Source organism: Manihot esculenta, chromosome 10 (assembly GCF_001659605.2).
Source record: "Manihot esculenta cultivar AM560-2 chromosome 10, M.esculenta_v8, whole genome shotgun sequence".
Lineage (NCBI taxonomy): Eukaryota > Viridiplantae > Streptophyta > Magnoliopsida > Malpighiales > Euphorbiaceae > Manihot > Manihot esculenta.
This window is the reverse complement of record NC_035170.2, coordinates 1,391,382-1,528,416: the sequence shown is the minus strand read 5'-3', so window position 1 is coordinate 1,528,416 and position 137,035 is coordinate 1,391,382. Positions and strand designations below refer to the sequence as shown.

The 137,035-nt window shown below is 32.7% G+C and overlaps 19 protein-coding genes and 3 long non-coding RNA genes across 80 annotated transcripts; 13 read left to right on the top strand and 9 right to left on the bottom strand.

Annotated features, from left to right (window-relative positions):
* The first annotated feature begins 20,960 nt into the window (after positions 1-20,960).
* On the top strand, positions 20,961-25,948 carry LOC110624696 (auxin transporter-like protein 2). 3 transcript variants are annotated; one of them, XM_021769942.2, is made up of 10 exons: positions 20,961-21,137; positions 21,412-21,529; positions 21,655-21,859; positions 21,964-22,149; positions 22,238-22,350; positions 22,458-22,641; positions 22,726-22,823; positions 23,987-24,194; positions 24,273-24,530; positions 25,535-25,948. In XM_021769942.2, the coding sequence occupies exons 3-10, from the start codon at positions 21,686-21,688 to the stop codon at positions 25,739-25,741; spliced, it is 1,428 nt and encodes a 475-aa protein (XP_021625634.1). In that variant the 5' UTR covers positions 20,961-21,137; positions 21,412-21,529; positions 21,655-21,685; the 3' UTR covers positions 25,742-25,948. The 3 variants fall into 3 exon arrangements, with proteins under 3 accessions (XP_021625634.1, XP_021625635.1, XP_043816845.1); XM_021769943.2 differs by having other exon boundaries at positions 20,961-21,187; XM_043960910.1 differs by having other exon boundaries at positions 20,961-21,529.
* Positions 25,949-29,858: 3,910 nt separating this feature from the next.
* Positions 29,859-41,411, bottom strand: LOC110624697 (nuclear envelope pore membrane protein POM 121). Of its 48 annotated transcripts, none has more exons than XM_043960861.1 (16): positions 41,258-41,411; positions 41,072-41,122; positions 40,926-40,976; positions 40,779-40,829; positions 32,425-32,475; positions 32,278-32,328; positions 32,131-32,181; positions 31,984-32,034; positions 31,837-31,887; positions 31,690-31,740; positions 31,543-31,593; positions 31,396-31,446; positions 31,249-31,299; positions 31,102-31,152; positions 30,721-30,783; positions 29,859-30,621 (listed from the first exon to the last, which is right to left on the bottom strand). In XM_043960861.1, exons 1-16 carry the CDS (start codon positions 41,304-41,306, stop codon positions 29,957-29,959), a joined length of 1,440 nt encoding a protein of 479 aa, XP_043816796.1. In that variant the 5' UTR covers positions 41,307-41,411; the 3' UTR covers positions 29,859-29,956. The 48 variants fall into 48 exon arrangements, with proteins under 48 accessions (XP_043816796.1, XP_043816795.1, XP_043816838.1 ...); XM_043960860.1 differs by lacking the exon at positions 40,779-40,829 and adding an exon at positions 32,572-32,622 and having other exon boundaries at positions 41,258-41,410; XM_043960903.1 differs by having other exon boundaries at positions 31,984-32,029; positions 41,254-41,357.
* LOC110624699 (probable inactive histone-lysine N-methyltransferase SUVR1) lies at positions 33,214-36,627 on the top strand. 2 transcript variants are annotated; one of them, XM_021769953.2, is made up of 4 exons: positions 33,214-33,370; positions 33,482-33,577; positions 34,011-34,175; positions 36,028-36,627. In XM_021769953.2, the coding sequence occupies exons 1-4, from the start codon at positions 33,308-33,310 to the stop codon at positions 36,319-36,321; spliced, it is 618 nt and encodes a 205-aa protein (XP_021625645.1). In that variant the 5' UTR covers positions 33,214-33,307; the 3' UTR covers positions 36,322-36,627. The 2 variants fall into 2 exon arrangements, with proteins under 2 accessions (XP_021625645.1, XP_021625644.1); XM_021769952.2 differs by having other exon boundaries at positions 33,217-33,370; positions 36,013-36,627.
* A 1,686-nt stretch (positions 41,412-43,097) lies between the features above and the next one.
* Positions 43,098-45,755, top strand: LOC110624570. 2 transcript variants are annotated; one of them, XM_021769769.2, is made up of 4 exons: positions 43,098-43,258; positions 43,366-43,461; positions 43,890-44,054; positions 45,302-45,755. In XM_021769769.2, the coding sequence occupies exons 1-4, from the start codon at positions 43,229-43,231 to the stop codon at positions 45,593-45,595; spliced, it is 585 nt and encodes a 194-aa protein (XP_021625461.1). In that variant the 5' UTR covers positions 43,098-43,228; the 3' UTR covers positions 45,596-45,755. The 2 variants fall into 2 exon arrangements, with proteins under 2 accessions (XP_021625461.1, XP_021625459.1); XM_021769767.2 differs by having other exon boundaries at positions 43,099-43,258; positions 45,287-45,755.
* On the top strand, positions 45,690-46,558 carry LOC122724868. The gene is made up of 3 exons (XM_043960784.1): positions 45,690-45,816; positions 45,928-46,006; positions 46,077-46,558. The coding sequence occupies exons 1-3, from the start codon at positions 45,799-45,801 to the stop codon at positions 46,358-46,360; spliced, it is 381 nt and encodes a 126-aa protein (XP_043816719.1). The 5' UTR covers positions 45,690-45,798; the 3' UTR covers positions 46,361-46,558.
* Positions 46,559-48,046: 1,488 nt separating this feature from the next.
* LOC110624598 lies at positions 48,047-51,704 on the top strand. Of its 2 annotated transcripts, none has more exons than XM_021769805.2 (5): positions 48,047-48,463; positions 48,676-48,768; positions 48,846-48,944; positions 50,749-50,953; positions 51,273-51,704. In XM_021769805.2, the coding sequence occupies exons 2-5, from the start codon at positions 48,682-48,684 to the stop codon at positions 51,539-51,541; spliced, it is 660 nt and encodes a 219-aa protein (XP_021625497.1). In that variant the 5' UTR covers positions 48,047-48,463; positions 48,676-48,681; the 3' UTR covers positions 51,542-51,704. The 2 variants fall into 2 exon arrangements, with proteins under 2 accessions (XP_021625497.1, XP_021625496.1); XM_021769804.2 differs by having other exon boundaries at positions 48,047-48,468.
* A 2,140-nt stretch (positions 51,705-53,844) lies between these two features.
* On the top strand, positions 53,845-57,797 carry LOC110625355. Its single transcript, XM_021770977.2, has 7 exons — positions 53,845-54,087; positions 54,166-54,203; positions 54,383-54,484; positions 54,562-54,663; positions 55,577-55,766; positions 55,848-56,030; positions 56,353-57,797. The coding sequence occupies exons 2-7, from the start codon at positions 54,177-54,179 to the stop codon at positions 57,267-57,269; spliced, it is 1,521 nt and encodes a 506-aa protein (XP_021626669.2). The 5' UTR covers positions 53,845-54,087; positions 54,166-54,176; the 3' UTR covers positions 57,270-57,797.
* A 1,956-nt stretch (positions 57,798-59,753) lies between these two features.
* LOC110624134 (pleckstrin homology domain-containing protein 1) lies at positions 59,754-66,447 on the bottom strand. 3 transcript variants are annotated; one of them, XM_043961307.1, is made up of 2 exons: positions 65,857-66,447; positions 59,754-59,772 (listed from the first exon to the last, which is right to left on the bottom strand). In XM_043961307.1, the coding sequence occupies exon 1, from the start codon at positions 66,304-66,306 to the stop codon at positions 65,863-65,865; it is 444 nt and encodes a 147-aa protein (XP_043817242.1). In that variant the 5' UTR covers positions 66,307-66,447; the 3' UTR covers positions 59,754-59,772; positions 65,857-65,862. The 3 variants fall into 3 exon arrangements, with proteins under 3 accessions (XP_043817242.1, XP_021624931.1, XP_043817241.1); XM_021769239.2 differs by lacking the exon at positions 59,754-59,772 and adding an exon at positions 64,536-64,734 and having other exon boundaries at positions 65,857-66,446; XM_043961306.1 differs by lacking the exon at positions 59,754-59,772 and adding an exon at positions 64,822-65,037 and having other exon boundaries at positions 65,857-66,446.
* On the top strand, positions 59,839-64,187 carry LOC110624710 (probable LRR receptor-like serine/threonine-protein kinase At3g47570). The gene is made up of 2 exons (XM_021769973.2): positions 59,839-63,375; positions 63,481-64,187. Exons 1-2 carry the CDS (start codon positions 60,693-60,695, stop codon positions 63,849-63,851), a joined length of 3,054 nt encoding a protein of 1,017 aa, XP_021625665.1. The 5' UTR covers positions 59,839-60,692; the 3' UTR covers positions 63,852-64,187.
* Positions 66,448-66,701: 254 nt separating the features above from the next.
* Positions 66,702-71,639, bottom strand: LOC110624633 (probable LRR receptor-like serine/threonine-protein kinase At3g47570). Its single transcript, XM_021769846.2, has 3 exons — positions 68,559-71,639; positions 68,073-68,463; positions 66,702-67,902 (listed from the first exon to the last, which is right to left on the bottom strand). Exons 1-2 carry the CDS (start codon positions 71,233-71,235, stop codon positions 68,081-68,083), a joined length of 3,060 nt encoding a protein of 1,019 aa, XP_021625538.1. The 5' UTR covers positions 71,236-71,639; the 3' UTR covers positions 66,702-67,902; positions 68,073-68,080.
* A 1,566-nt stretch (positions 71,640-73,205) lies between these two features.
* LOC110624120 (dihydrofolate reductase) lies at positions 73,206-75,498 on the top strand. 2 transcript variants are annotated; one of them, XM_021769222.2, is made up of 6 exons: positions 73,206-73,414; positions 73,490-73,582; positions 73,670-73,768; positions 74,111-74,152; positions 74,269-74,500; positions 75,105-75,498. In XM_021769222.2, exons 1-6 carry the CDS (start codon positions 73,292-73,294, stop codon positions 75,341-75,343), a joined length of 828 nt encoding a protein of 275 aa, XP_021624914.1. In that variant the 5' UTR covers positions 73,206-73,291; the 3' UTR covers positions 75,344-75,498. The 2 variants fall into 2 exon arrangements, with proteins under 2 accessions (XP_021624914.1, XP_021624915.1); XM_021769223.2 differs by having other exon boundaries at positions 73,221-73,414; positions 73,462-73,582.
* A 703-nt stretch (positions 75,499-76,201) lies between these two features.
* Positions 76,202-78,561, top strand: LOC110624465 (clathrin light chain 2). Its single transcript, XM_021769630.2, has 3 exons — positions 76,202-76,450; positions 76,543-76,696; positions 78,051-78,561. The coding sequence occupies exons 1-3, from the start codon at positions 76,413-76,415 to the stop codon at positions 78,375-78,377; spliced, it is 519 nt and encodes a 172-aa protein (XP_021625322.1). The 5' UTR covers positions 76,202-76,412; the 3' UTR covers positions 78,378-78,561.
* A 1,356-nt stretch (positions 78,562-79,917) lies between these two features.
* Positions 79,918-84,731, bottom strand: LOC110624098 (serine/arginine repetitive matrix protein 2). Its single transcript, XM_021769182.2, has 5 exons — positions 83,893-84,731; positions 83,562-83,679; positions 82,334-82,448; positions 80,589-81,716; positions 79,918-80,448 (listed from the first exon to the last, which is right to left on the bottom strand). The coding sequence occupies exons 1-5, from the start codon at positions 84,086-84,088 to the stop codon at positions 80,197-80,199; spliced, it is 1,809 nt and encodes a 602-aa protein (XP_021624874.1). The 5' UTR covers positions 84,089-84,731; the 3' UTR covers positions 79,918-80,196.
* A 2,799-nt stretch (positions 84,732-87,530) lies between these two features.
* LOC110624097 (arginyl-tRNA--protein transferase 2) lies at positions 87,531-93,842 on the top strand. 2 transcript variants are annotated; one of them, XM_021769181.2, is made up of 7 exons: positions 87,649-87,790; positions 87,935-88,059; positions 88,258-88,296; positions 88,591-88,741; positions 89,104-90,231; positions 91,955-92,264; positions 93,333-93,842. In XM_021769181.2, the coding sequence occupies exons 2-7, from the start codon at positions 88,011-88,013 to the stop codon at positions 93,447-93,449; spliced, it is 1,794 nt and encodes a 597-aa protein (XP_021624873.1). In that variant the 5' UTR covers positions 87,649-87,790; positions 87,935-88,010; the 3' UTR covers positions 93,450-93,842. The 2 variants fall into 2 exon arrangements, with proteins under 2 accessions (XP_021624872.1, XP_021624873.1); XM_021769180.2 differs by lacking the exon at positions 87,935-88,059 and having other exon boundaries at positions 87,531-87,790.
* A 984-nt stretch (positions 93,843-94,826) lies between these two features.
* LOC110623900 lies at positions 94,827-95,569 on the bottom strand. The gene is made up of 2 exons (XR_002489344.1): positions 95,419-95,569; positions 94,827-95,282 (listed from the first exon to the last, which is right to left on the bottom strand). It is a non-coding gene; the product is annotated as an uncharacterized LOC110623900 (long non-coding RNA).
* Positions 95,570-97,888: 2,319 nt separating this feature from the next.
* Positions 97,889-101,123, bottom strand: LOC110625384 (protein yippee-like). Its single transcript, XM_021771016.2, has 6 exons — positions 100,966-101,123; positions 100,757-100,869; positions 99,399-99,442; positions 98,383-98,491; positions 98,240-98,295; positions 97,889-98,156 (listed from the first exon to the last, which is right to left on the bottom strand). The coding sequence occupies exons 2-6, from the start codon at positions 100,850-100,852 to the stop codon at positions 98,072-98,074; spliced, it is 390 nt and encodes a 129-aa protein (XP_021626708.1). The 5' UTR covers positions 100,853-100,869; positions 100,966-101,123; the 3' UTR covers positions 97,889-98,071.
* Positions 101,124-104,235: 3,112 nt separating this feature from the next.
* On the top strand, positions 104,236-106,769 carry LOC110625383. The gene is made up of 3 exons (XR_006352254.1): positions 104,236-104,720; positions 104,820-104,900; positions 105,012-106,769. It is a non-coding gene; the product is annotated as an uncharacterized LOC110625383 (long non-coding RNA).
* A 2,874-nt stretch (positions 106,770-109,643) lies between these two features.
* On the top strand, positions 109,644-117,635 carry LOC122724866 (cytochrome P450 90A1-like). Of its 2 annotated transcripts, none has more exons than XM_043960775.1 (6): positions 109,644-110,348; positions 110,613-110,762; positions 111,031-111,279; positions 116,354-116,502; positions 116,602-116,682; positions 116,804-117,635. In XM_043960775.1, exons 1-4 carry the CDS (start codon positions 109,755-109,757, stop codon positions 116,435-116,437), a joined length of 1,077 nt encoding a protein of 358 aa, XP_043816710.1. In that variant the 5' UTR covers positions 109,644-109,754; the 3' UTR covers positions 116,438-116,502; positions 116,602-116,682; positions 116,804-117,635. The 2 variants fall into 2 exon arrangements, with proteins under 2 accessions (XP_043816710.1, XP_043816709.1); XM_043960774.1 differs by having other exon boundaries at positions 109,645-110,348; positions 116,794-117,634.
* Positions 111,683-112,826, bottom strand: LOC122724867. Its single transcript, XR_006352253.1, has 3 exons — positions 112,667-112,826; positions 112,458-112,570; positions 111,683-112,063 (listed from the first exon to the last, which is right to left on the bottom strand). It is a non-coding gene; the product is annotated as an uncharacterized LOC122724867 (long non-coding RNA).
* A 2,980-nt stretch (positions 117,636-120,615) lies between the features above and the next one.
* On the top strand, positions 120,616-124,418 carry LOC110624089 (cytochrome P450 90A1). Its single transcript, XM_043960773.1, has 8 exons — positions 120,616-121,354; positions 121,616-121,765; positions 122,045-122,293; positions 123,254-123,340; positions 123,437-123,515; positions 123,652-123,758; positions 123,863-123,993; positions 124,137-124,418. Exons 1-8 carry the CDS (start codon positions 120,785-120,787, stop codon positions 124,237-124,239), a joined length of 1,476 nt encoding a protein of 491 aa, XP_043816708.1. The 5' UTR covers positions 120,616-120,784; the 3' UTR covers positions 124,240-124,418.
* Positions 124,419-125,437: 1,019 nt separating this feature from the next.
* On the bottom strand, positions 125,438-132,970 carry LOC110624938 (nuclear pore complex protein NUP88). Its single transcript, XM_021770415.2, has 9 exons — positions 132,555-132,970; positions 131,763-131,914; positions 131,325-131,447; positions 130,705-130,849; positions 129,997-130,058; positions 129,436-129,652; positions 127,067-127,981; positions 126,335-126,584; positions 125,438-126,062 (listed from the first exon to the last, which is right to left on the bottom strand). The coding sequence occupies exons 1-9, from the start codon at positions 132,831-132,833 to the stop codon at positions 125,803-125,805; spliced, it is 2,403 nt and encodes an 800-aa protein (XP_021626107.1). The 5' UTR covers positions 132,834-132,970; the 3' UTR covers positions 125,438-125,802.
* Positions 132,971-133,702: 732 nt separating this feature from the next.
* On the bottom strand, positions 133,703-136,254 carry LOC110624582. 2 transcript variants are annotated; one of them, XR_002489441.2, is made up of 4 exons: positions 135,747-136,254; positions 135,390-135,673; positions 133,991-134,166; positions 133,703-133,895 (listed from the first exon to the last, which is right to left on the bottom strand). XR_002489441.2 is itself a non-coding variant. In XM_021769780.2 (3 exons), the coding sequence occupies exons 1-3, from the start codon at positions 136,021-136,023 to the stop codon at positions 134,101-134,103; spliced, it is 627 nt and encodes a 208-aa protein (XP_021625472.1). In that variant the 5' UTR covers positions 136,024-136,254; the 3' UTR covers positions 133,703-134,100. The 2 variants fall into 2 exon arrangements, 1 of the variants encoding a protein (XP_021625472.1); XM_021769780.2 differs by having other exon boundaries at positions 133,703-134,166.
* Between the last annotated feature and the right edge of the window lie 781 nt (positions 136,255-137,035).

Sequence of the window (137,035 nt, the reverse complement as noted above, 5' to 3'; positions counted from 1 at the left end):
TGAGAGCTCTGGCCCCGGGGACACCGAGCTTCCTTCGGGGATGGCTGTAAATAAAGATAATGCAGGCGAGGGTGTTCTTACTGATGTAAGTCCTTTAAGGACTGTTTATCCTCCTTCCTCGCCGGAGAAATAAATTGTAATAGTTAGTAATGCAATATTAGTTTCTTTCTTGTTTTTCATATTTCTTGACATTTATCTCTACTCTTTGTAAACTATATATTTTCGTTCAAAAGCTCTGAATTAAGCTTAAGTTGCGAGCTCAGCTCTTAGCTGATGATTTGGGAGATCAGGTCTCGTACCTTTTTAATGACAATTATCATGTCAATTTTTGGCTTTTAGTCCTGCTTTCTGCGCTGTGACTTCGTATATTTATTGCAGATAAACTGATTTAGGCTCTGATTATAGCCTTTTTTTATCCTTCTAAGGATATCTTCATTTATGCGTCCTGCTATGGAGGGAGCTCGGCCGTTCTTTTTAGCCTTCGTATCTGGATCCTTTGAGGATATAAGTCTACCTAAGTTGAGAGCTCGGTCTTGGGTCTTTGCGAATCATCAGTCCGAGCTGGGAGCGCGACCTTTTTTTTTTAGGGACGACCTCGGGGCCTCGCCGGTTATTTTTGGCTCCAGGAGATCTTACGGGATCCTGTTTTTCATTGAATTTCCGGGACGACCTCGGGGCCTCGCCGGATATTTTTGTCTCCAGGAGATCTTACGGGATCCTGTTTTTCTTTGAATTTCCGGGACGACCTCGGGGCCTCGCCGGTCATTTTTGTTTCCAGGAGATCTTACGGGATCCTGTTTTTCTGTGAATCTCCGGGACGACCTCGTGGCCTCGCCGGTTATTTTTGTCTCCAGGAGATCTTACGGGATCCTGGTTTTCTTTGAATTTCCGGGACGACCTCGGGGCCTCGCCGGTTATTTTTGGCTCCAGGAGATCTTACGGGATCCTGTTTTTCATTGAATTTCCGGGACGACCTCGGGGCCTCGCCGGTTATTTTTGTCTCCAGGAGATCTTACGGGATCCTGTTTTTCATTGAATTTCCGGGACGACCTCGGGGCCTCGCCGGTTATTTTTGTCTCCAGGAGATCTTACGGGATCCTGTTTTTCTGTGAATCTCCGGGACGACCTCGTGGCCTCGCCGGTTATTTTTGGCTCCAGGAGATCTTACGGGATCCTGTTTTTCATTGAATTTCCGGGACGACCTCGGGGCCTCGCCGGTTATTTTTGTCTCCAGGAGATCTTACGGGATCCTGTTTTTCTTTGAATTTCCGGGACGACCTCGGGGCCTCGCCGGTCATTTTTGTTTCCAGGAGATCTTACGGGATCCTGTTTTTCTGTGAATCTCCGGGACGACCTCGTGGCCTCGCCGGTTATTTTTGTCTCCAGGAGATCTTACGGGATCCTGGTTTTCTTTGAATTTCCGGGACGACCTCGGGGCCTCGCCGGTTATTTTTGGCTCCAGGAGATCTTACGGGATCCTGTTTTTCATTGAATTTTCGGGACGACCTCGGGGCCTCGCCGGTTATTTTTGTCTCCAGGAGATCTTACGGGATCCTGTTTTTCATTGAATTTCCGGGACGACCTCGGGGCCTCGCCGGTTATTTTTGTCTCCAGGAGATCTTACGGGATCCTGTTTTTCTTTGAATTTCCGGGACGACCTCGGGGCCTCGCCGGTTATTTTTGTCTCCAGGAGATCTTACGGGATCCTGGTTTTCTTTGAATTTCCGGGACGACCTCGGGGCCTCGCCGGTTATTTTTGGCTCCAGGAGATCTTACGGGATCCTGTTTTTCATTGAATTTCCGGGACGACCTCGGGGCCTCGCCGGTTATTTTTGTCTCCAGGAGATCTTACGGGATCCTGTTTTTCATTGAATTTCCGGGACGACCTCGGGGCCTCGCCGGTTATTTTTGTCTCCAGGAGATCTTACGGGATCCTGTTTTTCATTGAATTTCCGGGACGACCTCGGGGCCTCGCCGGTTATTTTTGTCTCCAGGAGATCTTACGGGATCCTGTTTTTCTTTGAATTTCCGGGACGACCTCGGGGCCTCGCCGGTCATTTTTGTTTCCAGGAGATCTTACGGGATCCTGTTTTTCTGTGAATCTCCGGGACGACCTCGTGGCCTCGCCGGTTATTTTTATCTCCAGGAGATCTTACGGGATCCTGGTTTTCTTTGAATTTCCGGGACGACCTCGGGGCCTCGCCGGTTATTTTTGGCTCCAGGAGATCTTAAGGGATCCTGTTTTTCATTGAATTTCCGGGACGACCTCGGGGCCTCGCCGGTTATTTTTGTCTCCAGGAGATCTTACGGGATCCTGTTTTTCATTGAATTTCCGGGACGACCTCGGGGCCTCGCCGGTTATTTTTGTCTCCAGGAGATCTTACGGGATCCTGTTTTTCTGTGAATCTCCGGGACGACCTCGTGGCCTCGCCGGTTATTTTTGGCTCCAGGAGATCTTACGGGATCCTGTTTTTCATTGAATTTCCGGGACGACCTCGGGGCCTCGCCGGTTATTTTTGTCTCCAGGAGATCTTACGGGATCCTGTTTTTCTTTGAATTTCCGGGACGACCTCGGGGCCTCGCCGGTCATTTTTGTTTCCAGGAGATCTTACGGGATCCTGTTTTTCTGTGAATCTCCGGGACGACCTCGTGGCCTCGCCGGTTATTTTTGTCTCCAGGAGATCTTACGGGATCCTGGTTTTCTTTGAATTTCCGGGACGACCTCGGGGCCTCGCCGGTTATTTTTGGCTCCAGGAGATCTTACGGGATCCTGTTTTTCATTGAATTTTCGGGACGACCTCGGGGCCTCGCCGGTTATTTTTGTCTCCAGGAGATCTTACGGGATCCTGTTTTTCATTGAATTTCCGGGACGACCTCGGGGCCTCGCCGGTTATTTTTGTCTCCAGGAGATCTTACGGGATCCTGTTTTTCTTTGAATTTCCGGGACGACCTCGGGGCCTCGCCGGTTATTTTTGTCTCCAGGAGATCTTACGGGATCCTGGTTTTCTTTGAATTTCCGGGACGACCTCGGGGCCTCGCCGGTTATTTTTGGCTCCAGGAGATCTTACGGGATCCTGTTTTTCATTGAATTTCCGGGACGACCTCGGGGCCTCGCCGGTTATTTTTGTCTCCAGGAGATCTTACGGGATCCTGTTTTTCATTGAATTTCCGGGACGACCTCGGGGCCTCGCCGGTTATTTTTGTCTCCAGGAGATCTTACGGGATCCTGTTTTTCATTGAATTTCCGGGACGACCTCGGGGCCTCGCCGGTTATTTTTGTCTCCAGGAGATCTTACGGGATCCTGTTTTTCTTTGAATTTCCGGGACGACCTCGGGGCCTCGCCGGTTATTTTTGTTTCCAGGAGATCTTACGGGATCCTGTTTTTCTGTGAATCTCCGGGACGACTTCGGGGCCTCGCCGGTTATTTTTGTTTCCAGGAGATCTTACGGGATCCTGTTTTTCTGTGAATCTCCGGGACGACCTCGGGGCCTCGCCGGTTATTTTTGCAAAATTCAGGCTTATTGGCCTTACTGTCGCTTCGTCATCTCAACTGGTTTTTGTGCCTAACTGAGGTCTTGTTTGCGAGGGATCTTTCTGAGCCCTGTTCTTTTCTTTATCATGAAAAATGTTTTTTCACAAAGATAATCACATTGTATAAACAATTTTCGTTTATTCACATTTGTCAAAATACGATGTTTTTTCTTTACAAATATTTCAAGGAAAATACCTTTTTAAGTGTTGGATGTTCCAAGCATGGGGCTCGGGGTTTCCTTGCATATCTTCAATTCGGTATACCCCGGGTTTAACCACTTTTGTCACCTTGAATGGACCTTCCCAGGTCGGTGCTAGTTTGCCTGCAGCTGCTCTTTTTCCAGTAGCTTCTAGGTTTCTTAAAGTCAGGTCTCCCACCTTCAAACTTCTTTCTCTGACCTTTCGATTGTAATATCTTGCTGCTCGTTGTTGATAAGCAGCAGTTCGGACTTGGGCTTCTTCCCTAACTTCTTCAAGAGCATCTAGGTTGCTCCTTAATTTGTCCCCATTAACGTTCTCACTAACGAATTGAACTCGATGAGTGGGGATCTGCAATTCAACTGGGACTACAGCCTCTGTGCCGTATGCAAGTGCAAACGGGGTTTCTTGAGTGGGCGCTCTGGGAGTGGTTCGGAGTGCCCATAGAGTGCTATTGAGCTCTTCTGCCCAATTCTCCTTTGCGCCATTCAGCCGTTTCTTTAATCCTTGAAGGATAGCTCTATTAGTGACTTCCGTTTGGCCATTAGTCTGAGGATGAGCCACGGAGGAGAACTTATGCCATATGCCCATGTTCGTCGTGAAGGCTCTGAAAGTGCTGCAGTCAAATTGTCTGCCGTTGTCTGAGATAAGTACTCTTGGTATGCCAAATCTGCAGATGATATGTCCCCATACGAAATCTATCATCTTGCGAGCTGTGATTGTGGCTATTGCTTCTGCCTCTGGCCATTTCGAAAAATATTCCACAGCCACCACTACGAATTTCCTTTGCCCCGTAGTCTTGGGGAAAGGTCCCAGGATGTCAATTCCCCATTGTGAGAAAGGCCATGGACTGGATATGCTTGCTTGAGGAGTGGCAGGGGTCCTGATGGCATTAGCAAATCTCTGACATACGTCACACCTCCGGACAAACTCTTCTGCTTCTTTTTTAACAGTGGGCCAGTAGTATCCTTGCCTGAATATTTTGTTAGCTAATGTCCCTGCTCCCTCGTGAGCTCCACATAGGCCTCTATGTATTTCCTCCATTACCTTTGCAGCTTCTTCCGGACTCACACACCGGAGCCATGGGCTGGATTTCCCTTTTCTGTATAAAGTTCCCCTTATTACTTGGTAATTGGCAGCTCGAGCTGCTACCTTTTTGGCTTCAACTTTATCTTTGGGGAGTTCGCCCTTTTCCAAGTATCTCAAGTATGGAGTCATCCAAGTTGGGCTCTGCTCCACCTGCAGTACTGTATATATTTTCTTGAAAGCAGGTGTGCTGACATGCTGTATGTAGACTTCATCAGGGAGCTGCTCTAACTCTTCTTTGGTCAGCCGACTAAGCAGGTCTGCCTCCTCATTTTCATCTCGAGGTATCCTCTGAAATCTCGTCAATATTCCTCGGCTCGTGAGGTCGGCTTCCACAGCTTTTACTTTATCAAGATAACTCTGCATGATGGGATCTCTGGCCTGATATATTCCCGTCACCTGGTTGATCACCAGCTGAGAGTCACTATTTACTTCGAGGTCGGTTACCCCTATTTCCAAAGCTACCAACATTCCGTTCACCAAGGCTTCATATTCGGCCACATTATTAGAAGCTTTGAATTCTAGTCGTAAGGCATAACATACTTTGAAGCCCTCCGGCCCCTTAAGTATTATCCCAGCGCCGCTGCCCTCAGAGCCTGATGCTCCGTCTACATATAGCTTCCAGCTGGACTCTTGGGAAAGCTCTCCCTCTCTTTCTTTGCTTGGTATCTCCGAGGATGATCCTTCCTTCTCCTTGTTGAATGAGCATTCTGCTATGAAGTCAGCCAGCGCTTGAGATTTTATAGCTGTCCGAGGTCGGTACTCCAGGCAGTAAGGGCTGATTTCCACGGACCATGCTAACATCCGTCCTGAAGTTTCCGGCCTACGTAGGATCTTCTTTAACGGTTGGTCCGTCATCACAACTCCTTGGTGGCCTTCCAGATAAACTTTGAATTTCCGGACCGCTAACAACAAGGCATACGCCAATTTTTCAATGTTCGAGTATCTGACCTCAGTGTCTCTGAGTACCTTGCTGACGTAGAAAACAGGTTTCTGCTCACCTTCTTCCACTCTTACTAGTACTGCGCTGACTGCTTGCTCTGAGGCTGCCAAGTATATCAAGAGTTCTTCCCCTTTTACGGGGCTGCTGAGCACGTGAGGTGAGCTGAGGTATTCCTTAAGTTCTGTGAAGGCTTTTTGGCAGTCTTCTGTCCATTCAAAATTCGGGACCTTCCTCAATTTTTTGAAGAACGGCAAACACTTTTCTGCCGACCTTGACATAAATCAGTTAAGCGCCACTACTCTCCCGGTTAATCTCTGGACGTCCCTTACACAGGTCGGCTTTGGCATATTCAATATGGCTTCCACTTTCTCCGGATTGTGCTCAATGCCTTTTCCACTCACCATGTATCCTAAGAATTTTCCTCCCCTGATGAAGAAAGCACACTTTGCTGGATTCAGCTTCATCCTGTATTGATCTAGCACCCCAAATATCTCCCTTAAGTCCGTTATATGTTGTTGAAAAGTTGAACTTTTAACCACCATGTCATCCACATACACTTCTACGTTCCTGCCGATCTGATTTTTAAAGATTTTATTCATTAATTGTTGGTAAGTTGCCCCGGCGTTTCTTAATCCGAAAGGCATAGCTCTGTAGCAGTAAGTCCCGTCTTCAGTTATAAATGAGGTCTTCTCCTCATCCGCTTTTTCCATTGGGATTTGGTGGTAACCAGACATAGCATCCAAAGAAGACATGTAATCAAAACCAGCCGTTGAGTCGACCATCTTATTAATATCGGGGAGGGGGTAACAATCTTTAGGGCAGGCCTTATTCAGGTCGGTAAAATCTATACACATCCTGTATTTGCCATTGGCTTTTTTGACTAACACGGGATTTGCCAACCACTGTGGGTACATAACCTCCCTAATAAAGCTTGCCTCTTCTAGCTTCTGCACCTCTTCCAGGGTAGCCTGCTGCTTCTCTCTTCCCACTACTCTCTTCTTTTGCTTTACTGGTCTAGCCTCGGGGAGGACATTCAATTGGTGTGTCATTACTTTGGGGTCAATTCCCGGCATGTCTGAGGGCTTCCATGCGAAGGTCGGCGAGTGACTTCGGATCAGGGCCATGGCTTCACCTTTTTGTTCTTTGGTGAGGCCGGCATTGAGGCTGAAGACCTTACTCGTTTCTTCTTCTGATAGGGAGAAAGTCTCCAGCTCTCCAACGGGCTCTGTCCGGGCTTCCTTTGTCTCATCCCTGACCTCCAAAACTTCCGAATCAAGCGCTTCTCCGGTTGAGTTTGGTTCCGTCACTGTGGCCAAGTATACTGCCCTTGCTTCCTCCTAGCTTCCCCGGACCATTCCCACTCCTCCTTCCGTTGGGAACTTGAGTGCCAGATACCTGATGCTAGTGACAGCTTCGAAACTGAACAATGCCGGCCTCCCCAAAATCGCATTGTAGCTCAGTGGGAGTTTGACCACCAAGAACACCTCATAATGGGTGCGAGCTTTGGGTGCTTCTCCCAAGGTAAGGGCCAGCTTCATCTTCCCTTCTACGAGTACCGGTGCTCCTCCGATCCCTTTGATGGGTGACTGGTCCCGAACCAGCTGTTCCTCTGGGATACCCATTTGCTGGAAAACCCGATATGGCAATAAGTTAACCTTACTTCCGTCATCCACCAGAACTTTCTTCACCCGAAAATTATGAATGACTACTTCAATGACAAGCGCGTCATCATGGGGCATCTGAATGCCCTGTGCATCCTCCGAAGAGAAAGCGATGGTCATGGGAGAGTGTTCAACGATCTGCATGACCTCACCATTGCTGGTCTCCCCTTCCCGGTTTCTCTTCTTTCCTCGACGGTTCATCCGTCCTCCAGTTCCTCCAACGATCATGTTAATAATCCCACTGGACCCATCATTCACTGGCCCCGTTCCAGTTCTCCTGGGCATCTGGGCTGCCGGACCGGGTTGAGGCCTCTGCCCCTCCGGTTTCTTCACAAAATTTTTGAGATGCCCCCTTTTTATCAATCTCTCAATCTCTGCAATTAACTGAAAACAGTTATTTGTGTCGTGGCCATGCGTTCGGTGATATTGACAATACTTATCAGGATTTCTCTGATCTGCTTCCGACTTCAAAGGTTGAGGCCACTGGAGGAACTCTTTATTTTGGACAGCCATGAGCACCTCGGCTCTAGACGCATTTAATGGAGTCAGTTTCTCCGGAACCCAAGGAGGGAGCGTTCTTGGTTCGAGAATCCGAGGAGGAGGAGGCCTGTGATCCCTTCTTTCCCAGGCCTGCTTGTACGGTTCAGGCCTCTTTCCATGCTTCTTCTCGTGCTTCTCCGACCTCCCCTCCTCCGGGGCTTTTTTTTTTCCTTTCGCCCTTTTGGCAAATCTACTCGTTACTAAGGCGTCATCCTGCCTTATATACTTTTCCGCCCTCTTCATCAACTCGGCCAGCGAGGTCGGAGGTTTCCTGCTTAGTGAACCGAAGAACTCGGCAGAAGTTGTTCCCTTCTGCATGGCCTCTACCGCCCTTCCTTCATCAAGGTCGGGGATCTGCAGGGCCTCCGTATTGAAACGGGCGACATACTCTCTGAGGGATTCACCAGCTTTTTGTCTTACTGTTTCCAGATAACTCGTCTTCCTATCTGCAGGCACCCCAGCTACGAACCGGCTAATGAAGCGAGTGGCCAGATCTCCGAAACTTTGAATGCTTCCGGCCTCCAGGCTGTTGAACCATGCCCTCGCTGGTCCCGCGAGCGTTGTTGGGAACACCTTGCCCATCAGAGCATCTGATAGAGTTTGCAACTCCATGAAGGTCTTATAGTTCATGACATGCTCTCTCGGGTTACCAGCCCCATTATAGGCCGCCATCGGCGGCATCATAAACTTTTTGGGAACGGTCTCCTGCTGCATTAACTTTGAGAAGGGAGAAGAAGTAGGCAAGGAGGTTTGACTCTGATCTTTCTTACCTAGCTCGGCTAGGAGTTGCTCTTTCAACCTTTTCAGCTTTTGGTTCATTTTCTCGTCTTCCGGGCTGGATCTTTTGCCCAAACTGCATTCTTCCTCCTCTGTTTTAGTTCCCGTTTCTCTGGTTGTTTCGGCAGAATAGTCGTTCACCTTTTCGTTTTCTATCAACTCTCTTGCCCTTCGCCCATGAATTCGGGCCTCCGGTTCTTCCTCTTCTACGGCATCGTGGTTGTTAGTTCGGAGGCGGGCAGAGGTAGGTTGGGGTTCATCGGTTCTGGGTTCCTCCACTACTGGGAGTGTGTTTACTGGGGTGCTAAGTCCCCTTTATTGCATTATCTGGCCCAACCAGTGAGCAGTGGTTTGTAGCTGGAGAGCCATGGTTTGAATGTCTTGGTTAGACAGGGTCATGGTGGGAGTATTCCCTGCCAGGCTTGGCGAGGGATTAAGAGAAATAGGTGTTTGGTTATTCAACGTTGTAGGGCTAGAAAAGGAGAACTGCTGCCCATCTTGGGCAGAGCTCAGGTCATTTGGAATATTAAGGTTACTGTCTTGGTGGTTTGCCATCGTGGATCTCAGTGGGTTTTGATACTCCGGTGATAAAAAGATCTCCTTCGTTTCCCACAGACGGCACCAATTGATGATCTGAGATCCAATAGAATAGGGTTTTACAAGGGTTTTGTATTACTGAATAAGGCTTAAACTTTCTGAGGAGGGGACTCCTCTTTTATACATTGTCTTGCTTGCTGGTGACGTGTAAAGGTCTCTTCAGGATTGGGCCACGCGTCTCTGCCATGCGGATTCAGAGGTACTAGGGTATCAGCTGCCTGCTCCATGTGTAACGGCCTCTGATTCTCCTCGTGCGTACGTTCGAGCGAATCTGCCAGGCTGTTTGGTGAATATTTCTCTGGATCCTGGGCTGGGCCGAGAGTTGGGCCAGACGCTAAGCCTGAATGGAGAGGGCCAGTTTCGTGTGGGCCAGGCCGGCTTGAGTAAACAAGATGGGTCGAGCCCGGCCTTGAGGGTCGGATGAGCCAGGCTCGTTCTGTATATCAGGTGTGTGGGCCTCTACGTCATGGGTCTTGGGCCGTGGTCAAGCCTCTAGTCCGGGACGAAGGAATCCAGCGGTCATTATATATATATAACGAATATATATAATTTATTATAATTTTAAAATATAAATATATCAAAGAGAGAATCGATAGCTGATATAGATAAATTATAATATATTTACAAAGATAAAAACATATTTTATATATACCTAATAAAAAATACATCTAACTGTATAAATATATAATTTTTGTATCATCTTATAAAATTATAAAAATTGACCCAACATCCACTAAACTCTGAATATGATAAAGTGAAAGAAAGAATAATGTTAAAACAAATTAGAGAATAGATAAGATTTTGCTACTTAATAGTATCAAATATTCGTGCAAAATAAATATAATTTAATTTAAATAATGTGAATAAATTAAGTTGAATAAAAATTTTGTTAAGATATAACTGCTTAATAAGAATTTAAAATTATAATTATGATAAATAAAATTTGTATACACTCATAACCTGCGCTCATATTTTCTATGGATAATATTGACATTTCAGAAGTAATAAAATAAAATAATAACAGTATGTGAGAATGCTGCTTACATTTTAGACTCTATTATAACAATATTAGTTGAAGAATAAATAAAAATATTAATTATATATATATATATACATAGTTATTCCGAATGGCTGAAAATAAATCATTTATCATTACCTATTATCTATTCGGTGCATATAAACTCTATTTTAAATTTTATTTTTATTTATTCAAAAAATATGAAATTATTTTATCTATTCTTATTTTAAATAATATATATACACGTTTAAGAAAAATATTAGTATTATGTATTTATTCACTAACCTATATTAAGAATAAGTTGGCTTGTACTACAGAAACACCCTATTATCTATATTTGGATTGGATCATCTTCTAAAATTGTAAAATAAATTGTAAACAAAATTGTAAAAAAATAATGTATCAATAAAAAAATAAATACTTTAGGATGAAAATATAAAAAGTGAAGTGTAAATTTAAATATTAAATATATTTAAAAAAACGATAATATTTCGGCATAATTAAATTTTTTAAAATTTACACAATTTAATAATACTCAATCAATTGCATTCCGAGACTTAACCTGATGAAAAGTACATCCTAATAGATTTGAGAGATCTAAGGTTCTACTTCCCTAACCCTCTATTTCAAAAAATAATAATAATACTCAATTAATTATAAATATTATTTAGATTAATTTATATAAATTATTAATCATAAAAATAGAACTCATCCATTAATCTAACTAAAATTCATTTCCTTTTAATTATTAAATCATAAAAAATAAATTAAATTATAATAATTTAAATAAAAATAAATAAATTTCACCGATTCAAGTACATTGGGGCATGTCATACTGAAAAATCCTATTGATTTTTTCGCTGTAGATTTGTTTTGTTGACAAACTTTCTTAATTTTTAATTTTTTAATTACAAAATTGAAATACATCATTGAACTAAAAAAAATATATGGATTGAATTCTCTAAGCGAAATTGTAAATCTATAATAAGTATTGAAATTGACACTTGCATGCTCAATTAAAAATTTAAGTTATTATAAACCATGTTTAAATAAAAATTATAAAAATTTAAATTTAAATTTTATTTAAAGTTAAGGAAATTGGTTCTCTTTTTATTTAATTTCAACTCTTATTATGAATTTTATTTGTAATCAACAAATTGAAGGAAGAAGCTTCAGTTATTATTATTTCTTCTTCTTCATGCAGTGGAAAACCTGTTATTTTCCGAGTGTCTACGAAGGAAAGCATCCCTTATGGTGCTTAGTTTGCTTGTTACATCCTTCATACTCATTCGATCCTTCGGCACTTCACCAGAGCACGCCAGTCCAATTTGAAGGACTGATACGACACAGTCTTGCATGCTATCTTCAATACTCTCATCACCATCCATATTTTCTGCTGCTGCTGTAGCTGCCCCCACATCTCTTGGAGTGAATAATGTGAGATCCATAACGTTTACATTCAGAATGTTGATCTATGACGTCAAGGTAATTGACTTGTATGTCATGTCAGAGACTGAGTGTTCACTGAAAATCCTACCAGGAAACGTAGATGGATTATGTAATTTTGCTAAATCTAAATGGGCAGGCTTTCTACGTATTAAACAAGTATGCTCAAGGCCCACTATGTCTTCAAACACATATGGGTTTCATTCAAGCCTATGGAGTAATTCCTTATTTTGTAAAATTTCCATTTATATTTTCGCTGTTTAGAAAAAGCATAGCCATAGAATTTTGCATGGATCTTAGACCAGCCATGCACAGTTTCTCAGACGTCATTGGCATTACATAATGTTAATGCATGACATGGAAGTGATTAAGATTTGTCTCAGCCCGAATTCATCTCTATCTGTACAACTCGTAGATTTAATTTCCTTAAAATTTTATGGAAATTTTAGGCCAGTTTGTCCTCTGCCATATTTTCTTAATTTGCCATTGTTTTCTTATGTGATTACGATGCTATAGCTTCCTTGTACGTAGGTGACTAGGATTATTTTTTCTATTTTCTTTTCCTTATATGAGTATCCTTTTTAAGAATTTATTTATTCCTAGAATGCTGCAGAATCGATTAAGTTATATTTTGCTGCAGAATCCTTTTTTTGTTTTTTTTCTTTTTTGCACCTAAAATTTCGCAGTTAATATTTGTTGTTTGGCACAATGTTAAGCCCAGAAAGTAGCAGTAAAGAATCATCCATGCATGTAGTGGACAACAGGAAAACAACAAGCCAATATATTATAGAGACTTTGACTAGTTTTGAGTATGTGGAAGTAGAGGAAGCCTTTATACATAATTGCAATACTTCTGTTTTCTTTTGGCCTTTCTGTTCAGAAAAGCAGGAAGGGGAAACTCTCAACTCCCAACGATCACCTGTACTATAAGTGCATTTTCTTATTCTATATGATAAAATAGAAGTAAAGCAAAACTATAAATTTCTAAATATAGGCACATAATTATAATGAATCATTTCATTTTTTGTGTATTTTTTTTTATTTTTTTCTATTTTTTATGTATATATTTTTTTAAAAAAAATTATTGGGTGGAGATTGATCTACTTAACTAATTTTTTTTATAGGGTAATTGATATACATAATTATTTTTTGAATGCATTAGATATATTTTATAATTTGCTGTTTATTAGGCAGGGGAGTGACACCAATGAAAACGACTTGAAATGGCAAGATTATAAGAATTATGCATGTGTTGTTTGTTTCCCAAAAAGATTTCATATTCAGATTTGTTAGGCCAACCTTTTTCTTTTTCTTTTTTTGCCAATATATATCTTGCTTATGGAGGAGTAAGGATAGATCTTGATTGGGGGCTACAAGATAGGGAAATAAAAAACTATAGCTTGATATAAAAAGGTTTTTTTTTTTTAATTAGAGAGAAATTATTTATGGAGGAGTAAGGTTTTTTTTAATTGATATAAAAAAGGAAAAGCTCCTTGTTACTAGAGTAGAGCATATTTCAGTCTAAACTGAAAAATCGAATCGAACTGATTGATTTTGGTTTTTCGGTTTGGTTTTTCGAAATAATCGATTTGATTCGGTTATTATATTTAAAATTATTCGGTTTTTGATTCGGTTCGATTCGATTTAAACATGTTAAATAACCGATCAAATCAAAAAAATGATTTAGTGGCTAAGCCCAAGCCCGAACCCGAGCCCAAGCCCTTCCTTTGGCCTCTCGTACTCAACCCAGCACTCCAACCCCTCCATCCCTTTCGGCCCCAAACCCAACCCAACAGATTTCGGTTTGAATCAAACCGAATCGAATCGATTTTTATAGATTCGATTCGATTCGTTATATCTTCATAATCAATTTTTTCGGTTTTTAAATTTTTAACATTTCGATTTTCGATTTTATCGGTTCGGTTCGGAACCGAACCCACCGATTGCACAGCCCTATTTGTTACTAGGATGACAACAAGGCAAATATTTTTTAATTATATTCAATTTAATTAAATTTTATTAAGAGTTTAGATGCTATTTAATTAAATTTATAAATTTACCCTCACAGATTTAATCTGATAGTAAGTACATTTAAATAATTCTGAGAGATTTCAGATTTTACTCCTCTAGTTACCGATTTTTATTTTCAAAAAAAAATTAGACTCATAAATTTTGGTTGATAATTTAGATTAGTTTAGATTTTATACATCAGCTATATATTATTTATTTATTTAAATAATTAAATTAAATATTTTTATAAAAATATTTGTAGATTTTTCATAAAATAGTAAGAAATAATAAATTTTTAAAATAAAAATTATTGATGAAAATCAGACTTTTATTGAAATTATTAATTAAAAAAATATAAAATCAAACAAGTTGAAATATTATTTGATAATAGTAATTTAGTTTAGAATAAATTCTTTAAGTTGAGTAATTTAGCTAAACTAATTGGCTTTTTCCTTCTTCTTTTTTTTTATTTATTTAAGTTGTCAAGTATCTCTTTGTTCACTTATTTTAAGGTTATCTTTAGGGACCCGCAATTCAAGATTTCAGAAAGTTTAGCTCCCTAAGTCTCCCATTGCTGCATTATTATTTAGAAAGCAACGACTGAAGTGGGAAATGGCCTAATTTTTTAAAGCTACTTCACTATTTGTAGCACAATAAGTTATTTAATTTCTTTAATTTGATGGTATTTGCATTATAATTAAGGCCACAATTGACTTCCTTGAATGGGGAACTTGCACACAATTGTCAACTCTTTAATAATTTAGCCAAAATGACAAAATCCCATTTCAAATCTTGAAGAAATGACTCATAAGATTTCAATCAAACACTTTCTGTTCATAGAAATTCTATGAAAATTGAATTACTTGTGATTGAATCCTACTTCTATCATTGGTGGAGAGAATTTAATGTACACATTATGATTGTATTCTTGAGGTTGCTATGTGAAAGAAGGTAAATTAAATTACTATTTAAACTAAGTTTTTAATATTAGTAAAAAAATAATATAATTTTTTGGTTTAATGATAGTAAATGATTTAGTAGTTTAAAGGGTAATTATAATGTAAAGTAATTAAATTTTCTTGAAAATCACCCCAAAGTATGTAATCATTCATTTAGACCTACAAAGATGCCTAACCAAGTAATTGAAAGCATAAAAAAAATAGCCAACAATAGGTTAGTACAACAGAAATTGATAGATTGAGTTATACTTAGATTACAATCTCATGATCTGATCTAGGCATGTGTTGATTGAAAATTATGAGCTAAACCTAATTACATAGCCAAATATTCATCCTCATCATGTGAGTAATATTTTATTAACATGTATTTATGTACATATCAAAATTAATTATATACTTAGAGGATTATCAACTTCCATACTCAATTATAATGTCTTCGTCAAAGACTAAATTGAATTTTTTACGTGATTATTTTACAATATTTTCACAATCCGAATCCATATAAATAATTTACATGGTGAATAAATTAAATAATATAAATTAAAATTGATATTTAGAATTTGAGATTTTTTGATTTTATTGATGATTTCGATATTAATAAATTAAAATCGATTGATATATAAATTATACATGATTAATTAATAATTTATATACATTTTGATGATCTGATATTTAGAAAGAGATAGGGTTTTAGTGTGTATGAGTAAATTTGATCTGAATGGGTCCTGCTTCTCTCTTTTTTTTTTTAGTGATGCATGATTGTCACCCTACTACAATAACGCATGTCGCTATAATATAGAGTTATACATACGGGTGTACTGTCATGGTCTAATTTCATTTTGACGCTCGTGCTGATAGGGTCGTGGCTTAGCCAGGTTTGCTTTTCTACTCTTCATCATGTTAGAAGGTTGGGTTTTTCTCTATAAATTTGGATCCCGATCAGTCCGATGTGCTTTAATAATGGACTAAATTGTATGTTAATAGACCAACTGGCATAATGGGCTCTAATAGATTTTGAACCCGACGTTCCAGTAAAGACTCGATTAGAATTTGAGTGTCCGTATTCAGCGGTCATCACATTTAAATATTAATTAATAGAGATTTATATATTAAGAAAAATACACAAATTAATCCATAAATTTGTTTGTGATGTATGACTCTTTAAATTTTAATTCCAACTCAGATGTATTGAACTCTTTACATATCTATGGATACAATTTTTTTTCTTCATAATAGCAATAATATAGAAAAGGGGCTAGGTTTAGGGTAGCAATTCATTTTTTCTTATGGTAAAAGAAAATTTATTATATAATAAGAGAAAAACAACCTATCATGGCAAGATTTAATTACTATTGTTTTAGTGATTAATTGAGTAGACAAGTTAGATGATGTAAGAGTGCATTACACACTTCAAGGGAAGCTACCAATTTGGATTTCATACTCAAACTCCTAAAAAATCTCCTTAGTTTGTACATTTTATTTTGTCCCCTTTGGGGCAAAACCCAATGTTGACACATCCTCAAGAATGCTTTATCTTGGGACCCACTAAAATACCAATTACCAATTAATAATCTTATTTGTGGAATTTGGATCCACTAGTTAATTAAAAACCTTCAATAATGAAGAAGTATGTAGTGTGTCACAAATAGATTTGTCGCCTTACCACTTTTGCATTGAATTGTACTTTGCATTATCTAATGATCATACCAAATAAAACAATTGTCGTTGGGTAAAAAATCTTTAACTTAGAAAAAAGATAAAGCCCAATCCTAGGACTATGAAATTGATGTATCTTGTAGTGGGGTGATTTTTTTTTAATATATGATTCGAATATTAAAAATTTAAATTTGAATTTATCAGACTAGCGTGATATATTTTATTGTATTAATTAATCATGCTAATAGAAATTTAATTTTATCTTTATACTTATTAAATATGTTCAATTTAATTCACTTTTAACTTTTTGTTCAAATTAATCAAGAAGTTTCAATTTAAACTTAATTTAACCAAAAAATTAAAAAAAAATCAATTTATTGATTTTTGGGGTGATTTTTTATTTCTTTATTTGGCCTAAAAGTTAAGAAGCTGAATTTTTATTTTTTTTAAAAGTGTTAATTAAATTGAGTTGAAACTTGTAGTCTAATTTGACGGAAAATTTGAAAATGAGCTAGATGTAATCCCTAGAAGTGAAACTTGATTTAATTTTAGTTTAATTTAGCCCAAAATTAAAATTTATAGAATAAATTTCTTAATTTAACCCCAATATTCAAGAATATGAATTTCTTGATTTTTGGTTAAATTCATAATTTCTTAATTTAACCCAAAAATTAAGAAACTTAATTTTTTCTGTTAAATTGAGTTTAAATATAAAAAAAATCTGGGTTAATTTAAACAAAAGTTAAAAAAAAAAAAGTTAAATTAAATATGTCCAACAAGCACGTGAAAAACTAAGCAATAAGAAGAAAAAAGGTGATTTTTCTTAATTGTGATCTTATACTTAGTGACACGGTGGAATTGATTTTAAATTTTACGGCAGACTTGAATTAAATTTAATTTTTGTTGTTTATTGTTCAATGGAGACCTATGATAATTTTTCAAAAAATAAATTTTGAGTTGCACATTTATCACAAAATTTGAAGCGAAAATTCTACTGTTTAGAGATTAATTTTACATTTTAATTAATTTTTTAAAATATTTTTATAATTTTGCATATTAGAATTTTTTTGAATTAGAAATAGACTTTTCTTAATTATTTGGAATTCACTTTTTAATTTTTAAAAAATTTTAATAAAATTTTTCGATTTCTAACCCATTATTTTTTTTGTATCATCTTAACCAAACGATATTAATTAAAATTTCTGACGTAGTCTAATCAGTACTTTATCAGATACATAAAAAATAATTAAATTCACACTTATATTTGGTGAGGAGACTTAAATTAGGGAAGGAATTGACATATGTAATGGAATTAATGGTGAGGGATTTTGGATTTAGGAAGAGCAAAATATGGTGAGAATAAAGTTTAGGGAATTTCTAATGGTATGATTTTTATCCCACTAAGTATTGAAAACCCTTGAAAGCAATTTGTAGAGTCTGAGTTGGATGCCAAAAAGCATCTTCTACTTCTATGATGCTTTGCTTGTTCAAACCCTAAATAATACAGATGCTTAAGACTAGATAGTGACACAAAATACTAAGGATAACCTATATAAAGCTTATTAATACTTATTCTCATATATCCACAGAGAAGCTTTTGAAGATTAGGGGAAAAACAATAAAATTTATTCAATCTTTGTTATAACCCATTTCTACTTCAATCAATATTCTTCAACATATGGATTCTAAGTTTTTTTTTTTTTTCAATTTAAATTTTATTATAATCCAGAAAAAACTTATCAAATTAGGTTCAAACTAATCCAAAATCAATAATCCTCTCTATAATTTCAACCTAAAATTCAAAATTTAGCAACAATTTTTATTGATTGTGAAAAATAAAATAAAATACTATTTATTGTATGACAGTTGAACAAATAGAATAATTTTTAATTTTTTTTAATTATGATTATTATTATATGGTTAGAATTTAAATTTAGAACTTTCAAATTGAAATAAAAGGCTTCAAATTTAGGACACAAATTAGGTAGAAGAGGTTACATAAAAAATATACAAAATACAAGCAGCTTGAAGACATGCTACCAAAATCATAATTATAATAGAAGAGAATTATTATTTAATTTTTATGATATGAAAAAAAATTTTAATTAATTTTTTAATTTTAAAAAATATATTAAAATATTCTTTACGTATTAAAAAGTTTATTAATTAATTTTTTTTAAATTTTATTATTAAATATTTTAATATTTAATTTTTATAATTTTTAAAAAAATTATTAATTAATTTCTTAAATTTTTTAAAAATTTACTAATTAACCTCTATATTACCCTTATAGATTTAGTCCGATAGTAAATATATCTGAATAAATTTAAAAGATCTCATATTTTACACTCTCAATTTTTATTTAAAAAACATATTTCTAAATTAAAAATATTTTAAATTTTTTTATAATATCTAATAATTAAAATTAATAAAATAATTAATTAATAAATTTTTTACGAGATTAAAAATATTTTAATATATTTTATTAAAAAATTAATTAAAAAATTTTTTATATTATAAAAATTAAATAATAATTTTTTCATATGATTAATTATCAAGCATATATATACTAATTAAATATCCCCATTTTTAAAAAAAATTTTTTTTAATCATTTGGGATTGGGTCCCATGAAACTCACTGACTCATGTCTCTTTAATGATTAGTTTTCCCACCATTTCAATTAAAAACTTAATTAATCTATTAGTATAACAACACTACTTACCTTTACAAAATTGAAATTAATATTTAAACTTTATATTAATATATAATAGATTTCACATAACAACTCCTTTGAATATTTTTAATTTATTGTGTGATTTGTCCACATTATCTTTATTACAAATAACATTTAATTTTTAATTGTTATACTATTTTCATTTATATAAATAATTTAATTGTAATAAAAATATATTTAATTATTAAATATTCATTTCTACAAATATTTTAATAATTTTATAAGGAAAAATTATTTTGTAGTCCCTGAGGTTTAACATAATTAACACTTTTGTCCCTTTATTTTGGCGACCCAACACTTAAATCCCTCACTTTCTCTTCCGTCCAAATTCGTAGTCCTTCCGTCCATTTAAACCGTTTGGTCAATGAGTCAAAGGTGAGATGTGATAATTTTTTCCAAAAATACCCTTCTCTCAATGTGAAATTCCAGAAGAAGAAGAAGAAGAAAGAAAAAGAAAGAAGAAGAAGGAAGAAGAAAGAAGAAGAAGAAGTTGCAGAAAGGGTAGGAAGAAAAAGAAGAAAGAAGAAGAAGAAGAAGTTGCAGAAAGGGGAGAAAGAAGAAGAAGAAGAAGAAAAGGGTTAATTTTGTCAATTCACGTGTCCCAAACGGCTATTTTAGACGGAAGGACTACGAATTTGAACAGAAAAGAAAGTGAGGGACTTAAGTGTTAGGTCGCCAAAATAGAGGGACAGAAGTGTTAATTACGTTAAATCTCAAGAATTACAAAGTAATTTTTCCATTTTATAAAATAAAGAAATATTTTAATAATAATTTTCTCATTGAAAAACAGGGAGTTGGATAAAATGAGAAAGGATGAATTATTGGTGAAGAGAGAAAGAGGGAAAAGGTGAGACAGAGAGCATATGTATTCATGGAAAAAGTGAATGTAAGAAGATGAAGATGGGACCCTCCATTCATCACTAATTATAAGCTAATTGTGTTTAATTACTCCTATCAATCAATCACAGATTAAATCCCTTATTTTAAAGATTGGATACTTTTCACTCCTTTGACTACTACTTCACCAATTTCATTTTAGTCCTTTTCATTACTTTTTTACTATTTTTTTTTATTTCAAAAATCTAAATAATTACCTCCTCTAAATTTTCATTATTTATAAATCTTTTAAATAATTTATGTATAACTAAATATGAGAAGGGGAGCGTTAAACTATAATATGATGTATAAAAGTTGACTTTTAATATACCTAATCATATATTTAAAAGCATTGAAATTAAGAATGTGATAAATATTTTTCAAGGTTTAGATTATAATTTGGATTACATTGTTGAAATTATTTAAGTGTATTGTATTAGAATGATATTTATTAAATTTAGATCAATATTAACTCATTTTAAAAATTAATTTAAAAAAAAAAAATATCTATAATCTAATTATACATTAACCCTTTTCACAATCGATCAAAAATTTTAAGGACAAAAAAATAATTTAAAAAATTTTAACAATTTAATTTCATTCATTTAATACTATTTATTTTTAAAAATTTTAATTAATTTAATTTAAAAATTAAATTTAAATTTAATTCATTTAAAAAAATAAATTAAATCCAATCAGTATATAAGGAATAACTTTATTTTATTTTTTTTTACTGTCTTAGTGCTCACCAGAGTAGACAATTTTCCATCTTTATTTGGAAAAAAGAAAGGGCATGACGTACAAAGACTGGAAAAAAAATAAAAAAAATAAAAAGAATAAAAAAAGAAATAAAATTGCCGAAATATTAATTTCTCTGGATTTGGATCTGTACCAAACTCATTTAAAAAGGGTATCAATATCATAGAGTAAAGCTACTGAGCTGAGACAGAAATCAACAGAACTAGACAAAACGAAGAACAGAGTATAGAAGCTAGAAGCCAGAGCCTGAAGGGGACTCTGCAACGGAAACACCATCAGAAGAGAAAGAATAAGAACAAAAAAAAAAAAAATCGTTTTTCTCTGTTTTCTTAAGAAATTACAAGGTAGTTTTATCTGCAAAAGCAGCTCCTGGCTAGTTTTCTTTCTTTCTCAGGTGTTCCTTTCTGTCAGAATTGTTCTTTGCTCAAAGTTTCTTTTTTAGAGAGAGAGATTTTCTTGCACTTTTCTTCTTTTTCTTTTTCTTTTCTCTCTCTGCTCAAGCTGTGACATAGCTATCAGATTTTGACAGTGTCAGTTCTTTTAGGTGAAACTTAAAGAATCATTTAGGTCACAGCCGTTTTGGACTTGTCTGAATTCACTGGCTTCTTGTTCTTACAGTTTTACAAGGTATAAAAAACGAGAGAAACCACACTCCCAAAACTAGACAAGCTCCCTTTCTAGGGGTGTTAAAGAAGCAGCAGACTTTGCAGGATTCTGATACATTTGTCAATAGAAGGTCTAGTAGAATTTTTCTGGTTCTCTTTCCATTATAAATCCAAGAGATTTTCCATATCCAAGTACCAGGTTCTTGATTCTGTTCTTTCCTCTTTTTTCTCGGACATTGTTTCATACATGTTTCAGATCTGCAAAGCAGCGAAGCAGGGAAAAAAAAATGTTATCCCAGAAGCAAGCAGAAGAAGAGATGGTCTCTAGGTTCAATGAGACTGAACATGAAGAGAAAGAAGAAGATCAGAATAAAGGAGATGACTCCATTTTTAGCCTGAAAAGTATTCTTTGGCATGGTGGGTCTGTCTATGACGCCTGGTTTAGCTGTGCTTCAAATCAGGTACTAATAGAAAAATCCACCAAAAACTGTTCAAACTATGCCCTTCTAGTCATGTGTAAGTTAATTTTTAATCAAGGAATTTTTTTTTTTTTGGGTTCTTACAGGTTGCTCAGGTTCTATTAACACTGCCCTACTCTTTCTCTCAAATGGGGATGCTTTCTGGAATAATTTTCCAGGTATTTTATGGATTTCTTGGGAGCTGGACTGCATATCTCATCAGTGTTCTATATGTAGAGTACAGAAGCAGAAAGGAGAAAGAGAATGTCAGCTTCAAGAACCATGTCATACAGGTACTTTCCAAGAACAACCCACAAATTTTTTTTTTAAGATATATATAAAATCAAACAAAATATTATATTTTCATCTCCCAATCTGCAGTGGTTTGAGGTGCTAGATGGTTTGCTTGGTCCAGCCTGGAAAGCTGTTGGGTTGGCCTTCAACTGCACTTTTCTCCTCTTTGGCTCTGTTATACAACTCATAGCCTGTGCAAGGTTAGTTTTTTTTTTATTTTTTTATTTTTTCTGATTTCCAGAAGGATTAATAGAAATGGGTTTGGTTTAATTCTCTGATTTGAACCGTTTCTTTGGGTTTATTCCAGCAATATATACTATATCAATGACAAATTAGACAAGAGGACATGGACCTATATCTTCGGAGCTTGCTGTGCCACCACTGTGTTCATACCTTCATTTCACAATTACAGAATTTGGTCTTTTCTTGGGCTTGGTATGACCACCTACACTGCCTGGTATTTGACCATTGCAGCCATTGTTCATGGCCAGGTGATTACCAATTTTTAGATCAATGATTTAAGGTTTTTTTTTTTTTTTTAAAGAAATTTGAAAATACTATCATTATTTTTACAGGTTGATGGTGTAATCCACTCTGGCCCAGCAAAATTGGTCCTTTATTTCACAGGTGCCACCAATATTCTCTACACTTTTGGTGGTCATGCTGTTACTGTGTAAGTTCTTTTTTTTTTTTTTTTCATTTTTCTTACATTTCCTTATAAATTTTAACAAAAAGGTTTTAAATTAATTGCCATTTTTTGTAATTAATAATTTTTCCTAAGAGTGAGGACAGTTAGATAAATCCAATCCAAACAAGGAAACTAAATTTGATTCTTTGAGTTTCCATCTATAACTATATGCCAAAAGAAGCAATCCCCTTGGATTTTACCATATAAATTATTCAACATTACTTTACAGCAAACAAGATTTTTTTTTAGTCTAAACCATTCGGGCAAATCCGGATTCATGCCGGTCCGGCCCACTAAAGGATCGAACCGCATTAAAATTTTTCAAATTCGAGACTACTTATTAAGAGAGAGCAACTATGCCCATCCACCTCACTTGAAGCACAGCAAACAAGATTTTGTTAGGCTAGGTTAGGTAAAAGTTACACCTCATTGTGTGGCTGGGTTTGACTAGTGATGATTGTGTTACCATTCCATCTTTTTATTTTCAAATTTCACATGATTGCTCTGATCTTCCACAAAACTTAGGTCCACCGAAATTACCAAACCCTTTTAGTTGTCTGCTAAGTATGTCAGACAATAGTTCTCCTACCTCTCAATTCAGACAAGGTCCTAAGTTCGAGTCCTCTGCTTACTCTCCATTATGTAAAATTAGGGGAAAAAAGAAGGGACTTTAATCATGTTACCAACTGTTCACATGGGAAATGAGTCTCAGATTCTCAAACTTATTCAAGTTTAGTTTGGCTGAGTTGGTACACCTAAAAAATAATAATCATCATAAGTTTGAAAAATAGCTTCCTCTATCTAAGCTGCTTTTAAGCAAAGACTCGGTTAACTTTCAAAAGATGACAGATGACAGATGACAATGACACTTCTGAAAGTAGATTTTTTTTTCTTCTCATGATCTTCTTGTTTTTATGGTGGAAATTGTACTTTTTCACTTCTGTGTAGTTGGGTTGTCACTTCATTATATATGGAATCAGATTTGATACCATTATTAAAATTTTCAATTTGACTAACTTTGTCTATGCTTTTGAATGGTGTAAAAAATCATATCATTTATCATTTCAAGTTAGTTGGGTTCATCTCTATCAATTCTTACTGATGAATAAAATATCAATTATCTCTGAGAATGGTGTAAATTTCTATAGGGAAATCATGCATGCAATGTGGAAGCCTCAGAAATTCAAGTACATATATCTTCTAGCCACCTTGTATGTGTTCACCTTGACAATTCCATCTGCTACTGCTGTCTACTGGGCATTTGGAGATCAACTCCTCACCCACTCAAATGCCTTCTCCCTCCTCCCTAAATCTGGGTGGCGAGATGCTGCAGTCATCCTCATGCTCATCCATCAGGTTTTGCATATTTGCTCTCGTTAATAGCTAGCCAGAGTTCGTACACTAGCACATATAACCTATGACTTGATTTTGCAGTTCATAACATTTGGATTTGCATGCACACCACTGTATTTTGTGTGGGAGAAAGTGGTGGGGATGCATGATACTAAGAGCATATTCTTAAGGGCATTAACAAGGTTGCCTGTAGTCATACCTATATGGTTCTTGGCTATCATATTCCCTTTCTTTGGCCCCATTAACTCAGCTGTGGGGGCTCTTTTAGTCAGCTTCACTGTCTACATCATCCCTGCTTTAGCTCATATGCTCACGTATCGATCCGCCTCTGCCCGACAGGTAAATGGTCCATTCTACTTCTTATCTTCTTCTTCTTCTTCATCATCTGTACCTAATACTTGTACCATACATCTTGCTGGCATTGTCTAATACTATCTCAAAGTTGCCAGTCAATTACTCTTATGTTTCACTTTCTTATAGCCATTGTGATTGATATGGATGCTGATAGTCATATCTTCTTTTGTGTGAAATTTCTACTTCGAGTTATTATTCATCGTTCTGCTCTGCAATTATTTCTGTTTGAGCTGCTGTTGAGAAAAGTATACAACTTTTTTAAACTGCTTTGTCTACATATAAGAAGCCTTTTTTTTTTTTTTTTGTCCAATTGGAATCTATGTATGTGTAGATGAAGGGTAATTATGCAAGAATTCTTTGTATAACTCAAGATTCTTGCAAATAGAGCAATCATTATGGTTTTGATAGCCACTTGCTTAATTATTGAGTAGATACCTAAGCTTGACCTTGTGAAGTGATTTAAAAGTTTTTAGGAAAATTTACTATTTAGTCCTTGTAGTATAGTTAAATTTGTTAGTTAGTTTTTTAATTTTGAAAAATACATTAAAACAATCTATTAATTAGTTAATATGTTATTTTTAACCATTATGATTTACTAATTAGTCCATATAATATAAAAAAACTCAAGTGTTGATCTATTAATTTTGTATTTCAGACTTTTTTATAATACTTAACAGTTAAAATTAATAAAGGGACTAATAAGTAAATTTTTTAAAATTTTAGAAATATTGTAATGTATTTTTTAAATTCGAGCAATTATCCCGCAAGTGTAGTTTTTAGTGGCTGTAATTGGGAAATTGGAGACAAGATGAGGTTGGTGGCATTTCATTGTCATTCAGTTATGTGGTACACTCATACTTATACTCTTTGTACTAGCTATATCTTGGAAAATAGCTGGCAACCCAAACTCTCTTTTACCGGACCCTCCTTAGGTAGCCAGTCTTATTCCTAACTCAAGATTTTTAATATTTTTTTTATTTATTTTGCAGAATGCAGCAGAGAAGCCTCCAATTTTCCTCCCTAGCTGGACAGCTATGTATCTAATGAATGCATTTGTAGTGATTTGGGTGTTTGTAGTTGGCTTTGGTTTAGGTGGGTGGGCTAGTATGACCAATTTTATCAGGCAAGTTGACACATTTGGCCTCTTTGCCAAGTGCTACCAGTGCCCGCCGCCGGCCGCTGCCGCAAAGCATTAGGTGTTGGTCTGAACTCTATCATCCAAGTTATACACTACAGCTACTCATTGCAATTCCTCCACAGCATGTCACATTCTCTGTATGTATTATATATACTGAGGGAGGCAGAAGCACCACCAGCATCTCCTTCATATATGGTGTATTGTTTCAAGCTTTGTATAAGTAGTAGGTGATTTGTCAATGGTAATGTTGATTTGCTTTGGTTAATTAGTATTAAGTAGAAATTAATGTTTCAAATTATATATATATAGTGAATACAATTCAAGAACTTGCAAATTTTACCATGAATCGAATCGGTATTGGCTCAAGATAAAACCAAGAATCAGATTGGATCAATGGTTCTATTTGATGAATCAGCTCGGAACTGAGGTATAAAGGGCTGGTTCTGGTTCCATATTTTTTGAACTTGAACTTAATTAAGCCGACCTCAAATCACCGGTTTCAAATTGGAATTGATCTGATTTAGTAATTTCAACTAAGTAAGATTTAGATGCAATCATTTCAAATCAAATTCGTTTTGAAAAATAAAAATTTTTAAATCAAATCAACCTTTTCAACCTAAAATCAAATTAGAACCACCATCTGGCCAGTTCTGGGGTGATATTGAAACCTTTTGCATGTGATTCAATCCACAAAGACAAAAGTCCAAAATCATTTTCATTAGAAACCCAAACTATATTCCTCTCTTATCTTCTCTGTATCATAATTTTTATCAATTTTTTTAAAAAATATTTTAAAATTATTATTCAGTTTACTTTTTAATTATATAAATTGATCATTATAATCTTATTTTATTTTATTTTAAAAAAATATCATAAAATATTTTTAATATTTAATAAAATTTAATATATTTAAAATGAATATAATTTAAAAATTAATAAAAAAATATATTTTTTAATATATGTAAAAAAAAAAGAATAATTTTAAATGAGTATTATTTCATTAGTTTTCAACTTGTATTTGTCCTTTTTGTTCCTTCAAATGATTTGTATAAAATAAAGGGCCTTTCATTCATTCTAATTAAAATATATTAAATATTTTTTTCTAGAAAAATAACAGAATTTTTTTGGTGAGAATCTTTTATCCTAATAATTGAAAAAAAAAAAAAAGCGCTTAAAGTTGGGAAAAGAGTAGATAACTATACCAATGAATGAAAATTCTGCACCAATCACAAAAAAATGCTAATCTGTCTGTTTTATTTTTCTATCATTTATCTCTTTAAAAGTAAATTGTATAATAATTTAATTTTTACTATTAATATATAATATTTATATATAATTATATTAAAATTAAATTATTTTATAATAAAAAATTAAAAAAATTATATATATATATATATATGATTTATTGTCTTTATATAAATATCTCAAAAAATCTTATTATATTATCGACATGTTAAAGAATAATTATAAATAACGCAGGTATAGGATACATTATTTTTGGAAATATTATTTAAAAATAATATTTAAAAATATTTATAAAATAATTTTAATTTTATACACGAAATAATTATCATAAAAAATTATCAGCATATTATGATATTTCCTTTCTTGAAAATCCATACTTTTCCAAATTCAAAAAATATACTTTTATACATACTCTTTCTGATAGGTCTATATTGTTGATCTGAAATCTAGAAAATAGGCTTTTACAAACGTTTTATAAAACTGGAAAAAAAGCTTAGACCTGAAAGAGAATATTTCTCCTTTTATATGTTTCCTTTTGTCTGCCAGTGACATATAACAGAATGTGTCATTGGACCACCTGTCCCTGTTATTTTGATATGGACGTACGAGGAAATCAGATCGCTGCCCCATGCATAACGGCCTCTGATTCTCCCGGACGCGCGTACGGGTGGTCCCAAGTGAAGGATGGGTTAGTCTTCTTTCTGATTCTGGGCTGGACCGATGATATGATATGGGCTGAATCCGGAAAGGATTTTATTCATCGGGCCCAAAAGGCTAGGCCGGCCTGATTGAGGAGATTGATGGGAGTCCGGCCTTCAGGCTGAGTGGGCTGGACTTGATGCATGAGATGAGGCTTGAAGGCCCCTAAAAGAGGAGCTGGTATCATGGGCCTGCCCCCAGACCGGGGTGGAGAAATCCAGCGGTCATCATATATCATACCCTATTTTTCTTAAAGATGATATATACCGATTAACAGCCCGTCCGATACTACATCATAGACACATTGCGAACACATATAATTATAACTATATATTTTATATTTTTAAAAAAATTCAAATCTAAGCATTTATTTGACATTAATCTTTAAGACTATTATGAAAATGAAATACTTCCTTTAATATATTTTAAAAAATATATTAAAATTTTAAATTTTTGAAAGAGGGTCATCAACATCCAAAGAAAGTAGATAAAATAATCCAATAAATTTTATAAAATAAATAGAAACCTAATTATATTAGTTTCGTTCTATAATGATTTTATTTTATTTTTATAAATTTTTTATCATCTTGAAATCTCAAAATAATATTAATTATCATGTTTCATATATACCGGGCTAATTTTTAAATTATTTAATATTAATATATAAAAAATATGATATTATAATTTTTTTAAAAAATTAAAATTATTTATTAAATTTATTGAGTGAATAAACCTTAAAAGACAAAGGAAGCGTGCGCAAGTAAGATCATAGTTAAATTATTTGTTAAGTTAGTCAATGTATTGTTAATAGACAAAGGTCTAGATTGGTCTTAAAGTAGTGCATATCCACACACAGACACGTTGCTGTTTAGACAAGAAAAGAAAGGGAACTATCTCTTTCAAATTGCATGTAATGGAATCAAAAGGAGGATCATCTTTACACCTAAAGAGAAGATATAAGAAATCTCTCTTTTCACTTTTCATTCCATTTGCAATATCAAAGATGATGGAAATTCACCTACTTTTTTCTAAGTTTTTTTTAGGAAAACCATCTTTAACATGGAAAGACATAAGGGTGGAGGCCCACCAAGCTCTCATGTTGTTTCTTTTTTAAGCCTTTTTAAATTCCACATGTTAAAGTTTGGACAAAAAGTTCCATCTCATTATTAATTTTTTAAAAAAAATCAATGATTTTTTATTTTTAATAAAGTAATATAATTTAAGAGTAAAAAATATCTAATAAAATCTATTATTTTATTGTTTGGGCTACTTGGAGAAGCAGTTGGGCTTGCGAGTGTTTAGGATAAGAATGTTTGGCCTAGGGGGAAGCAGTTGGGCTTAACATTAAAAAAAAAAAAAAAGAAACTTAATTTTTGTTAGTAGATGGACTAATTTGACCCTTAAACACAGATTAATGAATTTATTTACCTCAAAAAATTAAATTGAGCTAATTTATTTCTTAATAAAAATACAAGGCACTTAGATTTTTTTCGTTATGATTTAAGCATGGCCAAATCAATATATTATTTACAACGAATATTATTTCATAAATACTTATTAAATTTATGTTAAATTAATTTTTTTATAAAATTAATAAATACCAGAAAAAATAATTATTTAATCCTTGAATTTAATAAAATTTATTAACTAATTTATCGATTAAAAAATTAAATATTAATCGATCATTTGTTATTTTTAAATATTAAATATTTTACTATTTAATTTATAATATGAATAAAATTTATTAATTGCTTCTTTAATTTTATAAATATTAAACTAATTAATACATATAGGCATAGCATTTTAATTTTTTTTAAAAAATTAATAAATAGATTAATTAATAAATTTTTTAATATTTTAAATATATTTTAATATATTTTTAAAATTAAAGAGTTACGAAATTTAATTAATTAGTAATTTTTTTAAATATTATTATTTATAAATTATATTGAATAGATTGTTTGTATATGAAGAAATGTCCTTTTCAATATACAATCAACTTGTTTAATTTATTATAATATTTCATTAATATTACTTTATGTTTGGTGGAATTATTTTCTTAAACAATTGATTATTTCCTTAAACAATTATTCACTATTTATCTATCCACTGTGCATAAAGTAGTTGTTTTGAATAATTTTTTCAATAATATCCCTTGTTAAGATTTAATTCACTAACAAACAGGCTTTATGAGAACACCTAAGAACTGTAAACATTTGAAAAAAAAAATTGTAGATGGGTAAATCTCAAAATAAACATAGATTAAACTTTAAAGTAGATAAGATCTTATAAAACATTTGATAATCAAGTCATACCAGTGAACATCAATCTAGAGAGGCTCCAAAGCTAAATTGGCAAATGCTTCATCAAATTTTGGCAACTCTTTCTCCAAATCCATAACCTCAGCTACTACTCTCTCCATGCCTTCTTCTTCTCCCATAATTATTTCCTGCAAGCTCAAAATCACAAATTTAAGTCTTCTTTTCTCTGCTCTGTGATCCTCTGCCTTGATTTTTAACCCTTTTATATTTGATTTAAACAGCTTCAAATCTGTCATGACATTAGTTAACTCCACTAATCTTCTTCTCAAAGGAATCACATTATATCCCATGCTCTGCAACTCCTCCATTGTTTTCCACAGCTCTCTGGCTCTGACCCAGAAACCATTTGGTTGTAAAGAGTGAATTTTTTCTGCAGTTTCTAAGAAAATCTGGTCCCATGAACATATCATGATTTTTCTTGCAAGTTCAGAGTGATTTCTAAGCTGATAAAAATGAGGGTCTTGAGGTATACCCTTTAAAATTCTAGAAATCACCATTAATGATGAAGTTTTAGCAGCTTCTGGATTTGCTTCTCTTGCTTCTTCCTCCTTTTTGATACAAGATGGAGTCAAAGGACTCACTTCATTGGTATTGTTGCTCTCTTTCCCAGCAATCTCTTCTTCAATATTAACTTTTTGCAGATTACTCAAAACTTCAGCTGTGCTTGTCGTACCTTTACATCACAAATAAGATCCAAATTGCAATGCTCTACTCAATATGGTATCCATTATAAATCAAGATATATAGACAAGTAGAGCAAAACAGAACTCACCGTGGCCTGATTCTGCATTAATCTCGCAGGAGTTTGTGTTGGTTTGGTCAGTGTATGGGACGCCTGTTGCCCTGGCTAAATGTTAATAAGTTTTCAAGCACCGATAAAATCTGCCGCTATTTTTTGCTGTAACTGGACCTAAATTTAACGAGCCTATTGACTTCTTTTTAGTTGGCATTAAATAAATCAGAAATTTCAATGAACTCGACTAAAAAAACAGAAAAACAGAAAACTGCAAGGCTTCATTGACTAGGAAAACAACTCAAATAGATAAATGAACACCTGCGCTGTTTATCAAATCATTCCTCATAGCTAAAGCTTACATACACTAGAGTTAAATTTTGTGTATGTGTGTCAGAAAGAGAGAGAAGATGTACTTGCCAGATAATGATGGTTTTGAACCATCGAAAGTGAATCCAGAGTCGCTCAGAGCTGTTCATCAAATCATTCCTCGTTAGCCAAAGCCTGCCAATGGTTTTGTTTCGTGTGTGCGAGTGTAAGAGAGAGCTAGGAAGAAGGTGTACTTACAAGATAATGATGGTTTTGAACCACCGAGATTGAATGCAGAGCCGCTCACCGCTGTTCATCAAATCATTCCTCGTTAGCCAAAGCCTGCCAATGGTTTTGTTTCGTGTGTGCGGGTGTAAGAGAGAGCTAGGAAGAAGGTGTACTTACAAGATAATGATGGTTTTGAACCACCGAGATTGAATGCAGAGCCGCTCACCGCTGTTCATCAAATCATTCCTCGTTAGCCAAAGCCTGCCAATGGTTTTGTTTCGTGTGTGCGAGTGTAAGAGAGAGCTAGGAAGAAGATGTACTTACCAGATAATGATGGTTTTGAACCACCGAAAGGGGATCCAGAGTCGCTCTGCGCTGTTCATCAAATCATTCCTCGTTAGCCAAAGCCAGCCAATGGTTTTGTTTCGTGTGTGCGAGTGTAAGAGAGAGCTAGGAAGAAGATGTACTTACCAGATAATGATGGTTTTGAACCACCGAAAGGGGATCCAGAGTCGCTCTGCGCTGTTCATCAAATCATTCCTCGTTAGCCAAAGCCTGCCAATGGTTTTGTTTCGTGTGTGCGAGTGTAAAAGAGAGCTAGGAAGAAGGTGTACTTACCAGATAATGATGGTTTTGAACCACCGTAAGTGAATCCATAGTCGCTCCGCGCTGTTCATCAAATCATTCCTCGTTAGCCAAAGCCTGCCAATGGTTTTGTTTCGTGTGTGCGAGTGTAAGAGAGAGCTAGGAAGAAGATGTACTTACCAGATAATGATGGTTTTGAACCACCGAAAGTGGATCCAGAGTCGCTCTGCGCTGTTCATCAAATCATTCCTCGTTAGCCAAAGCCTGCCAATGGTTTTGTTTCGTGTGTGCGAGTGTAAGAGAGAGCTAGGAAGAAGGTGTACTTACCAGATAATGATGGTTTTGAACCCCCGTAAGTGAATCCATAGTCGCTCCGCGCTGTTCATCAAATCATTCCTCGTTAGCCAAAGCCTGCCAATGGTTTTGTTTCGTGTGTGCGAGTGTAAGAGAGAGCTAGGAAGAAGATGTACTTACCAGATAATGATGGATTTGAACCACCGAAAGTGGATCCAGAGTCGCTCTGCGCTGTTCATCAAATCATTCCTCGTTAGCCAAAGCCTGCCAATGGTTTTGTTTCGTGTGTGCGAGTGTAAGAGAGAGCTAGGAAGAAGGTGTACTTACCAGATAATGATGGTTTTGAACCACCGTAAGTGAATCCATAGTCGCTCCGCGCTGTTCATCAAATCATTCCTCGTTAGCCAAAGCCTGCCAATGGTTTTGTTTCGTGTGTGCGAGTGTAAGAGAGAGCTAAGAAGAAGATGTACTTACCAGATAATGATGGTTTTGAACCACCGAAAGTGGATCCAGAGTCGCTCTGCGCTGTTCATCAAATCATTCCTCGTTAGCCAAAGCCTGCCAATGGTTTTGTTTCGTGTGTGCGACAGTGCGAGTGTAAGAGAGAGCGCGGGAGATTTGGTACTTACCGGGAAATGATGGTATTGAACCAAAGAGAGAGATCCCAGAGTCAGTCTGCTCTGTTCATCAAATCATTCATTGTCAGCTAAAGCTTGTAAATATGCAAAGAAGCACAATGTTTTTGTGTGTGTGTGTGTGTGTTGTGAGAGAGAGAGAGAGACAGAGAGAGAGAGAGAGAGAGGGAGATGGGTAGCTACCAGATGATGATGGCGGGAAACGAAAGAGAGGCACTCCTGAGTCAGTCATGGCTGCCAAAGATGGGAGAATACACACGGCTGTTTGTACCCAGTCTCTTCTTTTTTTTATTTTTCCAAAGTGACCTTATTCTTCAATTACTTCCAAATGAAGGAGTTGACAGTGCGAAGACTACAAAGTGAAAATGGTGATGGGACTTGTACAGGGTCAGTAAAAAGGGGCAAATCATGGATAGTCGAGGCTTGCTTACCCATAAAGGAACTTGGGATTTGGAGAGGCCTTCACATTCTTCCAAGTCATGTTATGTTATGGGTCGCTGTGTACAACTGGGTCCAATGCTAGCAGACGTTAGCCCGCGTGAGTTCCCAAAGCAAAACCCATTGAGATTCCCAATATGCTGACAAACGACTCAGTTCAAACGAATAGACATGCCTCCGCTCAGAAGACGAACTCAAAGGTCTCTACAGTGTTTTTCTTTTGAGAAATGTTGCCCTTTTCGTGCATTTTCCCTCGTTTTTCACTGACTATGTTCTCGTTCGATTCTTGGAAAAAATTTTAAATTTTACAGGTGGGTGTGAAGCGTATTGATGCTGCACTTGACGCCCTTCGCGCAATGGGCTTCCCTGAAGCTTTGGTTCGCAGAACCGTCAGAAATCTCCTGAAGGTCATCCCTTTATATAGAGATGCATTTACGAGAAAATTTTTATAGATTTTGTTTGGTTTCTGAGGAAATATTGGTTATGCAAATGTGACTTTCCCAACAAGGAAAAAGAAGTGCAGTTTTCTTCGTCTGGGAATTATTTAATGTGCTTATTAAGTGCTTGTGTAGATCTGTTCTTTACTCTGTTTGGTTACTGAGAAAATAAGGGAAATAAAATTATTTTATCTCATTGTATCTGTTTGGTTACTTTCCTTCTGCCGCTTCCCCCCCCCCCCCCACACACACACACTCACACCAACAATTTTCCCATAATAATGGTGAATTTATCATTGCTTAAGCTGAAGGGTATGTTTAATTTACGTTTTTTCTGACCTTCTCTGCAATCAGGCAGAGAAGTGAAGAGGGCACTTTTTAGGAGATCTTGTGTTTGTTTCAGGTTTATGGTGGTGATGAAAGTTGGAGTTTTATTGAAGAGAATTCTTACAGGCTTCTCATTGATTCCATCCTTGAGGAGCAAGAGAAATCTGAGAGGGAAAATTATGAACCAAAGCTATTGGAAAACAGCGATCCTCCATTGTTGATTGAGAATGGAGTATCAAAGGTAAATGTTTTAGCCCTTTCTGTGTTTTCTCAATATCTACACATATTTGTGTTTGAACTAGCTGATTATACAATAGAAAAATTTATAATTTAGTCTTTCTTATTACCATTATTAATAAGAAAAATTTACAATTTAATAAGTCAATTTTCTGAATTTTTTAAAAATTTATTAAAACTTAAAAAAATTAAATTACCTTTTCTTTTCTTCCATTGTTTTTCTTCATTGATTTTTCCTACTGTTCTTTTTTTTTTCTTTTTTTTTCTTTTTCTTTTTTTCAATTTTTCTTTTAATTTTTTTCCTATAAAAAAAAAAAGAAAATAAAGAAAATGACTATGGTGAAAGAGGAGGAGGGGAAGAGTAGTAGGACTATTTATTTGACTGTAAGAAATTATAAAAACTTTTAACAGATAAGGAAAAAAAAATATTTTAATAAATTTTTAAAAATATGTATTAATTAATTTATTAATAATAATAATATCTAAAAATTAAACAATAAATTTGATTATTAAAAGTAAAATTGAATTTTAAAAATTTTCATTCTCATCCTTTATTTATTTTTAATTATTATTTTTTTGATTAAATAAAAGTTAAAACACGTTTTAATAGATTATGAAAATATAAAAAATAATTTGTTAATAACAATAATAACTAAAAATTAAAATGTAAATCTTCCTATTAATAAATTCTTGCCATTATTAATAAACTCATCTTTACATTTTTTAAAAATTCATTAAAAGGTTTTTTTTTTCCAGCCCATTATAATGTAATCCTTCCGTCCATTCCATTTTCCAATAGATCTGCCTTTAATATTTTTAAAAAGAGTAAAATGCCCATTTGAACCTTTCTTCTCCTGGCTCTCCCCAAATTGTACTGCTATCATCATGAACACTATTTGACAAAATCATAAAACTAAGATTTCCTACTTTCTGAAGTATCAAACAAACTAAAATCATTCAAAGTGAAAATTTACAACATATTCAGCAAGTAGCTCATCAAATTGTTAATACAAGTGTTATGAAACTTAAAAAATAAAATAAAAACCTAATTAAACCACAAAATTCTAAATATCCCTTCTATCATATTTAAGATCATTAATGATGTTTCTTCCGCAACGTTTCCTCTCTCTTCTCTACCAAAAAGGCCAAAAAAAAAAACAAAATAAAGGTGAATGAAAAATGCAGCAGCTCTATTAGGCATTTCATCGAACACTTACTGTGCGCTTTTATCATGAGCACGCCAATTGAAGTTTTGAACAAAAAAAATATCTAAAATGGGTTTATCAGCAAGGATCCAAGAAACAAAAAAGAAAAAAAAAGCGTTGAGGTCATGGATTGCCAAAATTCAGTAATTCCTTTTCATCTTTTGACTTATCATCTAAAATGGAAAATAATTCATTTGAGTTGCGATTTTGAGTATTATTATGAATTCCCCATTGGACAAATGATGAAGAAATTTTTAACCTTTTTGTTTTAGAACAAGGGATGGTTAGGTATGAAGAATTGAAATATACCTTTTGATTTTGCTTATAGGAGAGAATGATGGAGTTCCAAACTAAAAAGATAGTTTTCGAAGCATATTGATTAAACTTATTGGAGAAATTGTTGCTGAAATTAAAGGAAATTGATTCTCTCGAGGAAAAAGAAAGAGATGAACATGAAGGTTGTTAAAGAGAAAATATCAAAAGATATGTTTGGTTAGAAAGAAAATATGGAAAAGTTGCTTCTTTTTGGAATTTTTTAAAATATAAAAATTAATTTGTTAATAATAGCACTATCTAGGAACTAAATTATAAAATTATGGTGATGTAAATTGCATTATCCTTCAATGCTTCTTGAAGGATGACGTTGTTCAGGACAATGCTGAAGAACAAGTGAACTCCATTCATGGTCAGTCCAAGCGAGTTCCGTCACCAAACATTGAATCCTCAGCAACAAAAACACTAGCTCTGCAAGTTTCAGAACCAGTGGAAGCTGTTCCATGCTCTAATGGCGAAACCTGCGATGCCAAGCTTGGAAGAGCGTCACCCACTTCTCAGATCTCAGCAGGGATGTGCTCCTCACAGTTGTTTTGTCTGCCACAAGTTGAATCTCTTCCTGCCCAAAGGAGTAAACCTTGCTACGGCTGGCTTAGTGATGATGAGGAATGAGGCAGAGCAAGTGGACCGAATGCCAGTCTCTTCTTCTTCACCATTTCAAATTCTTTTGGCAAATTGGATTGAAGATTTCAGCATTGCAAGAAACTAAATTTTGTATAAAATTCTGGTGTAAAATGTTTTTGTTATTAAGTATGACTTCTTTTTGTTTTATTTCCTCTAAAACAGGACGTTTTTATAATCAGAATCTAAATCAGTGGTCAGTATGTATCCGTTCAATGTAAAACAGTCAAAATAATCGGGTGGCATAGGCGGATCTAAGCTGAAATTGGTGGTTTTAATTCAAAATTGAATATTCAATGGAATTTAGAATTATAAAATTTCATTAAGTTTTAATTTGAGTTTAATGGTTGAATCTTTTTTTTTTGAAAGCAATGGTTGAATTTTTATTAGTATTTTTTAATTCAATTTCAAATCAAATTAATCAATTTCAATTGGATTAATACCATTTTAATCTGTTTAGGTTTTAAAGTAATCTGATTTCAATTATATTTGCAGGAATTGCAAATTTGTAATAATAACAATAATAATATTATTATTGCATTAATATGTTTAATTGGTAAGTATATTTATATTTAATCTGATTATAAGTGTATTTAAATAATAAATAGACTTTAGTTTTTACTCCTAATTCTTAATTTTTATTTAAAATAATAATAATATTATTATTAATAATTTATTATTCTAAATGTAAACTTTTTATAATGAAATAAAAATCACAAAAAATCGCTCGATTTTCTATTTCTGAAATAAGGTCGGACTTTCAAAATGAACAAAACCTAAAATTCATTGAACCATCCTCAAAGCATATTAAAATATTATCGTCAATTCTGATCCGAAACACATAAGTAGACTGAAAGGATTATAAACGTAGACTCAACAAGAAATAATTCAGTTTGGTGATGTGATGTGAGAGAGAATAGCTAACTATGTCATTTCACAGTTTTAACAACACGCATTTTAAACATACGCGTATTGGAGAAATTAAATGATCGCTTGGTATAAATGGGTATTCGAATGAATTCGTATTTATGGATTTAAGTGATAAAATTCATTGTTGTTATAACCGAAAAATGATTAAAGGTCGCTAAACGGTTAAAAAAAAAAAAGAAATACGTGATTTTTCTTGTGCAGACTTACACAACCAATTTCATAATATCAACGAGGTACTGTTGATATATTTAGATATGTATATTTGCATAATTTATAAATATATATTATTTAAAATTAATTATAATAAATTCTATTTAAGCCTAAAAAAAAACTTCGGGAATGCAAGTAAAGATTTCCTGTAAATCAAGATTTAGTAAAAGAAAATTATTAGTAAAAGAAAAGGGAAAACTAATTTATCAATATTTTTTGTTTAGCTTATGGGTGTACATTCCGTAGTGCACTGAGGTGTACTGTATAATTACCCAACTACTGATTAAACCTACTAACGTATGAATTCCAATAAGGAATCCTCTCCTTATCTGGTTTGAATTTATTTTAGGGTGGCATGGCAACCTCTATATATACATGAAGTTTGTTGTAGTCATAAGAACTCAATCCGAAAGTAATATATAGCTAGTTGTTTCCTTTCTCTTAAATTGATCAACCATGGCAGATGCAACCTCGGCTACTTCCATCGTCTCTGTGAAGCTGGAATACTCCTGCAGCAAGAATACCACCACCTTCAATACGAAAGCTCGAGATTGGACGCCCATGGATGATGATATTGAGGTTTATGTTAGTGAGTTAGACAAATACCCAACACCCAGAAAAGAAGTTGATGCCTTCATTCACAAGATCCTTCATGACCCAACTCCACGAAAGAGGTTGTCTGTATTCTCTGAGATTTGCGCAGGGAATAGGTAGTTTATTAATATTAGCCTGTCCACTTATCTAGGACTGAGGAAATATTGGTCGTGAAAGAAGTGTAACTTTTTTCGTCTGGGAATTGCTTGTGTCGATCTGTTCTTTACTTTCTGTTTAATTATTAAGAAAATGTGCGGAAATAAAATTATCTTCTCTCTTATTGTCCTTTTATCATCTGAGAAAATGTATTTTGAAAATGAATATCTGTATACCTTCTGTTTGTCTGCCGAGAAAACTGCATTAAAAGAAAGAGAAATCTTTTTCCCTTTCTGTGTTTTCTCAATATTCCATCACCAAACATTGAATCTCAGCAGGAGTGAGCTCCTCACCGTGGTTTTCTCTGCCACAAATTGAATCTCTTCCATCTCACCGAACATTGAATCTTTTTATTATTTCTAATTTAATTATTAAGAATGATAAAAATAAATAAAATTAATTTATTAATCTTTTACTTTTACTTTTCTTTTCCTTTTTATAAATTAAATATTAAAAATAAACAAAATAAATATAAATATTAAGATTTTATTCAATTCATATTAATTTACGGATTTCATCATAAGTGAATTTCTAAAAAATAATTTATTTTTCTTTTTTATTTTATTTTTTAATTGAATAAATTATTTTTATAAAAAAAATTAATAACTAACTGAAGTCTTCTTTGCAGTATCCTTTACCTATTCTTATTCTTTTTAGTTTTCCAAAACTAAGTACTAAAGTTGACTAAATAGAATAATAACTAATGCTTCCTTAATTTTAGAAAAATATTAAATTTTATTAAATATTAAAAAATATTTTAAAAGAGTAAAAATAAAATAGAGTTATAATAATTTCTTTAAAAAAATAATAAAATTATTGGATGGGAAGAAAATTTTTTTAAAAAAAAGTTATTCAATTTGTGTGCAGAAGACAATTTTTTTATTTTCAAATTAAATAAATGAAAAAATACTAACAGCTACCTTACTGAATAATTATTTAATATTTTTTATTTTATTAACTGACAAATATATTACTTTTTTATAGTTTTATTTATTTTTATATATTATAGTAATATATAATTTAATTATTATAATTTTATTTTATTTTATTTTTAAGAAATTTTTTAAAATATTTTTAATACTGAATAAAATTTTATTTTTTAATATAACTATAATTAAAAAATTAATGAAAAAATATTTTTAATAAATATAAAAAATTAAAATAAATAAAAATTATAAAATGGAGAATAATTAAAGAAAAAAATATAATAAATATGAACAATAATTTTTTCAATAATATCCCTTGTTAAGATTTAATTCACTAACAAACAGGCTTTATGAGAACACCTAAGAACTGTAAACATTTGAAAAAAAAAATTGTAGATGGGTAAATCTCAAAATAAACATAGATTAAAGTAGATAAGATCTTATAAAACATTTGATAATCAAGTCATACCAGTGAACATCAATCTAGAGAGGCTCCAAAGCTAAATTGGCAAATGCTTCATCAAATTTTGGCAACTCTTTCTCCAAATCCATAACCTCAGCTACTACTCTCTCCATGCCTTCTTCTTCTCCCATAATTATTTCCTGCAAGCTCAAAATCACAAATTTAAGTCTTCTTTTCTCTGCTCTGTGATCCTCTGCCTTGATTTTTAACCCTTTTATATTTGATTTAAACAGCTTCAAATCTGTCATGACATTAGTCAACTCCACTAATCTTCTTCTCAAAGGAATCACATTATATCCCATGCTCTGCAACTCCTCCATTGTTTTCCACAGCTCTCTGGCTCTGACCCAGAAACCATTTGGTTGTAAAGAGTGAATTTTTTCTGCAGTTTCTAAGAAAATCTGGTCCCATGAACATATCATCATTTTTCTTGCAAGTTCAGAGTGATTTCTAAGCTGATAAAAATGAGGGTCTTGAGGTATACCCTTTAAAATTCTAGAAATCACCATTAATGATGAAGTTTTAGCAGCTTCTGGATTTGCTTCTCTTGCTTCTTCCTCCTTTTTGATAAAAGATGGAGTCAAAGGACTCACTTCATTGGTATTGTTGCTCTCTTTCCCTCCAAGCTCTGCTTCAATATTAACTTTTTGCAGATTACTCAAAACTTCAGCTGTTCTCGTCGTACCTTTACATCACAAGTAAGATCCAAATTGCAATGCTCTACTCAATATGGTATCCATTATAAAGCAAGATATATAGACAAGTAGAGCAAAACAGAACTCACCGTGGCCTGATTCTGCATTAATCTCGCAGGAGTTTGTGTTGGTTTGGTCAGTGTATGGGAGGCTTGTTGCCCTGGCTAAACGTTGACGTCCAGTTTTCCGGCACCGAAAAAATCTGCCGCCATTTTTTGCTGTAACTGGACCTAAATTTAACGAGCCTATTGACTTCTTGTTAGTTAGCATTAAATAAATCAGAAATTTCAATGAACTCGCCTAAAGAAACAGAAAAACAGAGAACCGCAAGGCTTCATTGACTAGGAAAACAACTCAAATAGATAAATGAACACCTGCGCTGTTTATCAAATCATTCCTCATAGCTAAAGCTTGCATACACTAGAGTTAAATTTGTGTATGTGTGTCAGAGAGAGAGAGTGAAGATGTACTTACCAGATAATGATGGATTTGAACCACCGAAAGTGAATCCAGAGTCGCTCTGCGCTGTTCATCAAATCATTCCTCGTTAGCCAAAGCCTGCCAATGGTTTTGTTTCGTGTGTGCGAGTGTAAGAGAGAGCGAGGAAGAAGATGTACTTACCAGATAATGATGGTTTTGAACCACCGAAAGTGAATCCAGAGTCGCTCTGCGCTGTTCATCAAATTATTCCTCGTTAGCCAAAACCTGCCAATGGTTTTGTTTCGTGTGTGCGAGTGTAAGAGAGAGCGAGGGAGATGGGTACTCACCGAAAAATGATGGTATTGAACCAAAGAGAGAGATCCCAGAGTCAGTCTGCGCTGTTCATCAAATCATTCCGTGTCAGCTAAAGCTTGTAAATATGCAAAGAAGCACAATGTTTGTGTGTGCGTGTGCGTGTGAGAGAGAGAGAGAGAGAGAGAGAGAGAGAGAGAGAGAGGGAGATGGGTACCTACCAGATGATGATGGCGTGAAACTAAAGAGAGGCACTCCTGAGTCAGTCATGGCTGCCAAAGATGGGAGAATACACACGGCTGTTTGTACCCAGTGATCTTCTTATATTTTTTTTTTCCAAAGTGATATTCTTCTATTACTTCGAAATGAAGGAGTTACAGGGCGAAGACTACCAAGTGAAAATGGTGATGGGACTTGTACAGCGTCAGTAAAAAGGGTGCAATCATGGATACTCCAGGCTTCCTTACCCATAAAGGACTTGGGATTTGAAGAGGCCTTCACATTCTTCCAAGTAGGGGTGAGCATTCGGTCGGTTCGGTTCAAAACCGAACCGAACCGAAATAACCGAAAATTGAATTGCAGAATTTTACACAAACCGAACCGAATCGAATAAGAGAAATAACCGAATCGAACCGAACCGATTTGGTTCGGTTCGATTCGGTCGGTTCGATCGGTTCGATTCGATTTTTAAAATTTTTTTTTTCACAATCATTCTAAAATCCAATTAAAATATTTTAATTTTAATTTTTATAAATAAAAAATCAATACTGGGACTGGGGACGGGGACGGGGACGGGGACGGGGACGGGGACGGGGGACGGGAACGGGGAATGGGGACTGGGGACCTGGGACTGGGGACGGGCTGGGGACCTGGGACTGGGGACGGGGATGGGGACGGGGACGGGGGCGGGGAACGGGGGCGGGGAGCGGGGAGCGGGGACTGGGGACGGGGACTGGGGACGGGGACTGGGGACGGGGGACGGGGACGGGGAAGGGGACGGGGACGGGGGCGGGGGCGGGGAGCGGGGAGCGGGAAGAGCGGGGAAGAACTAAAACCGACGTAGTTTAGTGATTTCGGTTCGGTTCGGTCTGATCAAAATTTTTGAATCTAAAACCGAACCGAACCAAAATCACCGATTTTTCAAAAAATTAAACCCGAACCGAATTAAAAATAAAACCGAACTAAATTTTTAATTCGGTTCGATTCGGTCGGTTATTTCGGTTTAAACCGAATAGTGCTCAGCCCTACTTCCAAGTCATGTTATGTTCGGCCATCTCCATCCTATACACTATATTTTGCAGCATTTTAGTGCTTTGCACTAACTAGTGTAATATTATTTTCAACATTCTGTATTATTTTTAACATTAAAAAAATATTTTATTTCTATTATTTTTTTAATATTATATTATTTATTTTATTTTAATTTTATTTATATATTTTACTTAAAAAATTTATATAATTTTATATATTCACTCTAAATATTTATATATTTTATATTTTCATTCAATATTTAAATATTTAATTATTTTATAAATAAATAAATAAAAATATATTAATTATAAAAATATATTAATTAAATAATAATTATAAAAAAACATTACTTAAACATTAATTATAAACATACATTAATTAAATATTAATTAGTAAATTAAAAATAAAATAAATTCATACCTATTAAATTATCAATAAAAAAAATAGAAATATTCTATATAATATATTATCAATAAATTAATTTATTTATATTATTCTATATAATATATTATAAATAAATTAATTTATTATAAATATTATTTATAATTGTAAATATATTAATTGAAATTAAATTTTAATAATTATAAAAATATAAAATAAATTAAAAATATAATAAATTATAAGTAAAAAAATTAAACTTAATTAAAAATATATATAAATTTTAAATTATATTATAAATTAAAAACAAAAAAATTAGCGTTGCTACATGTCACGCCGTGAAATATGGCATGACACTATAGCAAAGGCTAAAATTCTGTAGAAATTTAATGCAGTATTTGAGGGCCAAAATAAAATTTAGCGCAGTCGTTGGAGATGGACTTATTGGTCGCTGTGTACAACTGGGTCCAATGCTAGCAGACGTTAGCCCGCGTAAGTTCCCAAAGCAAAACCCACTGAGATTCCCAATATGCTGACAAACGACTAAGTTCAAACGAATAGACATGCCTCCGCTCAGAAGACGAGCTCAAAAGGTCTCTCCAGCGTTTTTCTTTTGAGAAATGGTTGCCCTTTTCGTGCATTTTCCTCGTTTTTCACTATGTTCTCGTTCGATTCTTGGAAAATTTTTTAAATTTTACAGGTGGGTCTGAAGCGTATTGATGCTGCACTTGACGCCCTTCGCTCAATGGGCTTCCTTGAAGCTTTGGTTCGCAGAACCGTCAGAAATCTCCTGAAGGTCATCCCTTTATATAGAGATGCATTTACGAGAAAATTTTTATAGATTTTGTTTGGTTGCTGAGGAAATATTGGTTATGCAAATGTGACTTTCCCAACAAGGAAAAAGAAGTGCAGTTTTCTTCGTCTGGGAATTATTTAATGTGCTTGTGTAGATCTGTTCTTTACTCTCTGTTTGGTTACTGAGAAAATAAGGGAAATAAAATTATTTTATCTCATTATATCTGTTTGGTTACTTTCCTTCTGCCGCTTCTCCCCCCCCCCCCCCTCCCCACCCCACACACGCACCAACAATTTTCCCATAATAATGGTGAATTTATCGTTGCTTAAGCTGAAGGGTATGTTTAATTTACGTTTTTACTGACCTTCTCTGCAATCAGGCAGAGAAGTGAAGAGGGCATTTTTGAGGACATCTTGTGTTTGTTTCAGGTTTATGGTGGTGATGAAGGTTGGAGTTTTATTGAAGAGAATTCTTACGGGCTTCTCATTGATTCCATCCTTGAGGAGCAAGAGAAATCTGAGAGGGAAAATTATGAACCGAAGCTATTGGAAAACAGTGATCCTCCATTGTTGATTGAGAATGGAGTATCAAAGGTAAATGTTTTACCCCTTTCTGTGTTTTCTCAATATCTACACCTATTTGTGTTTGAACTAGCTGATTATAAAATAGAAAGATTTATTATTTAGTCTCTATTATTGCCATTATTAATAAATTCATTAAAAGGTCTTTTTTTTTTCACCGATTATAATGTATTCCTTCCGTCCATTCCATTTTCCAATAGATCTGCCTTTAATATTTTAAAATGCCCATTTGAACCTTTCTTCTCCTGGCTCTCTCCAAATTGTATTGCTATATCATCATGAACACTATTTGACAAAATCATAAAACTAAGATTTCCTAGTTTCTGAAGTATCAAACAAACTAAAATCATCCAAAGTGAAAATTTACAACATATTCAGCAAGTAGCTCATCACATTGTTAATACAAGTGTTATGAAACTTAAAAAATAAAAACCTAATTAAACCACAAAATTCTAAATAACCCTTCTATCATATTTTAGATCATTAATGATGTTTCATCCGCAACATTTCCTCTCTTTCTCTACCAAAAAGGCCAAAAAAAAAGGTAAATGAAAAATGCAGCAGCTCTATTAGGCATTTCATCGAACACTTACTGTGCGCTTTTATCATGAGCACACCAATTGAAGTTTTGAACAAAAAAATATCTAAATGGGTTTATCAGCAAGAATCCAAGAAACAAAAAAGCAAAAAAAACAGAGTTGAGGTCATGGATTGCCAAAATTCAGTAGTTCCTTTTCATCCTTTGACTTATCATCTAAAATGGAAAATAATTCATTTGAGCTGCGATTTTGAGTATTATTATGAATTCTCATTGGACAAATGATGAAGAAATTTTTAACCTTTTTGTTTTAGAACAAGGGATGGTGAGGTATGAAGAATTGAAATATACCTTTTGATTTTGCTTATTGGAGAGAATGATGGAGTTCCAAACTAAAAAGATAGAGCTTTTGAAGCATATTGATTAAACTTATTAGAGAAATTGTTGCTGAATTTAGAGGAAATTGATGCTCTCGAGGAAAGACAAAGAGATAAACATGAAGGTTGTTAAAGAGAAAATATCAAAAGATATGTTTGGTTAGAAAGAAAATATGGAAAAGTTGCTTCTTTTACTCCTCATGGGGTTAGTTTTGGAATTTTTTAAAATATAAGAATGAATAATAGCATTATCTAGAAATTAAATTATAAATCTCCCAATAAAATATTGTGGTGATGCAAATTGCATTATTGTTCGATGCTTCTTGAAGGATGACATTGTTCAGGACAATGCTGAAGAACAAGTGAACTCCTTTCATGGTCAGTCCAAGCGAGTTCTGTCACCAAACATTGAATCCTCAGCACCAAAAACAGTTGCTGTGCAAGTTTCAGAACCAGTGGAAGCTGTTTCATGCACTAATGGCGAAACCTGCGATGCCAAGCTTGGAAGAGCGTCACCTACTTCTCAGATCTCAGCAGGAATGTGCCCCTCACAGTTGTTATCTCTGCCACAAGTTGAATCTCTTCCTGCCCAAAGGAGTAAACCTTGCTACGGCTGGCTTAGTGATGATGAGGAATGAGGCAGAGCAAATGGACCGAATGCCAGTCTCTTCTTCTTCACCATTTCAAATTCTTTTGGCAAATTGGATTGAAGATTTCAGCATTACAAGAAACTAAATTTTGTATAAAATTCTCTTATGTAAATGTTTTTGTTATTCAATATGACTTCCTTTTGTTTTATTTCCTCTAAAACAGGACGTTTTAATAATCAGGATCTAAGTCAATGGTCAGTATATATCCGGTCAGTATATTTTTTGTTTAGCTTATGGGTGCACATTCCGTAGTGCACTGAGATGTATCGTATAATTACCCAACTACTGATTAAACCTACTAACGTATGAATTCCATGCAGATTAGGAATCCTCTCCTTATCTGGTTTGGATTTATTTTAGGGTGGCAACCTCTATGTATACATGAAGTTTGTTGTAGTGGTAAGAACTCAATCCGAAAGTAATATATAGCTACTTGTTTCCTTTCTCTTAAATTGATCAACCATGGCAGAAGCAACAGTGGTAACTACAGAAATGTCATGTACCTCCACCACTTCCATCGTCTCTGTGAAGCTGGAATACTCCTGCAGCAAGAATACCACCACCATCAACACGAAAGCTCGAGATTGGACGCCCATGGATGATGATATTGAGATTTATCTTAGTGAGTTTCTAGACAAATACCCAACACCCAGAAAAGAAGTTGATGCCTTCATTCACAAGATCCTTCATGACTCAACTCCAAGAAAGAGCAGGCTGCCTGTATTCTCTGAGATTTGCGTAGAGAATATGTAGTTTATTAATATTAGTCTGTTCAGAAGAAATTTTTTGTAGATTTTGTTTGGTCTCTGAGGAAATATTGGTCGTGAAAGAAGTGTAGCTTTCTTCGTCTGGGAATTATATAATGTGCTTACAATCGTGCTTGTGTCGATCTGTTCTTTACTCTCTGTTTGGTTATTGAGAAAATATGCGGAAATAAAATTATTTTATCTCTTATTGTCCTTTTATTATCTGAGAAAATGTATTTTAAAGATGAATATCTGTATACCTTCTGTTTGTCTGCTGAGAAAACTGCATTAAAGGAAAGAGAACCCTTTTTCCCTTTCTGTGTTTTCTCGATATTCCATCACCAAACGTTGAATCTCAGCAGGAGTGATTCTCTGCCACAAATTGAATCTCTTCCATCTCCTCACCGAACACTGAATCTTTTTATTATTTCTAATTAATTATTAAGAATGATAAAAATACATAAAATTAATTTATTAATCTTTTACTTTTACTTTTCTTTTCCTTTTTATAAATTAAATATTAAAAATAAACAAAATAAATATAAATATTAAAATTTTATTGAATTTAAATTGATTTACCAATTAAAAAAGCAGAATTTTAGTATTTTATGAAAATTTAAAATTTTTTAATTAAATGACTCCCAACCAAACAGATTTATGATAATGCTTCCTTAATTTTAGAAATAACAAATAAAGTGAAAAAAAAAAATTAGAATAATAGTTGAAATAGAATGAAGGAGAGATTATTAAATCTATTCACATTTTCTAGTTGATTTGTCAATATAACTTCATTTACAACGATTTCGTTATATAAAAAAAATAAATAAAAATTTTTTAATTCAAAAAGTTAAATTAATTCACTTAAAATAAAAATTATTTAAATTAATTTTTTATAAAATTATTAATTATGAAATTTTTTTAATTGCAAAACAAAATAATAAAATATTCACTTGAAATTATAGCTCTATCGAATATATACTCTATTCGTTCTATATATAATTTGGTTCATTTTAACTTTTTATATATATTGAAAATATATATTTTTATTAATTTTTTAATAATAATTATTTATTTTTTAATGATATTTATATTAAAAATATTAAATTTTATTAAATATTAAAAAATATTTTGAAAGAGTAAAATAAAATAGAGTTGAAAGTTTAACAATAATTTTTTTTAAAAAAGAAAAATTAATAAAATTATTGGATAGGAAAAGTTTTTTTTTTTTTTGAAAGTTATTCAATTTGTGTGCAGAAGACAATTTTTTTATTTTCAAATTAAATAAATGAAAAAATACTAACAACAGCTACCTTACTAAATAATTATTTAATATTTTTTATTTTATTAACTGAAAAATATATTACTTTTTTGTTTTATAAATTTTATTTATTTTTTATAATTATTTTAAAATTATTATTAGCTTATCTTTTATACATTATAGTAATATATAATTTAATTACTATAATTTTATTTTATTTTATTTTTAAGAAATTTTTTAAAATATTTTTAATATCGAATAAAATTTATTTTTTTAATATAAACATAATTTAGAATTGATAAAAATATATTTTTTAAATAAATATAAAAAATAAAATAAATAAAAATTATAAAATGGAGAATAATTAAAGAAAAAAAATTAATATAATAAATATGAACAATAATAGACGACAGCTTAGAAAGGGCCGATAGTTCCCTAAATGGATTCTTCGATTGCGAAGCTAGCAGCAAATGCTTGTTATTTTACAAGCTAAATGAATCGACTCTTGTACAGTGATAAATACGGTGGGCTGCTGAGTTATGATACTTAACTACAACACAGTGGAATTGGTAACCATTTGCAATGATCTTCTGGTTTCGCAATGGGGACCTTGTGCTTTTAGTCGATACTAAATTGGGAAAGGTGTCAAAGAAACTTGCAATGCAATCAATAAAACCTTCCCAAATTGGAATGGAAAAAGAAGAACAAATTATTGTGCCTTCAGTCTTGATTTCAGTTCATATGTAGTTTCTCTTGCTTTTGGCTCCATTGATCATTTCTCCGTCTCCTCATTTGCCGTTGTTAATTTTGTTCTTTCAGTATTTGACAGAATGGCTCCACGAGGACGTCCCGGTAAGGTACAGAACTTTCTCTGGCTTCCCACTGTTTTCCTTCCTTTTTTTCCATATGGGTCATTTCCATTTTCATGATCGCGTAACCATTGTTCAAATTAGACTCTTTACTTCAGTTCTCTTGACGATTTTTTTCATAATTATGTGGCTTTCTTTCGTTTTCCCTCTCTTTCTTACTTTCTTTCTTTTTGGGTTACTTTTTGGTCACCCAAGGGTCAGATGCGTATGGATGCAGCTATTGATGCAATGCAGAGCTATGGGTTTCGCAGGGAACTGATTGTCACTACTGTGAAAGAGCTTTTGAATGTGGGTTTGTTTTGTTTTTGGAAGGAAATAGGTTCTTGGGTTTTCAAAAATTAATTTTGGGTTTTGTTCTGTTTCAGGTTTATGGTATGGATGGATGGCCATTTATTGAAGAGGCTTCATACAGAGTCCTGCTTGACAATATGCTTGAAAAAGTTGAGGAAGAGGAGAAGAAAAAGGTAAAACTTTTATTTGATTGTTTCTATATCCCATCTATAATTGATTTCCTTATGTTCCTTTTGGGTGGTTTTGTAATGTGATAGACCTAATATTTTAAGAAAATTTTGGTGATTTCCTTGTAAGCAAATAAGCAATTCCCATTCCTTTTTGGTGAATGTACAGTGTTATGCCAAAATGACATTATGTGCATAGGAGGCTACTATCATTAAGTTGGAGAATGTGGATTTATAGCGTATCACAAGCCTGAGCAGATAAACAAATCCAAGACCAGAAGGAGCTGGTCCTTTGAATTTAAGTCAATATTGGAATTGATATGCTGTAGTATCAGTTAGGATCTGTCAATTGTTCGAGTTCTTAAATTCTTGGTGAAAAACAGCTAATCATGTTATCTATGAACTATAGTTTCGTATGAGGCGTTGCTGCCCTGTGCTTTCCTACCAAGCTTCCTGTTGGGGGTAGGTTGGGTTGGGTTATGGGGAGGTGGGGGATTGTGCAAATGGGTTCTGGGGCTTGCTGGATACCTGTTGAATGCATTTCAAGAAATCTTCAAGAGCAAGTCCAGTAGCAAGTTATGTTTTTGAAGGACTCTTTCAACTTCTTTATTCACTTTTCTGTAAAAATTCCACAGAGCATTGTGTGTGCTGAAAAACAAGTTAGCTTAAAAACTGGTGAGTTGTTCCTTGATTTCATGGGGAAGGGTAGTACAAGTCTATGCTAATAGTTAATATACATGGTAACGAAGATAATAGTCTGATGCATGATATGGTTACTGGTAGGCGGTGGATTTCTCCAAAATGACACTTATAATTTTGATTATCTGAATTAGCAAAAGCTAGAGAGTAGTAGCTTGAGTCTTCGATATTAATTGGGGTCTTCTTCCTTGCCTATAGTTATTGGGAGAGTGAACATTTTTGACAATGTCTTTGGAGTTTGAAACCTATCTGGTTGTATGATATAGTTTAGCAAGCTTACTCTTACTCTTTGAATTTCTGTCTTTTGAATATAATTGAAACGCTGTGCAATGTGTGATTTAAGTGTCTCTTTTAAGCGTTGGAACTCACCGACACCAGAATGTTTCAGTGTTTACCTAATTGTGGATTTGGAACCTAGTGTCACCATATAGTATGTCTGAAATATTTGGCTTCTGGGCTCAATAATAGCCATCAATCATGTTGAAATGTTCTGGCTTTAGTGTGCAATTAATTAATACTCGGACAACTCTGAAAATACATGTTTCAATAAAGTAATCAACATTTTTGTGTTTCTTTTCATTCACAAAATCTTCTCCAAATGCTGTTGAACTTATTCCTGTTTTATGAGACCACTAGGACATTACTTTCTCAAAATGCTTTCCTACAGTCAACATTTTCTTTTGTTTCTTTCTTTTTTAATATATATATATATGTGTGTGTATGTATTTGCCAACATCTTCTCTAGTTTGAACTTATATGATAACTAATATGGTCTGTTGAAAATTTTAGCGGCAGGTGATTTGTGTTTTGAAAAATGATATTTGCTAAGCTCTGAAATTGCCAGTTGCTGTATTATTATCAAGGTGCTTTATGCTAATAGAAGTGGTAGTACTCTTCTGTTATCTTTTTTAATGCCATACAAGTCTTGACTTTATTAATATGATTGCGTTGAGTTGGTTTATAATTTGGCAGTATGAGATCAGTAGTACAGATGCAGCCATCAATATCGCTGTAATTTTTTCAAACCATGAATTTCTAAATGACAATTGATTGAGATGTTGACTGTCTTTCTTGTTTTCCTCTTTCTTTCTTTGCTCTCTCCCCTACAAAGGGTGATTCCCTGCCAAGCAGCAATGGCGGAGATGGAAGCAATGCCAAAGCATCATGTGCTGGGCCATCAAGCGAGGTTCTTTTACCTACCTGCTCTAGTGAGGAGGCTATTGCCTTTCATTTGCAGGCTAATGCAGATCTGGGTATGGCATCAGAGAAAAATAATAACAAGACTCCATTCACCGCATTGCAGGCTGATACATCTGGTAATTGACTCCCATTCTTTTCTTAATGCTTAGCATGTCATTTGCAAGTGTTGCCTACTAACTTAGCCATATGGTTCTAGATATCTTGTTTGTTTTACTGGATTTTATTTAAATTTAGCTAGTCCCATGAATGTTTTGAAGCTGGTGCATTGTGGACAACTTCTGGAATAATGTCTTTAGATTTCTTACTCAATTGAGCAACATTCAGGAATGAAGTGCCTCTTATTCTGGCAGTTGACAAGAATAAAGCTGAACTTCATCCGAATTTTACGTTTTTTTTTTTCTTTTCTTTTTTTTGAGTTCAGCTTTTGTTTTGCAGAATACAAGGACATCAACATAGACCAATGCTACAGGGAGAAGACAATAAGCAATTCCAGGGAAAGAAATATTGGCTCCCCAGAAGTAGTGGAAGCTCTTCCAATTCGGTGGCGTAGACCTTACCATGGATGGATTAGTAGTGATGATGATGAGGAACTTGTGGAACTAACACCAGCACCATTAGATGAGACATTTGCAAAGATATTAAATTCTACAGATGTTTCCAGGAAGGGCAAGAGAAGATGGGATGCCAGGCGTCAAGACATATAAACTTATGTAGAACTATCGCCTTGATCGCAAGAGAAGGTTAAAGTTAACCATGATGATGTAGTGGTTTTAGAATTGTTGATGTATCTCTTACACTATATTAGAACCACTCATATTGCCATATAATTTTTTCGTGCCTCAGATTATGACCAACTTTTTTCTTATCTTCTACCTCTTCATTTCTTTACGTTCAATTTTTCTTTTTTTTTTTTTTTTTTTACTAATAATTCATTAAGTTTAATTACTGCATGTTACAAAATATTTAACTTTTTATTGTAACTTTCAACTTCATTTTTATAACAAAGGAAATATTTATAAAGATTTTCTTAAAAATTTTGTGTATCTAATGAAAAACTAGGCATTGTAAGAGATGGATATTTTATTTGGCTTCATAAATTAACTGAATAATAAACTCAATGTTATTATTTCAAAATTATTGAATTATTATATATTGTCTAAAAACTAACAAAAAAAAAACTTAAGTTATTTATGGTCCTACGCCCATCTTTATATTTTAATTATATTTTTTAATTTTAATTTAATTGATCCAACTTTTAAGTTTTGGTGTAATTTTAATTAATTTGTAAATTTTTAAATTTGATAATTTATAAGGTAATTTAATAATTTAACTGATGTATTATATATTATTATTATTTTTTTTATATAAACTAATACTAAATAATTGAAAAAAATTCAATATTTATATTATTTTATATTTTAATTTAAACATTTAAATTTTAAATATACTTTATATTTTTATAATTTTAGTTAATTTTTAAAAATTAAAATATAAGAATTCAAATGGAATATGAAAGATAATATTTTATTATTTTTTAAATATAAACTAATTTCATATGTGAAAATAATAATAACTTATACTTAATTATATATTTAATTTTAAGCAGTAAAAATATTTTATTTTCTATTAATAATTATAAAAGTTTTATAATAAATATATTATTTTTATTATCTCGTATATACTCCTATTTTAAATTAAATAATAAATTTATTATAAAATATTTATAGTTATTACTTAAAATAAAATTTAAAATTGTGAATTACGTATTTATCAATTAAATGACTTACTTTTAATTTTAATTTTAAAATTAACTAAAATTATATTAAAATATAAATATTGAACTAATTTACCTAAAATTTAGATATTTAAATTAAAATATAAAATGACACTAACGATAAATTTTTTTAATTAATTAATTAATTAAAAAAATAATAATAATACACATGCTATTAAATTTAAAAATTTATATATTAATTAAAATTACACTAAAATATAAAAATTAAATTAATTAAATTAAAATAAAAAAAAAAGTAAATTAAAATATAAATACATATAAATATTGAAATTTTTTAGTCAATTCACCTTTATCTAAAATGTATATCTATTGATACTTTTCCATTTTCAAGTATTTATTTCCATGACACCAGTGTAAGTAAGATCGCAAATTTCCATTAATTAAGCACTCTTCTTTTTCACCAATTTTTTCTTTTTTTTTTTTAATAAATTGTATATTAATGTTTTTTACTTGATTTTATCATTATGAAAAGAATGAAGATAAGAGAAAATATCAAATTTATTAAATTAATATTTTTATTTATTTTCTTAAAAATTAAAAATCACAATATAATTCAAGAAATTAATAGTGCAAACTAAGGCGTCGTTTTTTATTCAGTTAGTGCTTAGAAAATTATGTAAAAAAATAAATTCATGATAAAATGAAATTTAAGCCAATTCTAATGATTTTTTTTGTACATATGGAGTTATTCTTTAAATTCCCACATATTTAATAAAATAGGAGAGAAATATTTTTTAATAAAATTATTATTTAATTTTTATGTTATAAAAAAATAATTAGTTGATTCTTTTATTTTAAAAAATATATTAAAATATTAACAATATTCTAAAAATCTACTAATTAATTTTTTCGTTAATTTTAATCGTTAAATATTATAAAAAAAATCTAAAATATCTTAATACGAATGAATTAATTAATAAATTTTAATTTTTGAGGTGATATTTAATTTTTTTTCTGAAATTAAGTTTTTTTATTGAATTTAAATATTAATGGAATTATATATATATATATATATATATATATATATATATATATATATATATATATATATATATATATATTTGAAATATTTTTATAAGCATTATTAATTTTAATTTTAATTTTAATGACATTTTATTTAATAATAATGTTATTATTTTATTTTTGAATATTATAAACCAGTATTTCATAGATAGATTTTAAGTTGCTGAATTTGTGCATGGGAGGCCCTCCCCCTCTCTTTATATACATTACATGGATATGAATATGGATGATGTCCTTCCATTATGAAGGTAGCAATCTGAGTAGCAAACTACTGTGATCTTTTGCTACGTTCTTCTGGTTTCCCAGTGTGGAGCTTGTGCTTTTAGTCGATAATAAATAGGGGAAGGTGTCGAAGAAACTTGCAAGGCAATCAGTCAAACCTTCCCAAATTGGAAGGGAAAACAAGAACAAATTCTTGTAGTTTCAATCATTGTAAGTTTTCTTGCTTGATCTTCTTTTCTTTATCTCCTCATTTTGCTATTCTCAATGCTTTCTTTATTGTTCTTTCAGTATTTGACAAAATGACTCCACGAAGACGTACCGAAAAGGTACAGAACTTTCTCTAGCTTTCCTACTGTTTTACTTCTTTTTTTATTTTTCCCTTTTCGTATGGGTCATTTTCATTCTCATGATCACGTACACCATTGTTCAAATTATCGCCTGACGATCTCTTTTTTCCCTTTTCTTTCTTTCTTTCTTTCTTTGTTTCTTTTTGGGTTACTTTTAGTCAAACGAGGGTCAGACACGTATGGATGCAGCTATTGATGCAATGCGAAGTTATGGGTTTCGCAAGGAAGTGACTGTCACTGCGGTGGAAGAGCTTTTGAATGTGGGTTTATTTTGTTTTTGGAAAGAAACAGATTCTTGGGTTTTCAAAATTTAATTTTGGGTTTTGTTCTATTTCAGGTTTATGGTGGTGATGAGGGATGGCCATTTATTGAAGAGACTTCATATAGCACCCTGGTTGACAGAATTCTTGAAAATTTCGGGGAAGAGGCGGAGGAAAAGGTAAAACTTTTATTTGAATTTTCTTTTATTATATTTTATATTCCATATATAATCTGTTAAGAAAATTTGCAAAAGGAATGCAACTATTATGGTCATATCTTGCAAATAAATGAGCAATTTCCACTTTGGAATCTGTCAATTGATTGAGTTCTTGAACTATAGTTATGTAGGAGACGCTTGATGCTCTGTGCCTTTTGGGCCATGGGGAGGTGGGTGAGCTTGTGAAATGGGTATTCTAGGGGATTGCTGTATGCTCTGTTGAATTCATTTCAAGAAATCTTCAAGAGTAAGTCCAAATAGCAAGTTATGTTTTTGAAGGACTCCTTCAACTTCTGTATTCAATTTTCTGAAAACATTCTACCGAGCTTTTTGTGTGCTAGCCAAAAGAATTAGCTTAAAAACAGGTGATTTGTTTCTTGATTTCATGGGGAACAGAGTAATATAAGTCTATGCTAACAGTTAACATACATTGGAATGAAGACAAGAGTCTGAAGCATGATATGGCGGTGGCTTTTCCAAAATGAACCAGTGTAATTTTCATTAGCTGAACAAGCTCGAGTATTTGATATTTATTGGTGTTTTCTTCCTTGCCTATAGATGTTGGGAGTGCAAAGATTCTTGACAATATGTCTATGGAGTTTGAAACCTATCTGGTTCTATGAGATAGTTTAGCAAAAGCTTACTCTTACTCTTTGAATTTCTATCTTCTGAATACAATTGAAAAGGCTGTGTAATGTGTGACTTGATATGATTGCATTGAGTTGTTTATAATTTGGCAGTATGAGATTAGTAGTACACATATAGCAGTCAAATCATATTTTCTCACTCTGGCAAATTGATTGAGGTGTCGAACTGTCGATAATCATTCTTGCTTTCCTCTTTCTTTCATCTTATATTCTCTTTCCTTAAAAAGGATGATTCCTTACCAAGTGATGGTGGCGATGGAAACAATGCTGAAGTATCAAGCGAGGCTCTTTTACCTACATGCCCCGATGAGGAGTCTATAGACTTTTATTTGCCGTCTAACACAGATCTAGGTATAGCATCAGAGACTTATAATAATGTGGCTCCAGCATCCACTGCATTACAGGCTGATACAATTGGTAATGAACTTCCAATCCTTTTCTTAAAGATTAGCATGTGATTTGCAAGTGTTTCCCTGTAACTTAGCCATATGGTTCTAGGCGGAGACGGAAACAATGCTGAAGTATCATGTGCAGGGCCATCAAGCGAGGCTCTTTTACCTATGTTCTTCAATGAGGAGGCTATGGCATTTCATTTGCAGTCTAACCTAAATCTGGGTATAGGATCAGAGACTTATAACACTCCGTCTTTATCATCCAATGCATTACAGGCTGATACATCTGGTAATGGACTTCCCATCCTTTTCTTAAAGCATAGCATGTGATTTGCAAGTGTTGCCAAATAAATTAGCCATATGGTTCTAGCCTCCTTTATCTTGTTTGTTTCATTGTATGTTATTTTTGTAATTTAGCTAGTCCCATGAATGTTTTGAAGCTGGTGGATTGTGGACAGCTTCTGAAACTATGTCTAGTTTCTTACCAAATACAGCAACATTCAAGAATGAACTGCCTCCTATTCTGGCAGTTGACAAGAATAAATCTGAACTTCTTCAAAATAATACTCTGAATTTTCCTCCCTTTCCTTAGCTTAGCTATCCTTTTGCAGAATATAATGCATGTTTACCAGGACCTGAAGGAGAAGGAACTAGTGGCAAGGGCATCAACTTAGACCAAGGCTCCAAGGGGACGCAAGTCATGAGCAGTTTCTGGCAAACAAATATTCGCCCCCCAGGAGCAGTGGAAGCTCTTCCAAGCCGAATTCGTAATCCCTGGCAAACAAATTTTCGCTCCCCAAGAGTAGTGGAAGCTTTTCCAGGGCAAAATCGTCATCCCTGGCAAACAAATATTCGCTCCCCAGTGGTAGTAGAAGCTCTTCCAAGCCGAAATCGTAATCATCCCTGGGAAACAAATATTCGCTCCCCAGTGGTAGTAGAAGCTCTTCCAAGCCGAAATCGTAATCATCCCTGGGAAACAAATATTCGCTCCCCAGTGGTAGTAGAAGCTCTTCCAAGCCGAAATCGTAATCATCCCTGGGAAACAAATATTCGCTCCCCAGTGGTAGTAGAAGCTCTTACAAGCCGAAATCGTAATCATCCCTGGGAAACAAATATTCGCTCCCCAGTAGTAGTGGAAACTTTTCCAGGCGGAAATCGTAATCATCCCTGGCAAACAAATATTCGCTCCCCAGTAGTAGTGGAAGCTTTTCCAGGGCGAAATCATAATCCCAGGCAAACAAATATTCGCTCCGCAGTAGTGGAAGCTTTTCCAGGCCGAAATCATAATCCCTGGGAAACAAATATTCACTTCCCAGGAGTAGTGGAAGCTTTTCCAAGCCAAAATCATAATCCCTGGCAAACAAATATTCGCTTCCCAAGAACTGTGGGAGCTCTTCCAAGCCGAAGTCGTAGTCCCTTGCAAACAAATATTCACTCCGAAGGAGGAGTGGAAGCTCTTCCAAGCCGGAGTCACAGCCCTTTTTATGGATGGGTTAGTAGTGATGATGAGGAGGAACCGAACCATTAGATAGACATTTGCAAATATATTGAATGCAGCAGATGTTTCCAGGAATAGCTATGAGAAGATGGGACGCAAGGCCTGAAGATGTGGACCCTTGTATAGCTTTACCTTTATGATTGCAAGAGAGGTTATATCTAAACATGATGATCTAGTGATCAAACACTTAAACTAGTTTCTCCATATTGTTTCTGTAAATACTTTCGCATCCCTTAGGAAAAAATACACATGTAGGTGCATTCACATAAAGCAGAAATTATAACCAATGTGCCGTATGTAAAGACCAAGCGCGTGCTTATATTGATGGGGCATGATCAAGGATGAGGCTTTCTTGATGGAGCATATATTGAGCTTGATATGTAGGTTTAACATTTGGGATTCATATGTGAAATTGCTCAAACATAACTTCTGTATAATCATTTTCAAAACGATTCTATATAAGGAATTACTAATGCGAACTAAGGTTTTGTTTGTTTTACGATAATGCCTGGGAAATGGAATGATAGCGAGGATAGAGGAGAAGAGAGATTACAGATGGAATGATAGCGAGGATAGAGGAGAAGAGAGATCACAGAGAGGGAGAAAAAGGGATGAGAGAGAGGAGAAGTCTAGAAGGAGAGATGAGAAAAAAAAATGGTCTAATTTGGTATTTAATTTTACCAATGAAAAACTGAAATAATTTTGGATGGATTTAGTAAATTGCTAATATAATTAAATTTTAAAATTAATAATAGTACTTTTAGTAAAATAGTACTCTATTCAAATTGAAATAATTGACTTTATAAAGTTTCTCTGATCTCTTTGTGACTCAATATTTTTACATTTTCCTCTTTCTTAAACCTAATTTTTTCCCCCTTTTTCATAGAAGACGATTTGCGTTAATTGACTATCGACAAATAAAAAGATATTGTTGTCCCTATTAAGAATTTCAAAAATATTCCGATCATCACTTATGATTTCTGTATGATGGGAATATTTCTGACATACAATCTAATCAATTTTCAGAATATGCAGATCTCTTTGGCAAATTTATGGCGGCAATCGTCAGACAGTTATTGCATTGAAGGATTTGGTTACTAGTTACAAGTTAGACATTTTATTTTTTATGGAAATAAAAACTCTTAGTTCTCGTATAAAATTCTTTCGTAATTTTTTACATTTTGATGATTGCTTCTCAGTCAATAGATAAAGATTGGGAGGAAGTCTTTCGTTAATGTGGAAAAGTCATGAGTATGTTTCTGTAGTTGACTTTTTTTTAAATTTTATTGATTTGGTTGTTTCGGAAGATAATGTTCAATAGAGGTTTTTTAAATTTTTTTCTTTAAATCTAATTTTTTCTTTTCCCTTTTCCATAGAAAACGATCTGCGTCAATTGACTATCGACGAAGAAAAGATATTGTTGTCCCTATTAAGAGATAAGAGATATTCCAATCGTCACTTATGATTTTTGTATGGTGGGAATATTTCTTACATACAATCCAATTAATTTTCAGAATATGCAAATCTTTTTGGCAGATCGATAGCGGCAATCATCAGACAATTATTGCATTGAAGGATTTGATTCCTAGTTATAAGACGGACATTTTATTTTTTATGGAAACAAAAACTCTTAGTTCTCGTATAAAATATTTTCGTAATTTTTTACATTTTGATAGTTGTTTTTCAGTCAATAGACAAGGATTGGAATGAGATCTTTCGTTAATGTGGAAAAGTAATGAGTCTGTTTCTGTGGTTGGCTTTTTTTTTTCAAATTTTATTGATTTGGTTGTTTCAGAAGGTAATGTTCAATGGAGGTTTACTAATTATTATGGATTTTCGGAATCGCAACGACGACGTCAGTTTTGGAATCTTATTCGAGTTTTATCTCTATAAGCTCTCTTCTGTAGCTTTGTTCAGAAAACTTTAATGATTTATGCTCAAAAAATGAGAAAAAAGAGGAGTATTTTTATCAAATTATCTTATACAGGGGTTTAAAAACAGGCACGTGAAAAATATTTTTGTCAAATTATCTTATACAGGAGTTTGATTTTGAATGATCGTAAATTTTTATTAGACTCTAAAACTAGAACCGATATTTCTATTAGATGGGTTCGTCTAATACTACTCTATCTACTCATATTTTGACTAAAGAATTTATCAGGTATTTTGTTTATTGGACGAACTTTTTCAAGCAAAAAGAAAAAAACCAATCCAACTTAAATGAGATATAATGTCTTCCTTTTCTACTTTAGAACCCAATTCCCAATCCCACGCACACGCTGACGCCCTAGTCATATGCTCACACACGCTCCTTCGTCCTTCCTCCTTGATCTCCCTCTCCCTCTCCCTCTCCCTCCTTTCTCGATCTCTCAGATTCTTGCTGAACTATGCCGCGTTGCCGCCGGCCACCCTCCTTCCGCCTCGATCTCTCGATCTCTCTCTCCCTTCCTCGATCTCTCAATCTCCCTTGCCGTCGGCTGCCAAGACCCTTCCTACTGCTTGGTATCGACTATTACAACCCTTCATGCTTCCTCTGAAAAAATTTTAAAAAAAATTAAAATTATTAACATATCAAATCGAATAAAAGCAATTCGATTTTAAATTATGTTTCAATTTTACCAATCGAATTTTATTTTAAATTAAACTGAACATTTGCTCACCCTTAATCCCTCTGATTTAGAGAAAGAATTTTTTTTTTTTCGGTTTTTAGTTTAGCAAAGGCTGTTTTTCGATTTCTTGTGCTATCTCCTGCCCTTTCAAGCAGGGGATGGCCTTTTACTCCTCTCCCAATATGAGTTTTCCTCTCTTTGCACTTGAATTCTTAATGAAGGCAGAGTAGAATGAAAGATTGCGAAATTCAAATAAGAGTAAAACCTGCACAAGTCATCAATTTAGTCTACTGATTCTCATTTAATTAGAATAAACTCTTAACTTATTCTGCTTATAACTTGTATTAATTGTCCTAATTATTATTATTATTACACAACTTATTGTATAATTAATTGTAGTAATGTAATGTTGGTTGGTAAGCCGTAATTTAGTTTTTAGTAAGAAGTTTCTTTGTTTATAATACTTAGTGGACAATTTTGCCGATATAGCCAGTCACTTCTCCTACTAGCTGAGCATGTACCACTTGATCAGGATTGAAGTGGGCCTTTACTTTTTAAAAATTGCTCTTATTTTACTGCACAAACTCTTGGTCATTTTTTATATTTATCGTCAAAATCAGAAGCCAACCCTTGTATAATTAATTGATTCGGTTTCCCTGGATATGAACTATCAAATATAATACAAAACAAAAACCAAAAAAGAAAAGAAAGTGAAAGGTAAGAAAAACCAAGATGAAGTCGTGCAATGAAGGGGAGACAGGATAGGAGAGACATCATATATAGAAGAAGTTCTTAGCAAAATCTTAGCAAACCACCAAGAGCTTGAAAATTCTCTTCTGCAAAAATGAGAGTTGTTTGGATCTTCTTGCTTCATATCATTCTTCTGGGATATATTCATGCAAATTCTTTACTGGGATATGCCTTACAATTTCAGAACGAGACTGATAAATTGTCTTTGTTGGCTATCAAGGATGCAATAACTGTAGATCCTCATGGAATCTTCAGCTCATGGAACAATTCTCTTCATCATTGCCAGTGGAAAGGAATTTCTTGCAGCACAAGGCACCCTGGGAGAGTCACCATCCTAAACCTGAGCTCACAGGATTTGGCAGGTTTCCTGTCACCCCATATAGGGAATCTCAGCTTTCTCAGAAGTGTCTTCATCCAGAACAATAGCTTCCATGGAGAAATCCCACAACAGATTGGAAACTTGTTTCGATTACACATCCTGTACCTGAACAACAATTCCTTCCAAGGGGAGATTCCGAAAAATTTAACCAACTGTAAAGATCTCAGGGAAATCAAACTTATTGCTAACAATCTCACTGGGAAACTTCCAGTTGAGCTTAGATCTTTACAAAATCTAGCAGTTCTAGACCTCAGCCTTAACAATTTTCCAGGAAAAATCTCACCTGCCATAGGGAATTTCTCCTCTCTTACCTTTCTTGGTTTGCTAGAGGCTAGACTGGAAGGAATCATTCCTGAGGAGATCGGTAAATTGACAAGATTGCAGACTCTTCTAATTGGAGGTAACAATTTGACAGGCACTATTCCTTCAAGCTTCTTTAATCTATCAAGCCTTACCCATGTATCGCTGGCATTCAATAATCTAGAGGGAAGTCTTCCAGGAGACATTGGCGTCAGGTTTCCCAACATCAAGGGACTTGTGATCGGAGGAAACAGATTCACAGGTGCCATCCCTATTTCATTGTCAAATGCTTCACAGCTTGAAGTAATCTCTTTTCCTTTGAATAGATTTACTGGACCTGTACCTGAAGAACTAGGAAGCTTAGCAAATCTCTCATGGATTGGTTTAAATGACAACATGCTAGGAACCAGAACTGGGGATGATTTAAGTTTTATTTCTTATTTAACAAACTGCAGCAAATTACAGAAGCTGTTCTTAGGCAGAAATCTTCTCAAAGGACCATTGCCTAATTCAATTGCCAATCTTTCCTCACAAATTAGATTCTTATCAATAGGAAAGAATCAGATCTATGGAAATCTTCCTTCAGAGATAGGGAACCTTGTGAACTTGAATAGCCTGGATTTGCAGGACAATATGCTGCATGGTAGTATTCCTCCAACTATTGGCAATCTCCAACATCTGTTTCAACTGTATTTCCATGGAAACAAGTTTACAGGACAAATTCCATCTACACTTGGTAATCTTACATTTCTGTATGATCTCACTTTCGGGGAAAATAATCTTTTAGGAAACATACCTCCAAGTCTTGGGAACTGCAGGAATTTGTTGAACCTGTATCTTGCTTTGAATAAACTTGATGGTCACATTCCTGTATCAATGTTTGGCCTTTCTTCCATTTTGTTTATTGATCTTTCTTTCAATTCTTTTACTGGTTCCCTACCACCTGATGTTGGCAACTTGAAACAGCTTGAAAGTTTAGATGTCTCTCAAAATAAACTGTCAGGGAGCATTCCGAGCACGCTCGGCTCTTGTTTGAGCTTGATGAGTCTCCGAATGAATGGTAATTCTTTTCAAGGCACAATCCCTCAAACTCTAAGTGCTTTAAGAGGATTAAATGAGCTAGACATCTCATCTAATAACCTTTCTGGGATGCTACCAGAAGATCTAGGTGGACTTCCATTTTTGCAGATTTTGAATATTTCTTTCAACGATCTCGAAGGTGAAGTTCCAGAAACTGGAATTTTTAAAAACTCTAGTGCAATTTCTCTGGTTGGAAACAAAAAACTGTGTGGAGGAATCCCAGAATTGAAGTTTCCAGCTTGCACTTTCCTGCACCCTAATCAAAGAAGAATTTCTCGAGCTCTGAAGGTGATCGTTCCATCAATCGTTGTACCTATATGTTCAGCCGTGTTACTAGGTTTACTTATCCTTCGCTACAGGAAAAATAACTCGGTGGTAAATCCTTCTTCAGCATCAGTTGAAAATACATTGATAAGAATTTCTTACCAAGAACTTTTCCAAGCAACCGCTGGTTTCTCTGAGGCTAAATTGATAGGTTCAGGAAGCCATGGGACTGTGTACAAAGGAGTGCTTCACAAAACTCGATCTTTTATTGCAGTGAAAGTTTTTGATTTTCACTGCAGAGGAGCTTCAAAGAGCTTCACTTCTGAATGCAAAGCTCTGAGAAACGTCCGTCACCGTAATCTGATAAAAATACTAAGTGTATGCTCAACTGTGGATTATCAAGGTAATGACTTCAGAGCTATAATCTATGAGTTCATGCCTGGAGGAAGTTTAGAAAGCTGGTTACATCCACAAAAAGATGTAAATAAAGAAGATATATGCAGACGTCTTAATCTTGAGCAAAGATTAAATATCGCCATTGACATTGCTTCTGCGCTCGAGTATCTTCACTGTCATTGCCAACCATCAATAGTTCATTGTGATCTTAAACCCAGCAATGTACTTCTTGACAATGACATGGTTGCCCATGTGGGTGACTTTCTTGCTCAAGTTCTTTCCAGGACTTCTATTAATTTAAATGATGACAAGTCTAGCTCAGCCATCATAAAGGGGTCTATTGGATATGTTGCTCCAGGTAAAAGATCTTTTTTTTTCTCCTCCCTTTTGTCTTTTTGAATTTCCTTTAATAAGCATCCTGTGCCCTGGAAATTAGCTTGGTTTGTTCTGCATGTTTTTGCAGAGTATGGTATCGGCAACGGTGCAAACGTTCAAGGAGATGTTTACAGTTTTGGGATTCTTCTGCTAGAAATGTTTACAGCGAAGAGACCAACTGATAACAAGTTTCAGGCAGGCCTGAACCTTCACAATTTCACTAGAAAAGCACTTCCCAATAGAGTAATGGATATTGTGGATCAAAAATTGATATCTGATGAAGAAACAACAGGAGGGAAGATACAGGAGTTTATGGTATCTGTACTGAAAATTGGAATTTCATGCTCTGTGGAGACTCCAGGAGATCGCATGAAAATAAGAGATGCAGTAAGAGAACTGCAAAGGATAAAGGAAGCTTATGGGAGCTTATGGAACAGAACGCTACTTCCATACAAGTGAGAACTCGGGGAAGAACCATTTGAAATCCGAAGCTTTTAGTGTGTGAATGCTGCTCATATGTTTCTTTACTGCTACCTGAATTGTAACACGAATGCTGTTCTTATTCTAGCTGGAGAACTTTAACGCATTAAATAAATAGTTTTTTGTTGGTTTCGACAAAAATGCCCCCTAGTAAAAAAGCTATCTTTGCAAGGAATTGAATTTGCTTATTCAATTCCTTACAAACATCTAAAAACGTCTTATCTACTTGTTTTTCAGCTATGAGTTCTATAAATTTTGTTATTATAAAAGTCAGTCGCATGCCTAGTTTTAGATCATAAGCTTTAGAACTAGTGTGCGCTCATTAGTTTTCTACCATTATTCCTTGCGAGTTCGTTTGTATCCCTTGGGTTTATGAATGCAGTTCACAGGATGAGTAGTCATATGATTATGTTATGGATGATTATGATGGCCAAACTGAAGATGAAGATATGATGCTCAAGAACTTACATACATACATTTCATTTGTCCATCTTCATCCTCTCTTTTGTTCTTCATCATTTCAATGATATACCATGAGAATGCTTCTTCCATGTGGAGAAGTTTCTCTTTCCAGAATTGTGACATATGAAGATAAAGCTGTCAATCTTCCTTGATATCGTTCTTGAAAGAGAAGAAAAATTGCATTTTCAAGCAATAGTGGGATCTTCAAATACTAGTTGAATTGCATATGTTAGTCTTGCTTAATTCTTATTGGTTGCTTAAAGCGTACGAGTACCAAGTACAATTTGTTGCTTATGCTCCGAGTATCTTCACTGTCATTGGCAACCGCCAGTTGTTCATAGTGGTTTTCAAATTCAGATATGCGAGTAATCTTGGGCCACTTCAGTTCTTTCTATGGCTTCTGAAAATTTACAAAATTACCAATCTAGCTCAGTCTTTATAGAGAAAAAAAAGGCCGAATGTGATGTTCTAGGAAATATCACAGGTGCAGTGTGTCAATCCAAGGAGATGCATAAAGTTATGGGAAGCTTCCATTGGAAATTTTTAAGCAAAAACACCATTTTAAGGCATGTAACAGGAGGAGACCTGAACCTCCACAACTTAATTAAAAATGGCAATTGCCTGAAAGAGCTAGAGCCTAGAGAAAACACAGCAAAGAGAAAGCAACAATATCCATATCAAGAATTTGATGCTCCATGGACACCTGGAGACCAGTAGATAGAAATGAGAGATGTACATGGAATTACATTTGGCAAGGAAAGCACAAGAAATGAGCAAGACATCAGAAAAATGTAAAATTTATGAGGGAAATCATCAAAATTTGCAGACTGTTTGAATTTTCTATTATTTTATTTGATTCCCACTGAATCTCAAACTCAAGACTTTGCACCTGAGGCACTATCCCTTGTTTGGAATCCATAAATTTACCAAAAACTCAATTCAATTGTTTTCCTTTTTCTTTTTCTGGTAAATTCTTATGTTTGGCAAACGCAGTAAACGAAAGAATCCAATCATTTAACATAAAGAAAGCATTAATTAAAAAAAATATAGAAATCATATCAAAGAAAGTGTGATTGTGAGATTGAGTTCATTTCTTTTCTTGTAAATGGTCTACTCCAAGCGAAGCACGATACAGGCATCAGAGAAATGCTGCTCAATTTATGAGAGAAAAATCATCAAACTAATAGGCTTGGTTGCAATAATATTCCCTTTTTTTTTTAAATCAAAGACCAAGTGCTACCGAGATAAAGCTCATTGGTTGCTTCAATTATTTCTTATGCATCTGTAAACAATCATATGAAGCCATCCAACAAAAGAAAGAAGAATAAGAGCACTGGAAACTCAAAAATCAAAAAACCCAAGTGATTGCAAAGGATTATCCTTATATGCTAAAGAATCCACTGATCTTAACTCTTGAAAACCAAGAATTTACAACACAGACACAGAGTAATTACAAAAATTTCAGAAACAACACGTGTTATTAGATCAATTACAGATTTCATAGATCATATAAAAAGCTCACCTATCATCATCGCTTGTTATCATAATCGACGATCTCGGAATCAGTCACGGATCTAGAGTGCTGCACTATGGACCGTCCGATCGAGTTGATCCAGTCCTCCTTCTCCTTCTCCGAATCGGCGATGAAGTACATCGTTTCGGTTCTCGTCGAAAGCTCAAAGGCGTGCTGTTTGTTGAGCACGTCTTCAGCTCCCTTCACTGTAAGGCACGTGGCCACTGGGATGACGCCGCGTGGCTTCGACTCGCGAGTCACCGTCGAGTCCTTGAACCAGAAGAGCTTGCCTTGTTTGAGAACGAACCAGCGACGCCTCCAGGTTTTGATGTACTCCCCTTGCTTCATTAGCCAGCCAGTTCGCTCAGGGTTCGACCAGAACTCCACTCCGTCACAATCGGTTTGGGTCGTTTGGGTTTGGGTTAAGGCCGTGGTGGCGGCCCGCCACAGAGAAGCCATAGAGTGGTGGTGTGGTGGCGTCGAGGTACCAGAAGATAGAGTGTGTGGAATTGGCGGTGGATGCGAGGGAGGAGATTGCCTTTACAGAGCTTGTTGCTCTATAGGGCAGATAGAATTTAGCATTTTTATTGCTTTACCCATTTTAAACAATAATTTATAATTTATAATAAAAATAGTATATAATAATTAATGAAATATTTTTAAAAATAATGTCTTGAAAATTTTCGTAATAAAAATAATAAAAATTGTGCCTCAATGTTATTTTTATAAATTTCAAAAAATAATTTAAGTTATTAAATATACTATTAACTTAGGTACACGTGGACGGGCCCCTTAAGAATTTCTCTTCATTCACATGCAATTTGATATGCAGAACAGGCATTAACCATACTCTGTTCCTCTGGTCCTAGTCCGCAAGAATTCTCAACCTAGCCATGGAAGTTCTGTTTTCCATCTTGGGAAAAATTGGAGAGTGTTTTGTTGAGCCAATTGGCGTCAATTTGGCTACTGTATTCACTACTGTAGGAACATTGAGACTCTCAAGGAGCAAGATCAAATAATAAAAGCTACAAAGAATTGAGTCTACAAAGATCATCGAATTGGGTGTTCTATCTGAACAAGAATCCTGGTGCTTGCTAAAGAGACCTGCCGGCGATGTGATTGAGTCATCTCCACAATGGACTCGGTGGCAAAGGAGATTTTGCGAAGAATGTGGAGGCTTGCCCTTAGCAATTGTGACAGTTGGGAGGGCAATGAAACGTAAAGACTTGGAAGAATGGGAAGAGGCAGCTCTAGAACCTAACAAGCTCAGCCTTTGAACATTGAAGACGTAAATGATAAAGTGTATAAGATCCTTAAATTAAGCTATGACTACCTGCGGGATGAGGAAGCCAAGTTTACGTTCCGGGCTTGCTATTTATTTCCTGAGGATTTTGACATTCCTGTGGAGAATTTGGTAAGATACGTGATTGGTCTTGAAATTGTTTGCATGGATAAAAATTGAGAGGTATGTATAAACTTGTTGAGGTTCTCATTAAGAGTTCCCATTATTGGATTTATCCCTTCTAAATTATTGCTGTTACCTTTGCTATATCTTTTAAAGAGGCTCTTTGCATTGTTCCTAATTTAAGAAGCATGATAAGCAATGAGTGCTACTTGGATAGTTTCCAGATTCAAGCCAAATAAATAAAAAAAGGTTTACCATTAAATGATTGGATATGTTCTGTTTGTTCTTTGTAATCAGATGGAAGCAGTGACTTCTTGTAATTGCATATTCTTTTAAGCATGCTATTCTAATTGTTGGTATCTTTTCTATCATCATGTGATATTTCTTTATAATTTCATAAACTTATCACCACCAAGCACACATTCATTAGAATCAATGTGCAGAGGGTTAATTTGCAAAGTGATTCATGTAACAGTAAATTACTACATGATTATTTCTTTTGCTCAGATTACAGACATTTCATGCATAAAATTGCAGGTTAATAAATGAAAAATAAAAATTTGCTCATCTAAAACCTTTCTTCTTAACCATCACATTCTTGGCAGGAGAACAAAATGACACTTTCTAGATAAGCCATCAATCTTCTGTGCCTGTGACAAAACAGTAAATCAAACTCTTGCATCAAATTTGCATCAAAAGATCTGTTATTAATTAAATTCATATAGCCGGCCTCAACTAATTTGATATTATAGTTTAGTTGTTATTGTTGTTGTTGTTGTGAGACGTTAAGATGACTATTTTGGTATCTCTGAATCATTACCTGCTGTCTTAGGTGTAGATTTCTTCATCAGGGGCCATTAACTTGTCTCTGATCAAACAGAGCTTTTTGGCAGCATCATTGATGTCCATCCTGTTTGCTGGCAATTCAGCAGAGCAAGCAATTCCAATTCCAACTATGGAAATCAAAAATTCCATCATGATTCTATTAGATCTTCCATTCATGGGTTTATCTGAATGGCTTTCTTGAAAGAGAATTGGATCTACAATCTCATTCACTCTATTTGGTAAAGCTGATTCTGCAAATTTGTGAAGATTCAAACCTTCTTTAAACATGTCATCTGTGGGTCTCTTGCCTGTAAACATCTCCAGCAAGAGAACACCATAACTATAAACATCTCCATAGGTTGAAACTTCGCTTCCTAATCCATACTCTGCAATTCCCACATCAGATATTGTCAAAGAAAATAAAATGATGATTGTATTGTAATGGTATGAATGACATGGGAAGAACAAAAATGAAACTTGCCTGGAGGGGCATAACCAATAGTTCCTCGTAATCCAATAGAGCTGAATTGATTTGTAGAATTGTTATGCATGTTTTCCAAGAGGAATTTGGCTAGTCCGAAGTCACCAATATGAGCAGTCATTTGACCATCAAGTAGAACATTGTTCGGTTTGAGATCACAATGAACTATTGGATTTCCGCAATGATGATGGAGATATTCAATTGCAGAAGCAACATCAATTGCAATATTTACTCTCTGAAGAAGATTTAGATTCTTAGACTCCCCATGATTTCTATCTGCTGAAACTGGTGGATGCAACCACTCCTCAAGGTTTCCATTATCCATGTACTCATAAACCAGTGCCTTGAAATCATTGCCTTGATAATCAACACCTGAACAAGCAGTTAGTATCTTTACAAGATTCCGGTGTCTGATATTTCTCAAGGCTTCACATTCAGCCATGAAAGACTTAGCTGCTCCATGATGCTGGAGGTTAAGCACTTTAACAGCAACAACTGGTCCACCTTCATCAAGAATTCCTTTATATACGGACCCAAAACTACCAGTACCAATTAAATTTACTGAGGAGAACCCATCAGTGGCCTTATAGAGATCTCTATATGACACTTTTGGAAGCTCCAAAAGTGAATTTTCTGAATAGGATGAAGTGGGTTTGTGACTTTTCTTTCTTAATCTCAAAAGAAATATAAAGGACAACACCACCAAAATTGCTCCTAAACCTCCTGCAATAATACCAACAATTACCTTAACTCTCCTTTTTTCAGACCTTTTGAAGTTGCATGCAGGCAGTTGAAACTCAGGTATGCCTCCACAAAGCTTAGAGTTTCCTGTGACTGAAACAATGCTTGCATTCTTGAATATCCCATCTGTTGGCACTCTGCCTTCAAAATTATTGAAAGATAAGTTAAGATATATAAAACTAAACCCTGCCAAAAATTCAGGAATTTGGCCAGACAAATTGTTATATGACAAATTCAGAACTTGAAGACCTCTCAATGAACTCAGAGATGAAGGAATTGGCCCTTGGAATTGGTTCCCTTGCATGTATAAGTACTCTAGGCTTATACAGCTCCCCAGACTGCTTGGTATCTCACCTGACAACTTGTTATCAGAGACATCTAAGATACCCAGGTTTTTCAAATTTTCTACTTCTCTTGGAACAGAGCCTCTGAGATTGTTTTGAGCAAAACCCACATAAATTGACAAGGATGAGAGTCCAATAACCTGTGGGGGTAAGGTGCCAGTAAGATTGTTTCGAGAAAAATCTAGCACTTGCAAATTTTTGCAGTCAGCTAGACTTGAGGGGATGGTGCCCTGAAGGTCATTGTCAGCAGAATGAAGTCTATTTAAACTTGTTAGGTTTCCAAGAGAGGATGGAATAGGTCCTGAGATCTTGTTTTCATCCAAAATCAATTTCACTAGATTTTGCAGATTTCCAATACTTGGGGGAATGATGCCTGAAAGCTTGTTCTTATACGCCTCTATGGATTCCAAGTTCCCAAGATTCCCAATACCATCTGGAATTTTTCCAGATATTTGATTCTGATGCAGGGACAATATTGCAAGATTGGATGACAAGTTGCCAATACACTCAGGTATTTCTCCTCCAAGGTTATTCTTGTTTATAAACAACTCGTACAAAATGCTGGCATTAGTCAGAGAACAGATAAACTCCAAATCACCAAATTCTCCATTTCCAAGAAGATTGTTATCAATATAAAACCCACGAAGATTGAGCTTTTCCAAGGAAGGAACCTTCCCTGTGAGTTTGTTTCCCTGCAACTGAAGATGAAGTAGATTTGAAGCATTGGATACTGAATTAGGAATAGAACCACTAAATTGGTTATAGGCTATACTCATTGTCTCAAGTTTTGGCAGAGAGATGAATAAATCTGTGGGGAGATTTCCTTCAAATTGGTTGCTTGCTATGTCCAAAAGTTTGATAGAAGAAAGATTGAAGATTAAGGAAGGGATAGTACCAGACAATTGATTCATAACAAGGCCCAAAAAGGTCAGATTTCTAAGTTTTCCAAGAGCTTCAGGAACATTCCCAACAAAATTGTTTAAAGCTGCAGAAAGAGTACCAAGAGAAGACAAGTTGCCAAGAGAAGGAGGGATATTTCCTGATAGATTGTTCCAGGATATAGAAAGATATTGAAGCTTTGATAGTAAGCCAAGCTCCTCAGGAATTTCTCCTACTAGGTGGTTGTTTACAATACTTAAAATAGTAAGATCAGAGCATCTAGAAAGATTGGATGGGATCTTACCACTGAGTGAATTATTATACAGATACAGTGTATGCAATCTTCTCAAACGACCAAATTCAGGAGGGATATTCTGGCGGAAGCTGTTGTTTTTAAGGTCTAGTACCTTTAGAAAGCTCAAGTTTCCAATGTGTGGAGATATAGTGCCTGCAAGTTTCAAGGAATTGAGGTCCAAAACTGTGACCCTCTGGTGCCGGCGGCTACAGGTAACCCCATACCACTGGCAGAAATGAACGGAACTATTCCAGGAGCTCAGAACACCAAATGGGTCAGCATCTATTTTGGCCATGAATTCAAGCAAAGCTAGCCGATCAGTTTCATTCCCACCAATTGCATATGTTGTTGATGGAAAGAACAAGAGATAAACAACAGCATGGATGTAAAAACATGACCAGAAGCATCCACACCCCATTTCCAATAAAAAAATTCACTAGAAATTGCAGCTTTTTGTTTAAGTTACTGTAACTGGTGTTGGTTTAGTGAACAAGAGATGGAGAAAAAGACTTTATATATCAAGAATATTAAGTCCATAACATTTTCCTATCATGGAAAGGAAACAGCATGATGTAGAAAATTCAGAATTTGTTACTGTGGTTGTAGAAAATCTTTTCTTAGAGAAGATTCGTTGAAGTTGCAGCTTAGTCAGGATTTTGAAATTTCTACGTCGAGAAGACTCATTGAAGTTGTGGCTTAATCGGGTTGTAGAAAATTTCTAACTAAGAGTTCCATGGACAACAATAAAGAATCGCCCGTCGGTTGGGTTAGGCCCAAATTTAACAATTATTTGCTTAGTGTTTACGACACTGATGAAAAGTCTTGAGGATTCATTGACTCGGCCAGCAATAGAAATTTTCTGCGACAGACAGATGCTAAACTACAAAGGCTAAAAGCTAAAACTAATATGTGAATGAAAATTCATGAAGGACCCATGCTGATTGGTTTTAATCTCTCTAACAAAGGATTATCCTGGAAATTTTCCAGAGTTATACTCTATTTTTAATTTTTTTTAAGTTACAAGAATTTAGTTCATGTGTTTTGTTTGAATTAAAATCCTGAAATGCAGCTGAAAAAGGTTGATTTGATTTATCTAAACTTGTAAAGCTAGTGTTCAAGGTAAAGTGATCTATTCATTTCTTAGTGCATTAGTAGAACTCAATTCATTTTTGTTTTATTATTGTTATTTATAAGGCAAAATTTTAGATATGCTCTTCGTGGATCCAAATTATGTGCGGACTCAAAAAGTATTATTATTGTATTTTTTTTAGAAAAATTTACAATTTAATATTTATATTATTAAAATACTCATCAATGAATTTCTATTTTAAAAAATATATTAAAATATTTTTAACATTTTAAATATGCCTGATATAATTAATAGATTTGTTAGAAACTTAGAAATCAATGAAAATTAAAAATTAGAAAAATAAAACCTAAAATCTTTCATATTTATTCAGATGCACTTATTATTTATCTAAATCTGTTAATGCAAGTTTAATCATCTAATTGATTTATCGTTTAGTCTTAATTAAGATGTAAAGAGCAAAAATATTTTAAGTTTGAATCTCCTAATTTATTTATTTTAAAATATATTATAGTCTTTAATTATTATTTCAATCTATTAAATTTTTAACTTTAAATAAAAAATTAGGAAGCAATAATATGAAAATTACACTATAAATTATAATTTTTTTATATTTTATTCCAATTTATTAAAATTAAATATATATATATATATATATGTTTTTTTAAAACTAAATATATAATTTAACTGCTAAGTTTTAAGAAAAAACTAATTGGCATCATAAGCTCTTCATTATTAATTTTTAATATTTAATTTGTTATGGTTACTTAAACGTTGAACTTAACAATTTATAATTTTTAAATTTTATAAAAATATAACTTTTAATAAAAAAAATTATAAAATATAGCATTTTAATTTTTAAAAATTTAGAGTATATAATTAATATTAACCTTTTTTTAAGATTTAATTATCTTTAGCTTAGTTAGTTTTACGGTTTATTGCAGTGTTATAATATAAAATAAATAAATAAATACATATATATATATATATATAAGAATTTAATTAATTATAATTTCATAAAAATTAAATATTAAAACTTAATAATAAAAAAATTAAAATATTAATAGTCTTTTTTGTATAAAGTTGATAGACTAACTTACACATTCAAACTTTTTTAAAAAGAAATAATTAATATCTAAAGAATTTCTAATGAGAAAAAGAGAAACTTGAGAGAAATAGAATGCACGGTGACAAAATATGACAAGTAAGATGGAGAGCACGTGCAGTACCGACCAAACCAAACCACAAAGTGAGTAGCTCAGGCATTTAATTTTGTAGTAGGTAACAGCAACTCTCCTTTACAAGAGAGTTGGTGGTTGTTGCAGTTGGCCATTTTTCTTCTTTTACTTCCTCCTGCTCTTCTTCTGGTGAGCTCAGAGAGAAAGAGATGGGGTTTCAGAATGAAAAGAAAATGAAAATACTGTGCCTCCATGGATTTAGAACCAGTGGAAGTTTTCTCAAGAAGCAACTTAGCAAATGGGATCCTTCTATTTTCCATCAATTTCACTTGGTAAGTTACCCTCATATATATAGATTTATATATATAACTATATTCAGTGAATATGTTTGGGAAAAACATTTGCAGGAATTCCCAGATGGAATTTTCCCAGCTAAAGGCAAATCAGACATAGAAGGCATCTTCCCACCACCCTACTTTGAGTGGTTCCAGTACAATGAGGTTTTAAAATTATTTATTATTTTTTTTATAATTTTCTTTTTTCATCAATGATGAATTACTGATAAAAATAAAAGGGTGAATAATCAGGAATTCACAGAGTATACAAATCTCGAAGAATGCATCTCTTATTTGTGTGAATACATCACAAGTAATGGTCCTTTTGATGGTTTGCTTGGCTTCTCTCAGGCATGTATCCTTTCTCTCTCCCTCTTTTTTATTTTTATTTTTATTTTTATTTTTTTTATATAATTTCTCTAACTTAGACTCCAACTTTCTTTTTTATTATAAAGAAAACTATTAAATTATCAAGGTGGCAAAGAGGAGAATACAAAGTTTATTTATTGAAATCTGTTACATCTGAAGTATTGTCCAGTAGCAGTTTGGTTTCCATCCCTCCTAACCAAATAAAAAAAAGAAACGGAAAGGAAAATCTTAGTCAATTCTAAGAGGTCCTTGATGATTTCTTGACATAGACATACACATGACAATTTAATAATGCAAAGAAGTTGCTTGTTTTTTTTGCTTCAGGGTGCAACACTCTCAGCTCTGTTGATTGGCTACCAAATTCAGGTAATTTAGCCTTTCCCTGTCCTCTGATTATCCATTAAATTTACTGTAAATACTCCATGGGGATTTTCCCTTTGTGGGTCATGACGAAAACAGCAAAATATTTGGTGATGAAACAGAAAAAGGTGTTGAAAGAACATCCACCCATGAAATTGCTGGTATCAATATCAGGGACAAAGTTCAGAGATCCAACCATATGTGAAGTTGCTTACAAGGACATTATCAAGGTGAAGTCAGTTCATTTTATAGGAGCCAAAGATTGGTTGAGATTGCCTTCTGAGGAACTTGCCACTGCCTTTGATAACCCTCTCATCATAAGGCACCCACAAGGCCACACTGTCCCAAGACTTGGTTAGTTCTGCTAGAGCTGGCTACTTTTTATTCCTTTTCCTATCCATTGCTTTATATTAGGATTCAAACTCGAGATCTTGCACTATCGGCAGTTCTGCAAGCTACTTTTTTATTCGTCGTTCTCCAACTGGGTTAAAATTCGAAATCTCGCATCATTGGTAGTTCTGCCAGCTAATTTTTTGTTCTTTGATATCCAACTGGGGTTAAAACTCAAAATCCTGCACTGTTTGTAGTTCTGCTAGCTAGTTTCTTTTGGAATTCAACTGAGTTAAAACTCAAAAACTCGCATTATTGGTAGTTTTGCTAGCTACTTTTTTGTTCTTTGATATCCAGTTGGGGTTAGAACTCGAAATCTGGTACTGTCAGTAGTTCTGCTAGCTACTTTTTTTTATTTTCTTTTTTGTTTATCGGTATCCACTGGGGTTAGAACTCGAAATCTCGCACTGTTGGCAGTTCTTCTAGCTAATTTTTTGTTTTCCATTTTGTTCATTGGCATCCAACTGGGGGTTAGAAGTCAAGGTAGTTCTAGCTACTTAATTTCCTGTTCTTTTTCCAATGAAATTGATGATTCTGATCGTATGGTGTTTGATGTTATTACAAACAGATGAGGAAGCTACAGAGAAGCTACGAGCTTGGGCCACAGAGATCATCGAATGCAACAGCAAAGTTTTGGAGAAAGAAGAAGCTAAGGTGAATGAAGAGAAAAAGCCAGAAATGCCTGACAAGATAGACAAGCAAGAGCAAACTGCTGCTTCTAGTTTCAACCAAAGGGCCACAGAGATCATCAAAGAAGCTAAAGTGGATGAGGAGAAAAAGCAAGAAATGGCTGAAAAGACTATTTAAGCCTTTAGTACTGTAGCTGGTCACTGGTTAATGAATTAGAATAAGATATTATCCGTGAGAGGAGTGTCATATTCTTGATAAACCTTTCATTGTATTGGATATTCATCTTAAAGAACTTGATTAAGATTAAATACCATCAAATATTACTAAGAAAATCCAAGTTAATTAACTAACTTTGGGATTGTGATGAGAAGGTCAAAATGTGCAAAAATGATAAATTACTATCAAAGCTATGTAATTTTTTTTTAAAAAAAAAAATACAAATAGGATATGTTCTATAAGTTTTTCAAGAAGCAAAATATTAGCCTATTTATTTAGCATTTTAAAGAAATAAATAATATAAATAGTTAAAATTATGGAAATTAAATAATATAAATAATTAAAATGAAAAAAATAAATAATAAAAGTATTTAACTATACTAAAATATAGGTTTTCTAAAAAAAATAAAATAAAATATAGGAACTTAATAAAATTCTTGTAATTTTTTTAAAAACACTATTTTAACTTAATAATTTACCCAATAGTTAGTTAATAATTAGTGACTGAAGCCAAAATGTTACTAGAGTTCTTGAGTGATTTATAAATATGCCCCTCTATTGGGCCTCGAATCAATTAGGCCCAATGAAATTTTTCAAAAAGCCCATTTGAACCAGCCCCATGAAGAGAGAGTCAAGTTCTTCGAGTCACACCAGCCGGTCTACGGAGTCGGCGGAGAGTTCGAGCCGGAAGAGAACGGAATGGATTCTATGGAGAGTTTGGTGGATCGGACGGTTCGATTTTTCCGCTTCCGCAGGAGATGGGAGCTGAGAAGAGATTTTTTCTCACAGAATAAGGAAGGTAGATTTATTCGTCTACTTGACTTTCTGTTGGCTCTATTGAAATGTGATTTGTTTTTGTCCAATTATAGGGGTAGTGGAGATTTGTTTGAATTAGTGAAATTTTGGTTATTTGAAGTTCATTTTTGAAAATATTCAACCAATCTGTGAGTAGAATGTGTTTGTTTGGGCTCTTTCATTGCACCATTTGAGAAAAGATCTTAGAGTTAATCGTTCACTGGTTTTAGCTTTAATGGTTTCTGTTTCTCTAACTGAGATGGGGTCAAATGGGTAAGTGTTGTCATATTGCTGCTTTTTGACCCAATTGTGTTTCATTCTAAATAGACGATAGTGATTTATTTTGTGGCCATTTTGATACTCAGAGAGAATGCAATAAGATTGGAGGAGAAGAAAAAGAGGGAACAAGAGCTATTGAGCCATATTATCCAGGAAGCTGGTGAATACAAGGTTGAGTTCTACAGGAAGAGGGAGATCACATGTGAGAATAACAAAGCCGCTAATAGGGAAAAGGAGAAGGTGAGAGTGTTTTGCACTTTGAGCTGGATGTTTCTGTTATTTTTCTTATTTTGAAATGATTCTAGCTTATCAATATCAGTTTCCTACTTTGTTTAATTGTATTGATTGTGGAAAATATGTTCTCAGATTTCAAACTATTATTATATATGGTCCAAGCCGAAGTCAGAGGACTTGAGTTAATTAATGGTAGGGAGTGTGCATGTAAAGAGTGTTATGCTTCATCCTTGTCATGCTTTCTTAACTTCTTAGTCGGTAGAATGTTGATCTAATCAGTGAGAATTTGATGCATATTTGCTGCAGTAGTTCACTTGGATTAATTCTGGTTTGAATGTATCAGTTAATGTACTTTAGTTGATAAGAAAAATTAGGTTTGCATAACCAAAAAGATTGTAGTTGCATACTTTCACAACATCATTTTTTACTGTAGCCAACATTGGCTTGCTTTGTGACTCGGTAAATAAACCATGGAGATATTATGCAATGCTAAACAAATTGCATATTAAATGCCCATTACTGAATATGGGAACTTTGATGATCACTACTATGAAGGCATTGCCATCTGGTTGTACATGAGGCTAAGTTCAGCATCACATAATTAGATCTTCTTCCCCATCCCACTCCTTTTAACCACTGTTTGGTTATTATGCAAGTATTTTGGCTTAGACATCAGTTTTACAACATCAACTACTAGCAAGTCATGTTCACACATGCAGCTCATTTTGAGCAACTTACTTGAAGGGGAGAAATATTTTTGTCTGATAAAAAAACTACAGGGACCATTCTTGTATTACTAGAAACTATTCATCATGCACATAGCATGGTACTATTTTTTTTCTGGCATATCCAAAGTGATATCTACTGTGTGAGTGATTGTGTCCATTTAATTATAGGTATGGCACAATCTCTCTTGGGCTTTAAGAAAACATGTTTAGATTTATCTGTGTCTATTATAACACTAGCTGGTTGTTGGCACTATAACAGCACTATTTTCATCAAAAGCTCGTCTTCTACCATGTTGTGAAAGTGTATTATCTATGACTTTTGTAGGGAAGCTACCTAACCATGTGATGCAGACTGAGGATAGAAAATATTTGAGATTATTATGCTAAACCTAAACTTCTCCACAAATAGGAATAGTGGAAGTTGATGAACTAACTTTGATGTTACTTGGATAGCTGGTTAGATTGGCCATGCATTTGTAACGTTTTGATTTGGCTAAAAAGTGAATTGCTCTTTGTAAGGAAATGCTTCTTAAAATATATGTTTTGAAACAACAAGTTCTATTTCAGACATCTGCTACTAGATTGAGCAATGAAATGTAAACTCTTCTGATTTGTGGCCTCCTCTTTTTCAGATATTTGTGTCCAATCAGGAGAAATTTCATGCCGAGGCCAATAAGAATTATTGGAAGGCCATAGCAGAGCTCATTCCTAATGAAGTGGCAGCAATAGAGAAGAAGAGAGAGAAGAAGGATCAGGAGAGGAAGCCTGGCATTATTGTGATCCGAGGTCCAAAGCCAGGGAAACCAACTGAACTCTCAAGGATGTACCAGATACTCACAAAATTAAAGCACGACACACCTCCTCACTTAAATTTTTCTCCACCAGCAGCACCAGCTGCCACTGCTTCTGTCCAGGCTGCTGATGTTGTAACCATTCCTGAGGCTGTATCTGTTGCTTGATTGTTTTCTTATTGACATCGTCGATATTTTTCATGTATTGAAAGACATGTAAGAGCTTTTTTACACTTTACATTGTAGTGTAGCTTCAGGCTTGTCTGGTGAACACGGTATGTAGGAACATTCAGATTGTTGAAAATTATACTTCATGTCTTTTCTAGGTGAAAAACTTGATTGTTTTTAGTTATCTCCCAATTTATTGCTTTTATAATTCTAGCCTGTGACACCGTTTAGGGGGGCGGGGGGCAAAATGTTCAATGAGCTTGAGTGTGGTTGGTATTCATTGGAGCTTGGATGTGGTAACTGTGGAATCCGATGTTATCTTGTTTCCCAAAAAGTTGTATGAGGTCAGTGATGAGTCAGTTACAGCAGTTGATGATTTTAGATGGTTTGATAATTGATATGGTGGGTACTGGTTTTGTGGTCCAGCTACTTAAATTCAATTCAGTTGAAGAGGGGGGGGGGGTGTGGTCCAGCTACTGAATGTGAATGATTTCATTAGGAAACAGGTGAAGTCCCATGGGAATCCCATTTCTTTGCAAATTGCAGTCATTGAATTGTGTTCAAAACTGCAAACTCAGAAAAAATGTGGGGTCCAGCTTATTAAAATATTCCATTGCATATGACCATTATCTTCTTATTGGAATTAGTACTCTCTTGTTCCTTTGGTGCCCTAATGGATTTGCTTCCATCAAACAGCCTCCTTACCTACATCCCATGTGCAGCTCTCACTTTCATTTTTCCTTTCTTTCCTTTTCTTTTTCTACTTTGGAGCATACTCGACATCGACAAACCAATTTATCAGGTCTACTTTCCTAAATACTCCATAATATCAAAGTTGCATTAATTATCTATATTTGCAAGAATGTGAGCAGCAGCTTGATTAGTCTTCTCTTGCCAATTTGAATTTTCTTATTTAGTCATTAGAAGTGCGCTGCCTCTAAATGTATAATCCAATCAATTTGTTGTTATTCAATTTTTAAATCTCCACAGCAATTATTGAGAGAAATGTAAAGATAAGAAATTAAATTTTCACCCTTGAAATTTCCATATTTTCCAATTTCCATATTTGCCTTAGGACAATAAACAGAGGAAAGACAAGGGGGAAAATTTGATTTCCTAAATTTTTGGGGAAATAAGGAAAATTAGATGCTGTCAAATTAAATTAATTACACAATTAATATCATACACAAACACTGTCATAACTCATGAAAATTAAATAATTCTATTAAAGAGAAATTTTTATTTCCCCTATATTGAAGTCACAATAGAAAAGAAATTAGTTTCTGTTCTTTCCTCTCTTTATTTTCTCCTCATTTCCTCGGCACAGTTAAGGATCCATAGGATAAACTTAGGCCATGCAACTGTGCTCTTAAAAAACACCATCTCAGCCATGGAAAATGTAAAACTTCTCGTCTGCTTTACTCGTTTCTTTCATCGGCAATATATCTTAAATTCTTAAAGCAATGTGCAGGTCAATGACACATGATTTTTTTTTTTTGAAAATAAATGAAAGAAAAAGTATGCTAGTGAAGAATGAAGGTAGGACTTAATAATACCTCACCTTGTAGAAATGAGCAAGAACCATAAGAATTAGGATAACTGGTGTTCCTTAATTATACAAAGCCCGTGGATTACAGAAAACTTAATCGCCAAGCAACCTAACAAACTTTACATTACCAAACGCATGACGTTTTGGTCAGTTTCCTTCTCTTTCCAGAAATAGGTTTCTCTTTCAGCAGTCAAGCTGGTCGAAAACCTAAAATAATACTGATGAATGATTAGAAAAGCCATCAAAAGCACGGATATTAGTTTCCAACTATCACCTGCCTCGTAGAGGAGATCGGCCACCTCTTTCACTGCCAACATCATCTTCTAATTCAATTCCATCTAAACAAAAACCATTATTGTTGACACTAACTTCTGAACTAGCATTACTGCTTGTTGCCAGAGGAGAGTCTAAAACGCTAACTGTTCTGCTTCGTGTAGACCCTGATCTCACACTATACATTGAAGATGCTGGAATGTTGGTCATCAGAGGCCGCAAATTGCCAGGAATGCTTCGCCTTATGTCCTGCTCAACACAAAATGAGATCATGCAACTATCTTGGGCAACAACAACAATGTGGCAGGATTTGAAATAATTCAAAATGAAAACCCTATCTACATTTTATTATTCTAACAAGGATACCAAATCTAAAGCCAAATACATACCATGTGTCTTATAGCCATATCCAATGATTTCTTTGAAAGTGTTCTTCCAAAGCCTGAGCTATCTGGTGAGGATGACTTCCCAGACAAGTTTCCAAGTGGAGAAAGCTTATCATCTTGCTTAGGAGGAGCCAATCTTCGCATATTTATCACTCTTTCAACCATTTTGGTTCCAACTAAAGCAGGGCTCACATTGTCTTTAACTTTGGAATTGCCACGATTGATTGCGGGAACAGAGCTGCCACTTGCATGCATAAAGCCATTGGGGGCTCGTCCTCTTGCAGGGGAGCATGATTGTCGTCTTGGTCTTCCATTAGGAGTAGGCTCAACAGAGGAAGATCTAGAACTGGGTGCTCCAGGCCTACCTCTAGTGGCTGAAAGTGGCCTCTCAGGTAGTGAAGTTCTCAAGTTTGGTGGAGTATCGAGTGAGAAACCAGGCATCTCTGAGGGTTTCCATGGCCTAGATTTTGTAGTTGGAGAATTGCCGTGTGATGGCACTGGATTTCTTGCTATTGTGGGTGTTGCCTTGGTAACTGAAGGAATTGATTTAACAGGAGGAGCAGATATGGTTGCAGTTGAAGGCATTGTCTTGGTAACTGAAGCAGTTGACTTGACAGGAGCAGATTTAGTCGGTACACTTGATGGAGTAGATGGCCGTCGAGTTGGGGTTGATGCCCTCGATGTGGATTTAGATGGAGGAATTGAGGGCCTAGCAGTTGGTGTTGAAGATCTCGCAGTGGATCTTGATGGGGTTGAAGATCTTGCAGTGGATCTTGATGGTGTTGAAGATCTTGCAGTGGATCTTGATGGTGTTGAAGATCTAGTAGGAATAGTAGGCTTCACTGCAGAAGCAGTGGGCTTAGCAGCAGGGACAGTAGTTGGCTTAGTTGCAGAGGCTACTGACTTTGATGAAAGCAAAGTGGTCCTAGAAGTAGGCGTTGAAGATCTAGAAGGTTTAGAAGCTGTTGTCAATGTAGGGCGCCCAGTTGGTGTTCCAGGCCGTGATCCTGGACCACCTGATGATGAAGGTCTGCGCATCCCTGCGCCTGAAGAGTTCAACCCAGGGGAAGAAGCTGACTGTTTAGATACTAAGTTGCCCCTTGCAGCAGGATCTGGCTGAGGATTTGCTAGCTATAATCACATTGAACAAAATTTAACTCAGCATCACCAGTTCATGAACCAGATAATCATAAGACCTCAAGAACTTGAATGAATAGAATATATCATCATGAAAACCACCACAGTACGTGTTTGGTTAATTCCCTGCTCATGCAAAGGCTATGAAGTTCAATGTTCAAGAAAAGGTAATAAGTATCAAGGGTGCTCATAGATAAACCCATTGCAGCTAAGGGTTAAACTCTTTATTGCTTCAAAAGTTCGATGTTCAGAACACTTCAAGCATCAAGGAACTGAAAAACAGAATAAGAAACTCAAGGCAACTCTATCACTTGTGCAAGGAAACCTATCAGTAATTAACTAGTGCAAGCAATTTCATGGTTTCTAAAAAAAAATGCAGTCACATATACTTAATGGTTTAACAATAAAAATTGTAGTGATCCTGCAATTCTGTTGCTACCAATGATGACCTTTCCATTTCTAAAACTTGATGACAAGGAGTCCGAACGTTAATTTTTTTCCCTATAAACCATAACCCACCAAAAAAGGGCAGTTTTGTCTTACACTAACAAACTACAATGTAATAAAGACAAAGCAGAACAATTCTGTCTATTGTAAGATTATGAACTTACTCTAGATTTGAGGGCAGTGGGGCGAGCCTTTGGAGTACCAATCTGACTCATTACAGTCTTTTGAGATTCCATCTCCAAAGAAGGAAACAAAGGGGTACCAGGAGGTGTTAGAAGCCTGAAAGCAGAAGGTATCATCAGCTTTGAATTGCTAGATAAATGTGAATCAATGGCCTGAATACATTATAGCATTAGTGCCTAATGGTATCGCTGATCATTCAAATGTTGCAAGCACAACCAGTACAAGAAAACCTTGATACATAAAAATGCTCATAAAAAAAGTTTGACTTCTACCTACACCAGAATATGATCGAGCCTTGGGAACAACAATAATCATCTGCCCTCTAAGATAAGCAGGCCAAGAGATCACTCTTTGGCAGATCAAATAGCTCACATGTATAAATAGTTTTGTGGCAAAGGTTTCTTAAAGCAGCATGAAAAATAATTTTTATTGATATCAGTAAGAAATCAATTTTGCTGACACTTGAAACCTCAACATTTCCTTTACTCCAAGGGAGTGACGGGGAAACATGAGAAATGAGATGAGAAGGCCTTTAAAAGATCTCTCTACCAGCATGAACCAGCAACTAATAAGTGTAGAATAATGCATTTTATTCAGTCAGGTACGACAAAGACAAAAAAAATTACAGACATCTGATGAATTTTAAACAGGTGACAAGATTATGACTCTAACCTTTCCAATGATACATGTTAAATTTGCAAGGTAAAGTTTATCAACTTAAATCCTATTCAACATTATCAACAACTTTTTGCAAGGTAAAGTTTATCAACTTAAATCCTATTCAACATTATCCCAACTTAAGTAAGGTTACCTCTCCACTTTATAAGAGGCATGTGTACAGTTGTCATCATTCACATCTATAACATGTATTCAGCATACACCTCTACCGACAGCAAATATTATCGACATTTATGCATACCCTTTTCTTTCATTATCCTTTCCTTCCCCTCTCTCAGTGCTTTGGAAACGGACCATTCAATTCACTTTCATGGTAGGCGCAAGCTAAAGGAGGACAAAGTATTAAAATAAAAGTTTATTTTCCTGGAGTATAACGTCCACCTCCACTCTTATTCGATAGAAAATTAAAAGCCTCTACTGACCCCATAATAAATATGACCCCAGAAATGAAATATGGAAAATATATGAATCATTTGATCTTCTAAAAAGCAAAACGGGGGGGGCGGGGGGGGAGGAGATGCTTTCAATTACCAGTCGTAGTCATTTTTATCACTGTCAGAATTGAGAAAATCATCAGCACCACCGGCTTTCCGCGCAGGTGTTGCGTTAGATGAGATATTAAATATAGGAGAAGTACCAGGTTTGGAACCTGCAATTTCCGAAAGTACAAAATAAAATTATTACCCAAAAGCTGAAATCACCGGATAACATTATTTTAGTAAGAAATTTAAACCAGATGCTACAACTACAGAAATTACTCAAGAAGAAGACAATTAATTTCACAGTTAAATAAACGTCCAGCTACACCAAATCGACTTCACAAAAACACAAATTAAACAGAAAGCACTATTTTAAAAAATACCTAAAGGTGCATCAAACTCTTCAGTGTTATTTAGGAGGAGATTATGCTGCCCCTTCTCACGCTTCTTCATTTCTAGAAACAACCCGAGCTCCTCGTCCTTCTCCTTATTCATTGATGCCCTTAACTGTTGTCTTTGCTTCACCACCGCCGCTGCCATTTGCATTTGCGAGTCCTGGGCCCTAAAACTACGATTCATTTCCACAAATCTGACCCCGACCTCCCTCGCTCTCTCTCCACTCCAGAGAAAAATAAAAAGTCTCAACAATTCACAGATCGAACAACAAAAACAAACAAAACCTAAAACCTAGCTTAACTTCCCGCTCATCCCCTGAAACACCAGAAAACGCCTAATAATGCTAATTTACAATCTACAAGCTCCCTTACAGAGATAAAATTAGTGAAAAGTTAGATCCAAAATCCACCACAAATGGCGGCATTTCCCGTTCGCTTCTCTTTACAAAACCAAAACCAAACAAGAGAGAGAGATAGAGAACTCAGCTAGAAGAAAGCGAAAAAAAAGCTGAAGCGAGCTCAGAAGAGAACCGCCATTGTTGCGAAACGAAGTTATTAAGGACTTTCTAGAAAGAGAAAGTCTAGAGAGAGAGAAATAAGGTGAGAGGTGGAGATCACAGACCAACAGTGAACGCACAGAGAGAGAGGGAGAGAGAGAGAGAGAGAGAGAGAGAGAGAGGAGATGAATGTAATTAGAAGGATAAGTTGAGGGCGAAATGGTAAAATGGAGAAGTAGATGAAAGGTTCCTTGTAGAAAAGGGTGGGCGGATATGGTGTGGTGAGATTTAGTTGTTGAAGAAGACAACTGGAAAATGGTGAGGAGAGAGAGAAGCAGCGGTGGTTGTTTTTGTCTCACTTAAATACTACGTTTTTTTTCGAATACTTATTTTAGGTGGAAAAATAATTATTATTATTATTATATTACTATTATTTTCATAAATCTCAAAATATTTCAAAATAACAATAATTTCATATAAAAATTACTATCTGGTCCTTAAACTTTAAAAAAAATTATTAATTCACCTTTATTTAAAAAGCATTTAATTATTTTTTTTAACTTTTATAAGACGGAACTTTTTACTTATTTTATTAGATAAAATCATCAATTAATTTATGTTAATTTTAATAAAAAGACTAATAGTATAAATTTAAAATTATAAATATTTAAATAATAAATATAATTAAAACTATAGAAATTGAACTATATTTATTAATTTCTTAATATGCCTCATTTAAAGTGTTTTAAAAAATTAATTGTTTCAAGAATAATTATATAATTGAGCAATTTGTGTAAAGAATATATTATAAAATGCTATATGAAATTTATAATTTTAATTATATTTTTTTTAATTAATGTAAAAATACATGCCTATCTTAATAAGATAATGATATTTTTTTTATCTTTCTTTTATTGTATGTCCTTTAATTATTTTTTATACATCTTCATATAAAATATTTAATCAATGATTTCATTAAGTGTTTTCTCATATATGATATTGAGCTCATGTTAGATATTTTTTATAATTTTAATTCTATTTATTTATAAAAAATAATTTATATATAAAATATATTTCTCTTAATTTTTTTTAATAAAACAATTTATTTTTTATTATTCAATCGATAAATTAAAATATAAATGAGATCGTTTCTGATAACCATCGAATTTCATTATCTAACTTGAGATCAGATCCAAAACAACAGTGTTAGCCAAAAACTCATGAAATCCCTATAATCGATTAGTCCAATACTTTCGGCCTGATCCGGGCGCATGAAGTGGACCGGAATTACACACGAGTCCAAATCTAATAAGAAGAATTTCAATTCAGTGAGGTGACAAAAAGAAGGACAGCGAGTCTAATTATTTTGCAGCCTTGTCCTTATGCGCGCCATAAAAAATTAAATGGCTATATGGAGTGAAAATGACAGACTTTTTAATACGTACGAACTTACAATTATTGTAAATTCTATTTTCTGAATTTTATAAAATCAATTTCTATCCGTCGTTACAGTTTGTTGAAGTTAACTATTTCATTATTATTTTTTAAAATCAATTAAATATTTAAATATTTTTTTAAATTGAATTTAAAAAAGTAAATATTATGAAGAATTTAAATTTATAAGATTTTAAATAATATAAATAATTAAAATTATAAAAATTAAACAATATAAATTTTATAGAGTAAAAGAAACAAACAATCGCTTTGTTTATGGATTAACTTAATAATTTCATTTTACAAAATCCAAAAATGTTTTAATCGAGTTCCTAGAAAATAAAGGCTATATGCACTTACTAATAATGTATTGTTATTATATTTATACAATTAAAAAAATATATAAAAATATTTTATACAAAAATTATTTAATATTAAAAATTTTGAGCACTAAAAGATGCTTAATATCAACCTTAAAAAAAAATTTTCGCATTCATCTCTCTCTTTCAAGAAGAAGATACGCAGCATGTCAAACCTGATAAAATTCTTCGCTCGTTAATCCCTTTAAATTTTATTCTTGCGAATGTACTTTTTAGTGAAATACTTACCGCCTTTTTCTGCAATAGATCCCAGTGAAAAGTGTTTTAAAAAAAAACTAAGAGAGTTAAATTCAAAATTTTCATAATTCAAACTGAATCCAAAACTTCATATATACTATAATTAATAGCTCTATGATTTATCCCTTCACTTATTTTATCAATTTAATCATTAGTCAAAATTAAAAAAAAAAGTTTAAGTCTTTATTTTTTTAATAATTAAATAAATTCAATTCAATTATTTTAAATAAAATCAATTTTTAAATTTTTATTGATAATCAAATAAGTCATAATATATATAATATTTTTTAATAATAAAATATTATTTTTTAATATAAAAAATTTAATATTTTAATTACCATAAAATTTTAAAAAATAAAAATAGTAAATAATTTATAATATCACAAAATAAAATTTTATTAAAAAATAATATTATATTATATCAGTATTTATTTGTCCTTTAATAAAAATATATAAATTTAATTAATAAAAAGATTAAATTAGATTTATTTTAACCATTGAACAAAATATAAAAATTTAATTAAATTTATTTTTAATAAAAATTAGTCTATAAATTTTATAAAATAAAGGCTTTATAATGGTAAATATTTAGATATAAAATAATAAATTATTATTAAAAAGATATGAAGATAATATCACTTTTTATTAAATTTTTAAGAAGCAATTCTATTAATATTAAAGTTGAATAAAAATTAAAAAAAATGAAGAAATCAAAATTTATGACTTAATTATAACATTTTTATATTTCAATAAAATTAAACTCATTAATCATTCTAAATAAATATTAATTACCTTATTTTAAATTCAAATATTTGTATTATTTAATTATTATAATTAAACTGTATATAATGTATACTATTTAATTAATTTATGAAGATTAAAACAAATTTATTAGCTCTTCACGTAAATTTAACATAATAAGTAAACACTTTATTTTTATAAAACTTAAATATGTTTCAACAATTGAATTTTAAAAAATTAATTAAATTAAAAATCGATAATAATTTACTTTATTAATTTCTCTAAAAAAAAAAGTCAATATAGGCATGTAGAAAAGAAAACCTCAATAAGGAAAAAGGAAGGTTTGGGATTTGGAAAGAAGGAACGGCGTCGTTTGTTCCGGTACCAATGAAGAGTTGATCAAAGGGGAGGAGGAGAATTCCAAACAGAGGAAGAGATAGACAAACACGAGAGAAATGGCAGGAAAGCTGAGAAGAAGCGAAGCTAGCACGAGCAGTAGCAGCAATAGCAGAGGAGAAACCGTCGTCGTTGATTGCTTCCGCCGCCGGAGCTCTTGCGGTTACTGTAGATCCGTTGGTCGCACCAGTATCTCTCATGGTTCGAGTTTTATTTTGTTTGTTTTCCGTCCGTTTGAATGAAAAATGTTGAAACTGCTCTCTTTTTTTATTTTTCATGGTTTTGGTTGGTTTAGATTGTTGCATACGTTGATTGACATGATGTCAGTTTGGGGATTTCTTTTAGGCATAATTAATTGAAGATTAAAGCACGGATTAGTGTAACTCTCCTTGTTTCCATTCTTTTGCTGTATCCAAGTGCTATGTGTTTGATTCACAGCCAAGGAGTCCATAATTATAATTTGAATGTGGGTAAGGATGATATGCCTTGCAGCTCTAACGCAAATTTATGCCAAGTGGATGCCATGATGCACTTATTGGAAAATATTTTCTGAATATATGAATTAGAATAGTATATTCATCTAAGTTTTCCATCTTCAATCACATGATTTTTGTTAACTAGACATCAACCTGATGGTTTTTGTTTTCTTGTTATTTTCACTTTTTTAGGTTTGTTGGCTCACAGCATTACGGTTGATGACTACCAAGGTATGTTTGATTTTTGCATCTTCTTTTTTCTCGTATTATTGCACTTATATACGTGCACGGGGGCATACACACACACACACACACATCAGTTGGTCAAGTATAATTTCACAACATGCTGTGAGGTATTATATTAGCTGAAAGTTGTTTTACTTCTGATGGATTTTCTCATTTTTTGTAGTCTTTAATTTGCTCTGATATCTTGCTACTCCCGCTGTCAGCTCATATATTATGTTAAATTTGATGAGAATACTGTTATTCAATTAACATCTTTTTAATCAAATGCTGCTTTGATAGATCTTCTTGACCGAGGATGGAGAAGATCTGGCTGTTTCCTCTACAAACCTGAGATGGAAAAGACATGCTGCCCATCTTATACTATTCGGCTCAGGGCAAGTGATTTTGCCCCTTCAAAGGAACAACTCCGTGTTCTTAGAAAAATGCAAAGGTATGTTTTTTTTGTTGGGATTAAAGCAATCTCAGTTTAGTCTTTGAGATTACAGTGAGTTCTTGCAAGACATGCTTAAGTAACTTTCACATTATGACTTGGAATATATAGTCACTTTTCTCAGCGGAAGATATTAGAAATGTGAGCTGCTTAATCACCAAAATTTAGTAATGCTCTGCTGAGAGAACAGGGTTTATTTTAACCTATGTTAGAATTGCCAATATCGGAGATTATTTTCTAGATGAATTTTTTTAGTTATTTAGGAATGGCCCATAAAATTTGTAGCATATTAATTTCTATCAGATACTTATGTTTGATAAACTTTAGTTACATACTGATTACTGATAGTGCTAAATGCCTAGGCTTTTAGATGGCACAGTGGATGTGAAAAAAACAGTGGGGCTTGTAGATGATCCGAATATCTCCAAAGGTACATGCAGCTGTACATGTCATGAAGTTTCAAGCTCAGGAGCAAATGAATCTTTGTCTGCTAAAAATGAGGAGAAAAATAAGGCAGAGCTTGTTTCTAATTATTTGTCAGATCAAGTTGACAATGCAGTCCATTCTTGTGCAGAAAGTGGGGAATTTCTTTGCAGTTTACAATTACCAAAAGCTTCTGTCAAACAGGTTTCATCAGCCAAAAGAAAGATGCTAGCTGAAGGAGCAAAAGATCTTATGTACTCTAGCAATATTGCATTCCAAATAGTAGCCACTATAAGGCGAATGGTAGCATCTGAAAATGAAACAAGGCATGATGCCAAAAATAATACTCTGTCTCCTGAAATTGTTGCAGAAAAGTTGGCTGCTGCTTTAAATCAATTGTCAGAAACTAGTGGGTTCTCTATCAGGGCTTGCAATGGACACATTAATTTTTATTCAACAGCAACGCAAGCTTCTTTAGGTGAAGGTGCTCAAAATGTTACTAGCTCTAAAGAGTCTGCTGCAGGGTGTAAAAGAAAAGCCTGCTGTATGAGGAAGAATGTCAAACATTCCCAGGTGAAAAGGCGGAAGTTAGAGATACATTTGAAAAGATCCAGTTTTGATCCAGAAGAGTTTGCATTGTATAGAAGATATCAGATAAAAGTGCATAATGATACCCCAGATCATGTTACTGAAAGCTCATACAGGAGGTTTCTGGTTGATACTCCCTTAGTTTTTGTTCCACCCTCTGGTGATGGTAGAGTTCCTCCCTGTGGATTTGGCTCCTTCCATCAGCAATATGTTGTTGATGGCAAGCTAATTGCTGTTGGTGTTGTTGATATTCTTCCAAAATGTTTGTCTAGTAAATATCTATTCTGGGATCCAGATTTTGCCTTTCTATCACTAGGCAAGTATTCAGCATTGCAGGAAATAGGCTGGGTGAAGGAGAACCAAGTCCATTGCCCTAGTCTTCAGTATTATTATCTTGGCTATTATATTCATTCCTGCAGTAAGATGAGATATAAAGCAGCATATCGTCCATCGGAGCTTCTCTGTCCTCTACGTTATGAGTAAGTTACTCATCAAATCTAGCAAATGACCATTAAATAATGGGGTATGATTCTCTGTAGCCACTTTGCAGTTTCTGTACTAGTAGGATTACTCCCAAACTTACAAGTGCAGCATTAGATTTAATAGTTTCTTGAGAGCATCATTCGAGGACATTTCTTAACTTCTAATTAGAATTCCCTTAACTTCTATTTAACATATGCTTATAGTTATTAAAGGCTCAAGACGCACTATGGCACAAGGATCTTGGGGCCTAGTTGCAAGGCGCAAGTGCACACCTGAATAGGGTGAGGTGCAAGAAATAAATTTTTATAAAAAACTGAAACTAAAAATAAAACAATAATAGGTGTAGCTCTATTTAACCAAGCTTATTAAAATTACTTTTTTCTAAAAAAATAAAATAAAAAAATTTGGACGCTCCAAAATACTTTAGATTTTTATATCAGTGATAGAAGAATGAGAAAAACCGATTTTAGATAACCTATAAATAGAGGACCTAAACAACATGTTAATATTACTTTATAAATAGATAGCAAATTATCAAAGAATAAAATTAGGTAAATAATATGTTAATTTCTTTTTTTAAAATAAATAAAGAAGAAATATCAAAAAATGTTGAAATAGAGAACTCACATAACATTGTCAATGATATTTAAAAGAGGACAATGTTAGATAAACTAGAAATAGAAATATCCAAAACCCAATGAATGTGAAAAAGACAATAAGAGAATATTGAAAACTATATGGAAGAAAATGGAATAGAAGAACCATTGTTGAAAATGGAAATATGGGAGGTTTTTAATCATAGATGGGGTGATTTGATGGATTTTGGTTATTAGCTATCACCAACAATGCCAATTATGAAAACTTCCTATTGTGTCAATATTGGATATGGCATATCAGTAAATTTAGGTTGGATGATAATTTACCAATGGAAGTGCTCAGTGTGCCTTTCTGGTGAACGCCTAGGCACATAAGGCAATTCTGGTGAATGTCACTTGCCTTTTTCCTTTAGAGGCAACTGGGGAGTCTTGAGTCTGAGGCATGCTTGAGGCATTCCTTTAATAACTCTGCATTTGCTAGCAATCTATTAAGTAATCTCGTTGGATCCTGTTCTGAGATGTCTCTTAGACTGTAAAATATATTTATGTTGATTGAGCTTCCAACTTCTGTTTCTCTAATCAATTCCTGATATATATTCTGCCATGGAGAAGTTTAGGTCAAACAGTTTGCATTTGTAGCACTAGTTCTTGTTTGATGCAGATATATTGCCTACAAATATACCCGAGTTTGGGAGGGTAGAAAGTTTGGTTTAAGTGTTGCATTTAGAAAAGAATTTAATCTTCTATTTCTGTCTCACTTTTGGTTTTGGGAGAGCAGAGGAGAGAAGGGGCAAGGGTGTTAACTGGGAGATTCAAGCATGGTCAGGTTAAGTGCTGGGGATTGTGCCAAAAAATGGTTCAAATCAGAAAAGGTTGGAAGGCCAAACGGAAAAGCTTTTTGATATTCACCAATCACAATCTTGGATTGTTCTCATGTTCCACAGCTTTGGGTCCAATTTTCCTTTTTGCATTTATATTGCATATTTTAAATGCATAAGTTTCATTTGTGAGGCCAAAGCTTTTGGTTTTCTGCATTGTTTACCCAAGTTATCTATTTTCCATCACTGAAACTAGCCAATCTTTTGGTGAGTCATAGTTTGACAAGTTGATATATCATCTCCAGGTGGGTTCCATTTAATATTGCAAGCCCTTTGCTTGATAGAAAGCCATACGTTGTCTTGTCAGATCATGCACTTCTACAGGATGGAGAGTCTTCAACACCTCCTGCTTCTGAAATTGCCATTGAAGTGCAACATGACGACAACTGTGATGAAGACACAAATGATGTTCTTATAGATGACACTGAAATGATTGAACCTGAATCGGAAAGTTCTGATGATGGATCAGGTCCTGAAACTAGTGTTGAGACATTGGAAAATTTTGATGTTGGTGATATTTTAATTGGGTTAAAGGGGTCCCGTGTGAGATACAAGGTATGCAAACTCTTTCTATTTCTCTCTTACATTTTAAGTATCAGTCTCATTTGTGATCTTCTTTCTGTATAGTCATCACTCCAGAGTCCAGACACTGATTGATCAAACAATTATTTTGATAAAATTAATGGTTGTCAGCATTATAGGATATGCTTTGGTAACAGAAACACGATCCCACTGCCAAAAGTTTCAAATCTGTCCTTTGTAAGATGGCCATTAATTTTAATAGCATAGAACTAGCGTGATACATATTGCAAATGGTTACAATAGTCTCATTTGTTGTCTATAACTAGTTAGCATGGATGTTTATTACATGCTTGCTTCAGCCAATTATATACTTGCACCCCTATACTGTTTCATATTAGTCTATTAAAACTCCTAAGCTAAAATTATAACCTATTGAACACCTAAACTTATAAAAATTATAACAAATAAACACAAATTAACCTAACTATTAATGATTTATAAAAAGAAATAAAAAATAGGTCTATTTACTACTAACTGTACTCGAAATTTTGCTGATTGAATTCTAAATTATCATAAAATGATAAAGTTATATTCATCTTACTTTGTCAATTTATAAAAATTTAGAGCACATTTAGTAAAATTTAGAATATAGTCAACAATATATGTGATCAATTTTTATTTTTTTTCCAATAAAATATCGATTATATGATTAATTTGTGTTTTCTTGATATGATTTTTATAAATTCAGGTGTTGTAAAAGATTACAATTTTGGTTTAGCTGTTAAATATGTTAATTCTAATTAGTACAGGGGGGCAAGTATATATTCAGTTTGCTTTATTTTGTCTCACAATTATAGGATTATGATAATCATTTCAAAGTGATGAACTTTAGAAGTGAGAGGATTTTTCCTCTTTTATTTTTGTAAGGTTCTTGCTAATCATGGTTGGAAAATATTTTTAAAAATTAAAATTAATAAATTTCATGAATTTTCTCAACTAAAATCATTTAGTCAAAAATTTAATAAGGAACTCTGTAGCAATTTGGTTGAAGTCACACTTCCACTAATATCTGATTCTCACTCTGTTACCACCTTCTTCAAGGATCTACAACGAGCTTTTGGCCCCAATGCAAGGAGTTACTTGGAATCTCAGTTATACAGATACAAGAGGGTTGTAGGTGCAGAGTTGTCCGAGCGAATTGTCTATTCACTTGGGTGAGCTTACCTTATCACCATCATCAAAATCATCAGAAATTGATAGTCAGCCTGGGGAGCTGGGTTCTCTGCCGAGTCATACCTGGTTATGGTAAAGCTAGAAGGGAGCTCTTGTCAATATCCAATGCTTGTTTGTTGGGGTTTCTTTATATTCAATCCATGTCAAGCAAGATGATGAGTTGCTGACTGGGGTTTAGTCTGAAGTTTCTATGCATTTCTTGCATTTTCTAGTGGATTATTCTCAATATGCCAAATGAAATGTAGATGACTTATTTGTTTGGTCTTTCAGGTCATTTCAATTACAGCCTTCTTTTACCCACCAATTAGGATATTGAGTACTCTGCAGCCTGCATCTATTAATGCTACAATAAATAAAAAAACTGCTTCATTTCTTCAATCGTTTTCCACCAATTTGCACACACACAAATCAAATATTTATTGGTCCTTTTTGGATATTCTGCTTCACAAGATATTGTTGCTTTGATTTATTTGTGGCATAAAATGGGAATGAAAATAAAATAGTCCTTGCATTCTGAATGAGTACATTATCTTTTAAGTTTTGTTTAAATTTTTATATGTGGAATAGCTTTAATTTGCTCGTTGAGAAAATTTAGAAATTTGTAAAAATTATTATATTTTTACAAATTTGTACATCCTTAGGTGAAAACTATCACTTTAGGGTACTCAGTTGATTGACTATTTGCCGTTGAGCTTATAGTTAAAACTGCTTTTCATTAAAAAAGCACTGTTTCAGAATGTTATAATTTATTAATGCTGGTAAACAAGCAATTTGAGATAAGTTGTTTTGTCATTGTCGCATTTTTATGTTTAAAATTTTATTAAATTTAATTTTAAGTTATTTTTAATATTCTTTAATTATTATATATATATTTTGTTTCAATAGCCGAAGTAATTGCAAAAAGATCTTTAGTAGGTATAGAATGAAGCGCAATAAACATCAGTAGCACAGTAGATTATTGTTTATTTCTATGTTGTTTCATAATTTAACATTTTCTAAGGTCAAATAAAAATATGGGCATTTTGCGTTATTATTTATAAAAAAAATCTCTTTAGTTTAATTATAAAAATCTTAAAATAATAACATAATTTGTTAAAGTTATTTTTAAGTTGTCGCTAATATAAACGTTGAAATTGGAGATATTGAGGGACCACTTGGCAGAGAGACAATATAGAAATAGGTGGGTATGGTGTTTAAAACGATGGAATTGGTAGCTACCCCATTTGGTCAAATGCAGAATATGTCAAAACTTGGAATATCCCATTAGTTTTGCTTGTTTACTCACTCTCTCTCTCTCCCTCTATTTTTATTTTCTTTTTCTTTTATCTTTTTTTACTACGCTTGCATTAGAAGCCCATAAGAGCGCTAGAAATAAATCTAATAGGATGAAAAGATCAAACAACAAGAATTAAGCTCGCCAAACCTAAAATCCAGAAGACTACAACAATTCATAACACAAACAAAACCCAAAAAGCCAAAGAACCACTGTCACTGTCGTTGCATAGACCAGAAAAAACAAACAGACTACTGGCGAGAAAATTGTCTAATATTCAACTAGCATAAGCCTAGACAACAAAATCAACTAAATCACACCCAACAATATCATTGCAGCGATGATAATACACCCAAAACTCAAGTAAACAATGAAAGATTCCCGGAACAACCTGGGATAACCATAACCATCAGAAATACAATCTATTATAGGTATAAAACTACCGCTAAGAGTCAATTGGGCTCAGGCATCGATTTCACTGGCTAACACCATATCCTGCATCATGCAACCACAGCCTGGCTAAAATTTCAGTTGCTCGGCCTACCCTACAAGCAAACACAAAAACCAGACCCAAAATAAAAAACTTGAAACAATCTTACCAAAAAAACAATCACAGTAATAGATTCCAAAAACCCCACTAAAAGAACAGGATTTATATAACAAAAAACATCACAAAATTACCGAGGTCAAGGATTCTCTTTCACCGGTCATGGAACCCTCTTCCCTTTTGGTCGCTTTCTCAATTAAATTAAATTAAGGTCATCTCCAACGCTGCGCCAATTTCTATTTTGGCGTTGTACGCAAGCCAAAATCCTACGGGATTTTGACGCACCGCTACAGTGTCTATTTGGTGTGACACTGTAGCAGTTCTGTTTTTTTTTTTTTTTTTATAATATAATTTAAATTTTATTTCTTTTTTTATTTTTTTAAATTATAATATAATTCAAAATTTATATATATTTTCAATTAAGTTTAATTTTTTTCACTTTTATAATTTTTTATATTTTTAATTTATTTTATATTTTTATAATTATTAAAAATTAATTTAAATTAATATATTCATAATTATAAATAATATTTATAATAAATTAATTTATTTATAACATATTATATAGAATAATATAAATAAATTAGTAAAATGACACATATATTATAATTGAACAATATATATTAATTCAAAATACAATTAAATATTTAAATATTAGATGAAAATATAAAATATATTCAAAATAAATATATTATAATGTTTTTTTATAATTATTATTTAATTAATATAATTTTATAATTAATATATTTTTATTTGTTTATTTATAAAATAATTAAATATTTGAATATTGGATGAAAATATAAAATATATAAATATTTAGAGTGAATATATAAAATTATATGAATTTTTTGAGTGAAATATATAAATAAAATTAAGGTAAAATAAATAATATAATATTAAAGAGAGATAAAAATATAAATAGAATATTTTTTTTTGTGTTAAAAATGGTGCAGAAGGTTGGAGATAATATTACACTATTTTGGTATAAATCATCAAAATGGAGCAAAAAATGGTGCATAGGGTTGGAGATGGCCTAAGCTTTTATAAAATTCTTAATCCAAACAGTAAGTTTATGAATTTACTATTTAAGCAAAGTTCATAAATTCCAAAATTCTTAATTTCTAATAATTTTATATTGAAAAATTTTATTATAAAACTCTCATTTCTCGAAAAGTGGATGGAAAGTCCCTAAAATTAATAGTAAATTGTTTTTAAGACTGTTTTTTTGTAAAAAAAAATTTGTTAATGATATAGAAATTTTAATAACAATATCAAATTGCAGAAAATGATTTTTTAAAAAAATAGAAAATTTTTTTTTAAATGATTTTTTTATTTAATTAGAAAAATATTTTTCGTTAATTCAATTTTTTAAATATCTTGGTAAAAGGTATAGAAAATATTTTCTTAAAATTACATTAATTTCAAATAGATAATATTTCTATTATTACCATATAAAAATGATTATGAATTGTTTTATGCTAAAATATTAGTTGTTACAACAAACTTTGAGTCAAGTTGGACCAAAACTCCCCAAACTAAACCTTTGTTTTATGGTCGTTGGAGAAAATCATTTCAGATTAAGCTCCGATTAAAGTAGATGAAAATTGCCACCACTAAGGCTACGTCTATTTGATTTAAAAAATTTAATTACCGAGAAATATTTTTTTAATTAAAAAATTACTTTCATTTAAAAAAAATATTTTTCATATCTTTTCATTCTTATAAAGATTTTTATATATAAATTTTTTAATAAATTTTATTTTTTAAATTAAAATTAAATTATAGAAAATAAATTATCTCATTCAAAAATATTTTTCATAAATAACATTTTTTAAAAAATATTTTCCTTTTCCTTTTCTCAACTGTAAAAATTCAGTTATATGTTTATTAAAACTTTATTCAAATTTGAATTTGACTTTATAGCCGACAACCTTTTAAACTTAAATTGTCAAAAAGAACATTTTAATAATTAATTTATCAAAGGAAACATTTTAATTTCGACAAAGTAAAGATATAAGGTTTTAAAATATTATTTCACCAAAAGGATAAAAAAAAAATAATTATAAGTTAAATATAATCAAGAAATTAAACCTTTTTTTTTTCAAGTGAAGATTATATATTTTTCAAATTTAAAAATAATTCACCCTAAATTGTCACAAATTGATGAAGTAAGTGGAGATGGGCTTTAGCAAAGTTTAACATAAAAAAACAACAAACGTCCCTGGTTTAAAATAGGAATTTTGCAAAAATTAATTTTAATTAATTTTTTAAATCAATTTTTTATTTTATTTTTGAAAATTAAATCATGCATAATTTTATAAACATTCATTTTGATTTTTTTTTCTTTGTCAACCTAAATGTAACAAATTTCCCAACTATATAAACTCTTGAAGAGACGAGATGCCTGAAAGGCAATGAAACTGCAGTAAATTATCATACACTTCTCACGCCCAGAATTTTACACATATAAATAAGAGACCCAATATCGGATGGAGAGAACTATGATACCATGTTTTAAATTTGAGTGAGACTTAACTCAACCCAAAAGCTATTTCTTATATGAGCTATAATGACACATTACCCCTTTTCACAATCGATTAGGAATTCAACAGAATGAAACTGAGCATCGAATACATCAGAATCAACAATCCAATGTTTTAGAATCATGTTATTTGACAGCAAGATAAGCGAGCCGATGAAATCAGGATTTTTGATATTTTCCTAGTTCACATAGAGTTAAGGTAAAGAACATTAGAGAAAGAATGTACAATTGAAAATGAAGAGCAATCAGACATCATCTGCATCGCTTCCACCGACATGCGCTTCTTGATTCACCCAATAGCTGCTTCCATCAGGACCAGCTATCTTAAACCTGCTCAACAACAAAATCCATATAGCCTTAAAAACTTTAATCTATAATGGGAACTTGCTATGAGTATGTAGTTATCTACTGACCGCTCGAGAACCGATTTTCCTTCCTTGTACTTTTGGCTCTTTTCATGGGCAATCTCCTGAAAGAAATCATCCAATTAACTAAGGGTAACAAGGAAATTTCGTAAACCGCAAATTCTTTCAAATCTCTGCATCGTAAACCTTACATATTTCCAACCCACAATTGATCCGCATCCAACACAGAAAATGTCAACGACAGTATGCAAACCAGTTATCATCGATCTCTCTTCTTTCACTCCTAGGGAGACGTTCACTCTGACAAACAAGGAAATAAGATTGAAGCTAAAAGCTGAACAAGTGCAAACATACAATTTCTTATAAATCAAGTTGGTGATAAGCCAAATGTTTGGATAACCTTGACCAACCTAGTTCACCATTTAGTCACCAAAATGCAATGCCAGCAGCTTACACCATCATGTCAATAAAATCTGTTGGTTTAGAAATTCTCAGACTGCAACAACATTTAAGGGTAAGGAGATTGATGCTTTAAGAGCTCAACATCTATTCTCCTTTTACGTGGCACTCAGCTATTTGAATCGTTAAAACTGAAATAATTCCTTTTGGCACTACACAAATTATGTTCATCTCTTACTGTTAGGAGGAGGGACAAAAACAGAATACCAGCCAAGTCCAAGGTTGAACATCATTAACTCATGGGAATATCTAAGTCTTCACCTAATTGCTTGTATATTGACTAAGGAACTCTCATCCCCTTGTGCATATTAAGGAAGAATCTCTCATCCCATATGAATTTTAATTCATATCCTATCTTGGCCATTGGAGGGGGAAGAAAAGGTCTAGAACTTCAGCAATAAATTTTACAATAGTTTCTCAATTTATTATAATGGAGCCCTCCAAATTAATCCATATCCACATGTTACCCCCATAAAATTGGAAGCCTACACTCCATACCTGAGGCATAATTGAACATCTTCAAACATGGGTCGAGACTGAACAACATATAGTGTACATGTGAATTTCTCAGTAAACTGTCCCCAAAAGTATAATTTTTTAAATGTTTTTGGCAGGCCCTGGCAGAAATTAGTTATTGGCATTTTCTGGTATAAGCAAGTCTAGAGGTTCTTGAACCAATATAGAATTACTCAAGAAGAAAATGGATGATAGTAATGATGAGAAGCACCCAAAATCAAGAAAAACTTACACCTTATTGAAGAGATATGCTTTCCCATGCCTGCAGTAGAAGGACTGAATAAAGAACACAGGGAAAACACGTAGTCAAAACACTTGCTTCTGATAAAAAACCCTAACAACATGTTTTGGACAGCATGAAGAATGTAAGAAGCCATCAGATATTATGAGAAAAAAAATGTCTCATCCTGCCAATAAACTGACTTATGAAAAAAGAACATGTTACTATTTCAAAACCAAGCATCATCTTTACGCTCAAGGAAATTTAGAACAGCCTTATATTTGAGCTAACTTATAGCCTCTCTTCTTTGTCACAACACTTGCAACGACACATGGACTTGCACATATGAGGGAGTTACCTTTGCAGAACTTGTACAAAGACTCAAGTGAGATAACATAATAATGTAGAAATTCAAAACCACACTTAAACAAAAGGTCTAAGCTATCGGGTTAGGTTTCTTTCCTTTCAATATTTGGTCCTCTTGGAGCCAAACTAAGAATAACTTGTACAAAGACTCACGTGAGATCAACACAGTAATGTAGAACTTGTCCAAAGGCATCATAAAAGATAATCATAGGATGTTTAAAATAAGACTTAGCATGGCAGCCTCACCATCTACTAAAATGCCAACATTGTGCATTATTTTCCACCTTTTGAAGTTCAAAGTAACCAAATTTGGCATGTGGATTGTTCATTTGTAGTAGCATTTGTTCTTGGATTATGCTGTTCTAGTTTTATACAAGTTGGAAGATGATAGCACTTTTCTCTTTATTATTATTATTACATAAAAATCATTTCCATAATAGAATTGGCTGCAGTTCCATGACAAGAATTCACTTCAGTTCCATTCGTGCATTGAAATAAAGAGAAGATATCCACACACCACAGTAAGCGATAAATTCAATATGAAGAGGGAAAAAAAAAGGTAAACATGAAAGATTACACAAAATAGAGATTCTCTTAACATTCAGATTGTTTCTATAAATAAATTGGAAATAAATAAATTCAATTAGTTATCATCCATTCCCATTTTCCAGGTTGGAGCAAAAAGAGAGTTATGCCATATGAACTTTAAACATCAGATCTATCAATCGATATTCCTGATGAAAAATTTCCTCTAATTACAATGATTAATCCAATCCAATCAGATTATTTGACCCCTCGATTCTTCATTTCTACCAAACAAATCCCCTTATGGTGAACTAACTTAAGACAACATATCAAAATCTACAGCCAACCTTATCAAACACCCTTTAACAAAATATGAAGAAACCAGCCAAATTCCCAATACCCAGAAAGAAAATCCACTAAATAATCACCAACCAAAAAAGAAAAATCAATCAAAGGTTCAAAATGAACCAAGATCAAACCTTTGAAACAATATCTTCATACAGAGCAAGATGGGTTCTGCAGTGCTTGCAGCTATAGATCTTCCCTTCAAGATTCACCACAAACAGCTTGCCCATCTCCTCAAAAACAGATCCTTAAGCAAAAAATAAAAGTTCCAGTAAAAAACAAGGAGAGAGATGCAAAGAGAAACAAGGGAATGAATTGCAGAATAGTTTGGCAGATTGCTAACCTCTTGCCTTTTCCCCTTTCTTCTCTAGTGCTTTTGCTTCTGTTGCATGTTTTGCAAGAAAATGTGGACCATTTTTTACTTAATAATATTATAAAGTAGAACCTGACAAGCAATGTTTTGCTACGGGGTGTTTCCTTTACGCTCTGTTTGGTTACCATATTGAGAAGGAAAGAAAATGAAAAAGGAAAAATAAATTATAGCCTTATGTCTTGTTTGGATGAGAGTAAAAATAATATATATATATATATATTATTTGAAAAAAAAAATAAAATAACATAATTTTGCAATTTTAATAAAGTATCCTCACGTTTCTATAACTTAATGAAGTTAGAATTGTAATTTCACAATTGATAGTAACTTTTCCCTATAATTTCTAAAATTTAATTACATTAACTAAATAATCACACCATTTAATTTTTATAGTTACGTACTAATAATGCAATCTCTTGTCATCTCCCTTTTGTATTTGTCCTTTTCATTTTTCTCTCCATCTTCATTTTTTATTTCTTTTCCTTGTCTTTAGTAAAAAATGATAAAATTAATTAATTAATTTTTATTTTTTTAAAAAAGATTTGTAATATTAACCATTAATTTATATAATAAAAAATAAGAGATAAATCAATAATAATAATGTAAAATTAATGGTATAGGTTTTAAAATTACATAAAATAACGATAATTTTATTTTGAACAAAATAACAATAAAATCCATATATATACCAGTGGCCTATTGTAAATAAATTTAAAATATTATAATTTTTGAATTAATCGTTGCCCTAAAATATTAAATTTAACCAAATTAGCCAGACATTGGGCTTGAATTAAGTTCCAACTTAAAGGATAATTTGATTGAAATTTTTAATAAATTTTAGGCTAATATTCAAGTTCCATTGGATAAGTTTGATAATTAGAATATTCTAAACATAATGCTAAATTTTAATTTCTACAAGGATATTATAATACATGTTTGCGAAAATCCAATTTCCCTTTTTTTTTTGTTTATGAAAAGTAAATCAATTGCTGAGAAAAAATTAAGAAGTATGTAAATATTATTATTTTTATTTATAATAATATTTTGTAAATATTATTATTTTTATTTATAATAATATTTTTTAAAAAGTAATCATTTTAAATTCTTAACAGTAATAATTGATTTATTTTTTTATTTTAAAATTATCACATTACTTAATATGATAAAAAATTATTTAGATTTCGTCAAAAATTTTAATTAATATCATTTTATTACGAGGGAGAAAAGATAAATTAAAAAATTAAAATAAAATTTAAAAAAGGAGTTTTTAATAATTAAAGAAAGTATTTATAATAGAAATAAAATTTTAATAAATAAAATTATAAAAATATTCAAAATATTAAAAAAAATAATTAAAATACAAAATCAACTCTTTAAATAATAAAATTTCATATTAAACTTTATAATAAAACTACGGTTTTTGTCATATTTTTAAAAGTCATATGTTTTAAAATTTTATTTTTTTATCATAGGTCTCTATCGGATGTTTACAGTAAAAATTAAATTCCGTAAAATTTAAAATTATTTATTTCATATCAAGTGATATATACCAATTTATTTTTCTTTTACTTTTATGATCTAATTAAATGTAAAAAATACTTCAATGAAATATTACTTTCCCAGAAAAATAAATTTGGAAAAGAAATGTTGAATTTTTTTTTTTTTATCAATGCATAGATCTGCATTTAAAAGTCGAGGGCTAAAAATTACAAAGAAGGCCACTAAAAAAAATAAATACTAAGTTCTCAATAGATATAAATAAATTAAATTAAAAAATAAAAATAAAAACCAATTGAAGAAGTGAAAGTAGACAGAATCAAAACACCAAAATAAAACCCAATCACACCAACACCGTCACACCTATCTACACACAGATTCAGCATTAAAACTAGAAAAACATGCAGAATCGCCGCAACAGTAAAATAAAGAAGCAAAACAAGGAGCAATAAAATTAACACATCCAACATGCAAACAGAGAGGAACCAAGCAAATGATAGAGTCGTCCACCGCCAAAGAAATCGTAGAATCCTGTCGAAGAAGTTAATGATAATGTGAGTCACTGGACGTATCCGTACAGTTTCAAAATATCAATATCACGCAAATAGTTACCATTCACATCAGAAATAACCATCAAAGCCTTCAAAAGAAGATCCAGCAAAATAGCAATTCCTTCACAATTCCGGCGAGAAAAATGGGAAAGGATGGCAGCGATAAAACCAGAATCAACCTCTCCTCGCTAAGCACTAGAAAAAATAAAACAAATAACATAAGATAATTGGGAAGGTTGAAATAAGGGAAAATGATGATATAAATGATTGGGAAAATATAAAAAGCTACATTTAACTCAATTTTTTATTATAGAATTTATAATTTAATTTACATTAAAATAATATTTTATAATATTATATTATTAATAAAAAACAATAATTTTCACATATTACCATAAAATACTGATATAATAATTAAAACATAATTATTTATTAATATCTTTAAAGTGAAAATATATAAAAATATCTAAAAGATTTATCGATTTTCCACTTTAATATTTTTTATTCAATTTGTCGTCATATGATTTTTATAATAATATTTATTAATGATTTGGTATAGTATTTTAACATAAATTAAATGATAAATTTTAAAATAAAAATTAATAAAATTGTATAGTATTTTTTTCATATTTTAAAAATTATTAAAAGTGATATAAGATTTTCCATCCATCGGTAAAATTAATGAGATGGCACATAAATTCTATATAAATCCATTTAATACTATTTCGTCAAAAAATTGCAAATTTTAGTTCTTGTTATGAATTTAATTAGGTAAAATTTTAAATTAATCTAATTTTTATAGACTCAAAATATATAAATATATATTTTTTATCAAAAAATATTATATTTATATTTATATTTTTTTTCATTTAATAATATTGCAACTAAATGTTCCGAAGCAATTAATTGAATGTCCCAAAATTTATATTCCTTTGCACGTAAATTTTCTTTTTAAATTTAATTTTTAATGCCATGTATTTAAAATTTTCAAAACATTCTTTCTTTTAGGAGTCGAGACCACGTGAGCTGACGTAAGCTCATGCTCTGGTTTTGACCAAGACAGGGCATCACATGAACCAATCAAAATCCATAAAGGGAGGAAGCTTAGATCCTCTCCAGGTAACTCCATCACTGCCAGACAAATCATTTTTGTCGATGTCACGTTGTCCTAAATCTCTCCACGTGTCCATTCCTGTCCCCACTTCCAATATCTCCTCTTCATCTCTGCCTCTCTGTATTCATCTCTGCTGCTACTTTGCCTTGCTCTGTTCCTCTCTTTCTGTTTCTGCTTCTGCCTCTGCCTCTGCCTCTGCTTTTCTCGCCTGAGACAAGCTCTGATTTGGGCCGATTTTTTTCTTTTTTTTTTTTCTTAGTTAGAGTTCTTCTTGAATCTCTCCACTTCTTTGATCCTCTTTCTCTCATCATCTTTATCTGATTTTATGATTAATTTTTCAGATTCCAACTTGAGATCTCACACACTGTTGTGTTTTTCTAAACCTGACAGTTTGATTAATTTGTTCTTTTCTAGCTTCTAGCCATGAAAGTTGCCAAGGGCAAGGGGGCACCCAGGAAGGACAACAAGGAAACTTTAAAGCCTCTACAGGATAGGTGATCTTGATCATGTGATTGAAGGTGAGGAAAGCTGGAGGAGAGAAATGGAAAGCTTTCTCTGATGCAGTAAGTACTGAATATTTATTTATATCTATTTTCTACAGATTGAATTTGAATTGGATGCAGAAAGTCATTGAATTTCTCTCTTCTGCTCGGATATGGCAGGAGAAAGCTCCTTATGAAGCCAAAGCAGCCAAAAGGAGATCAGAATATGAAGAGCTTATTTCAGCCTACAATGAGAAACAGGTAAATTTAATTTCCAAAGATATCTTTCTTGAGAATCAAATGCTGCAGTGTTATTCTTTTTCTTTAGAAAAAGGGATGGAAAAAAGAAACTTACTTTTATTTCTTGCTCAGCCGAGTTTTGACGATGATGATGGTGATGAAGAGTCCGAAAAATCTAAACCATTGATGTCTAGGGATGTAAATGGGTAGGATACCCGCAAAATTGAGAGTACCTTGAGAGTACCCAGATTCAAATCCGATTATATATACAATTTTGGAATCCGTCTCAAACCCATTTAACAATACCCGCACAATATCCGAACACGATTTTTTAAATTCAATTCAATGATAAAAACTACCAAATAAACTAACTAATAGTTGTAACTCAGCAAATAAATTTTTTAATTCAATTCAATAATAAAAATTATCAAATAAACTATCTAACAGTTGCACAACCTAGCAAACCAACAGTAGGAGGAGCAAACCAGTAATAGGAGGAGAAATGTTCAATGACAAGAATCAGCAACTTAGCAACCCAATAAATAATTTTTTTAATTCAATTTAATGACAAAAACTACCAAATAAACAACCTAACAGTTGCACAACCCTGTAAAAGGAAAAATGTTCAATGACAAAAACGAACAACTCAGCAACCCAGCAAATAATGATTTATAATTAAATAATCAGATTAATTGTCCATAAATTCTAAAAATCAACGTTATTACATTAATTAAATAGCAAATAATTAAATTTTTTAACATATTCAAATAATCAGATTAATAGTCCATAAATTTTTAATTTTTTTAAAAACATGCACATAAAAGATCTTGAAACCTGAAGAGAGTTTCAATCAAAGCATATGTCGCCGATTGAGAAGAGGAAGGGGGTTGTCTCTAGCGTCAGTGAAGTGCAGGGGAGAGAAGGGTAAATCGAAAAGAGTAGATTTCACCCGACTGGGGAGAGAGAATGAGATATCCCCGATGCCGACCGGGCAGAGGGAAGAGTTGTCTTCAATTGGGAAGTCGGAGATGTCGCCTCTAGAGAGAGAAGGAGATATCACTGACTGAGGAGAGGCCCTGAGAACTATGGGAAGCGAGGGAGAGAGACGCAGACGGAGAGAGGAAAGCAGAGTAAAATGAAAAAATTAATTAGGGATTAGGGTTAGTTTTGTTAGCATAGTTAATCGGGTTCGGGTAACGGGTATCCGATCACCTAATCCCGAACTCTACCCGAATCCGAGACGGGTAAAATTTTTCAAATCTGAATCCGCCCAAATCCGTTTTGTAAAAATCTAAATTCGTTCTAATAGGGTTTGGGCGGATCGGATACTCATGAAAACTCGCCCGCCTACCATCCTTAATCTTGCAGTTTACGGTTAATTTTTATGTTATTATAGTTTAAAATAAAAAAATAATAATAATTTTAGAATAATTAAAATAAAAAATAAAAAAATTATTAAATAGGAGGAATAATAAGAATGAGATGATTTGATAGCATTAAAAATAATTCAGGTGAGTAATGTTGAAACATGTAGAGAGAAAGTGAAAAATAATGGGTCACATTGGTCGCAGGTAACATCTTATGCCACTCAATTCCTACATGAAACCAATAAGGTTGTTCTTAATTTTCTGTTGCTTTTTTGTAAAATGATGTTAATAATTCATTATTATTTTTTTAAGATTAATTTAATTTTAATACATAATATTAATATATATGTCGAACATTGTATAATCATTGCCTAAGAATTTATGGCTTGCCTTCAATCCCTTTTCTCCTCATAATGATTTTGGAATTTTATTAAAGTCATTTGCGCGTTAAAACAGTGCGTCATACTTTAATTTATAAAATTCTTTCAAAATTCAAATTATCAAAAATAATATCATATATGAAAATATAGCATTTACGCTTTGATTTGTAATAATTGAGTTTGATTCAATTGGAAATTAATATACATATAATTAAAATTAAAGATAAATACAATAAAAATTTATAAATAGTTTTCATTTAAAAAATGTTTAATATTTTTATAAAAATATATTATTTTATTTTAAATTCACGTGAGATGTAATAAAATATATTATAAATTACCATTAAAATGATCGATTTCAACCTTGAAATTAGACTGAAACCAATACGTTCCCGTCAAGCTGTGTCATCGAGATAATTTATTATTTAATATTTGTAAAGAAAATTAAATTTTTGTGAATTTTCTTTCATCGTCAGAGTCAGTGTCTGGAAAATAAAAAGAATCACACGTGGAATCTCCAAAAAAGCCATTCGTGTCTACTCAGCGTCTTCTCTTGGATAATATTGGAAATAACACTCGCCAGTACTTCTCACCATTTTCATCTCACACGTGTGCTTCTCTGTGGTCGTGCCTCAGCCTCACCGTCCAGTTGACTTGACTACTCTGTCTCTTCTTTGTCCCTTTTTCTCGATAAAATGCACATAATCCTCTATTTTTAAAAATTAGTTTAATTATAAATATATCAAAAATACGTGTTCGATGCATGATAAAAATTAATTTAATAATTTCTAAAATCAAATATTTATAATGATATTTACAAAATTAATATGTTAATTAATATATTTAATATGAGTTTAATATTATACAAAACGAAATCTAATTATCAATTAAATATTTATAATGAATTCATCAAAATGTATAATCAATTTTGAATAATAAATACAACAGTTTAATATAAATATTTAATTTATATTATTGATTTTTTTTATATAAGATTTAATAAATTATAACTTAAATAAGATTTACTGTGTTTTCAGATAGGATTTATCATAATTTGATATGAATTAATTAGTAAATTTATCATATTAATTTTAAGTCACATTAAATTATTAATTCTGTTGATTTTGTTATTGACATCATCACTACAAAAAAATTAGATATTTGATATTTCAAATGGTTTCACATCAACGTGAATGATATATAAATTAAACAAACATTTACTATTTAATATCTAAATAATAAATTAAATTTTACATTTTTAAAAATCTAAATAATCTTTTTCATCTTTTTTAATTAAAAATAAATAAAAAATAAAAAAAATTTAAAACTCAATTTTACTTTCAAATAAAATCTCTTATTTAATTTCTACATATTGACATTATTAATAAGTCAATCTCTATATTTTTTAAAATTTATTAAAATATTTTTATTTATTTTAAATTTATTAAAACGTCGTTATCTTTTTTCAGATTTATTAAAACGTCATTATTATTTTTTTCTGTCAACGAAATAATCTCTCCACGAAGGAGAAGGAGGAGAAGAAGATAGAGAGTAATTTAATTTTTTATTATATTTTTAACTGTATAAATAGATGGAACAACTTATTTTATTGATAGAAAAAAATAAAAATATTTTAATAGATTTAAAAAATGTAGGATTGATTTATTAACAATAACAATATTTATATATTAAATTATAAATCTCTCTAAATTAAATTAAAATATTAAAATCTTATATTAATTATTTTTTTAATTTTCTATAATATTTTTCATTAATTAAAATATTTTAAAGGAGTCAATTTTAAATTGCCATATAAATTGTGAAAATAACTCTGAAATTAATTATTAATTTTATAAATTAAAATTTACCATTTAATTATGTGAAATATTTAATGGAGAGAACGATGTCAATTTAAATTAATAATGAGAATAATGTAGAAAATAAGATTTGTCTAATAAAAGGAATTAAGTTGATGAGATAGGCGTCAATCACATGCAGTGATTCTCCCATCAAAAGCAAGCTTCATCCCCCACTAATTGACTGGGTTCAAAAAAATATATAAAATAAATATATAGAGATTAAATTTTGATTTCATTTAATTAAACATTATTTTTTACAAATGGTTATAATTTTATAAAAAAAATTAATGTTAAATTTTAACTACAAAGATTCTAGAATATGAATGAACTTTTAAAAAAAATGAGGTGGCAAAAGAGATGTAATAAAGCAAAATTTTGATGGGGTGTCTAGTGGGTGGAGGGCTTAATGTCCCTTATGGAGACCATGTGGATGAACATGGGATCATGACCTAATATATTAAATCAAACCTTATCATTGCATCATACTCCTCTCATCATTGTTTTTTTTGCCACGTGGATGGTTCATTATCACTTGGAAGTTTCATTTGTGGGACCTCATACACACTTATATTGTCTGGAAGAGGTTGGTTGGATGAACTTAATTTTCTATTTGCTAATCATAATTTAAGTCAATAATGACAATAGAAAGCAAAGCATTTTAGTGATTTTTAGGGGTCACCCTCTTTGCAAAAAGACAACTACAAAGCAAAAACCAAATTTATTTCCCACTTCTATTTTTCCTTAACGAGGCTGGATTCAAATAAACAGTGCAAGTTTAAAGTTCATTAATCTCTGTTTTAGCAGATCGATTTAACATTTCGAATCTTGATTCACACATATGATAGATCGAATTGATCACAAATTTATATTTAAAAATAATTTAATTCAATAATGTGATGTTAAAAATGATAGTAGTCTCATCACTTCCACAGCCATATTCACACACATAGAAAATATGTTTGTACGTACAAATTTAAATAATAAAAAGCAATGGCATTATAACAAAAAATTATTAAAAATAAAAACGGTCTTACACTTCGTTTAAATTTACACTCTACTATAATTATATTGTAAACCTATTCTCTATATCTCATATGATCACAAGAAAATTAAATTGGATACAACTAAGACAAATGGGGAGACATAATGGCAGTCTACTTATATATATATATATATATATACACAAGGAAGGAAAAGCTTTCAAAGTATCCGAGATTAATTCTCTTCTACATCCTCTTCTCTCTCAAAGATACTTATGAGATACCTCTCATGTGCTCTATCTTCCCTCCATTAATGTCTTCTTTACTCTTCTCTGAAACTTTAACCTGCAACACTTTCTTCTCTATTATGGCACTTCTCTTCTCTCTACTCTTCTGGGTTTCTCTTTCTTCTCTCGTCTTTATCATTCACCGCACATCACATCGCCGGCGGCTTCGTTTGCCGCCAGGGAACCTGGGTCTTCCCTTTCTCGGAGAGACTCTGCAGTTGATATCTGCATACAAGACTGAAAACCCAGAACCCTTCATTGATGAACGTGTGAACCGGTTTGGTTCGTTGTTTACCACCCATGTTTTTGGCGAACCGACGGTTTTCTCTGTTGACCCGGATACGAACCGGTTCATCCTTCAAAATGAAGGGAAGTTGTTTGAATCTAGCTATCCAAGTTCTATATCCAACTTGCTTGGAAAACATTCTTTGTTGCTTATGAAGGGAAGCCGCCATAAAAGATTGCATTCTTTAACCATGAGTTTTGCTAATTCATCCATTATCAGAGACCAGCTTTTGGTTGATATAGACAGGTTGGTTCGATTCAACTTGGATTCCTGGACCGACCGGGTTTTTCTCATGGAAGAAGCCAAGAAGGTACCTATGATATTACATATGTGGAAATTTGATTGGAATATTAATATAATATTCCAATCATACAGTGAGTTGACTCGGTGGTGGATCGTCCGAGTTATTTGCATGCAGGCAACTAATCATATACTGTTCAGCAATATGTCATTTTCTAGTGTGTGTCACATATTCATCTTGGTCACTTTCAAACGAGAAAATTAATATTTTTTTTTGTCGAATATATTAATTATTTTATTTTATTTTAAATTTTTTTTTGGGATTTGGATGCAGATAACGTTTGAGTTAAGCATGAAGCAGCTGATGAGTTTTGATCCAGGAGAATGGACAGAGAGTTTAAGGAAAGAGTATATGCTTGTTGTTGAAGGATTTTTCACTTTGCCTTTGCCAATCTTCTCTACTACATATAGGAGAGCCATCAAAGTAAAAGAAATTTTATTTTCTTTTCTAATTTTTGTTGTTTGTTTGCCAAGAAAGGGAAAGGAAAAAAAGAATCAACATAATAATTTTACTATAGAAAATGACATTTTCTTTCTTTGTTTTTTTTTTTTGTTAAAATGGGAAACATTCCATTGTAAAGTTCAATATTCTTTAAATAATCCTTTTATTTTCGTAGATTTTTCATTTTTCTCAGAAAAGATATTTTATGATTATTATTATTTATTATTATTATTATTTTAAAAATATGCAGGCTAGAACTAAGGTGGCAGAGGCTTTGAGCTTGATAGTGAGACAAAGAAGAAGAGGAAGTGAGGGAGGAGAGAGAAAAAAGGACATGTTAGGAGCTCTTCTCTCCGCCGATGACGGCGGCTTCTCCGACGAGGAAATAGTAGATTTCTTGGTGGCTCTTCTCGTTGCTGGCTACGAAACCACCTCTACTATAATGACTCTTGCCGTTAAGTTCCTCACCGAGACTCCTCTTGCTTTGGCTCAGCTCAAGGTATGAGCTACAAATCTTTTATTTAATTTTTCTATTTTCCTTTCCTTAAAAAATATATTTCACTTTTCGTTTTTTTTTTCTTTTTAAGAAAAAGGTAGCATTTTCATATTCCTATAATTATCATGTTGGGCTCCATTATTAAAGATAAAAACTAACTATAACAGTTTTATCTATTTGTAACTTGAGTTATAGCTGTATACTTATCTTGTATTTAGTTAGTGATAAGGGTTAGAGTTGTGATAAGGTTTAGAGTCATGATAAGGTTAGAGTTGTGATAAGATTTAGAGTTATGATAAGGTTTATAGTTGGTTGAGATAATATTTGTTATTCATATAATCTGTATCAAACTCAACCACTGGTATATACTATATAAATGTATTCTATACAGAAATACAAATACATAGAATTCTCAATATCATAAATCTTCTATATGGTATCAGAGCCGCAATTTGCTCTCACGAGTTTTCTGATCCAATTTTCTTTTAATTAATGGCTTCGTCATCCAATACCGTCATTCAATTAAATGCTCCAACGCATTTTCCAATTAAACTTACTCCGGAGAATTTTCCTGTTTGGAGAAAACAGATCCAATCAACCTTAATTGGTCTTGATTTACTTGATTTTATTGATGGTTCACCGGTTGCACCATCACAATTTCTTTCTGAAAAAGACAAAACAGCCAACCCAGCTTTCGCCTTATGGTTTCGACAAGATCAAATTTTGATCAGTGCTCTTTTAGGAAGTTGTTCTGATACTATTCAACCCTTGATTTCTTCAGCCAATACTGCCAAAGAGAGTTATGCCATATGAACTTCAATTAGTTATCATCCATTCCCATTTTCCAGGTTGGAGCAAAAAGAGAGTTATGCCATATGAACTTTAAACATCAGATCTATCAATCGATATTCCTGATGAAAAATTTCCTCTAATTACAATGATTAATCCAATCTAATCAGATTATTTGACCCCTCGATTCTTCATTTCTACCAAACAAATCCCCTTATGGTGAACTAACTTAAGACAACATATCAAAATCTACAGCCAACCTTATCAAACACCCTTTAACAAAATATGAAGAAACCAGCCAAATTCCGAATACCCAGAAAGAAAATCCACTAAATAATCACCAACCAATAAAGAAAAATCAATCAAAGATTCAAAATGAACCAAGATCAAACCTTTGAAACAATATCTTCATACAGAGCAAGATGGGTTCTGCAGTGCTTGCAGCTATAGATCTTCCCTTCAAGATTCACCACAAACAGCTTCCCCATCTCCTCAAAAACAGATCCTTATGCAAAAAATAAAAGTTCCAGTAAAAAACAAGGAGAGAGATGCAAAGAGAAACAAGGGAATGAATTGCAGAATAGTTTGGCAGATTGCTAACCTCTTGCCTTTTCCCCTTTCTTCTCTAGTGCTTTTGCTTCTGTTGCATGTTTTGCAAGAAAATGTGGACCATTTTTTACTTAATAATATTATAAAGTAGAACCTGACAAGCAATGTTTTGCTACGGGGTGTTTCCTTTACGCTCTGTTTGGTTACCATATTGAGAAGGAAAGAAAATGAAAAAGGAAAAATAAATTATAGCCTTATGTCTTGTTTGGATGAGAGTAAAAATAATATATATATATATATATTATTTGAAAAAAAATAATAAAATAACATAATTTTGCAATTTTAATAAAGTATCCTCACGTTTCTATAACTTAATGAAGTTAGAATTGTAATTTCACAATTGATAGTAACTTTTCCCTTTAATTTCTAAAATTTAATTACATTAACTAAACAATCACACCATTTAATTTTTATAGTTACGTACTAATAATGCAATCTCTTGTCATCTCCCTTTTGTATTTGTCCTTTTCATTTTTCTCTCCATCTTCATTTTTTATTTCTTTTCCTTGTCTTTAGTAAAAAATGATAAAATTAATTAATTAATTTTTATATTTTTAAAAAAGATTTGTAATATTAACCATTAATTTATATAATAAAAAATAAGAGATAAATCAATAATAATAATGTAAAATTAATGGTAATGGTGAAAAACATAATGAAGAATCTTTTAGTTAAGGTTTTAAAATTACATAAAATAACGACAATTCTATTTTGAACAAAATAACAATAAAATCCATATATATACCAGTGGCCTATTGTAAATAAATTTAAAATATTATAATTTTTTAATTAATCGTTGCCCTAAAATATTAAATTTAACCAAATTAGCCAGACATTGGGCTTGAATTAAGTTCCAACTTAAAGGATAATTTGATTGAAATTTTTAATAAATTTTAGGCTAATATTCAAGTTCCATTGGATAAGTTTGATTATTAGAATATTCTAAACATAATGCTAAATTTTAATTTCTACAAGGATATTATAATACATGTTTGCGAAAATCCAATTTCCTTTTTTTTTTTGTTTATGAAAAGTAAATCAATTGCTGAGAAAACATTAAGAAGTATGTAAATATTATTATTTTTATTTATAATAATATTTTTTTAAAAGTAATCATTTTAAATTCCTAACAGTAATAATTAATTTAGTTTTTTTATTTTAAAATTTTCACATCACTAAATATAATAAAAGATTATTTAAATTTAGTTAAAAATTTTAATTAATATTATTCGATTAACACGAAATAAGAAAAAAAGATAAATTAAAAAATTAAAATTTTTATTTTAATCTTTTAAAAATTAAAAAATAAATTTTTAATAGTTAATGAGAGTATTTATAATAGAAATAAAATTTTAATAAATAAAATTATACAAATATGTAAAATATCAAAAAAAATAATTAAAATATAAAATTTATTCTTTAAATAAAAAAATTTTATATTGAACTTTGTTACAAGACTTTAGTTTTCGTCATATTTTTGAAAGTCTATATATGTTAAAATTTTATTTTTTATTATGGATCTCTATTGAATATTAACAAAAAAAATTAAATTCAATCTAAAAATTTATCGTAAAATTTAAAATTAATTGTTAGATATCAATAGATATTATACCAATTTATTGTTGTTTTAGTTTTATGATCTAATTAAATGTAAAAAATACTTCAATGAAAAATTACTTTCCCAGAAAAATAAATTTGGAAAAGAAATGTTGAATTTTTTGTTTTTATCAATGCATAGATCTGCATTTAAAAGTCGAGATTACAAAGAAGGCCACTAAAAAAAATAAAAACTCAGTTCTCAATAGATATAAATAAATTAAATTAAAACATAGAAAATAAAAACCAATTGAAGAAGTGAAAGTAGACAGAATCAAAACACCAAAATAAAACCCAATCACACCTATCTACACACAGATTCAGCATTAAAACTTTGAGCAAACTCATGTTGAAGAAAACCCATGCAGAATCGCCGCAACAGTAAAATAAAGAAGCAAAACAAGGAGCAATAAAATTAACACATCCAACATGCAAACAGAGAGGAACCAAGCAAATGATAGAGTCGTCCACCGCCAAAGAAATCGTAGAATCCTGTCGAAGAAGTTAATGATAATGTGAGTCACTGGACGTATCCGTACAGTTTCAAAAATATCAATATCACGCAAATAGTTACCATTCACATCAGAAATAACCATCAAAGCCTTCAAAAGAAGATCCAGCAAAATAGCAATTCCTTCACAATTCCGGCGAGAACATCCACCCACGGCGAGAAAAATGGGAAAGGATGGCAGCGATAAAACCAGAATCAACCTCTCCTCGCTAAGCACTAGAAAAAATAAAACAAATAACATAAGATAATTGGGAAGGTTGAAATAAGGGAAAATGATGATATAAATGATTGGGAAAATATAAAAAGCTACATTTAACTCAATTTTTTATTATAGAATTTATAATTTAATTTACATTAAAATAATATTTTATAATATTATATTATTAATAAAAAACAATAATTTTCACATATTACCATAAAATACTGATATAATAATTAAAACATAATTATTTATTAATATCTTTAAAGTGAAAATATATAAAAAATATCTAAAAAATTTATCCGTTTTCCACTTTAATATTTTTTATTCAATTTGTCGTCATATGATTTTTATAATAATATTTTTTAATAAATTTTTTAATTATTTATTAATGATATGGTATAGTATTTTAACATAAATTAAATGATAAATTTTAAAATAAAAAATTAATAAAATTGTATAGTATTTTTTCATATTTTAAAAATTATTAAAAGTGATATAAGATTTTCCATCCTTCGGTAAAATTAATGAGATGGCACATAAATTCTATATAAATCCATTTAATACTATTTCGTCAAAAAATTGCAAATTTTAGTTCTTGTTATGAATTTAATTAGGTAAAATTTTAAATTAATCTAATTTTTATAGACTCAAAATATATAAATATATATTTTTTATCAAAAAATATTAAATTTATATTTATATTTTTTTCATTTAATAATATTGCAACTAAATGTTCCGAAGCAATTAATTGAATGTCCCAAAATTTATATTCCTTTGCACGTAAATTTTCTTTTTAAATTTAATTTTTAATGCCATGTATTTAAAATTTTCAAAACATTCTTTCTTTTAGGAGTCGAGACCACGTGAGCTGACGTAAGCTCATGCTCTGGTTTTGAGCAAGACAGGGCATCACATGAACCAATCAAAATCCATAAAGGGAGGAAGCTTAGATCCTCTCCAGTTAACTCCATCACTGCCAGACAAATCATTCTTGTCGACGTCACGTTGTCCTAAATCTCTCCACGTGTCCATTCCTGTCCCCACTTCCAATATCTCCTCTTCATCTCTGCCTCTCTGTATTCATCTCTGCTGCTACTTTGCCTTGCTCTGTTACTCTCTTTCTGTTTCTGCTTCTGCCTCTGCCTCTGCCTCTGCTTTTCTCGCCTGAGACGAGCTCTGATTTGGGTTGATTTTTTTCTTTTTTTTTTTTCTTAGTTAGAGTTCTTCTTGAATCTCTCCACTTGTTTGATCCTCTTTCTCTCATCATCTTTATCTGATTTTATGATTAATTTTTCAGATTCCAACTTGAGATCTCACACACTGTTGTGTTTTTCTAAACCTGACAGTTTGATTAATTTGTTCTTTTCTAGCTTCTAGCCATGAAAGTTGCCAAGGGCAAGGGGGCACCCAGGAAGGACAACAAGGAAACTTTAAAGCCTCTACAGGATAGGTGATCTTGATCATGTGATTGAAGGTGGGGAAAGCTGGAGGAGAGAGGTGGAAAGCTTTCTCTGATGCAGTAAGTACTGAATATTTATTTATATCTATTTTCTACAGATTGAATTTGAATTGGATGCAGAAAGTCATTGAATTTCTCTCTTCTGCTTGGATATGGCAGGAGAAAGCTCCTTATGAAGCCAAAGCAGCCAAAAGGAGATCAGAATATGAAGAGCTTATTTCAGCCTACAATGAGAAACAGGTAAATTTAATTTCCAATGATATCTTTCTTGAGAATCAAATGCTGCAGTGTTATTTTTTTTCTTTAGAAAAAGGGATGGAAAAAAGAAACTTACTTTTATTTCTTGCTCAGCCGAGTTTAGACGATGATGATGGTGATGAAGAGTCCGAAAAATCTAAATCTGAAGTGAGTGAAGAAGTAATTGTAATACTATTGTCAGCCATTGATGTCTTGCAGTTTACAGTATTTAAATTTTATTAAATACTAAATAATATTTTAAAATATTTTTTTAAAATAAAATAAAATTATTGATGAAATGAGATCCAGAAAATAGGATTTATAAAGCGTTTTATAAGTTTAGCCAAAAAGCCATTGAGAAGAGAGTGTTTCTTCTTTTTATCTGTTTTCATTGTCTGTCAGTGACGTGTAACGACCTGACTTCCATTGGCCACCTGTCTCTGCCATACTGATACGATCGTACGAGGATATCAGATTTCTATCCTATGCATAACGGCCTCTGATTCCTCGGGCGCACATGTGGATGGACCCACAAAACAGACGGGTCGATCCCCTTCTTGATTCGGAACTGGGCCTGAAGATTGGATTAAAGTTGAGCTCAGGTATGATCTATTTAATAGATCGTGTGGACTGGATCGGCCTGGTTGAGAAAATTAACTAGAGTTCGGTCTTAAAGCCGAGCGGATCGAATCTGACTCATGCGGAAAACTTGAAGGCTTCCAAATAATGGACTGGTACCATGAGTCTGGCCCCAGACCGGGGTGAGAAGATCCAGCAGTCATCAATTATAATAGTTAATTTTTATGTTATTATAGTTTAAAATAAAAAAATAATAATAATTTTAGAATAATTAAAATAAAAAATAAAAAAAATTATGAAATAGGAGGAATAATTAGAAAGAGATTATTTGATAGCATTAACAATAATTCAGGTGTGTAATGTTCAAACATGTAGAGAGAAAGTGAAAAATAATGGGTCACATTGGTCGCAGGTAACATCATCTGCCACTCAATTCCTACATGAAACCAATAAGGTTGTTCTTAATTTTCTGTTGCTTTTTTGTAAAATGATGTTAATAATTCATTATTATTTTTTTAAGATTAATTTAATTTTAATACATAATATTAATATATATGTCCAACATTGTATAATCATTGCCTAAGAATTTATGGCTTGCCTTCAACCCCTTTTCTCCTCATAATGATTTTGGAATTTTATTAAAGTCATTTGCGCGTTAAAACAGTGCGTCATACTTTAATTTATAAAATTCTTTCAAAATTCAAATTATCAAAAATAATATCATATATGAAAATATAGCATTTACGCTTTGATTTGTAATAATTGAGTTTGATTCAATTGGAAATTAATATACATATAATTAAAATTAAAGATAAATATAATAAAAATTTATAAATAGTTTTCATTTAAAAAAATGTTTAATATTTTTATAAAAATATATTATTTTATTTTAAATTCACGTGAGATGTAATAAAATATATTATAAATTACCATTAAAATTATCGATTTCAACCTTGAAATTAGACTGAAACCAATACGTTCCCGTCAAGCTGTGTCATCGAGATAATTTATTATTTAATATTTGTAAAGAAAATTAAATTTTTGTGAATTTTCTTTCATCGTCAGAGTCAGTGTCTGGAAAATAAAAAGAATCACACGTGGAATCTCCGAAAAAGCCATTCGTGTCTACTCAGCGTCTTGTCTTGGATAATATTGGAAATAACACTCGCCAGTACTTCTCACCATTTTCATCTCACACGTGTGCTTCTCTGTGGTCGTGCCTCAGCCTCACCGTCCAGTTGACTTGACTACTCTGTCTCTTCTTCGTCCTTTTTTCTCGATAAAATGCACATAATCCTCTATTTTTCAAAATTAGTTTAATTATAAATATATCAAAAATACGTGTTCGATGCATGATAAAAATTAATTTAATAATTTCTAAAATCAAATATTTATAATGATATTTACAAAATTAATATGTTAATTAATATATTTAATATGAGTTTAATATTATACAAAACGAAATCTAATTATCAATTAAATATTTATAATGAATTCATCAAAATGTATAGTCAATTTTGAATAATAAATACAACAGTTTAATACAAATATTTAATTTATATTATTGATTTTTTTATATAAGATTTAATAAATTATAACTTAAATAAGATTTACTGTGTTTTCAGATAGGATTTATCATAATTTGATATGAATTAATTAGTAAATTTATCATATTAATTTTAAGTCACATTAAATTATTAATTCTGTTGATTTTGTTATTGACGTCATCACTACAAAAAAATTATATATTTGATATTTCAAATGGTTTCACATTAATTTGTGAGTTATAAATAAATTAAATTAAGATATTAAAACCTTATATTAATTATTTTTTTATTTAATTTTCTATAATATTTTTCACTAATTAAATTATTTTAAAGGAGTCAACTTTAAATAAAACTATTCGAAATTTAGTTCGATAAAAATTCGATTGAGTTCGACTCGATTTATAAACTAATCAAACTTAAATTTTATAGTATTCGGCTCATGAGTTGCGATCGTTTTTGAATTTATGATCAGACTCACGAATAAACTCTTTAAATAAATTGAGATTATTATTAGAAGAGAAATAAATTCAAATTCTGCATATACTTTCATGAGTTAAACTTAAATTTTATAAAATTCAACTCTATATAGTTTAGTTATACTCTTAAACTCGGATATATTTAGATCATTAAGATTTAAAAACTCATTTTTATAAATTTACGAATTAATTTGTAAATATACTTATTTCATTAAAATTATTTTAATTTTAAACATATTAATTTTAAATTAAAACTCATTATACATGTAAATAAATTAAACTATTTGTGAATTATTCGAGACTAAACTCGATAAAAGTTCAATTCGTCTAAACTCATTTACTAAACGAATCAAGTTTAAACTTCTTAATATTCGGTTTAAATTTGAAATAAATAAAATTCGAATTTGGCTCAAATTCGAAAAATTTTAATGAATCAAGATTGTACGCTTCAAAAGTCGGCTCAGACTTGATTTATTTATATTCTAATTAATCATATGAAATATTGAATGGAAAGGATTATGTCAATTTAAATTAATATTGAGAATAATGTAGAAAATAAGATTTGTGTAATAAAAGGAATTAAGTTGATGAGATAGGCATCAATCACATGCCGTGATTCTCCCATCAAAAGCAAGCTTCATCCCCTCACTAATTCAGTGGGTTCAAAAAAATATATAAAATAAAATATTTTTTTTAAAAAAATGTCGAATTATTTACTCTAATATATATTAATAAATTTAATAAATATATAGAGGTTAAACTCTGAGTTCATTTGAAATAGAAGGATGTCAAATTATGTTAAATTTAATAATTATTTAGTAATTAAACATTATTTTTTTTACAAATGGTTATAATTTTATAAAAAAATTAATGTTAAATTTTAACTCCAAAGATTCTAGAATATGAATGAACTTTTTAAAAAAATGAGGTGGCAAAAGAGATGTAATAAAGCAAAATTTTGATGGGGTGTCTAGTGGGTGGAGGGCTTAATGTCCCTTATGGAGAACATGTGGATGAACATGGGATCATGACCTAATATATTAAATCAAACCTTATCATTGCATCATACTCCTCTCATCATTGTTTTTTTTGCCACGTGGATGGTTCATTATCACTTGGAAGTTTCATTTGTGGGACCTCATACACACTTATATTGTCTGGAAGAGGTTGGTTGGATGAACTTAATTTTCTATTTGCTAATCATAATTTAAGTCAATAATGACAATAGAAAGCAAAGCATTTTCGTGATTTTTAGGGGTCGCTCTCTTTGCAAAAAGACAATTACAAAGCAAAAACCAAATTTATTTCCCACTTCTTCTTTCATTTTTATTGCAAGAATATAATATCAGATCGTGTAAGTGAATGCAATAGCAGTCTATATATATATATATATAAAAGAAGGAAAAGCTTTCAAAGTATCCGACGTTAATTCTCTTCTACATCCTCTTCTCTATCAAAGATACTTATGAGATACCTCTCGTATGCTCTCACTTCCCTCCATTAATGTCTTCTTTACTCTTCTCTGAAACTTTAATCTGCAACTCTTTCTTCTCTATCATGGCACTTCTCTTCTCTCTCCTCTTCTGGGTTTCTCTTTCTTCTCTCGTCTTTATCATTCACCGCACATCACATCGCCGGCGGCTTCGTTTGCCGCCAGGGAACCTGGGTCTTCCCTTTCTCGGAGAGACTCTGCAGTTGATATCTGCATACAAGACTGAAAACCCAGAACCCTTCATTGATGAACGTGTGAACCGGTTTGGTTCGTTGTTTACCACCCATGTTTTTGGCGAACCGACGGTTTTCTCTGTTGACCCGGATACGAACCGGTTCATCCTTCAAAATGAAGGGAAGTTGTTTGAATCTAGCTATCCAAGTTCTATATCCAACTTGCTTGGAAAACATTCTTTGTTGCTTATGAAGGGAAGCCGCCATAAAAGATTGCATTCTTTAACCATGAGTTTTGCTAATTCATCCATTATCAGAGACCAGCTTTTGGTTGATATAGACCGGTTGGTTCGATTCAACTTGGATTCCTGGACGGACCGGGTTTTTCTCATGGAAGAAGCCAAGAAGGTACCTATTATATTACATAGGTGGAAATTTGATTGGAATATTAATATAATATTTTAATCATACAGTGAGTTGACTCGGTGGTGGATCGTCCGAGTTATTTGCATGCAAGCAACTAATCATATACTGTTCAGCAATATGTCATTTTCTAGTGTGTGTCACATATTAATCTTGGTCACTTTCAAATGAGAAAATTAATATTTTTTTTCAAATATATTGATCATTTTTATTTATTTATTTATTTTTTTTGGGATTTGGATGCAGATAACGTTTGAGTTAAGCATGAAGCAGCTGATGAGTTTTGATCCAGGAGAATGGACAGAGAGCTTAAGGAAAGAGTATATGCTTGTTATTGAAGGATTTTTCACTTTGCCTTTGCCAATCTTCTCTGCTACATATAGGAGAGCCATCAAAGTAAAAGAGATTTTCTTTTCTTTTCTAATTTTTGTTGTTTGTTTGCCAAGAAAGGGAAAGGAAAAAAGAATCAACATAATAATTGTACTACAGAAAATGACATTTTCTTTCTTTGTTTTTTTTTTGGTTAAAATGGGAAACATTCCGTTGTAAAGTTCAATGTTCTTTAAATAATCCTTTTATTTTCGTAGATTTTTCATTTTTCCCAGTGAAAAGAGACTTTATTATTAATTTATTATTATTATTATTATTATTATTTATTATTTTAAAATTATGCAGGCTAGGACTAAGGTGGCAGAGGCTTTGAACTTGATAGTGAGACAAAGAAGAAGAGGAAGTGAGGGAGGAGAGAGAAAAAAGGACATGTTAGGAGCTCTTCTCTCCGCCGATGACGGCGGCTTCTCCGACGAGGAAATAGTAGATTTCTTGGTGGCTCTTCTCGTTGCTGGCTACGAAACCACCTCTACTATAATGACTCTTGCCGTTAAGTTCCTCACCGAGACTCCTCTTGCTTTGGCTCAGCTCAAGGTATGAGCTACAAATCTTTTATTTAATTTTTCTAATTTCCTTTCCTTAAAAAATATATTTCACTTTTCTTTTTTTTTTTCTTTTTAAGAAAAAGGTGGCATTTTCATATTCCTATAATTATCATGTTGGGCTCCATAAAGCCTCATCTTTTAAATGTAAATTAATTATAATTTTTAAATTATTTAATATTTAACAATTTAAAAAAAATAAACAACATCAAGTAGTAATTTATTAATAAAATTTATTTTAAATACGTTAAATTAAAATTCATGGTAAAATTGCAATAAGTTAGAAAATAGAATATTATATTAACCTGTCTTCTTCTCTGACATCTGATCTGATCACTCTTGGTCAGCTGGTCTGTTTGACCGTTTTGTCTTCCACTGAAATGACCTAAAAACCCTCAAGTACAATGGGCTTAATAAGGGTCTTTTGGTCACTAAAAAATTCTTGTAGAACATGCATGGTTGGGAAACGTGTGGTGCTGATTTCAAGGGGAGGACCATCCAACGGTGGTAGTTGATGCTGATGTCATGCTGATGTAGTCACCATCACATACACTTTTTGATTCCTATGATCTGGTTTTGTGATGGGTGAGGCCTCCATCACCGTTCGATTGTCTTTGAATCAGTGAGAAGTGTGGGTGGGCCCAGTTATGGACAGGGCCTACAAAGGATCATGAGGATACTCACATGGTGATGGATCCCCATGATGGACCATACGCCTCCAAGTATTTGAGAATGGGGTTGATCTATTTATGAATTCGACTGTTATCTGGTTCTTCGATTTAAAACACATAAATCCCACACCATATTTAATTATACACAAAATTTCAATATAAATATTTCATTTAATGGTTATTAAACTCGTTTTTAATAATATTATACTCAATTTTTTCTAATTATTTTAAATTTTTATAATTAAAATTTTAGTAAACGTATATATTATTTCATCTGGCAGGAGGAGCATGAGGAGATTAGGGCAAAAAAAAGTGAGGGAGAAGCTCTTGACTGGAGAGATTACAAGTCAATGCATTTTACTCAATGCGTAAGTACACTCTTAAATGAATAATTAAATGACTATTAATGAGAACCATTAATTATTTATTTTTTAAAAAAAATATTTTCCATCTATGACTTTCAGGTTGTTAATGAGACTTTGAGAGTAGCAAACATAATTAGTGGGGTATTTAGAAGAGCAATGGCAGACATTGATGTTAAAGGTCAGAAATTCCTCTAATTACCATATCATTAACAGAATCATTTTTCACATGCAATGTTGAAAAAAGCTTAGCATTATAATTCTCTCTAAATAGAAACTGCCAACATAATCTACGGTTTCATATCAATCCAATTCAGGTTACAAAATACCTAAAGGATGGAAGGTTTTCGCTTCATTTCGAGCTGTTCATTTAGACTATGATCACTTCAAAGATGCTCGAACTTTCAATCCGTGGCGATGGCAGGTAAATCTCTCCCCTATATGTATAATTTCGTACACGCGCGTGTGCACACGTACAAATTTTTTGCATATTTATTAGATGAACTAACGAGTATTTGCAATGAATAGAGTAATTCAGGAGCAACAAGTTCAGGGAATGTGTTCACTCCATTTGGAGGAGGACCGAGGTTATGTCCAGGATATGAGCTTGCTAGGGTAGAACTATCTGTTTTCCTCCATCATCTAGTAACAAGTTTCAGGTATCATATACATACCATCTTCCTCATTTATTTTCCCATTTTTCGTATAATTGACTCTAACTAAGATCGAACTCTATAATGCATCAATCTCATAGTTAATTTTCCAATTTCTCTTGAAACTAATATTCTTCATTCATGGACAGTTGGACTCCAGCTGAGGATGATAAGTTGGTTTTCTTTCCAACGACCCGGACACAGAAACGTTACCCTATCAACGTGCACCGTCGAAATCATGTAAAGTGTTAGATTAGAAGAGAAGGGAGATTGAGTAAAAGAATGTAGAAGAACATGTAGTCCTTTTGATGCTGAATCCCAATGAAACTGAAAAGTAATAGAATAGCATATGTTCAAATTAACATGTGTTCTAAGTCATGGAATCAATGATTAGTACAGGTAATGGGGATTTAGGCATCATTTGCCTCCAACTTGGAATTGCGCTGGAATCATTCCTATTCTCATTAGGGCAATGGGAAAAGGATAATATATAGTATATTTTTTTCCATCCTGAGTTATAAAAGGAAGGGGGGGAACCTCAATTTGCTTATTCAAGGTGTTGTCCACTTCACATACGCTTTTGAACTTTGATGGGAGAAATGATGAAAGAACATACCTTTTAGTACAAACTTTAGCCCCCGAGTTCTCATCACAAAGCAATAATTTATTTGGCAGATTAAAATCTGCAATAATTTATTTGGCAGATTAAAATCTGCAATAATTTATTTGAGAGATTAAAATCTGCAAGTCATTACTCAGTCATGCAACTTCCACTAAAAGAAAATAGACAGCACCTGCACATGGAGCAGAATAAAATTATATCTATTAATATGGGTTAAGCTTTGAATTTTGTACCTTCGAGGCTTGGACTCTATTGAGCATGAGAAGGGCTAACTGACCGACCTTTGCTAGGTGCAACCAACTTTCCCTTGAGCCTCTCAAGTTCCACTGAGATTTGGGTGCTTATTCAGCACAACCGTCCGATCAAATTAATACATTTCACCAAATGGATAAATCACCGCCCCAAATAACTCTTGCTTCCGACTAACATTATAAGCTCAATTATTTTCTTTTGACTAGTTCCAGGTATGCTGATTAGGACAATTTATTAGACAGTGAAATGGAGCACGGATAAAGATTAGTTGAACTTTAATCTCATCCTATTTAGAACCGACATATTAATTAAAAACTATGAAAAATTTTATCTCAAAACATAGTAAAACTCACTTAAATATTGATGCATGCATCCGGATGCAAGTAAGAATGCGATCGATCCATCATTAAAGTCATGAATACTGCTACTTTTCTCAAATATATCATCATACAACCATGGGCAGACGTTCATATTAGCAAACGCTTTTAAATATTCCTACCCCGCCAAACCCTTTTCTCTTTTCTTACTTAAGAAAGGGTTCAGGGAACATATCCTCGTCATGCAAACCAATACAAAGGCTAGAACTCTTAATAATATATTGCAAGTATTACTGTCACAACTTGAACAAAGGGACTAAAAGTCGACACAAATGTGGAGAGGAATTCTGACCTGTACGTTTGATACTTTTCTGCAACAGTACAAGGTCCTGTTCAAACCATCTTTCCTACGTAAGCATGCCAAAATACATGGTGCTAACTGATAACTTACAAACCTTTGCACCAAAGCACCCAAAATCAAGTTTTCGAGTGTCGGTCCAAGCACAACATGGTCCAATATAAAAGCACATATAAAAGCACATAGCAGCGGAACCATTCTTGCAGTGCAGACCAACATGGGAAACCAAATATCTCAAGACAAGAAAGAAAAGTTGGTTTGTTTCATCATCTACTGCTTTCCCGACTTTTAAGTGCAGATTCAACAAGCTTAACCTTTTTTGAGTTTTCACTGTTGACAAGTGAGAGTTTAGCTAGTGAAGATTTCAGTTGGGACATTTGGATATCTTGGACATAATTCTTCCCTGACAATTGCCTTGGCTGATTCAACACATTAGCTTTCGATGACTGTGTGTGCCTTCTCAACCTAGCTTTTAAAGTGTCGATGGAATTTTGCAAAGCGTCCAATTCAACTCCTGTAAAGTGATCTGCACAATAATGAAATAGTAATTAAAATGATGTCAGGTAGTGGCCAGCTATGCTAAAATAGATACCATCATGAAATCCCACAAGAATATCTCATGAAAAACTGAGAAACTACTATACAACAGAACTGATATTTTGGTGAATGATAAAGGTAAAATATAAAAGGCTATAACTAAAAAAATAATAATAATTGTCAGAATAAAATGGTTTTTGATTAATGGCAACAACAAATAAGTATAAACAAAGCAATTGTAACAAGCATAATATTTATTACCAAGCTCTGACTTAAATTCACGTTCAGCTCTCGACAAAGGTTTCTTGTGAGCCCCAGGCAAATTCCTTAAGCGTTCCAAGCGTTTTTCCAGGAGATTGTGTACCTGGATTGCATGATTGATCCTCTCCTCTAATCCTGATTGTTTCTCCTCCACTTTCAACAGCTTCTCTTGTGCCTCCCTCAAGCGAGCATGCTGGACATCAACAATTCTCTTCAACTGAGGCCCATGGTGCTTGAGCTCAAAAAACACCTATGGAAGTGGAAAAAAACATCTTTATATAACTTGTTACAGTTTTATTTAATCCCAGAACAAGGTTTTAATATGGCTAAGTAGAAGATCTTGCCAAGTACACCAAACACAACCAAGCTTAAAGGTCAAGTGTTATTGCCAAAGTTCAAATAGCAGACATGGTATAACAATAAAATTTCAAATGCCAATAGACTTAGAAAAATATTAAGCAGAAAGCATCATTGGATCTCCAATGAGGTGCAATTAGAGTACTGGACCTTGTCAACTGTAATTAAGAACACAGAACCAGAATGATGTCCTAAAAGTTCTTTTTTCTAAAACAGTAAATGCCTTGAATAAACTTCTTACAGTTTTTGTTTAGCTCACTAAAGTAACCATTCAATTGTTTTATGTCACTTGTGACCATTGCCAACTAATTGCTATTTCATGGCCTAGGTAAGTACAAGTGATTAAAAAATTCATGCAAGATCGCACATTCTCACCTTATGAGCATATTCAACATAATTTTCATGAAAAAGCTTGAAATACTGATGCAGAGTTGATCGGCCTTCAATAGAATCAGCAGCAACAGATCGAAGATTTGGTGAGGCCTGAGGAACAAGAACTACCTTAGGACCACTAAGAAGTTCTTTGCTTATGATGTCTGGAGTGTCTTCCTCTTTCAACTCTTCAGAGATTGGAGATTTCTTCTCCATGTCCACATGTATTGGAAGCAATAAATTCCATGTTTTCATTTCTAGCACAAAACATTCTTGCATGGAGGTGACTCCCATAATCCATGAGTATCCAAATGAATCTGATAATGCCTCAAAACCACATAGGGGCGAGGAATTATCTGTCTGGCATGTGCTAAGGACAGGATGCACTGAGGGAGTTCGGACAGTCTCTTCCTTCCCACTGGACTGACTGGTAAATGGAAGAAAATGCAACAATATTGAATCTACCCCACCATTATGAACTGAATAGATTCTTTCAGGCATGAGGGGATCCACAAACATCATTATATTAGATCCACTTTCTGTTTTCCTTGGTAAAGCCAAATCCACAATTGCAAGTCTCAGCAATGGAGGTGGATGACTTAACCAAACGGTATGATCAATTGGTTGATCAAGCTTCACAACAGGAATCTCGCTTGAGGTTAATTCACAAATCATAGCAAGAGCAAGAATATGGTCATGGGAATCAACATGAAGACGAGGTGGGCTACCAATAGTCCAGACTGGCTGGATTTCATCAGCCAGGGCATCTATTTGCAATTGCCCCCCACTCCATGCGGTCACCAAAATTGAATCTTTGCTGACAACATTATACAGGAAACTAACTGCATGACCTTCACATTCCACACCCCGAACAGCCGTGTGCGCTTCCCCGCGATGATGTACTTTCTGTAGAGGCCCCTAGATAAACAAAACAAAAAGGTTTGTTAGTTCCTCGAAGACGTCGAACTTGTATATTAACGACTCATAATTCATCTAGGTTTTGGAAAGACCTTTATTTAGTAGCAAAAATATTCCAGATTAGGATGGGGGATTATTTCCTATATTAAATAAGACTTCTAGTTTAGTATTATTCTTAAATTGAGTAGGTTTCCCAATTATATTAGAATCGAAGAGTCTAACACTATTGCGAAGAGGTTTTTGTCTTTTGCCCCATATTGGCCCATTGCAATATGATGGAGGAGAGAAAGGCTACCTAAGGTGGAGAGGACATAGAATTCAAGTTGAAGAAAGTAATGTCCATTAATAATGAGATTATTGCCCATGAAGTGGAACATACTTTGTGGTGTATAAAGCTTAAAATAGTAAAGGTATTGAGTTACGCCTAAGGCATTTGTTATTAGCAGTTATAGCAAGGAATTAATTATGCATAAAGGGTCAAAAGGTTGATAACTTTAAGCTGGTAATTGGATGAAATATTTAAAGATAGTGAAAGAAGGCATACCCATAAACATAGCCCTGTATTGAGAGGGTGAACCACGTAAAATTTGTTTTGTGGATGTTTATTTTATTTTCTTTGTGGTTTCCACACTTCCGCTGTATACAACAAAATTTAACGCTCCAAATTTCATGCAGCAAAAGTTTTGGCTTCTGGATAATTAAAAACTTTCTTCACAGGAAAACATTAATGCAATCTAACCAAACCTGCTAAAAATAATCATAGGATGTTTAAGAGATGAGCTAGCCCATCCTTTGCAATTAATGTGACCTCCATAAGAAGTCATTTATTTGGGTAAAAAATAATAATAAATGCCTAGATGCATTGACTTTTAAAATTGATTGCAATGCTCAATGGAAGTTATTTAGGAAAAGAAGAAGAAAAAAAATTCAAAGGAGTGTTAGCTTACACTTTATGAAGTCAATAATAACCAGTACAAGCTGTTATAAGGACATTTTTAGAACGTGAACAGTAAACAACTATAATAATGTTGCATGGAAAATGAAATTTGTTAAGCATTTTTATGTTAATTTAATCAAGAGGGTCAACAAGATGAACAATTTAACATTAATATTTGACTAGTCCATTTGTGCATGAAACCTGTCTGATTACATCAATACAAGACTAAGACCAAATATCAGGTCAATTCAACACGCAGACATTCTTAATCAAAGGTTCTCATTTCTTCTTGCAAATACAGTGCTCAAAGTTTTGTAAAACAGCATATTCAAGAAAAACATTTATTTTTAGAAACATGCCTGTCGGAAATATATCTGAAAGAACCATGTTTGACACAAACACATATATCCACTACCCACACCATCAAAACTGGTTTGGCACAAATTACTTCACAATTGGAAGCGTGTGTATAATGGCAAACATAAGCAATGTAAAAGTAAAGAGTAAATAAATATACCTGTAAACAAAGTGATGCATCAAATAAAGCATATGGTCGAGCTTTTAATGCCAAAAGATTTTCCCCGTCCATTGCCTCATTATTAAACTCAGGAAATGTTGCTTCCAACCAAGAGATTGCTAGATTAGAGTTACTAACAGCCGTCTGATTTGCTGATTTCAGGCCAAATGTGTGGGCATCACTATATATCTCCAATATTGACTCCCATTTGTGAACACTGTTACAAAATGAAATACTCAACTTTGATCAGCATCAAATATAAAAACATCCATTATATAAAGATTGAATTAAACAAGCAGCAGAAAACAACAGAGCAGTAACTAAACAATATCCAAAAAAATAACCGCAAATACTCAACCCTAGTAAGAATATTAGCAGACCATAGATGATACATGAAATCCCATGCAGGATAATCATGATCCCATTATTTGAAGCATGAGATTTTCATGTTAGTAGTGCAAAAAACTGCAGTGCCATCTGTTACTCCCTAAAGGAAAAAAATGTAAGCAAGCAAACTCTTGCAGTTGCAGATACTTGAAGAACATACTTGATGAAAAGTACCTTCCAAATGGAACAATTGGGCAAAGGATATAAACTGAACCATCACCGAATAAAACAAAAACCTGCATGATTACCAAAAATTAATTAATCAGTAAATGAATAAAAAAGTGATGAAAGCTGCTACACAATGAAAACACTAGTTCTCAAATAAGCCAATGAACAACAATAAGAAAGCATCTGAACTATCCAGGGTTATCTAATGGATCCTTTTTCACCATTCAACTCTCTTAGACACCAATAAGCCAATAAACGTTCAACATAACTAAAAATAATGAGATTTGCAGAAAACTTGTCATTAGGCAGTATATTTTCATTGAAATCAAAATATATCTAATAGAGAACAACAGGCAATGCCATTAAGACTTGATGAATGACGCTATGAAGCCTCAGAAAGTATATGAGAATAATAGTGGCTATAGTGCTTGGGAAACCATCAGTGAATAAAAGCGATAGCATATTTTGAAGTATGAAGGAGTTTTGTCCAGAAAAATTTGCAGGAAATGTCAAAGATTAGCAATTGAACATTACAACTACTTTCCACTTTCCAGAAGAGAAGACCACAACTACAACCAGAATATTAGAACTAAGTGCTTAAATTATACACCAAAAGGAACTGCAAACATAGTTACATGCATACATACATGTTCATCATTTATTAATAAAAAATATTAAACACCATGTAGCATGATAGATGTCAACTAAACTTACACTAAACCTGTCCCACAAGTGGTCTCCTCCAAAAGAAAAATCCGCAGGACATATTGATGCAGCACGTCTAGATCTACCTGGTTCAACTGGCTGTAGATAAAACTCCTGCTCTGGTTGCAGGAGATCTGAAGACAAATTAAAAATCCTAGCGAGGAAAAAGCAAAAAGTCAAAATGACATAAATCCCATCCAAAATCCTAATCCATATTTTCAAATAATTATAATTAAGGACTAACTGTATGAAATTTTGCTAGCAAGATTTCAAGTTTACACATTTCAGATAAACATGGACAAAAGCTGGCATTATTACAAATTAAATCAATTAATAATTTTTTTAATTTGAATTGCCATTTCTATTAAATCATAAGCTTGGTTATGTGATTAAGTTGCAACAGCAACCCAATTAATTTAACTTGGAAACGAGTTTCAGCAGCAATCTAACAATTTCGCCTTATAATACCTTTTTTCTGTGCGTTACTATCAAGACAAACCAAAAAGTTTAATTCTACATAACAACCACCATATTAAGCATTTCTTTGAGATGCTGGAACTCAGATAAGTAATATACCTCTATTCCTCAAAATGATATCATGGAAACAATTAAAATAAAAATTATAATACCTGAAAACAGAGTCAGAAGAAAGGATTCCTATATGTGTATCACTGTAAGGATGCCATGCAACTTGCAATGCACGTATCAAATTGCTTTCATTGAAATAGATTTGGGAACCAACTGAAACAGTCCTGCACAGAGGGTGAACAACAAAATGGGAATTTATAGCTACCCAGAGTTTACAGTTAGAGTAAACTAAACCAATCAATAAAAAGAGAGGATGTGATCCATACATGCATATTCATGCATGGAGTATCTACACATGTTACATGAATACAACCAATGTACCATTACTTACGCATTGGACTTCCTACAAATATGAATAAGGGTCACTTTACATATTTGTGTGTGTGTGTGTGTGTGTGTGTGTGTTTGCTTTCCAAACATCATAAACATATCTAAGTTTCAATATAAATGGAAAGGACATAACCAATTTCCATCAGTACCTACAAACAATGGCTTTGTCTTTGTCAGAAGTCCGTCCATAGAGGTACATAACACATAGGCCATCCAAACCAGCCAAAACCAATGCAGAGCCATTTCTATTGATGGAGATTTTATTAACCACAAAGTCAATCTGCACATCTGCTAGCAAAACCTAATAAAAAACAGGCATCATTAACTGTACACTTCAAGGCCTGGTAAAATAACCCAATAAATCAAACTATTTAACGCAATGCTGCCAAGCTAGAGAAATAAATTCTCAATGACAACAAGCACCTTGCAGAGACAAACTTATAGAGGGAAAAAGAACAATGAATTGTTGTTTGTGCTTAAAAGAACATTATATTAAATTTCCACCCTGCGCCATAACCAATATGTGGATCCTACATTGCTTTCCCTTCATATTAAATCCGATTATGGTCCATAGATATTGCATCACTCTCCCATCAAATTGAATTTTATCACTCCCTAATCTATTCTTGCAGAAACTAGGCTTTTTCAGTTCATAACTCATGTATTTTCTCCTACTGAAATAAAGCAAGCCGGCGTCGAGCAATGGACCTGGAACCAAAAGCATTCAGTAGGCCGGATCACATATCAAGCTATTTAACACCCGAATTACCTGGGCGGAGCAGAAATGCACTGCTATTGGACTAAGAAAAGGAATTTAAACCAAATAATTCCACGAAGTTAAATGGAGACAATTAAGTAGAAATTCCCAGTTATCTCCTTCACTTTCCAGAACTTTCTCAGCAACCAAACAGGATAGAAAAAGAAAGAGGGAGAAAGAGCACCTTTGAAGGAGTAGAAGCCAGGACAGACGTAGGTTCTGGCTCGCCGAGCCGAATAGAAATGCGGTGGAGACAGTGCTTTCTCGAATCCCAATAATACAACCTAGAAGACCCGTCCCATGCCAAGAGGTTCCTCGGCGCTTGAGCAGCGGCGTCTCCGTCGTCTAGAGAAGTGAAAAGCGGGTGAGAGTTGAGTGGAACCCACTGGACCTCTTCTTTGGGTGTTAGGGATTGTCGAGACGGATCCACGTTCGACTCAGTCAGCTCGAAGTTGAATCTCATTTCACTCTGTTTCGCTTATTCGCTGGTTTTTTCCTTCTCCAGAGTTGCTGTCTACTGCTTCGTCAGAGTGCAGAGCGGGAGGAATGAGCCCTGAGGGCCGAGAGCAGCTGCTTACTCTTCGAAAAGATGCAAGCTGATACGACATCGTTCCACGTTTGTGTAGGGCCTGTAGGCTTTAGAAGGCGGAATTGAATTGAAACATCGCAGGACCAACCTAGAAGGCTGAAACGAGACCGTATGTAGATATTTTCTTCGTTCATTACTAAAAATTTAACTAATTGGTTGTGTACTTATGTTTGATACATTGCAATGCTATCTAGTATATTTAAATTTAATTAATTTTTTAATTTTATTATGGCATACATAAACCCTATGGTATAGTTTTGGATTGAAATCAAATTATATAGTTCTGATTGACTTAAAAGCCATTTCTTTAATTTTAACTTTAATTTTAATTTGTGACATCCAACAATTCTTTTTACTTTTCATTTATTTTTAAATAAAAAATTAATAAAATTTTTTAAATTAAAAAGGATGAATTTTTTTAGTTTTAAATAAGAAAATTAATTTTTTAAAAAAATCAATTAAATTAAATTTTTATAAAATTTTTCATTTTAACGAGATTAGATTCAAGTTCTATTTAAGTGAATCTTGAATTTGATCAAATACGATTTTATTTATATTTTGAGTTTCTAATTTCAATTTGGAATGTGCTGCATATACACACATTTTATCAAAAAATATTTATTTTTTAATTGTAGAAATATTAATATCATCCATTTTATTGAATGCTTGAAGATATATAATGTTTTGAATCAAGTAATTAATTAATCAATTAATTGAAACTTTTCATTGCAATAAGTACAAAATGCTCTATATATTTTATACTTTAAATTATTTAAAAAGGAGAGAGAGAAAATAAAATAAAAATAAATGCTGGATTCCACAACTCTGTAAATGATTAAAAAGCTTTATATATACAATTCTAGGAACTGAGAGTCTCTTTTGTTAGTTTTGAAATCTTCAGTAAATCTCAAGCTTGCAGGTTGCCTTTGGATAAGCCTGTGCGTAAAAAATGCCCAGTGATTCATTTAGTACCAACATCAAACAGTTGGCGTTGGCTTCATAACGAACAGAAAGGAGATTTTGACCATTACCTGCAACTGGACACTGAAGAATTTGATTTTTTTTTTCCTTAAGAAGAAGAAATAAAAATCTTTGCAATGTTGTTGTTAGTCCTTGAATTCATTGATTAATACTGCTGAAATCACTTGATTCTTTCTTCTTTTGGAATCTTTTTATAGCCTGGAAATCCATTCTTGCAAGCAGAAACCTACACATGTAAGACAAATTATGATTTTCTTATGGAATCAAAACCTAAGCAATTTGACAAAAGGAAGCAGAGAATTAAAGAAGTAGGAACTCAATTTGAATTTACAGATTAGCAACATATATTATTTTCTTTATATATAAGATTCTAGCAGTGGGAAAAGAATCAAGAAAAGGGAGATTCTTGGCAAAGTTTGTGTGTGAAAAGAAAGAAAACCCAAGAGTTTGGTAATATTATTCTTGAAAATAAGGTATTAGGTTCTTGCTCTGGTAGGACAAAAGAAATGCGGGCTCTCATCAATTATAGCATTATAGAATAACAACAATAATTATATAAGAAAAAAATTACTTTTATATCTCCAAATATGTCAAAATTAGTCAAAATTATCATATGTCTTTGTATTTTTAAAAATAAATATATTCAAAAATATTTTAATTATTTATAATATAATTAATGAAAAATTAGATAAATATAGGGACGTAAATGTAATTTATGCTAACAATAGTATAATAAAACTAACAAGGTCAAGTTTTGCAAGTTGCCCATCTGCAATGGTGGCTGCCCATTATAGATTCTTTGAATATAAAATAACTCTTATTAGGTTTGACCAAATGGGATTGGGATGGGCTCAAGGTTCATGTGAAGAACATCTTTCCAAATACACTATATCACATGCCAGCAAAAAAATCCCCTTTTTTTAAAGAAAAAAAATAGGCAAATACTGATTTTTTTTCCTTTTGTGTCTCTATGGTTGAGTCATTTGAGGCTGTCAGCTCTAACTGGGCAATTTCAGAAAATAATTCACACATGGTCGTTTGGTGGGGGAATTTCATGGGCATCCTAAGTCTAAATTAAATAATATTCTCAAAACTTTGAATTTAAATTAGACAAATGAAAATATTTAAATTTAGGTTTTAATTATTAATTTTTTTTTAAATGACAACTGGGGACGGAACCTAATTGAGATTTATTCTATTTAAGCACATGCACTTACCATCGAATTAAGCCAGTGAGTGCAATTATTAAATTTTTTTATTTTTTTTAGTTTATTATATTAAGCAATGTTATAACAATTATATTGTATAATTTCTCAATTCTTAAGATTTTTCATTCTATATTTTCCTATTCTCCCCAATAATTATTCCCTTAATTTAAAAACTGTTTTCCATTTAACATTATCTTGCAAGAAAAGAAAAGAAAAGAAAAGAAAAGAAAAGGAAACTTACAGCTTCAATGTCAATTTTGTAAACAAGAAGCTTTCTTCTTTCTTTGCAACTTGTTCTATATGCTACAACAATATGAGCAATTGCTAAAACCCATGAGCAAATGAACAAAGCAATTTCCATGGCTTTTGAATATTCTCCTTCTCCTTCATCATTCATTCTTGAAACACTGAACACATAAGGAGCTTTCAATGAAACATAAATTACAGACAACACAGAACAAATAGCTGTAATCCCCAGATATGGCCCTCTTGAAAGCCTTGGTCCATCACAGAAACTATAAACACCTGCAAATAAATCAAAAAAATAAATGAAAAATTCTGAAAAAAATCAATTAATATTCAATCTGTGGATACTTACAGATGATGATTGATGATCTGATGATGGATATGAGGGGAATATCAATGAGAGAATATCTGAAATCATAGTTACTGAAATGGGAAGAGAGAGTTTTAAATGATAAAGAAGAAGAAGAAGAAGAGAGAGAAGCAGATAGAAGAGAAAATGGAAGAACAGTATCAGCTATAACAAGAAGAACAGGAGCAGAAAATAGAAGGAAAGAGATTAACAAAGCAATCAAGAAGAATACAGTCTTTAAAACTCTGATGATTGATTTCTCTTCCTTTGCAAAACCCATCTCTTGTTTTCTGATCTTTTGTGTGTATGTACAAGATCAAGGAGGAGGAGGAGGAGGAGGGAGGCGCTCTCTGCTGCTATGGGTGTAGGTGTGAGGGATGGGGGAAGGAGTGAGAAGGGCTTAAAAGGAGAGTAGGGAAATGAAGAGAGATTTTCTGGGAAAATATTTTAAAGGGAAAGAGTAAGAAAATGAAAAGTGCCACGGAAGGTGCAGGCTTCAAGGCTTCAACGTTTTTGACTAAGACTTGTCTGCTGAGGAAAAGAAATAGAGATTTACTGGTCAAATGTACCTATGATTATTAATTAACGGCAATACCTAACAGCTTTCTAAAGGATTTTATTTACTAATTATTGTTTATTTTTTATATAATATATATTATGTAAATATGTAATTATTACTAATAAATTCAATTTAATAATATTAAATCATTTTTAAATTTTCAATTATATTATTTGAGATTTTTAATTTCAATTAAATTTGAATTAATAAAATAATATTTTTATTATTTTTATTTGATATTTTATGAGCTATAAATAAGTTTTATATGCATAATTAAATTATATTCTGTTCCTTTTTAATTTGTATATATGTAATATTTTTTTCATAAAATTATTTATTACTGCACTTGTTAATTAAAATAACAAAACATTTATAATTTTTATATTTTTAATCATAATTAATTTTTATTGAATTTTGAAGTACCATAATTTTATTTTTTTAATATTTATTTTACTATCCACATAAAATTAATCCTCAAAATTTGTGGCTACTAATTAAAAATAATTTAATATTATTATATTAAAGTCTATAAATATATATATTTTTATTTTTAAAATGAAGGTACAAAGGACATGGTTGCATGATTTATGGATAAATGAAAATACTTGTTATCAATCAGGCGGGTATAGTGGAACCGACCGATTGAGATCATGTGATCACATGTCTTCACGAATCTTTAGAGAGTTTTTATTTTAAATAAATAAATAAAATAAATCTTTGTTTGTTCTTTTTT

Coding starts and splice junctions, on each gene's coding strand:
- LOC110624696 (XM_021769942.2), top strand. CDS start 21,686: ATGTTATCCCAGAAGCAAGCAGAAGAAGAGATGGTCTCTAGGTTCAAT. Junction 22,351..22,457: donor CAACTCATAGCCTGTGCAAG/GTTAGTTTTTTT, acceptor GGTTTATTCCAG/CAATATATACTATATCAATG. Junction 24,531..25,534: donor GATCCGCCTCTGCCCGACAG/GTAAATGGTCCA, acceptor TTTATTTTGCAG/AATGCAGCAGAGAAGCCTCC.
- LOC110624699 (XM_021769952.2), top strand. CDS start 33,308: ATGCTGACAAACGACTCAGTTCAAACGAATAGACATGCCTCCGCTCAG. Junction 33,371..33,481: donor CTCAGAAGACGAACTCAAAG/GTCTCTACAGTG, acceptor TAAATTTTACAG/GTGGGTGTGAAGCGTATTGA. Junction 33,578..34,010: donor CCGTCAGAAATCTCCTGAAG/GTCATCCCTTTA, acceptor TGTTTGTTTCAG/GTTTATGGTGGTGATGAAAG.
- LOC110624697 (XM_043960861.1), bottom strand. CDS start 41,306: ATGACTGACTCAGGAGTGCCTCTCTTTAGTTTCACGCCATCATCATCT. Junction 31,741..31,836: donor TTCAAAACCATCATTATCTG/GTAAGTACACCT, acceptor TTTGATGAACAG/CGCAGAGCGACTCTGGATCC. Junction 31,594..31,689: donor TTCAAAACCATCATTATCTG/GTAAGTACATCT, acceptor TTTGATGAACAG/CGCAGAGCGACTCTGGATCC.
- LOC110624570 (XM_021769767.2), top strand. CDS start 43,229: ATGCCTCCGCTCAGAAGACGAGCTCAAAAG. Junction 43,259..43,365: donor TCAGAAGACGAGCTCAAAAG/GTCTCTCCAGCG, acceptor TAAATTTTACAG/GTGGGTCTGAAGCGTATTGA. Junction 43,462..43,889: donor CCGTCAGAAATCTCCTGAAG/GTCATCCCTTTA, acceptor TGTTTGTTTCAG/GTTTATGGTGGTGATGAAGG.
- LOC122724868 (XM_043960784.1), top strand. Junction 46,007..46,076: donor ACATGAAGTTTGTTGTAGTG/GTAAGAACTCAA, acceptor CAACCATGGCAG/AAGCAACAGTGGTAACTACA.
- LOC110624598 (XM_021769804.2), top strand. CDS start 48,442: ATGGCTCCACGAGGACGTCCCGGTAAG. Junction 48,469..48,675: donor CACGAGGACGTCCCGGTAAG/GTACAGAACTTT, acceptor TGGTCACCCAAG/GGTCAGATGCGTATGGATGC. Junction 50,954..51,272: donor ATTGCAGGCTGATACATCTG/GTAATTGACTCC, acceptor TTTGTTTTGCAG/AATACAAGGACATCAACATA.
- LOC110625355 (XM_021770977.2), top strand. CDS start 54,177: ATGACTCCACGAAGACGTACCGAAAAG. Junction 54,204..54,382: donor CACGAAGACGTACCGAAAAG/GTACAGAACTTT, acceptor GGTTACTTTTAG/TCAAACGAGGGTCAGACACG. Junction 56,031..56,352: donor ATTACAGGCTGATACATCTG/GTAATGGACTTC, acceptor ATCCTTTTGCAG/AATATAATGCATGTTTACCA.
- LOC110624710 (XM_021769973.2), top strand. CDS start 60,693: ATGAGAGTTGTTTGGATCTTCTTGCTTCATATCATTCTTCTGGGATAT. Junction 63,376..63,480: donor TATTGGATATGTTGCTCCAG/GTAAAAGATCTT, acceptor ATGTTTTTGCAG/AGTATGGTATCGGCAACGGT.
- LOC110624134 (XM_043961307.1), bottom strand. CDS start 66,306: ATGGCTTCTCTGTGGCGGGCCGCCACCACGGCCTTAACCCAAACCCAA.
- LOC110624633 (XM_021769846.2), bottom strand. CDS start 71,235: ATGGGGTGTGGATGCTTCTGGTCATGTTTTTACATCCATGCTGTTGTT. Junction 68,464..68,558: donor TATTGGTTATGCCCCTCCAG/GCAAGTTTCATT, acceptor TGGGAATTGCAG/AGTATGGATTAGGAAGCGAA.
- LOC110624120 (XM_021769222.2), top strand. CDS start 73,292: ATGGGGTTTCAGAATGAAAAGAAAATGAAAATACTGTGCCTCCATGGA. Junction 73,769..74,110: donor GTTTGCTTGGCTTCTCTCAG/GCATGTATCCTT, acceptor TTTTTGCTTCAG/GGTGCAACACTCTCAGCTCT. Junction 74,501..75,104: donor CCACACTGTCCCAAGACTTG/GTTAGTTCTGCT, acceptor TATTACAAACAG/ATGAGGAAGCTACAGAGAAG.
- LOC110624465 (XM_021769630.2), top strand. CDS start 76,413: ATGGTTTCTGTTTCTCTAACTGAGATGGGGTCAAATGG. Junction 76,451..76,542: donor ACTGAGATGGGGTCAAATGG/GTAAGTGTTGTC, acceptor TTTGATACTCAG/AGAGAATGCAATAAGATTGG. Junction 76,697..78,050: donor CTAATAGGGAAAAGGAGAAG/GTGAGAGTGTTT, acceptor CCTCTTTTTCAG/ATATTTGTGTCCAATCAGGA.
- LOC110624098 (XM_021769182.2), bottom strand. CDS start 84,088: ATGAATCGTAGTTTTAGGGCCCAGGACTCGCAAATGCAAATGGCAGCG. Junction 83,680..83,892: donor AGAGTTTGATGCACCTTTAG/GTATTTTTTAAA, acceptor CGGAAATTGCAG/GTTCCAAACCTGGTACTTCT. Junction 81,717..82,333: donor CCACTGCCCTCAAATCTAGA/GTAAGTTCATAA, acceptor ATGTGATTATAG/CTAGCAAATCCTCAGCCAGA.
- LOC110624097 (XM_021769180.2), top strand. CDS start 87,649: ATGGCAGGAAAGCTGAGAAGAAGCGAAGCTAGCACGAGCAGTAGCAGC. Junction 88,297..88,590: donor TACGGTTGATGACTACCAAG/GTATGTTTGATT, acceptor CTGCTTTGATAG/ATCTTCTTGACCGAGGATGG. Junction 92,265..93,332: donor GGTCCCGTGTGAGATACAAG/GTATGCAAACTC, acceptor ACCTTCTTCAAG/GATCTACAACGAGCTTTTGG.
- LOC110625384 (XM_021771016.2), bottom strand. CDS start 100,852: ATGGGCAAGCTGTTTGTGGTGAATCTTGAAGGGAAGATCTATAGCTGC. Junction 98,296..98,382: donor CAATTGTGGGTTGGAAATAT/GTAAGGTTTACG, acceptor GATTTCTTTCAG/GAGATTGCCCATGAAAAGAG. Junction 98,157..98,239: donor GGAAAATCGGTTCTCGAGCG/GTCAGTAGATAA, acceptor GTTGTTGAGCAG/GTTTAAGATAGCTGGTCCTG.
- LOC122724866 (XM_043960775.1), top strand. CDS start 109,755: ATGTGCTCTATCTTCCCTCCATTAATGTCTTCTTTACTCTTCTCTGAA. Junction 110,349..110,612: donor TCATGGAAGAAGCCAAGAAG/GTACCTATGATA, acceptor ATTTGGATGCAG/ATAACGTTTGAGTTAAGCAT. Junction 111,280..116,353: donor TTGCTTTGGCTCAGCTCAAG/GTATGAGCTACA, acceptor GTTCTTTTCTAG/CTTCTAGCCATGAAAGTTGC.
- LOC110624089 (XM_043960773.1), top strand. CDS start 120,785: ATGTCTTCTTTACTCTTCTCTGAAACTTTAATCTGCAACTCTTTCTTC. Junction 121,766..122,044: donor CATATAGGAGAGCCATCAAA/GTAAAAGAGATT, acceptor AAAATTATGCAG/GCTAGGACTAAGGTGGCAGA. Junction 123,994..124,136: donor CATCTAGTAACAAGTTTCAG/GTATCATATACA, acceptor ATTCATGGACAG/TTGGACTCCAGCTGAGGATG.
- LOC110624938 (XM_021770415.2), bottom strand. CDS start 132,833: ATGAGATTCAACTTCGAGCTGACTGAGTCGAACGTGGATCCGTCTCGA. Junction 131,448..131,762: donor GACAAAGCCATTGTTTGTAG/GTACTGATGGAA, acceptor CCCTCTGTGCAG/GACTGTTTCAGTTGGTTCCC. Junction 126,063..126,334: donor TGAATTTAAGTCAGAGCTTG/GTAATAAATATT, acceptor ATTATTGTGCAG/ATCACTTTACAGGAGTTGAA.
- LOC110624582 (XM_021769780.2), bottom strand. CDS start 136,023: ATGGGTTTTGCAAAGGAAGAGAAATCAATCATCAGAGTTTTAAAGACT. Junction 135,674..135,746: donor CAGATCATCAATCATCATCT/GTAAGTATCCAC, acceptor ATTTATTTGCAG/GTGTTTATAGTTTCTGTGAT. Junction 134,167..135,389: donor ACAAAATTGACATTGAAGCT/GTAAGTTTCCTT, acceptor TTACATGTGTAG/GTTTCTGCTTGCAAGAATGG.